The sequence below is a fragment of the Natator depressus genome, chromosome 9, assembly GCF_965152275.1.
Source record: "Natator depressus isolate rNatDep1 chromosome 9, rNatDep2.hap1, whole genome shotgun sequence".
Classification (NCBI taxonomy): Eukaryota; Metazoa; Chordata; order Testudines; family Cheloniidae; genus Natator; species Natator depressus.
Window position 1 is genome coordinate 79,354,021 of NC_134242.1, and position 118,776 is coordinate 79,472,796.

Sequence of the window (118,776 nt, forward strand, 5' to 3'; positions counted from 1 at the left end):
ATATCCAAACAACCACACATAGCTTTAGCTTTTCTCGGAGAGGCAGGGTTAATAGTTTGGTGCCAGAGAAGCCGCAGCATGAAATTCCTATTGGGAAAGAAAGGAATGAGAGGGGCAATGCAGAGAGCACAAAACCCTACTGACTGGTCAAGAGGATGAGCTTGAGGGGTACACCATTAAGGAGGGAAGTGACAGTTTGGAGGACAGAGTGTCTCCCTTCCCCAACCTTCTTTTGTTTTTCTAACCTATTGCAATGTAGCGTGTCTGTGTCATAGCCTCTGTGCTGCAGAATTAACAGAGATTCTCCTTTAGATCAAGAGGTAGGTGTCTGAGCTTATCTGACTCCTGTCCTCATCAATGCCACAAAGTTACAAGTGGATACAGTGCTTGAAAAATGGTGAGGCCTGTAGAGTCCAGTATATCCATCGATCTACTCCAGTGCAATTTTTCTGAAAAAAAAAAAAATGTTTTCTGGATGACACGGCTCCAGTGACTCACCTCCAGTCCGTTCTTTGGCTCTTAAGTGCTGGAGATTCACCATCTGCAGATCTTCAAATGCCTGTGGACGCATCCTCTCTCATGATGCTAGAAGAATCCATGTCCCTTTAAACTGATCCAGACAACAGTTTGGGAACAACTTGTCTTTTTACAACTTGTAACAATTTGTAAAGACATTCCTACAAACAATGGGGATTTTAAAGAGAAGCTATTCATTCCCAAATCCATTACCAAGGAAAAGAAACAAAATCTAATTTCACCAAAAACTCCTGACTAGAGCGCTCATGGATTTTTTGACAAAACATTTTTTTGTCAGAAAATGCTGATTTTCCAAAACTTAAACTTTTTATGGGAAAGTGTCAGTTTCAATTAATTTTGTCCTGAAAAAAAGTTGTTCAAATGAAATGTTTTCACATTATGAAAATGAAAAATTCTCATTTTTCATTTCAAAATGTTTTGTTTTGAAATTTAAGCTAACTACAGTAAATTTTAAACAAATTAAAAATGGTCAATATTTAAATGAAACATTTAAAAATTATCAAAATGAAATGTTTTAATTAAACCCAACTATTTTTCTTTCTTTTTTGATTTTCAGTTCATGAAATTTTTTCAGATTTGAAGTTTACATTCCAATTCAGAACAGGAAATTGTTTTGATATCTCAAAGATTTTCACAGGACGGAAGAAAAGTTGCCTGCCCAACTCTTCTCCTGACAGACAGATAAGGCAGGAAAGAAAAGTTCTGCTGTCAGGACTCCAGGAGAACTTGCAGCAGCCAATCAATATTTTTTTCTCCTTTACTAGAGAAAGTTGGAACAGATCCACTGGGAACAATAACTAAAAACAATGTGCGATTCTCAGAAAAAGAGCGCGCGCGAGCGAGCGAGCGAACGAGCGAGCGAGCGAGCGCGCGCTCTCTCTCTCTCTCGCTCTCTCTCAAGACATGCCTTTGATCTAATGGAGTGTAAGGCCTAGGTAACTATTGACTATATCTGCTCTCCAATCCTGTATAGAACATTCTCAGCTGAGGGTCATATTAGGGATGAGTCCAATGTGGTCTTCCACCTGTAATCATTATGGTGGTGGGAAGCAGATGAAATTTCAGAAAACAAAGATTTATATATATATAGTAAAACTATCATGCTGGTTTGTTACTTTCCTTGATAGCTTTAACTTTTTGCCCTTCCTTTCTGGTCCCCTAAGAGTTTCATGGAATGTTGCAGAGAATGGAACTGTCATTTGAATAGCAAAGTGTGACATCCTTCCAAAGGAAAGTGATGAAAGGAATAAGATGGAAGGAAGGGAGGGAGTGGGGAAGGAAGTAAAACTAATTATGCTAAATGGCAATGTTTGCATTCAGACTTAGTTGAACAGCAACATCAAAGAATTTCAATCTCAACTGTTTACCCTCTATAATATAGATTTAGCTATATAATGGGCTCATACCCATTGATGCGGCTACAAACAGAAGTAATCATTACTAAAAGTGGGACTGTACAATGCTCATTTCTGCAATGCACTTTGGCAGAGAGGATAAAGGCACACCAAGCAATCTGGAAAGTATAAGACAACAAAAGTGCCATGTAAATGCTTATAAAAGATGAAATAATGTAAATGCTTAAAAAGAGCTCTTCCAACTGCTCAGGCTGCTATAGGTTGGTGGTTGGTTTCTTTGCCTTTATCTTTCAGCATAGTGAAATGCTCTTGCATCCCCCTGATGTCAGGTCCAATAAATTAGTAAGCGGCTTATCAGGCATTTGCTTTGTTATGTTTCAGCTGATTGCCAAGGAGTGTGCTTCAAGTGGCAGGCCAACCAGCCCTGGAGAGAGAGCTGCATTCAAATTTATAACACACTTTTGGTGATGAGAGACCCACATCTCCAGAGTGCTATATGCCTGTTCTCTTTTAGTGATGAATAATTTGTACCAAAGAAAGAGTAGAAAGTCAGGAATCACTATTTTTTAGAAGCTGTTTGTGGCACTTGTGAAACTGTGAAATGCTTTGCTTATGAATACAGCACATATAGCAGTCCAAAGTTAAGAACATGATCCTGCCAGGTGCTGAGTCTCGCTTTTGCAAAGTACTGGGATTCTTCCACTCCCAATAAGCCCTTCGTGAAGAGGTGGAGTAAAATGTAGAGTTAAGTACAGTGCCACTCAGACAAGGTGTTTTACATAATAATGAGTTAAATATCAGCAGCTCAATGACTGTGCAGGCAGTTCGAGAAACTCTGACGTGCTTAGCCTTCACTCACTCACAGATATCTTGAACATTGGAACCCATTTTGCTATAACTGGGGATGATGGCCACATTGGCCAGGACGCTGAGGTTATCCTCTTCTCTCTTTAAATGAGTCATGGGGTTTCTGACTCCCACCTGGAAGGGCCAGGAGAGACAGACAGATGTGAAATTGAGATTCCTTCGGTCTGATGGGAGGACAGTACCCAGTGATTTAATCATTGGTGTCATGTGTATATTTTTTTAAAACTAGCAGTGAACTGGAGAATTTCACACAATATACTTTCTGTGTGATTATCTGTACAGCACTATAGGTGTGCATGGCAGGAACACAGGAGTTCCTCAAGGAGTTACAGATAGACAGAACATAGCAAGGAAAGGCAATAGGGTAAGGGTGGATGGGAAGACAGGGATACTGCAGTGAAAGATCACAAGAAGCTTTGCTTATTTTCTAGGCATGTTGGTAGTTCTTTAAGTATAATATATTAAAACATAGGACCTAAAGCTGCTTGAAACTCAAAAATTCCATTGCATGGGAAATTTTGACATTTCAAAATTTTCTTTCATCCTGGATCTGAATGAAAAATTGAAATTTCAAAATTTACTGCAAAATGAAAATTCAGAAAAATTTCATTTAGGAAATAGTGAAAGGACCTTATCAAAATGCTTTGTTTCAACTTTATCATTTCTTATAATAATATAATATAATTAATACATAGTGAAATCAATAAAATTGAAATGAAGTCGTTTGACTTTATAGAAACAAAATGTTTTGATAATTTTTCATTTAAAATTGAAACTAAATTGATACAATCTCGTAAAATGGTTTGATTTAACTGAATCAGCATTTTCTGACAGAAAAGTGTTGGAAAATTTTCAACCAGCTTGTAGTGGGGTAATTACCCTGCTCCTAGGGGAAAAGGGAGGCTGACTGGGGAGGCGGCCACAGCTGTGGCCACACCCACTCAGGCCACAGCTGGCCCTGATATAAGGGCTAAGGGAGGAGTTAGGTCAGGCTTACCCCAGCCTTGGAGTGGGAAGGATTTGGCTGCCTGGGAGCACAGGGTACCAGAAGCAGAGCAGTGCTCGAGAAGGGCAAGAGGAGTGGGGCAACTCACCAGGCTGAGGCCTGGCTAAAGGCCAGGGGAGGTACTGCGGCTGCAGGGAAAGGCAGCAGGTCCAGCGCCCTTGCCAATGATGAGTGGCCATTACAGACTGCAGTTTGCCCCAGTGAGAGGGGGCTAGATGATGACTGGCAGTAGCCACTCAGGCAAGGTGGGCATAGGAGGAGGGGGTTCCCCTTGGAGGGGAGACCCAGAGTGTGGGGGGTATTACTGCAGGAACCCCAAGGTAAGGGGCACCAGGGTCTGGGAGGGACACCAGCCAGCAGGAGGCTCTCTGAGTGCTGGAATTGAACTAATTTCCAGATGACCAGCAGGAGGTGCCACACCGGTGAGTCAGCTACACAGCTGTATTAGGGCGATCTCCAGAATGCAGATTATCAAAGAGTAGGGAGACAGGGAGGAAATTCCAGGAATAGGATACTATTTTTCATTATGACAGGTTTCAGAGTAGCAGCCGTGTCAGTCTGTATTTGCAAAAAGAAAAGGAGAACTTGTGGCACCTTAGAGACTAACAAATTTATTTGAGCATAAGCGTTCGTGAGCTACAGCTCACTTCATGCTCAAATAAATGTGTTAGTCTCTAAGGTGCCACAAGTACTCCTTTTCTTTTTGCGAATACAGACTGACATGGCTGCTACTCTGAAACCTGTCATTATGCAAGGCACTGAATTTAGCCGTATGGAGTAGCAATCTATTAATTTCATGAAAAAAACTCGTACAGATACAGACTTTTTTCCACTGAATGCATCCGATGAAGTGAGCCGTCACTCACGAAAGCTTATGCTCAGATAAATTTGTTAGTCTCTAAGGTGCCACAATTACTCCTTTTCTTTTTCATTAGAAGAACATATGAAGGAGAGAGGATGGTGTTGTGATCAAGGCACAGGACAGTCAGGAGATTTGGGTTCTATTACCAGGTCTGCAACAGACTCACTGTGTGACCTTGGGTAAATCCTTTTACCCACACATAGAGGTTTGTGTGCTAAGTGGTAAGGTTTGCTTTTGATGGCCAAACAGCAGAGAAACAGGAATGAATTGTTACTGCCCTGCAGAGATGGGTCCAAACCAGAACCCCAGGCACAGAGCTGTGTTTGGAGGCAAGTTGGCCACTCCAGTGAACAGGTGCCAGCTTCCTCTGGGTCCCAAAGGTGCTCAATTTCTGCCCCAACCCCACCCTTTGCCCCAAGCTTCTGCCCAACCTCTTCCCATTCCTGCTCTACCCCTACCCTGCCTCCTCCTGCCCAGTTCCACCCCCTCCCTGAAGCATGCCCTGTCCCTGCTCTTGCCCTCCTCCCCCCAGCACCTCCTGCACCCCACGGAATAGCTGATTGTGGTGGATGGGAGGTGCTGGGGGGAGGAGGAGAGCTGGCTGCCAGTAGGTGCTCAGCATCACTATTTTTTCCATGGGTGCACCAGCCTGTAAGTTTCTGGCTCTTGACTCTGGCTTGACCCCTGGCTACTGACTCCAACTTGACCCTAGACTCCAACTATTGACCTTGGTGTGGCCTTGGCTACCTCAACACCTCAAGTCCCACTGCCTGTGGTTCTAACCACTGAACCTGACCATCCATGCTTCAGTTCCTGACAGAAGGCCTCGCATGTGCTGGAGATGTCATTGGCTGAGGCCTTGTCTACACTGCCACTTACAGCACCGAAGCTTTCTTCGCTCAGGGGTGTGAAAAAACACCCCCCCTGAGCAATGCAAGTTTCAGCGCTGTAACGTGGCAGTGTAGATAGTGCTCCCAGCACTGGGAGCTATTCCCCTCACGGAGGTGGTTTTATCACAGGGCTGGGAGAGCTCTCTCCCAGCGCTGGAGCCGTAGCTACACAGCCATGTTAAAGCGCTGCCGCGGCTGTGTAAATAATACTCTAAGAGTAGCTCCATCTCCGGGGCCCATTCTGTTCAATTTTCTCTTGAAACTGCCAAATAAAGGGTCATTTGTAATGAAGACACCTCAGGAACTGAAGAGAGATCAGCCACTCATTGCACATAAGATATCCACCAGCCACAAAATGGTAATAAGTTTTACCTACTGAGGATTTGTTCCATAATCGATTAACAAAGCCCTGAATCAACCAATCTTCCCCAGACATCATAACTGAGCTTTGGAAGCTTCTTCCTTTGCCTAGTGTTTTACAGGGAACCAAGCAGACATCAATCAGTCACATTGTCCTTCCTGCAGAAGGAACAATCTGATTACTCAAGGAAGAGAAATGCACAGACAACTTCAGATGCTGCTCTGAGGCACTTAGCAGAAAACAAGCTGGTTGGAGCATTTATTTATGAAAATTCCACCCCATTGGGATAAGCCTCTTGAGATGTCCCATACTGCAACTGAGAGGGGTCCCAAGCAATTAAGTCAATCACAGTCACAGACATGTCAGGCAGACCTAGCAAATGCATTCTGCAGGAGAAAAACTAAACACTTCCACAGTGAGACACTTATCAAATCCCAGTGGACAATAACTGCAAAATGGCTGTGACCTGCTAATGGGATCTGTGACTGGAAAGCTGGTACAAGAAATCATGACTCAGAAAGGATGTAGCTAAAAGGCTAATGCAGGGGTGTGGAGAAGGAGGAAAGACAGGTTGGATGGTTCCAGCGAATCCTGTCCCCTTTGAATGTTATAGGAATGAGAATCCATTTACTCCCATTCCCAGGGTGCAGCAGGGCTGCTGAATCTCCCTGATTTGGTGCCTTCTCATTTCTGCTGCCTATGGAGAGCACTCCTGCTATGTCTGCCTGTTAGGGGGCTTATTCCTTCACCCACTCACTTCCCTGGTCTTTCTCGCATGAACAGAGAGCAACAATACCCAAAGACCAAAGGTGCAAACAATTCAATGTTTATTGGGGTGAACTTCCAGCAAGCATGATTCCAGTTTCCTTCCTTAGTGTCCCCCTTCCCAGCTCTGACACCACAGAGCCTTACCTGTGTCCCTGTTCCCATTCCCCCCCTTAGCAAAACATGATTCCAATTTCCCCACCCCCATTCCCTGTTCCCATTTCCCCCCCTTCCTGATTGACTGCAGACTATATAGTAAAACTTGAGTTCTGCTTAGCTATACCTTAACCAATCATTTTACTGAAATTTAACTAACCAATCCTAACATATTGTAACATGATTATTTAACCAATTATATCCCACCACCTTAATTAGTTTACACCCAGCAAAATTAATTATACAGCAGACAGAAACAATCACAGAACCAGACAGAGACCATACAAACAATCAATAACAAAGTGGGAACTATAATGACAAAACAATACAGAAGTGGGGATTTCACAACTACATCTATAAAGACATAAGGGTTTCCCAGCTGTGTCTATTGATAAGTGAGTTGTTGCCAGACAGGATGCTATCAAACTAAGTTTCCTTTTACATCTTCTAGGCACTTCCCTTTCTCTGGAGGCGATAGGCATTATCAGGACAGGTTTGTATTCCTAACAGCCCAATAGCACCTTATTTCAATGTGACTAGTTTGGAATGTGAGGATGTGACCCTTCGCTTCCCAGCTTATGGCTGCCTCTGCTGCTTAGCCAAAGGCCTTAGCCTAAGAACAGGGCCTCAGACTATCACAGTAAGAGAAGGCCCTTACACTGGCAGACAGTGATTTTGATTCTTTCTTTTATACCTCTATAACTAGCTAAGTGATAAGAATACACCTAAATTCTTAGAGTATAGGCCTTTGCAGACAGGCTTGAATATCTATATCCTAACACTGCCCATGGAGGAAAGTCCTGATTGTGCGAGTGTGCAAGAGTGTAGTGGATGGGGTGGGGAGAATGCTTAGCTCCCTGCCTATGGAAAAAGTTAGACATACTTTTGTAAATCACAGAGGGAAAGAATCATGAATAAAATATGCCTACTACCTTCCATCCCAGGATTTCAAAGTACTTTACACACTTCAATAAACTGAACCTTGCAACACCTCTGTGACACAAACAAATATTCTTGACCCATGGGGACACTCAAGCACATGGAGGTTAATTTACTTGCTCAAGATAAGGCCAGTAGTATGTGACAGAGCCAGAGTCATCACTCTCAGCCTCTGATTCCAGGCCTGGTGCTTTAACCACAACACCACCCCTTCCCCTACTTAGATGTATGCTCCTGATGTGTCTTGGCGGATGTGGACGAGGGTATGCATGAAAGCTTGGGAAGTGGCAATTAATTCCTCTCAGCAGGGTGAGCTACATGTCTGCGGAGAGAGAGTGGAGCTGCATTGCATTCACTGTGCACATAATCTTGAGTCAAAAGTTGGCAGGTGGCCATTTCCTTTGGGGATGTAATTAATGTTATCTGAACTGTGTAAAGAGCGCCACAAAGTGCCAGGTGTCCCCTCTCTGCAGCCATCTGTGAGAAAGCAGAATACATTTGATGCCTTTCCCAGGAGCCAGGAAAGAGCAGAATTAAGAGGAGGTAAGAGAACCCATAGGTCTGTCTGTAAGGGCTACGGAGATGACAGGCACAATGACCAAGAGACAACTGTGACCTTTCAAAATCTGCTGTGATTTAAGATGTTTTACATAGATGAAAGAAAACTGATGTCCCTATGAGGTGGAGGATTCTGATGCCCAAAGGAGGGGAAGCAGCAACAGAGCTGGCAATGGGAGGAGACAGTAACAGTGGGAATTCTCAGCAAATGGAGGGCTCTTTCTCTGCTGCCTGTGCAGCTGCACAGGAAGCCACCTGCCTCTTCTCCTCCATCATTCTCTTCATCTCATGGATTGCTTCCCTAAGTTCCCCTCCCACTACCAATGTAGGTGGACCTCGATAGCACAATCTGCCCCTACAAAAGATTATTTGCCCTGGAAAAAGCCTGGGCCTGCTAGAGGCCCTGCACCCTCCAGGGATTTAGGATTTCCCTCCCCCCAAGTCTGTCCATAAGACACCAGGAAATGCCTTTGCTACTCACACACCAGCAGGCAGAGCTTGTTCACTCCTGACTAATCCAGCAAAGGGGCTCAGCCACCGGCTCCCTCACCCTTGCGTGAAAGGAAATCATTCACTGCTCCCTTTATTGGTGTGACCACAAAGTGCTCCACCGAGATGGGAAGAGCCAGAGGACAGCTCACATCCATTTCAGATCAAAGCAAATGGATCAACAACACACTTGATATCTGAACCTAACAGGCTGAGCTCCCAGTTATGCTGCATGGGTAAACAGGCTAAAATATAAAGTGTACAAAGAAACTGATACTCTTGGATAGCAGGCTAGTTCCTCACACACAAAAGTGCTTGAAAGTAAACTTGAAAGGATTTGAACCAAACACCTGGGGTGTTTGTGTGTTGTGTCCTGCAATCACTAACACCTAAAGCAACTCAGGGAACTGCACTCCTTCCTCTGAAACCTTTTGTTCCCCACTGTATAACAGAACGATGAAGTTAGGTCTAAAGTGGTGACATTTCTGTTCCATCCCCTCAGGGAAACCTGTACTGCATGGATGCATTGTACACTACTGTGTACACTAGCAGCATGGCTTACAGAAAACAGGAGCCCCTGAATTGCCACTAGGACTTGTCCAATCTATCTAGACCCATTTATCTGTGATTCTTAACTATGCCCATCATCATGGTATCTGAGAGTCTGTTCTTGCTCATCTCATTGCAGGGAGTGCAACAAAGACTGTAGCCAAGGGGTAGAAGTAAGTAGCATTCCTGCCCCCAAAACAATAGGATATTTATACTGATGTAAACCTGAAGACTCTGTTGAGCTATGGGCCTGATCCTGAGAGTTGCTGGGCACCTAAAACTCCTGTTAGCTAAAGTGGGGATTATGGATGCTTAGCAACTCTCAGGATCAGGCCCTAACTAAGCTTTAGCTCTGCAGTATGTAGGACAGAGAGATCTAATAGCAACAACACAACCATAAAACTCTGCAGAGTCAGTGGTGAGGACCCTGGCTGTAAGGTAACACAGCATTCTCTTTTCTAACTTTCCCTTTCTCTGTGTCTTTTGGACTGTGATTCACTGAACTTTGGTCCATATTCCAAATCAGTAAACTTTTTCCTTCTGTTTCTCTCTCTACCTGATGAAGTTCAGATTTAGGAAAACAAACTCATCTCTCCCCATTTCCCACCTCTCCCAGGAAAATCAGACATGAAAGGGCTGTTTTTTTCCTGTGTTTAAAGAAGTGTGTATGGGGAATCTTAAAGGTGTCTGGTTTTCTCTGCTTGGATCAGGTCTCTGGCAGGTCATGGAATAAAAGGAATTACTGGGTAAATAAAAGGTCAGCCCTCATCTCCATTCTTCTGTGCTTTTCTCAGGGGGTGAGGGTGGGTAAAAACTTAAGTGTTGTTTTGGGCTTTGATTTCTAGCCACTCCTGCAGCCACCCCGATGATTTCTGGAGAGGAAGCTATAACAAAGAAATAGGCCCAAGACTCTTATTCTGGATCTGGATCCAAACTTGCCCAAAGCTCTGGGATATTTGGCTTGGGGGCCCAGTCCAGCTATGTTATTCTGACAATGTTATTTTAGGAATCAGTCTGTGTTCTATCCATCTCAGACTTTGCAGGGGAGAGAGAACTTGTAGGAATGTCTCTGTACTCCTGAGGCTTCACATTTTTGGAAAACCCTGCCTTAGAAAGAAGCTCACAAACACCTGGTTGATACGATTCTTACAGTTCTTGGATTTTACCAAACTGACCAGCAAGGCCAACAATTCAGGAGTGAGACCCTTGCTAAAAAAAAACTGGACATAGTGCTCATGTCAGACAATCTCACAGCCTAAAGACTCATTTTGTATTCCTGTGCCTGTGAAATGAGGATAAGACTCTAATATGTACAACATAAACATGGTGTAATGATGCTGGGTCTGGCGGGACTGTCAAGGTTCCTTCCCCACTCTGAACTCTAGGGTACAGATGTGGGAACCTGCATGAAAACCTCCTAAGTTTACTTTTACCAGCTTAGGTTAAAACTTCCCCAAGGTACAAACTATTTTACCCTTTGCCCTTGGACTTCCACTGCCACCACTAAACGTTTTATCCAGGTTTATTTTATTAGGAAAGAGCCCGTTTGGAAACGTCTTTCCCCCCAAAATCCTCCCAACCCTTGCACCCCACTTCCTGGGGAAGGTTTGGTAAAAATCCTCACCAATTTGCATAGGTGACCACAGACCCAAACCCTTGGCTCTTAAGAACAATGAAAAAAGCATTCAGTTCTTGAAAAGAAGAATTTTAATAGAAGTAACAATAAAAAGAATCACCTCTGTAAAATCAGGATGGTAAATACCTTACAGGGTAATTAGATTCAAAACATAGAGAATCCCTCTAGGCAAAATCTTAAGTTAAAAAAAGACACACAGACAGGAATATCCATTCTATTCAGCACAGCTTATTTTCTCAGCCATTTAAACAAATCATAATCTAACGCATATCTAGCTAGATTACTTACTAAATTCTAAGACTCCATTCCTGTTCTGTCCCCGGCAAAAGCATCAGACAGACAGACTTTTGAAAGTATCTTGTCTCCTCATTGGTCATTTTGGTCAGGTGCCAGCGAGGTTATCCTAGCTTCTTAACCCTTTACAGGTGAAAGGATTTTTCCTATGGCCAGGAGGGATTTTAAAGGTGTTTACCCTTCCCTTTATATTTATGACAGGGACTCAACTGAGAGTGCTAATTCAGGACAAATTGCTTAAAGCAGGGAAGTTACAGCCCAAGGCTGGGGTTTCTGTGCACACCAAGGCAAACCAAACCAGCCAGACAGAGAAGACTTTGGTTTTACCCCACTGGCTAACCACAAGTCACACAAGCAATTGCCTTAGACACTCCAGTTTCCCAGTATCACCACCAGTGCCACTCATAATGGGGAAGATGGTTATGAAAACCAATACCCCAGTAAAAGAAAAAAGGTTCTCTCGATCCCAAAAGGACCAAGCCCCAGACCCAGGTCAATATACAAATCAGATCTTACCCACAAATCACACTGTTGCCAATTCTTTAGAATCTAAAGTCTAAAGGTTTATTCATAAAAGGGAAAAGATATAGATGACAATTAGAATTGGTTAAATGGAGTCAATTACATACAGTAATGGCAAAGTTCTTAGTTCAGGCTTGTAGCAGTGATGGAATAAACTGCAGGTTCAAATCAAGTCTCTGGAGTACATCCACAGCTGGGATGGGTCATCAGCCCTTTGTTCAGAACTTCCGTTTGTAGCAAAGTTCCTCCAGAGGTAAGAAGCAGGATTGAAGACAAGATGGAGGAGCTGCAGCAGCTTTTTATAGTCTCTTGCCACGTGGTCTCTGCTTTCTTTGTCCCAAAGACAAGCTGGCCATCACATGGCATGGAAAAACCTCAAAGTTCTGTCCATAGGCATGTCCCTGCATACCTTGCTGAGACACAAGGTGTAACTGCCTTTTCAGTGGGTCAGTTGTATAACTGATGGTCCTTAATGGGTGATCAAGCAGGCTAGGCAGAGCTGACACCAATTTTTCTGGGGTGTTGCCCAGGTTTGAAATACAGACAGCATAGAGCCAATATTCATAACTTTAACTACAAAAATGATACACATATACAGATAGCATAATCATAACCACCAAACAATAACCTTGCCTTAGACACCTTATTTGACCCCCTTTATACAAGATTTGGTGCCACTACAGGACTTTAGTTGCAACAATGATCTATACGGTCCCAGTTCATGTCAATAACGTCACACAGGGGAGGTAGGGATGAGTGGTAATCCTTGGGTTTCTTAAATTCCATGCAAATCTCCCATTTCTTGGATGAGGGCTGCCCCTTGCTGTTCAAAAAAGCACTCTCAAACTCAGCCCATGCTTCCTGCATTAGTAGAAGTTCTGAAGCATGGATCGGAGAAAAGAATTCCATGACTAGAACATGAGTCAACAGCACCATTTTCAATGCATGCTTTACCAGGCTGCTTTGTTAAGGGTTGAATATTGCAGCTGGGAGAAAGTGAGATCCCCATCTGGATGACTTGTCAGAGTGGCAAGAAGCCATTTCCCCTTTTCTCTTGGGCAACGAGGGGAAACAGCTTCTTTTCAGGAGTGCAGAGCATCCAGTAGGATATGGAATTCAGGTAGAAGTTGGAAGCTGGCTTAACTTTAAGTGTTAAAATCACAGTGCTTGAACTGGGCCTGATCTCTGTAGTATACAAGATCCTATTTGTTGGCAAGTCCAGCATTATCTGAATAGTTTATCACGAAGCCCATGTTAAACTGTACAAGATAAATAACAGATGTGTCTTGTTAGAAGACACTGTAGTGAAAGCTCTGTAGTGCACATACGTAATATGGCTGCCTCAGTACTTGTTAAAATAACTTGTTATAATTTAATGCAACAACAAATTATATAGGAAACAGAGGTGTTGGCAGCACAGTGATTTGAGTCATCCCCCTATGGTCACACTGAAAAAACAGTAGTTTAGGAACACACATGGCACAAACGAAACCTTGATTTCCTAATAACACTGTGTTTCAGTGAAGGTATCATTAACTTATGCAGTGATTGGCATCATGTGGAGAGAACAAAAGAGGGGTTCTGTGCCCATGAATTGCATTTCTGCTGCTTGTTAATTTGTTGCCACAATCCTGCAGTAATGTCAATAATGTAAATTTACTATTACTTTCAGTCTGTAAAAGACGGGGTCCCCTCATCTCTATAGCAGCTTGTTTAGCCAAACTCTTTGAGGGCAGCCAGAGCATTTCAGGGCATAGCTATCAAAGGAGGATGCTCATTACGACTGACCGGCTAATGAAACATTACCAAGCTATGATTTTTCTACTGGAGTGTCATTACATTCTGCGGGCTGCAAGGGTGCTGCCTCAACATGTGCTTTTGTCGGTCGAGCTGTTGCATAGCAAAGAGGTCATTGATTACAAATACCGGGCACGAGCTGCCGCTTGTATCTCTTTGGGCCCAAACCTGCACCAGTCTTACTGCAGATTTCAGTGACAGCAGAATCAGGCTTTGCACATAGTGTGTAGAGTTAAATCTGGGTTATCTGCTTTGTCATAATTGGCCCCCAAGTATCCAAACTATCATACATCTGCTCTATTGGCAAAATAATTTCATTGACGAGGAGACAGTATCCCTAGCCAGCTGCCCAGAATTCCACTAGCAAGACTAGCCTGACTAGGGCTGGTGGATTGGATAGGTAGTGCAAATGCCTCATGAATTAGGGCTTGTGTACACTTAAAAGGCTGCAATGACACAGCTGCACTGGTGCTGCTGTAGCACTTCAGTGAAGATGCTGACAGGAAGGTTTCTCCTCTTGGCGTAGGTAAGCCACTTCCCCGAGAGGCAGTAGCTATGTCAACGGAAGAAGCCCACCTGTCAACATAGAGCTGTCTACACCAGAAGTTAGGCCATTGTAAGAGCATCACTTAGGGGTGTGGATTTTCCCCACCCCTGAGTAATGTAGTTATACCTTGTGACGGGTTGGATCCTCATCTGGGATGCCACCTGATGTACTGGGGTTTCACTGAGCCTCTCCTGCTCCACCAGTCTGGATTCCCTCTCTCTGTTTTGCTGAATTAGGCTCTCCGGCCACTTGCAGCACATGCATGCACACACGTAGGGCCACACCCCACTGCAACACAGACTGAAGTCAGTTCTGTGTGAGAGGACTCACCCAGCACTCACATGCACATCCCTTTTGGGAGATAAATCCGTATACTGTCTTGCGCTGTATACCAAAATCTACACGGTGTAAACACATAAAAATTCGCCCTCTTCCTCAATGTGAAGAGAGAGATGCATAACTTCTTCCCCCTCCCATTTAGAAATTGCACAAACTGAGTTAAGTAATAATAAAATTTGTTTTGTTTAATTATAAAAGGCAGATTAAGTGAATATAAGGGATAGCAAACAGAACAAAGCAGATTATTAAGCAAATAAAACAAAACACGCAAACTAAGCTTGATTCACTAAAGAAATTGGCTACAAATAGTAATTTCTCACCCTAAATATTGTCACAGGCAGATTACAGAGAGTCTTAAAGGCGGCCTTCAGCTTGAAACTTCTGGTATTATTACTAACAAGCTAGATGCTCTTCCAGCCTGGGTTCAACTCTTCTCCCTTCAGTTCAGTTCTTCTTTCCAGGTGTTTTTCAGTGTCTCTTTGGGTGGGGAGGCAGAGGAGAGACAAGATGATGTCACTACCCTGCCTCATATAGCTTTTGTGTATAGCGGGAACCCTTTGTCTTCCAGTGGAAAAAACACTGGCATTCCAATGGGGGAAGGGGGCGGGTCCAGTACCAGGTGGCTCAGTCACATGTCTCGGCAGGGTCTTAGCAGCTATTACTCGCAGGCTGTCTGGAGTGTCCACGGGAAGACTAAGCTCTTTCACAGTCCATTGTCTTTGCTGATGGACCATCAGCCCTGTCTAGCTTTTTCATTGTTGTACCTGAAGGGCTAGTTGTGGGTGTCACCCAAAGTAACACATTTGAAATACAGATACATGGTCAATATTTCTAACTTCAGATACAGAAATGATACAGGCAAACAAATTAGATAGTCGCATTCAGTAAATCACAACCTTTCCAATGATATCTTACACAAGCCATCTTGCATAAAGTATATCTGTTATGCCATATCCATACCATAAGCATATTTCCATAAGGAATATGGAGTGTAATGTCACAATACCAACATAAGTTGCTAGTGTAGCCCAAGCCTTAGGCTTTCCATCCCTGAAAACGTGGATTCAGATCCATCTTAGGTTCCAGCTAAATTCATAGATTTTTGTAGCCAGAAGGGACCATTATAATAATCTAATCTGACTTTCTGCATAACAGGCCACAATTTTGCCTTCTATATATGAATATAGGGCCTGATTCGTCTCTCACAGTGGTGTAAATCATCTCTGTTAGAGCTGTAAAACCACTGTGAGAGGACAATCAGACCCTTGCTGATTTCATACTGGTCTGTCTACATCACACAAACCACCAACCCACCCGGTCTTTGCTTAGGAAAGGCATAAAGCTCCAGTAAAAAAGGATCAGAAAGTCAGAATTAAGATGCATTTCCACCTGTGCAGGGAAAACTTGCACAGCATATCTGACCACATCAACTGTGGAAACATGGTCCAGCTATAGCTGCACAAGATTAGAGCCAGGACTCCTGGGTTCCATGGTTGGCTCTGCTTCAGTGTGTGGCCTTGAGCAAGTCGCTTGGATACTTTTGAAAATATTGGTCTAGTAATCATGGGTTCTTCTGTTTCTGATGAGCAACTTTTAGATACCGAGGATCTGATTTTCAGAGACACTGCAAACCTGCAGTTCCCCCTCAAGTGAATTGGAATTGTGGGTGCTCAGCATCTTTGAAAATCCAGCTCTAGTTTATTAGATTGAGCACCCAAAAAGTGAGAAACCCCACAATGAATGTGGCACTTTGATAATGTAGGCCATAGCCTCCCTGTACTCTAGTTCATTTACCTGTAAAGTGAAGATAAAAATGCTTGCTTCATGGGGCAGCTGAGGGGCTTAATTAATGTTTGTAAATCACCTTGAGATCCTTGCATGAAAGGCACTATAATATTAATGGATTTTTTAAAAGAAGAAAACTTCTTTCTTGTTATGACATTCTTGTTTCATATAAAGTAAAATTGCAGTGTATGGGTTTGAATGTGTGAAAGAGTGTCTGCCCCCTCAGAAAGTGACAGTGAAGCTAGGAGCAATGTGCCCAAGCATTCAGAAGAGAATGGACTTTTGGTCAGCAAGGGGCATCTTGTTCTCTATTCTATTCCTCCTTGATGCAGTAGACTTTCACATCAGGCACTTAGCACCCAACTCCATAGTAGGCAGATGACACAATGTGAAAGGTTTGCTGGAAGAATTCTGACAGGTTAAATTCCATTATAACCATGTCATGTTACATTATGTTGGATCCCATTCCAGACAGCGCAATCAAATGTAACCCAAAGTGACAACCTGCACTGAACCGTGACCTAACAGAGAGACAGAAATGCAAAACTCAAAGGGACAGAATCCAAGAGATAGTATTGTGGAGAGGTGGGAGGAGCAAGGTGGAATTAGAAAATATGCTACTCAACATAGGCATGGAATGCTCAGCTGTCATTCACTCCCTCCTGAAGTGCTGCGGGCTGCAGTTTGTGTGAAATGTGCTTTTGTGAAGGCTCCCCTTTCCTTCCCATCAGGGACTAGAACACCAGAGAACTGCTCATCCCCAACCAACCAGCTCTAAACCTACCCAGATTCCCAGTCGAACATCAGCTCACAATCAGCATGCTGGTGCAAAGTGATCCACTGAGACCTAATGAGCTCCTTCCACTAATTTTCTTTCTGGGCCTATTTTCAATCTTTTTATAACTAAAATGTCTTTTAATTTCTTTAGTGAATACGGTACTGGTAATGGTTACCAAACTGAGAAACCTCCAATTATCTGATCGAATCTATCAATCCGATTTCTAATGCACCCTTCACATGGTATCTAGGCAACATTTAGCCACAGAACAGTTGCAGTATAGGCTTCAGCAATGCAAGCTCTCCTGTTTGGCTTGCCCTTGTGACATAGTCCCTCCAGATCAGAAGGGCCCTCTATGAGACAAGCAGAAGAGCATACAAGCTCAGTTGCTGTATGGAGCTTGATGTGGGAGGACTGGGTGCCTAGCTGGCCAGATGAGCAACAGGACATAGACATCTCACTACACAGAGCTCACCAGGCAGAACTGAGCCCAGGGAAGGCTGCTAAAGACCAGATGCCTGGCTGGCTGGATAGATAGAATAGTAGCAGGACCATGAAGAGGTCAGTGTGGGAAGGGTGAGCTCAGGGGACTGAGCCTAGGACCTGGCCAGACCAGGCAAGGGTACTGAGATGGGCCCTGCTGGTATGGTTGCAGACTGAGCCAAGGGAGGGCTGCTGAAAAGGACACCAGTGGAGGGTACTGAGATGGGCCCCAGCTGGGTGGTTGAAGAAGGCAGTGACTTGGGGAAAAAGCCTAAGAGCTATGGCCCCATACCAGGGCTGAGAAAGAACGTGGGCTGTATACCCTGGAAGGGGGGACAGCGTGTATGGCTTGGCTGAAGGGCTGAGGGGCCAAAGACCAGCTAAGAGAACCAGCGGCTTATGAGAGGCAAGTGCCACCCTGATGTAAGACCAAAAAAATAAAAGCAGGTTCACACCTAATCAAGAGAAAGGGGGCCTTCAATGAGAGATAGGTGCACCCCCTGCTGCGTGAAAAGAACTGTTTGCAGGCACGGTTGGCCAGGGGAAAGGGCACACATGAGAGGCAGGTGCCACCCCATTACAGGGACAAAAAGCTAACAACTTTTTCAAGCTTAAAAACCGTTCAAGTTTGAATTAAATTTGGGACAAAGTCTTTTGAGCTTATGCAGACTGGTGTTCTCATCCTGAATTACACAGTGCATCTACTGAACTGATCCAATGATTCACAGACACACATAAACCTCCAGGTCCATTTTATGTCTTCTAATTTTGCAGCACTAATAAGCAGGGCAGTCCATGTCTGCAGAAGGAAGCTGTTGTAGCTTCAGGCAATTGAAAGAAGCAGGAGTTAGTACATGCAATACCTGTGTTGAGCAGATGCTGTTGCTGTACTGCCAACTCCCACAATTTTATCACAAGCTGTGATCTCTGATTTTGGGATATCGGATATTTTTCTTAAGGCCCCAGATGCTTGAGTTGTGAGAATCTCATTTTCATTTTAAAAAAGTGTTTCTAGCCCTCATGGCTGTGGAGAAAAATCTGGGAAACATGCATATAGGGGTTTATAAACAAGACGACAAATAAAAAGAGCATCAAACTTATTTTAAAAATCTCATGATTTTTGAATGCTTGGGATTGGCAAGACTTATCGTTATGTACATATGTGAGGTGTTGTTGCAGAGACCAAAGGCCATGCTTCCATTTTGGAAGACAGAGCTTAGGACAGAAGAGAGCCCAGAGGATACAACCAACACCAGTCTCTGGTTGCTACTGTTTTACAGTTATGTAATGTTTACAATAAAATAATCAAGTGTTAAATATAATCTCTCCCTGCATTAATAAGGAGGACACAAAGTGTTTAATAACACAAGCTGCTTGAGAATACTAGTAGGAGCCAAGACAAGAGAAAAGATGGAGGCCCAAAGTCAGGATGGAAAGTCATTACAAGTTTTGAGTTAGCCTTAAGTCTGGTTATGACACTGCACCCCATATTCCTCAGTGATATTATGATAGGATTAAGCATAATTATGATGTATTTTATGTAAGATAAGTCATGTGAGGTGTCATTGGAAAAGTTATGATTTGCTGAATATAAATATTGTATTTGTATACATGTATCCTTCTTGTGCCTGAAGTTATAGATACTGTGTATCTGTACTTCAGATGTAGTTACATCGCTGTAACCCCCACTAGACAAGATGCTTTCAGTCTAGACAGCTCATTGGGAAGGGCCAATTCGCCATTTGGAAAAACAATAGGCCTTAGGAGAAGCTTATCTCCCACCTGGGGAGCCTTCCTGAGAACACTCCAGACAGCCTGTGAGTAATGGCTGCTATGATTCTACAAGGACATGTGACCAGGCCACATGATTCTGACTCCATCTTGGGATGTCAGTATTTTTACACAAACTGGTCTAGGAACCAAGTTTTGAAACAAAGGGTTCCTGCCATATGCTAATGCTATATAAGGTATGGAATGACATCTGTGGTTCTTCACATCCCACACAAGACAACTCCTAGAACGATCTGAAGAACAAAGACTGACCTGGGTGAAGCGTTGGACACAGGCTAAAGGGATTTCTAGCCTGTGTATGAAACATCTGGGGATTCGAAGCTGCAAAACAAGTGTAGCTTGTGCCTTAAAAATCTACAAGTCTGCCTGTACCATCAGTTTGGATATGAATAGCAGATTCGCACCCTAGCTATCTCGTATATTACGCTTAGGTTACATTTTTCTTTATTTGCTAAGTAATCTGCTTTGATCTGTTTGCTATCACTTGAAATCTACCTTTTCTAGTTAATAAACTTTTTGCTTTATCTAAACTAGTAAGCTTTGACTGGAGTGCTTGGGGAAAATCTCAGTTTCGTTACCACAAGTGTGCATTGTTTTCTTTAGATTGAGGGAGCGGCGGACCGTGTATTAAACCCATATACTGGCCAGATTTGCCCAGGACAGGATGGTTCTGCTGTAGGGTCCAACCTGAGAAGCTGGTGGTTCGAGATCCTGTGTGTAATTGCAGATGGGTGTGTCCCTACCTGTATGAATGCTCATGAAAGTGCAGGCTAGAGGCCTTTGCAGCTTGTCACAGCAGCACAGTGTGAAAGGGAACCCAGGCTGGTGGGTCAGAGAGCTCAGTGGTATCCCAGTTCAAGGTGAGGGAACCTATCACAGTGGTTCTTGACTGAAAAGTGGCTAAAAATGTCATAACAGGCTTTTTTTGCACGTTGATTGTATCTTGTGTTACCAAACATGCTCAGAAAAAAATAAAAATGCTGTTTTCTAACTCTGTAAGGTATCAGAAAGAACCCAACTCAACTCTCTCACATATTAGCAGCAGCAGCAAAGGTCCTGCAGGCTAAATTAAGCCCTCATTCACAGCTGGGTAAACACATTGCAGTCCATGGGTTTGCACAGGTGAATCAGATTTGAACTTAGTATAATGCTGTTGCTCAAGAAAGAAGACTCCAGCTCAGTCTCCCAAGGTGGCGCTGGCTCATTAGGGCATATGAGACTATAAAGCAGTAAAAAAGTTATTTCTGTCAATGAATGAAGCAGATATGACTTAGTATGCACCGGGAACAGATCTGCCAGGCTTGGCCATTTGTACACTGTCACTTTTGGAATAAACTGCATTAGAAATAGAATGCAGTACTATCCTTCTCATTACCAGCTTTCTTCTGTCAAAACACAACCACAACATATCCACGGTATGTGTGTTTTTTTTTTAAATAAGCAGAATTCAACACAACATCCCCCACCCACCCTCCTGTTTAATTCATTCTTTCTCATTTAAGCCTTTAAAAGTTATTACATTATTAGCACTTCAGGATTCATTTTACAGCCACTTGCTTTGATCCTCAGCTTATTCAAGTCAGTTCACACTGAGCTGGTTCATAACTTGTTTAATAGTTAATTTGTTTGGACTTCATTAAAAGCACCACAGCTCCAGGCAATGAGGAGGTGCCGATTAACTTGTCAAGTGATTTAAAGTTAAGAGGGGAAGTGGGAAGAGGAAGTTCAGAGCCTTGTAGCTCTTGCAAGGGAGAAACATGAAGAAAACAGGCTACTGTCTTCCTTTAAGCAACAGATGGTCTAGAATCCCACAGATACAGCCTCAAAGACGTGTATTTGTGGATCATTTATTCTGGGTGTTCAGCAGTTGCTGAGTGTCTGGGACCTGAAATGTGCATGTGAAATATCAACTTTAAGTAGTTCTGTCATTATGAAGACAGATTTAGCTGCTAATAAAACTTAAGCCACTAAAACAGAAGGTTGGAGAAACAGCCTTCTGAGAAGTGGCATATTTGACAGGTTTTTTTTTTTTTAAATTATTAACGGTCTTTTGAGGGAGCTTTCCCACATTCCATGTACAATACAGAATCTACAGCACAACATAGCAGAATTTCACAGCACCTTTAATCATACCAAAAATATTCTGAAAAATTGGGTTTTAGGCCTTGTCTATAATAGGAAGGTTTTATGGATATATTTATATATAGTTAAAGCAGCAAAACTCTCTAGCATGAATGCTGTTACAGCAATATAAAAATGCTTATGCTGGAAACCAGCATAAGCTACGTTGGTGTAAGCACAGTTATACCACAACTGCATCTATAGTAGGGTTTTTACCAGCATGGCTATATGAGTTTAAAAAAAAAAAAAATCACACCTCTCACTGACATAGGTATGCCAGCAAAACTTTTAAGTGTAGGCCAAGCCTTTGCTGATGGCTATAGTACAGAAAATGACAGCTACTGAATGGAGGGTTAAGAGCCATGAGATCCAGTAGCAACTGGCTGGTAGAAAGAAGGGAACAAAGCCCTCCTGAACCAGTTGGAAGAGCAAGAAATACTAGGGTCTTTGCAATGGGAAAAGTGACAGTGCTGTGATCACATATGAGTAAACAACTTTTCACAAGTCAACACTAAATCACAAGCTGTTTTGGGAGCTAACCACGTGATCTCTATTTTTTCTGGGAGCAAATTCATTTTATTCACAGGAAGGAGTTATGATTCTGACTACATAGACCAGGGCACATATGTGAGCTAGGTTCAGTGTACTGTCAGAAAAGTTTAGTTTCTCCTTACTTAAAGAGCATCCTCAGTTCTGGGAGCGGTTGAAACTCCACTAATAATGGAGAAACTAACTGCTAAGACTTAACCAACTATGTACAACCACTATATTGGGAATTATATACAAATAACAGAGAAACAAAGTCCATGGAGAAAGCTTGCAAGAGCAAGGAGAACAGTTTCAGTGACTATCATGGTTGGTAAGTAGGAACTGAGGGGCCATGGGGTTAGCCAGGCTCTTTATACTGGTGCTATGCACATGCAGGACCAGAGGGTGCCAGAGCCAACATGATGGATACCATCAGAGAAAATTTTCTTGGGACGTGCACATACCTACATTGGAAAGGATATGTGCAATCACTTGAAGAAACTCTGTGACCTGTATATAATGTCAGGAAAAATAGGCCCAAACTAAAACTCAGGGTCCGACACCATTGCCAATATTCAAATCGAGATCCAAATTATCCCTACCTTTATAATGCGCTGAGCCAAAATCCCAAGACAAGATACTAAAGAACTTCAGATTCAGGGGAGGAGTGTTTGAAATCCAGATCCAGATTTTACAGCTTGAGTCCAGCTAGGAAAATGCTGAAATGCCATGGAATCAAAGCAGCAATAGAGGATTCCTATAACTGATACAGCTATTAGGTTAGATGTATTAGGCTATGGAATAATCTCCCAAGGGAATCACTGAACGAATCAATGCCTGAGGCTTTTAAACTAGAATGGACAGAACACTGGCACCTGGGAGTGGACTGGATAATCTAATAGATCTCTTCCATCTCTAAATTCTGCCATTCAGTAGGCCATATAATCGGTCCTCAGGTGTTTAAATACAGGATTGTTCTCTGCAGTATATTCTCTAGTGCTCTGTCCAGTCTAATGTGTGATAGGGAACTTTATTTCCATTGTTTATTACGTGGGGAATGTCTGGTTCATTAGTTGAGTACTCTTCAGATGGATGGAGGTTAGACCAGGCAAAGTGACTGATTTCTGAGAGAAATAGGAGAGAAATAGAGAAATCACAAGTCATTCTGCAGTCCTGCCATGTTTTCTTTATTTGGAGGGAGCTTTGTTTATTCTGCCTTTATCAGAAGGCATGTGTTATATTTGCTGCAGGGTCTCAAAGTGTGATACATGAGCTATTTGCTGTTTAAGTCTGCATAATCAGGAAGTAGTCCCTAACATCACTAAAGAGGTACCTTAAAATGTGGTTCTGCTCTGAAGTGTAAGTAAAAACCACACTTTCCTATTCAAAAGGCCTGTTCCCTGTGTGTATTCAAACATAGATTTGCTCATTTAAATAACTAGTATACATTTGCTGTTTTGTTTTAAACTCCAGTTAGCAATGCAGAGACCATCCAGAAATGGAAGAGGAAGCTAGATTGTATTCTGGCTCTAGCATTAACAGAATAGTTTTAAAAGATTCTGCAGTCAGAACTTAGTTATTGGTGATATGTGACAAAGCAGAGCTCAGCTTGACTCTCAGATCCCATGCTGTGTTTGCAGCTGGCAGTCATGAAGGGGCGGCGGGGGGGAGAAAGCATCTTTTTACTTGTGAACTGGGCACATTTGATAGAGACATCAGAGACATTAACCACAAAACCCCACTATGGCATTTTTAGAGTCACTTGTCAGAATAGCAGCATACCTCAGAGTGGTTTTTTTTTGTATTTTGCTCTATAAAATAGAGTGGAGAAATGGTGGGAGGAATCCAACAGGCCAACAAAGATTCCATTCTGTGTAAATATCTCACTCTACCCACTCAGTCCCTAACCTTGAAGGATTCCAAAGTCCATAGCTCATTTTAGCATACCAGCTGCTTCCACTTTGAATATGGTGACAGCAGGCAGTGTGAAACTGACATGATTTAGAGACAAGCCAGTTTTATTATAAAACTATATATACACACACACACGCACACACACACACAGAGAGAGAGATTAACAGAACATTATTCAGGTTACAAAGTCAAGCACTCAAAAAATTAGGAAATGCCATAAGTTGCCTGTGCAAACTTAATTTGACCCCCTTGTGCATATGCTCTGTGCTACAGTCTTTAATTATATGATTATACACTTTTCCCCCCACCGAACCACTGTATCATGCAGTGCACAGAAAGGGAGAATGGGGGACACATGATGCCCCTGACAACTGGTAAACAGGCCCAACAAGTTCAACCACCTGAGTAATTGTCTATAGATCAAAGACCCAAGGATCTCATTAACACCTCCCAGCATAACAGTACCCCACATCTCACCTCTGCCCATTTTCCCAGTATAGTTTAAAAGTTGACACCCTGAATGACTTATCTCCCAGACTAAAAGAAAATAAGAAAGGTGGTAGGAAGAGGGAAATGAAGGCACATGGAACCTCTGCCCTGAGGGGGAAGAATAGGGGGATGTGGGGAGTGAAGAGGGTCACAGCCACTGGCATGTGGTGGAGGCAGGGCTGGGAGGGCACACAGAGCTCCTGCTAGGGTAGAAAAGGGGGAATGAGAAGGCACAAGGAGCCTCTGACATGGGGGTGGGAAGGAGAATGAGAGATCCTGGAAGGGGTGAATGGGGGGTGGGGGACACAGGGAGAAGGGGGCAATGGCAGCACACACAGAACCCCTGGCATCAGGGGAAGAGGGCAGAGAAGGGTACAGGGGAAGGGGGAATGTGGGACACAGAGCCCCAGGAATGAGGAAGGGGATGAGGTGTGGGTTGCAGGGAGTCCCTGAAAGAGGGGAAGGGAGGGTACATACAGGAAGGGAGCATACAGGAAGCTTGTGGGTGGGGGAGATGGAGGAAAGTAAGGAACCCCTGGTGTGTGTAATGGGGTTGGCCTACAGAAGCAACTAAGTGTTTGACCCTCCTATACATGCACAGGGCAGGAGTAGTCCAGAGCGGGGAGGATAAACTGATTTTAATCCACTTTTGCATCCTCCCAAATCTAGACTGTTCTGGGAGCTGGTGTGGCCCTCACTGCAACATATGTAACCCTTGCCCAGCTGCACATAGGTCACAGTACTACCCACAATCTCCACTGCACTATGCACTGTAGCCCTCTCCCTCCCATCCCCAACAAGCATCTCCTGTCCTTATGCCTGTCCCTCCTCCCACAGCACACTACACCGCCCTAAGTCAGAATCAGCAGAAAATAGGTGAAAATAAGAGTTTGTTTTAAAAATCAGGATTTCATAGACACTCGGGCTTTCTTCCTGAACCACATTAAATTCAAACTGGCTGCTATCAGAACCAAAGGGGTTTGGATTTTACTGGGTGAGATGGTCAAATCCAACCTTGAGTTTGGGATTCTATATTAAATAAAATGAAATCAAAATGGTTTCTAGTAGCTATCAATGTGTAAATCAGAAAATAGTGTGAGGGTGGAGCATACATCTCTATCATCACATATATAGAGGCACAAATACACACATAACAGACATTTTATTAGCACACTACTACTACATTTTGCTTTGAGTAGGTGTATATGTATATGCACTCTGAGAGCAAAAATATTTGCATGTATATGTTGCAAGTTTATCTAAGGTCATCAAAACAGGTTACAAACTTTAATGAACAGTCTCAACACCTTGTGGAGTGGATAGAAAATGTTAATTTCCCTGCAATTCTATCAGACTCTTGCATCTACAGTTTCTATTTTATTTCACAATGCAGTTGTAGACAAGGTATGAAGTACTCCAATTTCTAACTGACCACAAAAATGTGTTAGAGAACATATAAATTGCTGGTGGAAACAGAAGGCTGAATACACTTCAAAGAGCCTAATTCTCAGAAGGGCTTTACTCTTCAGGTAGCTTTCTGGAATTCAGTGAAACTACTTGAGAAGTATGGTGCTACTGAAGGTAAGTCTTCACGAATTAATTTGCAATTGGCTAAAGATATAGTTACACATTTGTACCAGCTAGTATGGACATACTCCACACATTTCATCCAGGCTACAAACGTTTGGTTTTTTTTATGCTAGGGATCATCATAGGGTAAAGAACAAAAGTTTTTAGTGTTGTAGACCAAACACGTGGGGAGTGTCCACACTAGCTTTTACAAACATGTTAACTACCTTGAGTTAACTGGCAGTCAACTGCAAGTACAAAAATCTAGTGATGACGTACTCTATGTGAAAGTGTGGCAGAAGCGGGCCCAGAGCGTTCTAGTTCTTTTGCTAAATGCATGCATCACAGGCACTCAAAACATGGCTGAAAGGTCTAAAGTACACTCTGTAAATTGAATGTTCTTGCTGAGAATTCACTAACAGGCTGATTTATGTAATGACATCACAAGCTGTTCATGAAAAATGTGGCTCTCTAAAGAGAAGTGCAATCCAACTATTTGCTATTGCCTTCCAAAAATTCTGGGTTGTCAACACAAGCTGATTTGTGTCAGCATGACACGGCTGACGCCACCAGATGTTACGGAACATAATGACGATGTGTTAGCCAAGACAAAAAACAACGATACGCTCAATAGGGAGTTTTACAAAAGTATTTATTTTTGATCCAGGGGAAATGAATGTGTTGTGTCCCATGCTGAGGAGAGCATATAACAGGTCAGGAGAGCCAAGGTCAGGTAAAGAGCAAAGAGCCTAGGAATCTGGGGATTCAAATAAAGGAAGTCAAAATATTGACCCCTTGCACTCAAATACTATGATGGGTGTGAGACAGGTAGAAAGACAGATAAATGCAGACCATAGCAGCAAACTTACCAGAGCTTCCTTCTCCTACAGGAGGATCAGACTAGGTAATTCCCTGCAGAAAAGCTCAGGCACATTCCTCCATGGATAAGCTTCCAAGCAATCCCTGCAGTAAAGACAGGCAGTTGTTGTAGCTTCCCTATTGAAAGAAAATGAGTCTGTTAACCTTAGAGCTGCCAACTGATGGATGGGCCCTTCCTCCCCTCTGAAAGCTTCTGATTTTCATTTAAAAAAGAAAATAGAGAGGAAAAAGTCAACTGCAGATACAAAACAAATGGATATGTACAGTGCCTGAAACTTCATTTACAGGAAAATGCTTTTACTTCTCTGTGTAAAGTGAGAGTTGCCATCCAGAGATGTGATCAGTGTTTAAATTTAACTGGCTCTCTGAGAGTCAAGACAGACAACAAAAGAACCGCCAAGAAATGACAAGGTTGGTGCTGGCAGATATCTATTCTGAGATCACTGGGGGTTATTTTGAAAGCATGTTGGATTCTTTAACAATTCTGACCTTTGCAATACAGCAGTGTAAAACAAGACATACCTATCTTACATGCATTAGAATACTCTTATTAGATTTCTGTTTTCCAGAATCTTTATTTGATTTGATATTTCCTTTAGTTTTTTTAGTCTTCCCAAAGCAGCATTGATTTTGTAGCCAATAATATCGGGCTAGAAAATTATGCATGTGTACATTCATACAGTTGCATCCTAGTATTTGACCGCAATGGAGTTACTCAAGATTTATATGGATGTAACTGAGATCAGAGTCTGTACTTTTGTCTGGGAGAGGTGACAGGTGATGCGATAAGGAGAAGCCAGAAGAACCATTTTTATGGTAGGCACATAGGAATTGACTCAATGGATCTGACCAGTGGTCCGTCCAGTCCACTATTCCTGATGGCCCATCTAGTCCATTGGCCATGAAACTGGCCAGTTTGACACTTCAGAGGAAGGTGAATTAAACCATCTAATGGAAAATTAAAGACTAACCGGCTCAAAGAGGAGGTTTCCTTCTAACCCTGTCAGGTAGTGGCTGTAATACGGCCTGAAGCATGAGGGTTTATGTCCCCTATACTTTTTTTTAAATTACCCTATCACATTATTATATTTAACTATGGATGCTCTCATTCTCCTATGAACGTTGAATCCTACTAAGCTCCAGACCTTGGTGCTATCTTTGTAGCAATGAGTGCCACAGGTTAACAATGTACTATGTTAAAAAGTATTCTCTTTTAATAATTTTAAATATATTGCCTTTCAGTTTCATTGAGTGCCTCCTTGTTCTTGTATTCTGAGACGGGAAAAATAGGAGCTCTTGATTTACCTTCTCTATATAATTCATTATTTAATTTACCTCTATCATGTCCCTTTCTCATTTGTTTCCTTTCTGAAGGAAACAGTTCCCAACTTTTCAATCTGCCGTCATACAGAATTCTATGAATACCCATGTACAACATTACACCTGTTGGTAGAACAATTTGCTGATAGCGCTAAACAATTTATTTGAAATCTACTTTCAAACCTCTGTGTTTTATGAGCAAGTTAAAGTTAGTGATAACAGTATGTATGGTGAAAGCACTGATGTGAGCCAGTTTTGTATTATGTTCTCTTCCAGGAGTAAAGTATAAACTGATTTTTCAATAAAATAAATTTTATGTCCAATAAAAATCACACTTTTTTGTATGGACAGAAATACTGGACAGAAAGAACAAATATAAGTCCTTAAAGCCTTTTACATAACAATGAAATAAAATCAAGTTTGGCAAAAAATTGCCTCTTTTCATGCAGTCAATATTTATAACTTCACCACACGAAGAGGAGATCTGATGGCCTGTTTTTGATGAGAAATTTAGCTTTTAATCACTATATTTAAGTCTGTTAAGTTTTAGATTCCAATAGTTTCCATATTAAACAGAAATCATAAGTAATGCTACATTCCTCTGTCTGTAGGAAGGTGAAACAGTAATCATTACACCTAAAGGGTTTTCTGCTGAAATTTTTACATAATGAGATCACCTTGACAACAAAATAAGTGCTGAAGATAAGATAGGTATTGCTTTCGAGGTAATGTTTTACCCTATATAACTTACCTATGCCACACAGGCAGCGTCAGGCTTAATGTTTATAAAGCACTTTAAATCCTTACATAAAAGGCAATCTAGAGGTGTGAAGTATTACTAATTATAATTTAAGACATGTAGCCAATTATCCATTTATTGTTTGACGTTATGATCAATCAATATGCTATATCATATATTTTCATTGTATGTTAATTAGAATGAATTTGTAGAATTTCAAGAGTATAAATACTGATCAAAGTATTAGACATGGGTAAGACAAGCTGAAACGCAAGAATCTATAGGTTGAGGCCTGCAAGACTTTAGCTTAGCTATTTTAGGCCTTGGAGACAAGAAATGATGACATAAGTGACCAGAAAATAACCAGATGCCCTAAGATTATGGGAAAAGAGGTACCAACTGGTAAGATTGCAAAAAATTACCTAGAAGATAATTACATCATAAAGATACTGTAAAGTCGCATCTGTCTCCGACGTGTGTCTTAACCACAGGATACACAGTCAATGCCAATGAGAATAAAGGGAACTTACACAGCCTATAGAAAATTGGGGTCCCTTGAGTTTCCAGGGGACACAGACCAGTAAGAGAAGAGAGGGTTGACACTTTTATGGACATGCGCGGAATGTAAGTATAGACAGAAACACATTATAAAAAGGGGATGCCCAGAACGGGAAAATGAGCTCCCTATGGGAGACTCCAGCAGGAACCATCCCTCTACTGATGATCAAGCCATGAGAGACCCATCAGACCCTAATGCTATTGTTAAGGATGTGAGTATAACTATATTTGTAACTTGTGCATAGGTCTATATAGAATTTCTATATGCTTGGGTAATCATAACTTCAATTGTAACTTTAATAAAACTTGTAAAACAGTCTAGACCTTGTACTTGTGAATGTATGTGTGGTCACTATCTTTGTTCTTGATGTTCCTAGAGACTAACTCTAAAGCAAGTAGCAGAGGTGATTTTCACTCTGTTAAGCTTGAAACTGTAGCCGCCAGAGCCAAACCCACAGTGGTGTAATACACCATTACAAAATTCACTTTGAACAAAATAAAATGCTACAGACACAATGAGCAGTTGAAATGTCAATAATTTGATTGGGATGCCAAAGATTTGCATGTTAAACAGTATTTCACGGCAGATTAGGAGAGAAGCTCTCAATCCATTGTTCAGTGCCTGAAGATCTTGTTGAGCTGTTTGTTTTCAAGCCTTCATCTGTGAGAAGAGAATATGGTCTTTCCTTTGACTTCAATGGGCTTTATATCAGGCCCATGTCCACTGTGTCTTATCACAGGCACAACTATGATATAGAAGATTTATTGCACCTTTGGATTTCCTAAGATCATTTTTCTGAAGGAGACAGGGTGATGCCACACAAATACCTTTTCCATATTGTTCTTTTAGTGGGTCGATAGTCTTTTTACACAGTGATATTCTTGAGGTTGACCAAGTCTGGTCACATGACCAGATACATGACTTGAAATAAAGAAAGTTCAGCAAATAGCAATTCTGATGGTCTGCAGACCATTTTAGCTTGTTAGGCATGTTGCTAGACTAAAAACAAATGTTGTAGAAAATAAGAGTCTATGTAGCATAAAAATAATGAGAATACTTTCAAACACTCCCACAGATACAAGGATGTCCTCCCTTTGCCCAATAGTATTCAGAGGCAAAAAAAACCCACCTCTTTCAAAAAGTGCATGAGGAAGGGTGCAGGAGGGGGAGGGAAGCCTATAAAATGGAGAAAAAACAGTCCTACATATCCATTCCCTTACTGATTTCCTGTTGTCTGTATTTTGTTTTTAGAACCTGTTTGGGACAGGGAATTTATTTCAGCACACAAAAATGTAGCCTGATTTTCAGAGGTGCTTAGCACTCTCCTTTTCCATTGAGTTTACAATCTAAAATAAAATGGAGGCAAAGGGAAGGTGGCATGGGGAAGGGTGCAAAATAAAAGCATATTGAAAAAAGGAGCAACAGTTAGCATCTATAAATATCAGGCCACTTACAGAAAGCAGGTACCTAAATATGTTAGGTTCTTAGGTTCCCAGCTTTAGGCATCCAAGTTTGAACATTTTGGCCACTAAGTTTAATTTATCTAAATGCAATTTATCTAAGTTCATACTAGATTGTGTGCGGTTTTGAATGTGTATTTGGTGGTGGAACAGACAAGGCAATGACATGTCTGATCATGCTGTTACAAATCCTTTAGAACTGATGGATAGCTCTTTTCCGAACTATGCTCCCATTGAAGTGTCTGCAGTGTCCGGTATAGAACAATGGCCCATGGCCACCATCTTCCTCCTCCTGTTGACTTCAGTGGGAGCTTCAGCCAATGGGACAGTGTGATCTTGGCTATCAGGCCTCTCTCTTTTGTTTGATCAACAGATGTAAATTGGGAATTGGAATCACGGACACCATTGTAAAAATGATATTATTCCCTGTGGGATTTTGATATGTTTTGGGGGTGTATCTGTGACTAGATCATACAGGAAACCCTCCAAATATGCAGGATACAGACAAAGGGATAGAGGAGGTAAATAATTTTGAGTCCTTGCTTAAAAAAAACCCCTGCCCAAAACAGAACAAACCAAACAAATAAAACCTGTAAAAATCTTTAACTAACAGCCAGTAAAACAAACAAAAACCAAGTGCCAACAGCACTTGGAAGGCGAAAACAGTTCTTTCCCATTCTAATTTTATTTTTAACTAAATGAGTAAAAGTCACCTGTTAAAAAGAGCAATAGATTAGCCTGATAAATGACATAGACAAGAGAGGAAAACAGCGATGCTTTTAATTCCTGTGAGTATCTCCTGGCTTTGTCTCAGCCTGCTTTATATGCCTGGATTATGCTAACACGATTCATCTTTGTGTCTATGACTAAGTCCTGGCTTTTTATGTTAGTGACCTGATTTTGCACTACCACGCTCCTCCCAGCTTGGGGAAGCGCCTCACGTGATCCATTCTCCCTCCTCAATAAAGTTGAACATTTTGGCTGGGCTCAGTGAGTGCTGCTGGGGTGGCTGGTGTCGTGGCAGCGATTCCAGCCTCGCAGGCTCTGCAGCGCGACCCACCCGCGCACTCTCTGCCTCTCCCTCGGAAAGACCGCGGCGGATGAGAATGGTTAGTGACCACCGGGGCAGGCGTCACGCGTGGGGCTCCGTTCTGCCAGCCCCACAGCCCCTGACAACCCTCCCTCTCCAAAGCCGCCCCGGGTGCTGAGAAAGATGGGGCCGGGCAAGGTAAGTGCTGCACGGTTCCGAGGAATCCAGTTGTTTCCTCCGGGCGGCGCGGCGGGCTCAGCGGGGAGTGTTTGGGGCTGTTTTTAAACACGTTCTAACCCCTTTATTGTCCTGTTGTGCAAACCGGGCAGGGGGCAGGGGTGGCCTTTGCCCGGGAAACCTGTCTCAGGAGCTGGTTTTGTGACCACCTGGGGATTGAAGAAGGGGGAAGCGAGAGGCGATGGGAGCGCTGAAGGATGCACGCCCCAGCCGTGCCTTTAGTCCGGAGGGGCAGGCGGCTGCATCGCAAAGCGAGCGGCGGGCAGGGAGTTGCAGTGTTGCATTTTGCTTTAGTCAGCTACCGCAAGCCGTCGCCTCTTCGCATAAAACCGGCTGGAGCGAAATTCAGCAGCTGGACAGCTCCAGACCGGCACGGCACAGTCCTGCCCTGGCTTGGAGAGACAAAACGCTTCCGATGATGGCAAAGCTACGAGGCAACCGTGGCGGTTTGCTGCACTTTGAGCGGTTTAGCGGACTCCTTTTATGTGACCAACTCTGTATAAACATACATGATGCATTCACACACATGTAACGTGCAGTCCCTTCCCCCCCCACACACACTATGCACCCCACCCACATACATACACACACAGAGTCCCTTGCCCATTCACAGATAACATGCACCCCTTTCACACATACATGCCATGCACACGCCCCTTCTTTACATACATATAACAGGCACCCTACCCCTCCCACACAGGTAATTGTCCCCCCACCCCTTCCACACACATGCACTCATCAGGAACCCCCTTCCACACATGGAACATGCACCCTTCTTCCACACACAGACACATGTAGCATGTACATGTAACATGTAGCCCACCCTTACACACACACACACACCATACCTTCTCTTCCGCACATACCTATAACATGTAACACGCCTACACCCATACATGTAACATGTAACACACACTAATATATGTCATGCCCACTGATTTGTAATGCAGTTCATATAACTTCTCAGTTCTCTGACTGTGCTCTTTCAAGTTAAAGGCAAAGTCAGCCCCCACTAGAATATCCAGAATGTCAAAGGAAAGTCTGTCTCCCTCTCCTTCACTGCATTGCTCTTCAGCCTCAGCTCAGACCCAGCCCAACTCCACTGCACCTCAGTCCTTCTATCCCCAAAAGGAGATTACTTCTGTTTTAAAGTGCGGGTGGGGGAAACAGGAGGCTTGATGCTTTTCCTCCTCTATCACCCTTTATTGTTAGGGATCCAGACAACACTCAGCCCATGGATGGGAGTGGGGCGGGGGTGAGGGGGGAAGAGAAATGTGAGCTCCTTCCAGAAATCCACAGATACTCTGCATATACATCCAAAATACCATCCATCACTGCCCCCACTCCACTTCTTCCCCCCAACTTGTTATTTTTCCTGTACATCTTGGAAGGTGCAATTCCCACAGTGCTGAATACATTACAGTGTTATGCCGGATCTATTCATCCAGAACAGGCACACTGGCTGGTATGTGAAAGAGTCTTTCTTTTCTAAATGAGTTATATGAGCAATTGAATGTTCACAACATTATCTTCTGCTCTTTGGCAACTTCAAAAAATATTATCCCTGTAGGAGTTTCAGTCTTGCCGTTTCTCCTTTTCATCTAAAATCCATGGAAACATCCCATCTATAATTATATTTATCATGAGCATGGTAAAGGAAAAAAGGGAAGGGTGGGGGAAAAGAGAGACTTATTCATTCATTTCCCTTTTACAACCAATCCATTAACTCTGAACCAGAACCTTCCCGAATCTGCAAAGAAAATCAGAAGTTAATGGAAAGGGCAATGAAGGTTTTGAGATTTTAATTTATTTTGTGAGGATTCTGCTTCCGGTTTAAAAAAAAATTCAGTTCCAAGCAGCTCTCAGGTTTTTAATCCATTCCGCAATTTACGGGTTGACTAAAACAATCCACTTGGATCTGGGCTGGTGAGCATTTGCTCTGACTCTGAGAGATGTAAGATGAAGCATTTGGACAAACTGATCTTTAAAATATTTAGCATACATTCACTGAGAGATTTTAAGCATTGCATGTGCCAGTTCGGAGAGACATTAGGGTCAGTTTTGAATTCAGAATTGTGTTTTCATAGAATAATGTATCATACAAATCTAGACCATTTATAGATCTCCTAGGCTGCTTGATAATTCCCCCTGATTTTGAAAGATGAGAGAGGTGGGAATCAGTGTCGGGATCAGGTATGGAAAGACAAGAATGTGGAACTAAAAGAAGAAAAAAGTTGTCCAAAAAGGAAGAAAGGACGCGCCTGGTTGTGTGAGGGACATTTTGGATCTGATTATGTAAGACTATTTTTCTGACAGGGAAAACAAATTGTGGCTTATCTGAAAGATCCATCCTTTGAGGGGAAATATATTGTATGTAGTTTTGAGACCAGAAATATCAAAACAATTTTAACAATGCACTGAAGCCTACTTCCAACTGCATAGGTTAAAGGAACAGACCTGTTCAAATGCTCAGAGAATAACAGTACAATACAACATAGTTCTCCATATACTGGTTTCCCACCTTGTATTTTAAATACACTGAATGTGGACACCTAAAAGGAACAATACCCTATGATAGTGGCTAAAACTCTGCATTACAGCCCAGATGGGCTGCTATAGGTAAGGGTTATTCAACACAACCATTATCATCATCTAATCCTATAGGTTCACAACTGCACTGTAAAATATTGGCAAATAGGTTTCTCAGAGGTTAAGACTATCAGCCACCCTTTCACCCCAACATACACACTGAAGTTAAAATAAGTGTTGCACATGTATAACTGGAACAGCACTGATTTGGACATTAATCCAGACAAATATGCAGTGCATGAAAGATAGTAATCATGCCTAAGAAGACACTGATGTGTATTAAGTCATAGCTGCACACTGTACATATTAGACCACCACAGCTGAGAAGAAACCATTAAGGTCAATGAGATAAATATGAATGTCAAGAATAGGTGAAACACAAAACAATAAAATAGGTCTGTTGCTTCAACTTTCCTGTACTTTGGGATTGGCTAGTTTAAAATTAAAAAAATTTAAAAATCAGAAATGAATCCTTAAGAGTTTTATATAAACCAGAAAAACTGGTTTACTGGAAATTCAGCAATCCTTAACGTGTTATATTTTGCCTAAGATGAGCAGCAAATATGGTGCATAAAAACACATATTAGCAACTTCTGCCATATATAGGCAAAAGAGGCCACATGCTGAATAGTGCTGCACTAAATCTAAATCATTGGGTATTGTGTGCGCTTAGCATCTCAGAATTCAGCTCACTGAGCTATCAAGAACATTAGAATTGGAATTCCAAAAGGAGATTAGACTTGGAAAAGGTACAGAGAAGGGCAACAAAAATGATTACAGGTATGGAACAGCTTCAGTACCAGGAGAGATCAAAAAGACTGGGTCTGTTCAGCTTAGAAAAGAGACAAGGAAGGAGAGATAAGACAGAGGTCTATAAAATCATGAACAGTGTGGAGAAAATGAACAGGGAAGTATTATGTACCCCATCACATAACATAAGAACTAGGGGTCATCCAATGAAATCAATAGATAGCAGATTTGAAACAAACAAAAAGAAGTACTACTTCATACAATGCATAATCAACCTGTGAAACTTGCTGTCATGGAATGGTATGAAGGCCAAAAGTATAACTGGCTTCAAAATATAATTAGATATGTTCAGGGAGGATAGGTCCATCTATGGCCATTAGCCAAGATGGTCAGGGATGCAACCCCATGCTTCGGGTGTTCTTAAACCTCCCATTGCCAGAAGCTCAGATTGGATGACAGGGGATGCTTCAGTCTAAATTGTCCTGTTCTGTTCATTCCCTCTGAAACATCTGGAACTGGCCATTGTCAAATACAGGCTACTAGGCTGGATGGACCACTGGCCATTTTTATGTTCCTAAGGACAGTGTCAGTTTCAGCTCTGAAGTAACCTGCTTTTGTCAATTTAAATCTGTCCCTAAAAGCTACCTGAACATACTATAGTGTTTTCTTGGAGAAATTAGTCTCACTAGAGTTGGTGTCTATAGGAACAGACTGGGTCTTCAGTTGAGTTCATGAATCTCACACCAATGCTCAAAAGAGTATTATGAGCAACACTAAAGCCTGCAGCCTTGTTTTGCAGTGGAGAAGACAACAACACAGAGAAAGAGAAAGGAAATAAACACTATCCTTCCACAAAACATAACTATTAAAACAGCTAGAAAAGCAAAGTCATATTTCAGAATACAGTTTAATGAAGCTAAACACGAGTCACCAGACTGAAAACTGTTAAAAGCTGAGTTCTCTCTCTCATTAAGATAAAAATAGGGTAAAGTATGCTAAGAGATCAAGGCTGGAATTTTATAGATTTAATTAAAGAACTAATTGACTTGCTTAAATCTTCATCTAAGTGTCCTGTTATGTCCCAGGACATAATAGCAAAGGGCTTTTTTATGCAAAATGTTCTTTTTGGGAGGGGTGTGTGCATAAATGTAAGTCTGGTGTAGCACAGGTTGTAGCTTTGCTTTGAGACACAAGATCAGGAAGGTTAAAATAAAAGTGCGTGGTATTTCTGGACTTCTCAACTAAACTGATCAGATGTTCATTCCTACACTTAGTGACATCACAAGCATGCCTTGATGAGGCTTCTGCTCTGTAATATCCCCAAGTTTACTTTTAAGTCCTGATCTTAACAGGCGTCCAGCACCTCCTGTGATGTATGAACCACTGTCAGCTCCCTGTGACATTAGTGGGAGTTCAGGTTCCTCAGCTCTTCGCATGTTCAGGAATGAAGGGCCAGTTTTACAAAGGTATTTAGGTGCCTAAAGATGCAGGCAGGCACTTAGTGGGATTTTCAGAAGTGCCTAGGCACTGTAGGTACTTTTAAAAATACCACTAAAGTGCCTATCTGCATCGTAGGGTGCCTAAATACCTTTAAAAATATGGCCATTGGTCCTATGCCGGAGACTATGAAAAACCCCTTGTACAAACAAAATTCAGTCGCCACCCAGAAACCTCATATTACTTGCTTCTTGAAGTCTTTCCCTGCTCCTTATTTGTTCTCTCTCTGGTTTTCAGCTGCTGTTTTGCATAGGAGTGTATTATTCATTGTCTTGCCATACAGGCTTTGAAGGAATAAAAGGTAACATTTACATATCTGGCTTACATCATGATGGATATATTTACTACAAATATCCCTACATCAAACAGATGTGAGTACAGAAAAACCAGGAACACTATTTCATAATACAATAAAACACAATATACCATTCAAAAGGCAGCAGGAAAATTTACAAGGTATCTGAAGGAAGAATGACACCCTGTAACTAGATATACAAAAATCCCCAAATACATATTTATATGCTACAACTGCTAGAGGTAATACTATTTTATTTAAAAATGGAGGATGTGTATGTTACAACTCAGCGGCCAGACATCTTGCTTGTACTGAAACCAAAATGAATTTTGCCTCTGATTTCACTGGAGTAGAATTATAGCCAACCCCAATAGCCTTAGAGAAGATCTTTTGGCCACTAGCGGATGACACCACTTCTCACATTTGTTGGTGATTTATAAGACCCTCTAATTCATTCCTATTCAACTGATACAATTTGAAATTCAGACAAGGAAGATCTGGATCAATTACAAAAATGCACAGTATATATTAATAGACTCATTAACATTTCTCATACCTAACCTGAAAATTCTGGGCCCAATCCTTCCAATGGAGATAAGGGTCATCAGAACCTCACAGTATTCAGCCCTTCCTAATTTAACTGCAATAAAGATGGGTGAAACCTAGTTATACAAAAAGGAAATAGGAAAAAAACATGAGGGAAGCTCTGTCTCCCATTCAGTGTTTAATTTTAAAGGATTCTGCAAGTGAGTCAAATGCAAATTGTTAGTTTATTATTAAAAAGCACAGTGATAAATAGAGTAGGCCATATTCTGCTCTCACATACAGGGCAGACAACTTCCTACATGAAGTCACAAAGCTGCTGATTAACTTTAAACAAAGTTATCTTGTTTCCAGTTATAAATCATGTTATCAGATTTAGCTAATCTGAATTTATCTTTTTCTGAGGCTCTCTTTTATTTGGGGAGAGGGCAAGGTAGGGGAGGACCAAGAATGCTTTTCATGCAAACTATAATCAAACATTCCATTCTTCCTCTCTCCCCCAAAACTGGAAGAAAATTCAAAATCCACCTGCAGGCTCCCTATTGGAGAATTCCATTTAGAAGTACAGAGAACACACTTCAGGAATGTATATTTGTTCAATCAAATAAAATTATTAGAGGCCAACACACAAGAAAAGACAATCCCTGCACTAAGGATCTTAAAATGCAGTTCTGCTTCCCTAACTCAAATTGAGTAGTATCATAGCTCAGAATAAGAAGATGCTACTCAACATGAGCAAGGGTGGCAGAATCTGACTCTAAGCTGTGATACATATTGTATCAATAGCATACTCTTTTGTTTGTGATCAACAATCTGAGCCAGCTTATACATCCTTAGTGCAAGACATTCTGTCACCTTAAAATTAACAGGTTTTATTCACTCCATTGTAATGTGCTCAATATACTTGTTAAACGTTAATGGAATTTAGGTGTACACATTATTGGGGTATTAGATCTCTACAAAAGTGAACTCCAGCAATGCTTAAGCAAGAGACACCAAAGACATTTCACTGATACATGAAAATAACCAAACAACATAAGAAATAATTTGTTGCCCAATATTCAGAATGAACCAAATACATTTACATTTTTATTCCTGAGGGTCAACTTCAAGGAGGGACATTCTTGTTTTGTTTGAGCTTTTACTATGAAATACTTTAGCTTTTAATATATGTTCCACATTAAAGATTCTTTTGTCATTCAAAAGATGCATTGATAATTAGTAAAAAAAACCCTCTGAAAACCATTTAATTTAGAAACAAATCTGCCTTTGTCTTTTTTTTCCCATTTACACTGTAATTAACTACCGCTCCTTGCTTGAAAACTCTCACTGATTTCAATGGAGCCAGAATTTCACCCTGAGTCTTTAAATTCTAAAAAGTTCAGGTGGTGAGAAACCAGCAGGGGCAGGCAAACTCTCCATTTGGAAGTGTTCTTTTCCTCTCCTCTGGTACAAGTTTAGCAGTAAAAAGAAAAGGAGGACTTGTGGCACCTTAGAGACTAACAAATTTATTTGAGCATAAGCTTTCATGAGCTACAGCTCACTTCATCGGATGCATTCAGTGGAAAATACAGTGGGGAGATTTATATACATAGAGAACATGAAACAATGGGTGTTATCATACACACTGTAACTGTGCCCACATATCTATTCAGGGGACACCATCACAGGGCCTAATAACATCAGCCACACTATCAGAGGCTCATTCACCTGCACATCCACCAATGCGATATATGCCATCATGTGCCAGCAATGCCCCTCTGCTATGTACATTGGTCAAACTGGACAGTCTCTACGTAAAAGATTAAATGGACACAAATCAGATGTCAAGAATTATAACATTCATAAACCCAGTCGGAGAACACTTCAATCTCTCTGGTCACGCGATTACAGACATGAAAGTTGCTATATTACAACAAAAAAACTTCAAATCCAGACTCCAGCGAGAAACTGTTGAATTGGAATTAATTTGCAAATTGGATACAATTAACTTAGGCTTGAATAGAGACTGGGAATGGCTAAGTCATTATGCAAGGTAACCTATTTCCCCTTGTTTTTTCCTCCCCCCCCCCACCCTCAGACATTCTTGTTAAACCCTGGATTTGTGCTGGAAATGGCCCAACTTGATTATCATACTCATTGTAAGGAGAGTGATCACTTTAGATAAGCTATTACCAGCAGGAGAGTGGAGTGGGAGGAGGTATTTTTTCATGCTTTGTGTGTATATAAAAAGATCTTCTACACTTTCCACAGTATGCATCCGATGAAGTGAGCTGTAGCTCACGAAAGCTTATGCTCAAATAAATTGGTTAGTCTCTAAGGTGCCACAAGTACTCCTTTTCTTTTTGCGAATACAAACTAACACGGCTGTTATTCTGAAACCTGTCATATTGCATCTATTTCCCCATGTTAAGTATCCTCAGACCTTCTTGTCAACTGTCTAAATGGGCCATCTTGATTATCATTACAAAAGTTTTTTTTCTCCTGCTGATAATCGCTCAACTTAATTAATTAGCCTCTTGCAGTTGGTATGGCTACTTCCACCTTTTCATGTTCTCTGTATGTGTATATATATCTCTTCTTACTATATGTTCCATTCTATGCATCCGATGAAGTGGGCTGTAGCCAACGAAAGCTTATGCTCAAATAAATTGGTTAGTCTCTAAGGTGCCACAAGTACTCCTTTTCTTTTTGTGAATACAGACTAACACGGCTGTTACTCTGAAACAGTATAGTTTGCACTTTTAAAATACAGACTGAATAAGAAAAAGGATGAAATTGCCTCAGTTGGAGGAGGTTTTCAGGTTCTTTTATATTTAAAAAAGGATTAAACACTTTGATGAATAATAAAATAATAATAATAATAATAAAAGTATGTGCCATACCATGAGCTAAAATAAAAGTCCAGAGCTACCAATACTCATGTTTTGAACATAAACTGATTGTAAAATACATCTTGGGACAATTCTGATTTTTCACATGTTGTCCCAGTGTCTGCAGGGATCCCTGAAATATCTTGTGCTTTAATTTCATCAGTTAAAATTAATAGGGACATAGGAACTACCAGACTGGATCAGACCCATGGACCATCTAGTCCAGTCTCTGACAATGTCCAGCACCACGTTTCAGAAGAAGGTACGAGAAACCTTGCAGTCTGAAGGGGGCTAATCTGGTATTCTACGAAGGTCTCCTCCTGCTCTCTTAAAGTTTGAGATTGGCTTAAACCTTGAAACATGACATTTTATGTCCCTTCCAACATTCTTTTTCAGCATTAACTTTTTATAACTCTGGATATTCTTGTTATCCATGAAAGTGTCCAATCTTTTTTTGAATCTTGCTACATCCTTGGTCTCAGCATGCTGTGGCTCTGAGTTCCGCAATCTAATTAAACATTGTGTGAAAGGGTATTTCCTGCAGGTTTTTATAATTACTAGGTGTTTGTTCCAGAGCTAGTTTTACTGCTATACATTTTTTAACATGTCTAACTCTTCATATAAGGAGTATTGGCTTTGCTTCAACCAGTGTTCAGGGTCAATTCTTGTCATGACATGTCAGATGACAACACTGCAGTTTGTGTCTGATGAGTTGACGTTCCAGTCTAGGCAGTGCAAAAGCTCTGCTCCGGCTGGGAAGGAGGGGTTACCCTGTGGTCCCTTTGTCTCTCACTTCCCTCCTCTCTATGGTTGTCAGGAGGATGAATGGGAGGGCAGCAATGGATAGAGATGTGCAGGGGGAAGAGGCAAAGAAAAGCTTTTCTTTGAGCTACTCCACTGCTGCAGGTGAAGCAGATTATTATTTATCACTGTAGTGCCTAGAGGCCTTGACTGATATTGGGGCTCCACTCTGCAAAGCATGCATAATCATATAGTAAGAGATATTCCTCGCCCCAACAAGCTTACAAATTGAATAGACAAGACAGACAAAAGAAGCATTAACATCCCCATTCTACAGATGGGGAACTAAGGCACCTGTTGTTTTCTTATACGTAATTTGCCCAAAATCACACAGGGAAACTGTGTCAGAGCTAGGAACTGAACACTGAGACCTCCTGATTCTGATTGTCAATCCAGTTGCCTTACAGATAAACAGATTCTAAGTCCGGAAGGGACCATTGTCATCATCTAGTCTGACCACATCCATAACATAGGCCATAGAACTTCCCCTTAACCACAAGACCATTGTTACTTTTCAACCAAAGAAAGGAGCAAGAATTCAGAGCTCTATTTCACAGTCCTAAAATATCTTGACATAAAACCACCCCAATTTTGATTCTGAAAACATGGCCACCTTCACTGATTGTCAAATGGAGCCGGGAAGAATCCCCACTCATCTTCACATTATAGTATTGTATACCTGGCTGGGTGTCTTACGAAGATTTTACATCTTTTTCTGACGTATCTGGTAAAAGCCGGTTAGAGAGGGGATACTATGTTAAATGGATGATTGGCTGGGCAAGGTATGACAAGACCTAATTTTTCAGAGGCACTGAGCATACTCCATGCCCATGGACTTCTGTGTGGGTGGTGGGCTTACAGCAACACTGAAAATCAGACAGGCAGTTCCTAATGGTCTTAAATCCCTTCATCCCAGTTTCCTGCCTTCGGCTGCTTGACAATGGTGCTGTTTGTGGAGCTGGATAGCATTATAATAACATTGTTGCTCAAAACCTCCTGAGATAGCCTTTCTGAACAGTGCAACCAGTAGACTTACTCATTAAAGAAGCTAGGTGTTCCCCACCTATAGTTTTCTTACATGCAATAAACTTGCAATCAGCTTTACCAACAAGTTTTTTATTGTCCTAAGCTAAACTAAATGCTGGCTTTTAAACTTTCTTTAAAATAGACATTTATTTTTCACTCTGTGAACATATTGTTTCTAACTGGCAAGAACTGCTCATTTACATCTTATAACATCAATAGAATGCTAATCTATAGTAAACAGTCTTTATTACAGTCAAGAATGGCTTAGAAGTGCTGTTAATTAGTAAAGCAGACCCTCAGTTCTCTGCTAGCCTGAGTGGGATGATTTCCAGAAGCAGGATCCGTTACAACTGCATCTTGTTATATGGAGAATCTTAGAACAAATGCTTGTGATGCAACATCTCCAAGACCTAATTTTGGCCTTGAAGCACTTGGAAGTCAGGTGGAGGGGGCTTGGAGCAATCTGTTATTTCAAATAAATAGCTCTAAAAATGTTCATCACTCTCCTTCCCAAAAGAAAATCTTAAGGGACCAAATCCTGCTATCCTGACTGGAGGGAGAAAGAAATGACCTCAATGGCAGTTCTGCCAGTCAGGACAGCAGAGTGTGGTCCCTCCTGACTTTAAACTGAACTTCAGAATGACATCTGAAGCACAATGAGGTTCTGATCCTGCAAACCCTTCCTCACACCAGTTGTCCTTCACTAGACTTGCCCCTTTTGACTTCAATGGAACTGCTCGCATGATTAAATTTTTGCAGGACTGGGCTCTATGCCAATATTCATGGCAAACAGAAATAAAACAATTCTTGTGGTTTTAAGTTATATCACAGTATACAAAATCAAGTCTTTAAGATTCCAGCGTTTAGCTCAGGTGACAGCTGACGAGAGCAAAACTCTTACCTAACCCTATGTCATTCTTACCCTAGGTAATTTTTCCAGACCCCAGCTTTGCAATCAGTGATGACATCTCTGAATTTCCAGTTTAAAAAGAACACAAAATAAAATCTCTTCCAGACAAGGTGAATGTGAGAACAAATATTAAAGAAGAGGAAAGAAAGGCCTTCATTAGAATGAAAGATTTTTTTCTGTAACTGATTTTGTTAGAAACTACAATGTTAGTAAAACCAAGTCCGCCTCTCAGCAAAAAATCTGCCTTGGATTTTATTCTCTTTGGGGAATACTTCGGGGGAAAGAAAACACTCACTGTGAAGCAAATTCATAAGATGTAAACTGTGCTCATTGTAGCGCTTATTTTTCCGTTAAGCCTGAGGAGGAGCCCTGACACCACAATGTTACAGGAAAATTGATTTGATTTTCTCCAATTATCCATTCAAGAAAACAAAGATTCAAAAACTGGCAGTGAGATCAGCAGCTTTTTCTTCTGACAGAGATGACAGTGAGCACCAGTTTCTGACTTATACACTGTTTGGATATAGATGACATGCATTGTTAACTTTCTGACACATCCTCTTCCTTATAAGCTGCATGGCTTCATAAACAAACAATACTTCTGAGCCCCATCTATGCCTTGAGAAGCTGAGAAAAAAAATTTCTTGTGGACAACGTGGGCTATGTGGGAATCCTAGTTCATGTTTTTTCAGAAATTTGAGTGAGTGAGGGCAACTACTGAATCCCAATGAGGCCCAAGTTCAATGAAACTCCTGTACCTGCACTTTTGGCTTTGACGGAATATGAAAACTTTGCTAAGCTGAATGCAACAGGAGACACTGAAACTAAACAGCTAGAAGGGTCCCTCTCATCCACGGTTGCACTGATAATAGTGCTGATCATTATTTTCTCTTTGATAATGACATCCCTAGTGACCTACTGTTTCCACAAGTGGCAACTGAGGGGTAAAAGACTGCAGAAAGCGCAAGAGGAATATCAGCGAGACCATGAAAAGAGCATGTTCCAAAGCATGTCAGGACTTGTTTCATAAAAGAAATCAATCCAACATGAAATATTCCTGCATTACCTGAAAGTGAAAAATAACTAACTATTGGAAGTTACATATTGAAATATCCACCTAAATATATCCTGGTTTTACCTAATTTGTAAGAATTATTAATGGTTTGGAAATTTCCAACAGCTTCATTATAAGTCAAAAATATTCAGTTGTCTCATTTGTGCAAAGTAAAACCAATGCAACCATGTATTTTAATCTGCATTTTATTTATTAAAAAAACAGTATGTCAAACCCTGCTGTCCTTACTCTATCAAAATTCCCATGGCAGTCAAAGGGCCAGAGTCTCAGCTCGTTCCAATCAACATAGCTGACGGGAGTTGATAGAGCGATGATGATTTGCATTAGCAGATGATCCGGCTCAAAATTTGAGAAGTTAATGGGAGCTTTATTTGAGTAAGGTCCACAGGATTTTACCCAATTACCACCCAGTCCTGAAAGCCTTCTGGGGCAGAACTCACAAAGACTTCAAGAAGAGTTCCATGCACAGAGGGCTTGCAGGATTGAGCCCTATGTTTGCAAGCAGACTGTATGTTGATAATCACTCAATTTATTTTGTTTTAGGGTCCAATGCTGCAAAGTTCTGATGGCACTTTACTTCTATGGGAATTGAGGGCACTCATCACCTCACATGATGGGCCCAGACTTATTAAGGAGCATGCAACCTGAACACACTTTTTTAAAGCTTGCAATTATTTTTAACCAGGCTTACAATGGTGTGTTTCTATTTTTGACGCCTGTAATCTTATGTCATGCAAAAGATGCCGACTCTATTGTGGGTAACATATGTAAGTAATATTTTCTAACAAAGTGTTGGATATAACATCAGTATAAGTAGCTGTTTTAAAATGTAGAAAATATGTAAAAAATGCAAACAAAACCCTGCTCAAGTATATAGCTTGCTTGCAATTACCATTAGCTGGTGCTGTATGTATTTTTAAACAAGCTGTAATACTGTGATAATGCTGTACACTTGCTTCTGTAGGCAAAAAAGTTCAATTTAAAAACTGGCAAGAAGATTAAAGATGTAAATGTTCTTAACAGTGCTAACAACAAAAATATGGATTTTCATGGGATATTCTAAAGGCAGACTCTGTTACATGCTACAGATCTATTTTACAATGTATTTATGGATCATACACACATAATTCAATGTGAGAACAAACAGTACTATTTTGTTACAAAATAAATAAATAAAGAAGCAGTGAATGCCCATGTCCAGAAGGTGGATAATGCTTTCATAGGGCCCCCTGATCTATTTTATTAGCAACTTGAAAGGCATGTTCTGAAAAGAACAAGGTACCCACTACCTTATTTGGGGAACGGGCAAAGTGGCATTCCCCCCGCCCCCCCCCACAACTCATCAATCCCATTTTCGAGTCTGTGTAGGTAAAGACCTACAGTATATCAACTACGTGAGAGAAAGGGACAGTAGACTGGGGAGGACAAAAATGAAAACCTAATCCATACATTATTGATATATACATTCGTGAAAATAAAAAAGACTCTGAAACATTTTACATTTTTAACAAAGTGCCACTTACTATAACACCTATACTGTATGCAGCAGCAATTTGCGCATGTTTGTGTGTCCAGCTAAGTTTTTATTTAGCGGAGACAATAAAAGGTAATTTCTTTGTTATACCAGATAATATTTAAGTTGTGACCTGAAGACACAGGGCACATTATTATTTTTAAAAAAATATGCATATTAGAACAACTTTCAAATTCGATACCAGGGTATATATCCTGGGTTAACTGCACTGAAATCAGTAGAGTTAGTCCAGATTTACAGTGGCGTAGAATCTGGGCAGTGTGTCAATATGGTGATTCATCCCCACAGGAGGGCACTATTCTTTAAAGCAGTAAACCTTGCACTTCATTACCACCAGTTCAACGCTCCTGACAAACTTTCAATTTGAATGAATGGGATTGGACTGGCTTCATCGGCACTGATGACATTGGCTACAGAGAAAGGTGTCTCAAGGAGGGAAAGGTGAATTTGTATAATCTTGGCACCAATGAAGCTATGTAGGTTGTTGATCAGGGATGAGTTTCTGACAAGGCAGGGGGCACTAGAGAGCTTGTGGCACTTCTAAACTTCTCTCCCAGTGAGTGTGCCTGCACACAATGAAGAAATTTAAGACTGCTATAAGGCTTACTGGTAAAGAAACTAGCCAAGCCGCAGATAATACAAGGGATCGGAAACTGGATATACAGTTTTTCACCTCTGCCCTTGTTTAAACCCAGTCCAGGTCAGTAGCAATCAAACATCATTACCATCTAAAGGCATTGCAGTGGCCTATGGGGAATGAAATGGACATTTTGGCCTATTTCCTAGTGGCAAGCATCCATATCATAGAGTCCACTCCTATAACTGGTGCTCAGAAAACAGGCTAAGGAATGAACGGGCTTGGAGTTAACTTCATCCCCTCAGAGGTGATCTCTTCAGGGAGAGGTGTGACAGTTCAGGGGGAGATTGCACTGCCATAGTAGCCAATGCTGTATCAGTCTGGTGCTACTTTCAGGTTAATAATCTTTCAGGTTGCCAGTTCAGCAACATTCATGGTGAGGTTAGCAACAAATAAAGTGCAGCATCACAAAAACCATTACCAATGAATATGTAAAATAAATCAGTGTATGCAATAAAAACAAATCACTTCTGCATTTGCAAGATGTTCATAGCAATAAACTCTAGTACTTCACAAATCATTCAGAGGATTAAAAAAGGATAACAGTGTGCAGTATGAAAACCAAAAAAGAAAAACTCTAAATGACACTTCACAATGGATGGACTAATTTGTTTCAGTGCCACATCTACTTACTGTATGACTCGCCCCTCATCAGTCTTGCTCCTTTTATACCCCAATGAGCACAGACAAGCAAACCAGATGAATACATTTTTATTGATCAGTTTTAAAGATGTTTTTCCAGATCAAACCAAAAATCTCTCTCAGAAAAATAAATGGCTTGTGGGGAGTGTAAAAGGAAGAGCACTGATCTAGGCGCCTTTCTGTGGTCTCCATGTCAAAATTCTTTGGTTACTAGTCTCAGTCCCTGCAGGAGTATGAAATAAGTAATTTACAGGGCAAGCTCTCTCATTTGCTTCATACTGTACATCAGCAATAACTGCAACCAGGTAACAGAAAATAAGTGTTCAGATCCCAGAGTTACTGTTGATAAAATATGAAAGAGAAGAACTCCAAAACTGTTCTAAGCCTGCAGTACTGAGTAGCAGAAAAAGACACACACCACAGACCATACGGCTGGTGAATTTTTAAATGAATTTTCTGAACTGCCTCTCTAAATTGGGTGTGCATGGTGCACTGCGGGAAAATAAAATTGGTAAGTGCCTGATCCAAAGATCTTACAATTCAGTGTATTTATACAAAGAGTTGACAACTAAGAGTTAAAAAGAAATACTTCAAGATTTCCAGTGACAATCTAGACACCAAAAGCAGAGCTCAAATGCACTGTTGTGTCCTGTCAACATGTATTTAGAACCCAGTATCTAATATTCCCTGTTTTTAGTAGTGAAACAAAGCTACACAGATGTATTATTTTGCACTGTGTTATGCAAGGGTAAATTTTCAGAGGGTCTTAGGCATGGCCTCCCTTTTTCTGTGTGTACTTTGCTACCACTGCTCCATAACAGAGCCCTTATGAGACCTTATGTTGAGTAACGGGTGAACTTTTGCTAATGGAGTTCAAAAAAGGTCACCAAAGAATTAGGCAGAGTTTGGGAAGGGAGGAGGAGTGGAGTCACAAGACAAATGGGGCAGAGATGGAATGTCTAATGTGAACCGGGTTATAAAAGTGGGAGATAGGAGGGGGATTTTAAGATACCTAAGGATGGTGCATTAACAAAAAAATCCAGTGGCATCTTGTTCACCATATAAGATAGCTATATAAGTTGCAGTTGTGATCTAAAACTGAAAGTGATGCTAATGGGAGTTCTTAGGATGGGCTACTATGCCCAGAGGGTTGCTAAAAGGTAGAATAAGCTGCCAGTGAAGGACGGCTAGTATTAAAGAATTTAAGACTGCTCTAGAGATTCAGTGAAGGCCTCACCTACTCAGGCAAAAGTAATGAAATTGTTCATGGAGGTTATTCATACCACAAGATCAAGGATAATCTAAGTGAACCTCTAATTCCCTCCATCCTAATTTATTTTCATGCTTTACATTGATGTGTGCATCGTGAAACCATGTGGCTAAACACACAACCCTGGGTACACTGATCTGATAACTACAGTACATAGTATATGTAACACCTACGTACCTGTAGTTTGTTTAAACAGAACATCAAATCAACCCGATTAATAGATTTTCTTTTACCAAAAGGGAAAAAAAGGCAACACCAAAGTACCATTCTAATGTCTTAACAAGCCACTGAACTATTAGGCAGTGATCTCCTTCATATACACATTTGATAGACAAATGTCTACCCAGATCCTCAATTGCTGTGGAAGGCCCAAACGCGCTGAAAACATGGAGGTTACAGAGGCCAGCGAGTCTGCAACTCATGTGGATCCACTGGCTACACATTGCCAATGAGGGATGATGGAATGTGCTACGGCTGTCAGTGGAAGTCATATGATGACCATAGTAGTGGTCATGGTTCTGCTGTCTACATGCCCTGCTTGGAGTGAGCAGAAGGATTTCACTGCTTCCGGCCCCCAGAGATCTCCTGTGCAAAGCCTCTTTACTTGGACTTCCTATGTAGTACCAGACTTTCACCCAGAGATAATCTCAATGAGATAGTGACATTCCTTTTCAGGAATCGATAGACAGTGACAATAAATGCATCAGCAAGTTCAGAAAACAGTCAAAATATTATCTTAATTGATATTTTATTCCAGTTTTATTCTGTATTTTGTTTTCTTTCTCTTTCTAAACATCCACCCCAGACAGGTTCTATGATTAATTTAATGCCATTTCTTGTCCTATTGGCATCCTCAGGGTTTCTGATTTATTTCAGTTCACATTCTCATTATTCCGGTTCTATAAATGCCCAGTTTCATTTTATTCCTTTTACAGTTACTCTGCAACTGTCTCTTTCTCTCCTCCACCTGGGGCTCTAGCTTTCAATTTAACAGGAGGCAGAAGGCAAAGATTGAGCTGAAGCCCAATAATTACACCTCCCCACCCAGAAAAACAGAACCATCTATTTTTTGTACAGATGGAAGAAGCAGTGAGCTGCTCTGAAATCCCATAAGCAAACCCACAAAAACAATAGTTATTCCTTGTCAGAATAATAATAAAAAAATGTCAGCTTCCATAATTTGAAAAATGTATTTGGTTGGATGACACTGTATTGCAGCTTTTGCATTCAGGAAGGACACATAGCAGGACTGTCGGTTGGAATCTTGTGCTCTGTGAATATCTGGTTCTACCTGCAAGGATATTTACCCACTGATCAGTTTGTCCTAACAAAACAGTTCTCATTAGGAGGCATTAGGCACATGAGTGTCACCAGAAGATTTTTGCCAGCTCTTACATTCTTTGATTAATGCTCATCACAACCAGGCCCTACACTTTCTGACCTCTCTCATTCAGTCTTTGCCATATGCTCCTTGGATCCTCTGAAAGCTTGGGGAGGTTTTTGTGTATTTCTCCTATAAGTGTGAGCGAGTCCTGAAATAAAAGAAAACTGCAGTGAGTATGCATCTGTCACATACTATAATGATACGGGCCATCTTAAGGGCCAAATTATCCCTTGTGCAGAGCTACCCATAGAAGGGCCAGCAAATTTAATAAGTTATAGCTCACAATATCCTGAAGAACACTGCATCAGAGAACGAGGATTCTTCCCACATCAGAATGAACAGGATGTGAGAGCCAGCAAACCAGAGAAATCCCAGCGATCTCAGGACATCTGAGATGGACAGGGACAGGGGCAGAGAGGCTCACTGCCTTTATTCAGCTCCCTAGGTACATGTCATGGCCCATGCTGTCAGGGCCTACTGCAACCCACTCCAGATTACAGGGGCTGCAGGTTTGTATAATTTTTGGTGGTGCCCAGAACCCGCCCCTGCCCAAAGTCCATCCCCCACCTGCCCAAGGGTCTGGGAGGGAGTTTGGGTGGGGGAGGAGGTCTGGGGTGCAGGCCCTAGGCTGGGGCAGGGGATTGGGATTCAGGGTGCAGGCTCTGGGAGGGAGTTTGGGGATGGGAGGGCGTGCGGAGGGAGGGGGTGCAGGTTCTGGGAGGGAGTTTGGGGATGGGAGGGGGTGCAGAGGGAGGGAGTGCAGGGGTGAGGGCTGGGGGGTGTGGCTGCAGGTGAAGGGTTTGGGGTGTGGGAGGGGCTCAGGGCGAGAGTAGCGGTGTAGGGGGTGAGGGCTCTGTCTGGGGCTGGGGGGGTTGGGGTTTTAGAGAGGCTCAGGGCTGGGGCAGAGGGTTAGGGTGCGGGGGGATGAGGTCTCTGACTGGGACTGGAGATGAGGGGTTTGTGGTGTTGGAGGGGCTCAGGGATAGGGTAGAGGGTTGAGGGTGGGGGGGGGTGAAAGCTGTGGCTGGGGGTGTGGGCTCAGGGGTGGGGCAGGGCTGGGGATGAGTTTGGGATGCAGGCAGGCTGCTCCGGGGACAGGGGCCAGAAAGGAGGACTTCGCCCAGCCCTTTACTGCCCCCCCCAGCAGCACATTCACCCCCACCACTGTCACTGCACGTGCCCCTAGGCCTCTCTCAGGTCCAGGAATCTCCCTTGCCTCCCCCGTGGTGGGTGCCGGGGGGTGCTGCGTGCGCCTCCTCCCCTGCTGTTGCCCCTGACTGTAGCCTCACTGGGGGTGAGGGATGGGGCTGCCTCCTTGCCCAGCATGGGGCAGGAGTGGTGACTGCGGGCGTGGGGGGGCCCCCTGTGCTGGTGGAGCGTCCCGCAGGAAAAGGGAAGGGTCTGAGGTGGAAGGGCAGGCTCAGAGTCAGTCTGCTCTGGCAGTGGAGATGGGGGGCACTAGGACCCTGTGGCAGCAGTTGCTGCAGGGAGGCAGCATGGAGCTGCACGGCAGAGGCAGGACACACTGATCTGCAAGGGGAGGCAGGGGACACTCATAGGAGGGAGCCCCACCCCTCACCCCCAGTGAGGCTACAGTCAGGGGCAACAGCAGGGGAGGAGGCGCACGCAGCAGGTGGGGCTGGGGGGGACACCCAGCCCCAAATATTGGTGGAGCTGGGCCCCTGGTCTCTGAATATTGCTGGTGCCAAGGCACCACGTGGAGATATAACTTGCTGCCTATGCTCCAGAAGGCTTTCCTAGCATGAAAGTAGGAATCCATGGGACAGAATGCTAATCAGGTCAACATTATCCTCCAAGAGGAAATCCCTTTGGATTTGTCAAGGATGCTGTAGACTAGCCATCTCCCCAGGCATAATACAGAAAAACAAAGTCTGAATAGCAGAATATGGGGTTGGAAGGGCTTCTGTAACACTGACAGATGGAAAGAGCATATTGTAGAGCCACTCTTCCTCCTCTTTCCCTGAGTCTATGGCCAGTTTTCACTAGGTCTAACTCCCCTCCCTTACATCAGGTACGCAGGAACCTTGATGATGAGCATGGTGTAAATACTTAGATAGTTTAGAATGAAGAGTAGTGGGAAAACTAGTAACTACAAAACTGGCTTCAGGTACAAGACAGGGTGATTTGAGAATCCATAAGATAAGGGATGAAGTGTGCATGCCAAGCAGGAGAATATTGTAAACGAAAAACCTCTGCATTCCAAATCTACAATCCACAAGGTGGCTGTCATCTTGAGCTCATTGAAGCTGTAAGGAAAAATAGACAAGGTCTCTAGCTGAAACCCCATGAGAACACCTTTTATGGCAGCACCATAATACAGTAATGGTTAAGAAAGAGCAGAAGGAACAGCCTCCGCGACAGTAAAACTGCCTCTGCATCCATGCAATGTGGCAGTCACCTTGCACCCCATTCCTTGAAAAGCACGAAAATGGGATGGAAGTCTGTGTCGATGTAACTAGCAAGCATCCTAGAACAATGATATAATTTACTACTTTGTTCCTGGCTAGCCAATCAGAAAACAGATCATGGAAAATCAATCCAGACATGCTCAAAATAAAAAACCTCTGGAAAATGGTGAGTCAGGTTATCAGCTGATGTAAATCAGAGTAGCTCCATAGACATGATCAGCACAAGGTGAGAATCTAGCCCCATGCAGGTTAGTAACGACATGCGGCCAGATTCCACCCTGACTCACATTGCATGCTTGTCTATGTGACTGCATGGTCATAAATCAGGATGCAATTTGGCTCATGGATTCCTCAACTGCAAGTGTGTACAAAATGCACTGGAGTGTTTGTTTTAATAACATTTGCTTACTTTGACATAAATCTGTTCTTCTAATTTATCTTGGAGTAAAGCTTTCTCCACTAAAGTCTTCTTTTGTCTGAGAAAGGTATTCTTGGCCAGTTTTGTCCATTTTTTCTTACAATCATGGCATTGTGAAGGCTGGTGTAGTTTAGTTTCTGTCAGCTGTAAGATGAGAAGTTGAAAAAATGAACGAGTAAGATGATTGCTTCTATTAAAAAATAACAAATAAAAAATACAGATATTTTGAAGAGAAAGATTTGCTCTTCTAGGGAGCCATAAATTACTTCATAATCTTTTTCACAATATCATCTTGATGAGCCGGTCTGAATGACTTTTACACTAAATTACATTTGCTTTCCCCCATGTGCTACACTTTCTAGCAGCAGTAACTTTGTTTCATTTAAGGTTAATCTTATTTTTTTCAGCCATCATATCGCGGACTGGTAATACACCAGATTTTTCTTGTAGTAGGCAAACTGAAACCTACATGCCCTCTTTTAAAAGATAATAAATATCGCCACAACTTTTAAGAAGAAAAAGAACCCTAAAGTGATATTGGTTCAAATATGTATATACAGTTCTGAATTAAAACCAAAGTAAAATTGTACAAGCAGTTTCCTTTAAGTGTTGAATAACAATATTTATTAAAGTCTGTGTTAGTTTATTTAGCACAAACTCTTGAGTGTGCTTAAAGGCTTTATACAAATCTCAGGATATATATCTATATAGGATTTGAGTCTGATCTCATTTACACAGATGTAAATCAGGACTAACTCCACGGAATCACACCAGAGTAAAACCAATGTAAGCAAAAGAAGAGGCAGGCTCAGAGACTGTAAGAAATTTATTAGTAGCTGTTTTTTATTACATTTTAGTGTAGTGAAAGGAGGTAAGTAGCTGTAATTTCAAAACAGTTAAAAAAATGAAGCTCTCGATATCCCGGAACTGACTTTCAAAAACACCAAAAAGAAAGAAACAAAAAAACCCCAGTATTCTCTGCTCACTTGGCACAGGGTTAGCCAATTAATGGTTTAACAATTACTTTTACATGCTGTATGGCAGTAAATTAAAGCAAATGTATGTGATAGTAACTGAAGCAAAATACATGACTGCAATTATTATTCACCACTCATTTTTTTGGTTCTATCAAAATTATTCTCCGATGCAGACATGCTGTACCCATTTCAAACGAGGCACAGATATTTTCCAACACCAAGATTTATGGGTAAAGGCATCTGTAGGTGATGACTGTCACAGTAACATATTCAAACCCCCCTACAAATACAAAGTTAGAATTCAAGGATCATTGGAGAATAAACAACAGTTTTGTGATTCCTGACACACACAGAGTGGAAAGAGGCGTTGTTTGTCTCAGTGTGCGTGTCCTATGGGAAAGGAGCACTGGGCTGGCAGAAAAGAAAAGCCCTTCAAACTGTTAAAATGACACATGCACATCTTACCAAACTCACTGATGCCACCCAGATTCTATCAGGCACATTTCATTCTTTAGGCAAGTGTTAAAAATTAAAGGTTGGCAAAAAAAAAAAAAAAAAAATGATCAGGCATTTAGGAATGTTTCTATTAAAATATGTCTAAACACTTCCTGTTTTTCGTGCAAAAGAGTGACAAATAAAAGCCAACTATTTGCCACGTAATCTTAGCTTAAAAGGTATTTTGCTAATGTGTCATTCACAGTGACAGGGGCTAAAGTCATATCTATGTGCTAAAATATTTTACCTTTGTCTCCGTGGATATTATCTTTTTTATCTAGGAACACGGATATCAGTGTTCCAATCAAAAGCTAAACCATGCCACAGGCCAGATACATCCATAGCCAAGTGACCAAAAGGTGAAGATCTATGCAGCAATATTTACTCTTCTGAAAAAACACTCCCCTATTGCCCACATTCATATATTCCCTAGAGAAGCATGACCTCAGGAAAGACCAGGGACTGCAACTGTGGCTGGCCCCTGTACCCGGGGCAGAGAAGAGGCATAAGGGGTGAGCTTTTTTGTGCCCTCCCTTCTTGCAACCAGGCAAAATCTGGCTCAGAATGTATTATATATTTACACATATTTCTGTTTTTGTGCAGGTGTCCTGATAGCCAGTCCTAATTCCAGACTACAACAAAGAGTTTATACAAAAGGGGAGAGGCAGGGCTCTCATATTTTACTCTCCCAGGCTGCCCGGGAGGTTTCAGGCATCTACCACTTCTTTTGACTGAAATCCTATCAACTCTCTGTGGCTGAAGTAGCAAGGCAGCTTCTGACCTCTTTTGAGCAGAGCCAATGCCACTTTGTACATTAACCAACTGTTATAATGGGGATGCCAAACCTTCTCCTGGACAGTGAGCACGTTTCTCTGATGCTGCCCCCGGACTCCACAAGTCACTTCCAGAACAGTTCTGTACACAACGGGCAAGGGCAGCCTGACAAGCATCACTTACAACTCTACTCCCCAGTTAACCTAACGCTCATAGAGGTTGACAATAACTATCCATCCCTGCCTCTGTGAATTACTCATATTGTATGAAATGTCTCAATGAAAAATCAGCATTTTGTCAGTAGGCATCATTTTATATAATTTTATTATTTACAAAAAGCATTTCTGCAGCGTGGTCTTAATGAGAAAATCAGAAACACAAATCCTGCAGTCTTCACTAAGGCAAAACTCACAATGAAGTCAATGGGAGTTTTGAATGAGTAAGGACAGCAGGATTTGGCCCGTATAGTTTCAATTTTTCTTTAGCAGCCCTCCAAAACCAACCAACCAACAAACTGGCATGATTTATGTTTTGGTTACAGTACCTGTTTCATTGTCTCACTGATATTTTTCAGATGGATTCTGTTCATTAGCTGATCAGGAATAGTAAACTTCAAGTCACCTGTCACAGGCTTCTCTGAAGTGAATCCATGCTGCAGATCTTTATGTTTCCTGCTGTTTGACTGCTTAGAGTTCAACTGATGATGGATCTGGCTTATTTTAATGGTGCAAAAAGACTGCAGGGCATCCAATTCTTCATCTGATACTTCAGTAATTTCTGTCAACATCAAAACAAAAATCGCAATTACTATATCAGAGAAGAGAAGAATCCCAAGTCTTCTAACTATTGTGACCTCTTATCATGTAGTTAAAAAAAAACCCCTGCAACATCAGGTATGAAGGTATTTGCGTTCATAATAGCAATGCAATGTTTACATGTAAATCTGGTATAATCCATTTAGAAAAATGAAAAGTATAAACACCTCTACGATGCACCAAAAAAGAAACACAGTCCAAAAGGAAGGGGAGAAGACAAAGACCACGTGCAAAGAAAGTACTTCATGTAGAGCACACAAGACAAATGCAGATTTACTGAAGAGAAAAAGTAAATGTGGTAAATAAAACAATACAGAAGTTACCCTTAGTTTAGACACTAAATACATTAATGGAGACCATATGATTGCTTAATTTGGATTTAACCTCTTCTTAGCAGGAACTGCAATCTGCTAGTGCAAAATGCATTACCATTTGAAGTAAGAACTCCAGATCCGATAGCAAACCACACACACATTTATTAGTTACAGTTCTATTAAAAGCAACTGCTGGAAAACACTTAAAATATATTCTATAATCTACAGTTCATCTTCACACATTTTTTAAGGAAAATGTTATTTCATTAGCAAACACGTTCCTCCCAAGTTTCAATGCTCATTTAATAAATTCTTTATTTGATTCTGTTTAAACATCATCTTTCATTCTCTCATTTTCTTCTTCCTTTCAGGTGGCATTTAATAATAAATAAAAAAGTGAGAAATTACAATTAAGATAGAAGCATAATAATGAATTTAAGACCATACCCAACACCCACTGAAGTCACTGTGAGTCATTCCATTGACTTCAATGTGCACTGGATCCAGCCCATAAAGAACAGATAAAATGAGTAACAAATTTCTTGTCGTTACTATTTGCGTATTTCGTTAGCAGCATTGCTTTGTTGAGTGATGGCTCCATGCAGCTTTCATCTGTTGCACTGTTTTTAAGTGTTTTATGGAGGATAAAGAGTATTTCTCTATATCCACATTCCACTTGCTTTTCCATGATTGCCAAAACCCAACTGTATGGGCTTAAATTCATATTATTCAGAAACGTCAAGCTGTGCCCTGCCAAGTCTATATGACAGTGTAATTGTACCACTGTAACAATTCCCTCCTATAGGCTGTTCCACTCCTTGGTAGTATCTTGTCTAAAATTTGATTGTAAACTCTTCAGGGCAGACACCAAGTCTTCCTCAGTGACAAACACCAAGATTGCAGAGCTACATCCTAGCACCTAGCACAGTAGTGCTCCAATTCTGTCTGGTGCCTTAGGGCATCCCCACAATACAAATATTAAAAAATAATACGCTATCGTATAAAATTCCTCTTAAATATGTTGTGATGAATTTAATGTGAAGTCTACAAGATGTAGCTCTGGAATCATGGAAGGAAACAGAACATCCTTTCAGAAATGCAGCCTATCTTTATAAAGAACAAGCGATCTATATTTAAGATTAAGTGAAGTTTAAATCAGTAAGCCCTGCTTTATGGACAACAAGGAAAGTGAGTGAACTGTAACAGCCACAGTTCAGAATCAATTATAGCAAGGTAATTTATTCCTCCTTATGACTCAGTGTATCAATTCCACTAATGACAAAGCAAGACATGGTATTACCTCGTATTCCACTTACATGAATAAGAATGATCCTCACTTTAAAAGCAATACAACAAAATTGCCTTTTTCTTAGGTAAGATCATAGATGTTTGACTGGAAAAGATAATTGCAGCCATCAAGTCCTTTCCCCTACAAGTGCAGCACATAGGCCATGCTACAAAGTTGGACTGATACACTGGAGAGGCATCGAGTTTTAATTACACTAATCAACTGTGCACATGTTCACATGTACTGCACTCAGAATGGATAAAGCAAAAAAGAAAACTACCAGTGCAAAAATTCAGTACTTGAGTGTATTTATTTCGCTGAGATACATATCTACAACATACCGTGAGGGATCACAGGCCTCAAACCCGAGCCCACAGGCAGCCCTCAGGCCACGACGGCCACCCAGCAGCTCACCTGAGTAATTAGGGAAGGGTTCAGGGAAGGACTAGCTCACAGAGGGCCCTGTCTCCAAATCTCCCGCTTGGGGGAAACATCCAGCCCCCCCGACTGGCTAAGGCGTACTATATAAACCGGGAACTAACAACAGGAAATTGTCTGCACAAGAGGAACCTTTGGCTGGCTGTGATGTTGGATGCTTCCTGCTTACCTGTCTCCTGAGCCCTCCATTCCTATCTGCTCCTGTTTCCTGCTTCCCTGCATGCTCCTGGTTCCTGTCCTCCCATTCCAGACCCCCATCTACTCCCAGTTCCTGCTGTCCTGTACTACTCCAGGCCGGGGCACCAAACATAACTGTGGGCCCCCATTGGGGAAATAAGACGTGATGGGGGGCGGGCTGCAGAGCGAGGGGTCGGCTGGGGGCAATGAAGCGCTGCGCAGCGGAAGTGGCCCCACTTAGCCCAGCACAAGGGCACTGTTTACAAACCCACAATTGCTAGACGCACACTGGCCCGCCCAGCCCTGTGCTGCCAGCGTGCCCCTTCCACACTGCCCCCCTGCCCAGTGCCCTGCCCTTATGCCCAGCACCCCCTCACCCAGAGACTTCCCCCACAGATCCCTATGCCCAGCGCCCCTTCTCCCAGAGACCTCTCCCACAGATCCCTATGCTCAATGCCCCCGGACCCGCTATGCCCAGCACCCCCTGCCCAGAGACCCCTCCCGCTGACCTTCCACTACAGCTGCACAGCACCCTTCACACCATACCCCTGCCCAGCTCCCCCACCCATAGATACTGTCCAGCACCCCCTTCACAGTCCCACCATCAGAGCTGTACAGAGCCCCATATTCCTGAGGGAATTCTGCATCAAATTCTGTGCATAATATTTTAAAATTCTGCAATTTTTTTACTTTTTTTTTTTACAATAAATAAATGTGGAAGCTCCACCATGGCAGTGGGGAGCACAGACCACTGGCTGCATGGAGGTGGGAGAATACCCTGCAGTCTCCCCCGCCCCCCTGGGACAGGGACTTGGCAGTGAGGCTGAATCTTACCCTGACACAGCACTAAGGCCATGCCTGCCACAGAAACACCCTGGGGCCCTGCCCCTTTTGCGCCAGGCACATCAGATGTGGGGAGGGAGGCTCAGCCTGGCAGCAGGATCCAAGTGCAAAGGGACTTAGTGTGGGGGGATCCAGATGGGGGTAAGAGGGTTCTGTGTGGGGCAGTCTGGGTGCAGGCATCTCTGTGGGGGATCTGGATGCAGAGGGAGATTCCTGGTGCAGGGGCAATGGGAGTCTGCAGGGGGGACCAAGCGAGAGTGGTTGGAGCTCAGCGGTGGGGGGGGGGCTATTTGGGCGGGAATCCAGGTGTAGGTGGTTGGGGCTCAGTGGGGAGGGTGTTGGGGGGGCTCATCAGGGTGGTACAGATGCAGGGGAGGTAGGGCTTGTCAGGGTGAGGGTTTGATGGGCCTGCTTAACGGGGAGTGCCAGCTGCTGCCAAGGGGATCTGCATGCTCTGCCCCCATTTCCCCATCCCCTTCCCTTCCCCATCCCATGCCCCTTCTCAAACACTCCATCTCCTCCCCATCCCACCCGCTTCCTTCCCTACTGCCTCTTTCCCCCTGCCCCTGCTTCCCCTATCCCCTTCTCTTCCCCATCCCATGCCCCTTCCCCATCACTCCATCTCCTCCCCGTCTCATCCCATCCCCTTCCTTCTCCCCTGCCTCCACTTCCCCCATCCCCTTCTTTTCTCCATCCCATGCCCCTTCCCCATCACTCCATCTCCTCCCCATCCCACCCCCTTCCTTCCCCACTGCCTCTTTCCCCCTGCCCCCGCTTCCCCCATCCCCTTCTCTTCCCCATCCCATGGCCCTTCACCATCACTCCATCTCCTCCCCACCCCATCCCATCCCCTTCCTTCTCCCCTGCCTCTTCCCCCATCCCCTTCTCTATCCCATGCCCCTTCCCCACCGCTCCATCTCCTCCCCAGGCTTGGGGGGCAGGGGGGAAGCTGTCCCCCAGCACGAGCTGGCGGAGCAGGCTGGGGCCGGGTTGCTCCACTTCCTGCCGCCCGGTGATTGCCTGGCGGGCCCGACCCCGCACTCACAGGGCGGCGGGAAGTGGAGTGACCCGGCCCCAACCCGCTCCACTCTGTTCCTCTGGCTCCCAGCCTTGGGACTGGAGGGCAAGGGGGAACCGCCCCCCAGCACTCACTGGTGGTGTGGCTGGGAGCCAGGGGAGCAGAGCGGGCTTGGGCCGGGTCGCTCCACTTCCCGCCGCCCAGTGAGTGCAGGGCACGCCTGACCCCGCTGCAGTCCCCCGGGCCGTTGCTCAGGGGAAGGGCTGGAATGGGGGCGGGGCTGGGGCAGAGCAGGGGTGGAATGGGGGCAGGGCTGGGGGCTTTGGGAAAGAGGTGGGGCAGTGGCGGAGCAGGGGCGGGGGCAGCTTTCCTGGTTGGCTCAACCGGCCAGGGGATCGGGCTGGCCGGGGCCCCTTCTGACTCTGGGCCTGGCGCCATGGTAAACCCGGTACTGCTCCAGGCCCCTGCTCCTCTGCCTTATCCCGACGCTGTCTCTGGCTCTGACCCCTGGCTTGGCACCTGACTCCGACTCTGACCTTTGGCTTGGTACCTGACTCTGTCTTTGGTTTTGACCCTCTGCTCTGACCATTAGGGCTGACCCACACATTCCCCGGTCATTGCACATACTTTCTTTAACACGTTAGTAAGGAACTGAAATTTTTTTACAGAATCCCAAATCAATAACAGATAGTATGTTCAGACTTAAAAATTACAAATTAACACAGCCGAAAGCAAAACAGTTGAAAACTCAGCTTTTCCTTTGATTATCTGCCAAAACTCTGACAGCATCATAAGCACCAAAAACACCATAAGGAATTACAGCTCTTTCAGCCACTTTTGGAATTAATTCTACCATCACCTGATGGCAAGAGAAAAACAGAATCCTGAATGAAGTTTCTGAAAAGTAAAAAGCTCTTCGGGTCACTTTTAAGCAACTTCTCCCGAAGTCTATGTATATAGTCTTTAATTCTCAGTCAAGCACAGAAATTATGGGAAGATAGGAAATACCCTGCCCGATCAGGTCCCCCTAATCTGGTGTTCTGTCTGCCAATAACAAGTGATTAACAGGAAGCTGCAAGTTTAAGGTTGATTTTGAGCCCACATGCTTATGGCTTAAGTCACTCGACCAAATTCTGGTCATGATCCTCAGAATTGCTGTAGGTGGTCAGCACCTCTCAGGCTCAAGCTCCCTAGAAGGGGTTTCTGTTCCAAACCTAGTTCCTTTTAAAATCAAGTGAGAGGTAACTTCACAGAACCTCTGAGGATCAGAGCAATATAGGACTTTCTCAGGCAGGGCTTAAATAATTCTCAGGCAGGGTTTAGGGACAGAAACACAGCCCATACACTTTTGAACATTTATTCCCTGTTCTAGGAATAGCTGCTACATCTTCTTTGCCAATATCTATTTACCTACTAAACTGCGTGGGTAAGGGGGAGTCTTCTTTTTTCTTTGTCTTTTTTTATGGGCATGTAAAATATATATTTTCATCATCATATTAAGGCTGGGCAAAAAGATTCTGTGCATAGGCTGGTAAATATGCACCACTTTGCGAGGCTGCCCTAAAAACTTTCACATTCCTCTTAGAAGGAATATTCTAGGTGGGAGGTGGTGCATAGAATCATTGTCAAGCAATGACTAAAATCATGGCCTACATGAATGTATATGGCTCATTTGAATTAAAATGGAATTAAATGTATTCTTTTTTTCAATTAAATGGCCTTCCATATGCCAGCTCTGTTGTAGCACTTTACCAAGTTTTTCTTAAATTTTAATAAAGTAAAATATAGGTGTTCAATCCACATCTCACCCCATTTTAAAACCAGCCTAACTTCATTAACTTAAATGGCATTACATCTGATTTGCATCAGCACATGTTAGTTCAGACTATGCAAACACATCAGCTGCCATGAACCCAGCAAAAGCTCATGCTCACCTGTGGATTTTTAGAACCCTGTAGCAGCAAGATCCAATGGTTGGAAGTTGAAGCTAGACAAATATGGATGGAAATAAGGCATAATCTTTTAACAGTCAGGGTAATTAACCACTGGAACATTTACCAAGGATTGTGGTGGGTTCTCTATCACTGGGTATTTTTAAATCAAGACAATGTTTTTCTAGATGATAGGATCTAGTTCAAAAAGGAATTATTTTGAGGATATTCTGTGGCCTGCACCATGCAGGAGGTCAGACTAGAGGTGATCACAATGGTCCCTTCTGGCTGCGGAAACTATGAATCTAGAAATAAGAATCGAATGTATTGTGAGAAAGAAGGTTGGCAAGAGCAGTGAGACTGTCCCTTATTCCTTTAAATAAGCAATGGGATCTTTGACTCTTAGATGCACAACGTATCGTAAGTCACTGATTTAATGTCTCAGCAGACACAATCAATGTCAGACTATTTTTTAAAAATTAACAGTTGGAGAACCTTGGACTCAAATTTTACTGAAACAAGAAGCAGCTAATAAAAAGGAATGAGTGAAGTTATACACATTGTAAATTTGTAAAAACTGGTCTTCCATACCATTGTATATTGTTATTAATCTCTAATCCTTTCAGACCCCTACATATATACACAGTATTTGCCTGTCTTTCACATGCTAAGAAAGGGCATACACAGAGTGTTTGGTTTTAATACAATTTTTTTCTCTGTCTTTTCTCTCTTCTTTCCATCTTTGGGCTAGACATGCTTGAATGCTCACTCTCCATTTGTGGTGGCAGACGTAAATGTCACTGTGTATCTCTCTACAGACAATCCCTGACAGTGCTGATTACTGTTCCAGAAACATGCTTCAGTGATGCTTGGTTTCCCAGGACCCTGCATGTTGGGTCATCCCCAAGTCCTTATTTTCAGGGGCTTGGAGAAGGGCATCAAAATAGAACTGTATTTTACATACTTCATAAGATCATAAAACATTGAACATTAGGGAATTCAAGCCCAACAAACTGAATCACCCAGCCGCTCTCATTATAATGGCATTGAACACACACCAAGTAGATAAGCAAGTCGCTGTGTTTATATTTTAAACCCTGCTTTGTGGTTTATAACTCACTGACCTACATGGTTTTTGCTTTCCACATGGAAGTGCACTTAGAAAAAACAGCTTGAATGTTATATAAGTGAAAATAAAATAAAAGGAAATGTATAGTTTTCCAGTGTTTGATTTATTTTGTACTTTTTGTCATTCAAATCAGACTTTGATTTAATACTAGAAACTTGGCAAGCATTTTGTTGTTATTTTGTTCTACCAATTTCTGGTATTTTAAAAAGAGAAACTGTAAAATGGGTAAAGGAAAATTAATTGTGAAAAGCAGCACCCATGCTTGAATGGTAAGTGCTGTTCAGAAGGATTTTAACTCTGCATGTCAAGATAGATTTTCAAAATTTTCTAAATATGTAGACAGTTCAGATATGGATTAACAGGCTGCATGCCTAATAGACAAAAAAGGAGTTCACAATATTTGTGTATAGTATATAATACAGAGCAGCTACAGGCTAGCTGGTAAATCAGGTTACTATTATTAAATATACGTATTTGATCATTTGGAGCCACATCTGGTAAGGAGTGAATACCTCCTGCCTGGTTAAGTTAAGGCTGATGTCAACAGGAATTGAGGGCGCTCAGCACCTTGCAGGATCAAGGTCTTCCAGATGAGACATTACAAAGGTATTTGTCTTTGCTTTATTGGCTCTCTGTGGACATTAACGCTTTAGTAGCACTTTTCTTAAGGGTGAGGGTTTATAGATTCATAGATTCTAAGACCAAAAGGGACAACTGTGATCATCTAGTCTGACCTCCATTATAGCAAAGGCCATAGAACTTCCTCATTTTCCTTTACAGCCCATGGTTGTGCACTAGAAGTTTACCTCAGAGGCGGACAGATTTCAGTGGCATTGTACATATTTGTGAAGTGTCTTGGGATCTGTTTGGAGCAAAGGTGCCATATATTATTATTTTACCTGACAACAGTAAAATTGTTGAGCAAACTAATAAGAGGCAGATTAAAAGAGAAGACTGGCTCTGTGTTCTTAACTAGGTCAACTGTGTGCAGCTATTGCAGGGAACTCAAATGTATATATCCCTCGTGTTTCAGGGAACAAACTGGCCATGTTGGAAGGGGTAGGGTGAGTCTGGTCAAGAAGCAGATCCTTGAAATCATATTGCACAATCAAGAACATTATGAGAGGGACGCTTCTCCCTTCCTCTGAGTGTCAACTGTAAGCCAATGCCGTACAAAAATCTTGCAATTCAAATGGGAATAGACAGAATTCTTGCCCTGACCTTTCCAACACAGGGGAGCAGGTTGCTGGGGGCTCATGCAGTAATTATACACACACACACCCCCCACATGTTGCAGAACTGTAATCCATGGTGCTGGAGGTTTCGGAGAGGACAGTGGGTCCAGGTATGCAGCCACTGGATTTTGCCTATGTGTGATCTACTCTGTCCAAAATCTCCCTTCTCCAGTGCAGTCTGCTGCCATGCTGCAGCTTCTGCGGGGGGAGGGTTCCATCACCAAAACCTGCCTCTTGAATCCCCTCCTATGACAAGCCTGTTTACTTAGGCTTGACATCAGAACCAGAATATCAGCCAGAGGCAATGTACCTGACTAGTTCACTCTGGTGTGACACTTCATATGTTTCTATGTATTCCATAACCCTTCATGTATTTGTCAGATCTAAGTACAACAGAATGGGTCAGCCTTAACTACTTTGCATTGTCTTGCTTTTCTTGAGAGCACAGAGAGGACAGGAAGCAGGGATGAGTTGTTACAGCAAAGGCAAAGTCCAAAGGTCTGGGATCTCTTTCTGGCACTACTTTAGGTTTGTTGTGTGACCTTGGAAAGTCATTCAGTCTCTTTGTGCCTTAGTTCCTCTCTCTGTAGAATGGGAGCTAATACCCACCCACCACTCAGGGATGCTGTGATGTTTAATTCATTAATGCATGTTACATGCTGAGAGGTCCTCAGATGAAAGAGGCTATCGACCAGCACAAGATGATCACTGTTTGCCTCTCAACCTTACAGCTCCTTAAAGCCTAGTTGGGTAGTGTGTTAAATATGTCAATAGTTACTGTCTTTGGGCATGTGGAAACCTGTGCACACAAAAATGAAAAACTAGATCTATTCAGTGGACAGGACTATATGAGGCCAGGTTAAAAAAAAATCCTCAGATGCACAGAAATAGGTCTCTCCGTTCTCCTTTATGCACATACAAAAACACATATACCTCACTGACAACAGAAGTTTACATGTACTCACTGCTTGTCTCTATACTAGCCTTTTTTACTCTAAAATTTCCCTGTGTTGCTACCACTGGTGCAGCTCCATCCACACCAGTGATGGTGGAAGTGCTAGTGTTGATGTGTATTTTAACCACCATGTCATCAAACTCTGTTCAGAACAGTTCTAGACAACCCAGCGGCTAAAATGGATATATTAGACCTCTCGCTGTTGCTTCAACTGATGCAATGGTACCATATGGGAGAAATTTTAAGAGAAAAAGCTTAGCGTAGATGAGCCCACAGAGGTGACATTAGACTTCTAAATTAAGCACTTGTCTAAACCTTTTTATTAAATTCTCCCAGTTGAAGTTCAGAAATACAGACGTCTGCAATTTAGGAATTGTTGCTTTTCGTGGTAAATTTTATAGTTAACGTTAGTCATTTTTTATAGGTCTATGACATCTTCTTATGTATAATTAGCATACAGTCACTTCTGAAGTGCATCTACTCAATAAAACAGGCTAAGGAGATAGGAAGGAAAGAATAATAAAGAGAGAAGCTTTCTTGTTTTCTTAAAGCAAATATCCCAGTTTTATCTGGAACCTGAAAGAAGGAAAACTACAACTTAAAACATAAAAGATTATTCCAGGGTATTCCCATAGGTAGGCATGTGATTTATTCATATCTAACAATGTCACTGGTAAGATCTGGAAAATTTTTGCTGCACTACCAGAAGAGTAATATTTCAATGTGTATACTGAGAAAATTTCACTAAGTTTACTGATGGGACATTAATTATACAGCAGTGTAGTACTAGATGAGCTCATCTTCAATTATGTAAAAAAACAATTAAGAAGTAATCAAGATAGTCTCCAAGTAGATAAAACAACAAGAGGCTCTCACGGCTACAGACTATAGCATTTATTAACTCCAAGAGGAATAGACATTTTTAGACCACAGCATATGAAACTCTTTCTCCCCCCTCACTCCCGCCTCCTTTCATTTTTTCCCTTCACTGCACTGGCAATAATATAGTTATGGATGCAAAGGATTAAACCCTGAGGGGAAAAAAATCAAAGGCGAAAGATTTCCTTAATGCTATATCATTGTTTATCACTCCTTAAATGAGCGCAAATTAGTGGGCTCAGCAGTATAAAGATCTTTTTAAATGAGAAAATTGTATGATTCTGATGTATTTTAAAAACAGTGGTCTTAGAGGGATTCCCCAGATAAATCCTTAGTGTCTCTCCCCTACTGATGATATATGATCCACAAACCTGTGTATTTGTGAGTGTCTTTCGCAGGGTAGATACACCACGTCACACACCCTTCCCCTCAGGATAGGACCTGGCAAGAGCCCTCCCTCTTCATCCTCTCCTCCCACCTGGGAGAAAAAGTGTTCATTAGCATAGGCCCTGCCTGGATGATGTAGTACACTGAACTCTTAGGGTTGGAGGGAGAGGTGCCACCGCATAAACTGGGCATTCGTGTCCTACATGGTGTTGATCCACCGAAGGGGTGCATGGTCCGTAACGAGGCGAAAGGGGCTCCCTATCAGATAATACCTCAGGGCCTTGAATGCCCACTTCACCGCCCAGGCCTCGCTCTCGATTATTGAATATTTAGTCTCCCAGGAGAACAGTCTCTGGCTTAGGCAGAGCATGGGATGTTCTTTCCCATCCAGCTCCTGTGACTGTACTGCCCCAACTCTGACTTCTGAGGTGTCCGTCTGGAGGATGAAAGGTTTGAAAGTCCAGATGAAATAGGAATGGTTCCCGCATACCAGTTGTGGGGCTGCAGTAGTCAATCCATCAGCCATTGGAATATGGCTGCGGCCCCATGCAGTCCGAACAGCATGGCAACGAATTGGTATAAGCTGAACGATGTAGGGAAGGCCATCTTCTTTCAGGATGTCGGGGTCAGAGGGCGAGAATCCCTTGGTCAAGCCTAGTGCCGATAAAAATTTTGCGCTTCCCAGCCATTCCAGCAGTTCATCTATCTATGGCATCAGGTAGACATTGAAACATGAGATGGCATTGACCCTTCTGAAGTCTATGCAGAACCTCACTGTCCCGCAGGGCTTTCACTCTGGGACTCTTCCATGACTCCCAGGGCAAGCATCACCTCAGGCTCCTTCCAGACCACTTCCCACATCTTTTGGGAAGCAGACGGTGGTGGTCTCAGACCTTTTGCCCTGTGCTGGTGGCTATATGATGGCTGGTTACACCCGTCTGCCTGGGGGAGATGACAACATGGTGGTGAAGGCCTGGGCCAGCTGTTGTAATTGTAGCTGTTGCTCCGGTCAAGGTCTTCCCAATCAAGCGGCCCCAGCTTGGGTTTGGGAGGGTAAGGGGTGATCAGCGGCCTTCATACACTTTCAGGAGCTTAACATGATATGTCCGGAGATCCCTCCGTCATCTCAGTAGCCAGATCTCTTAATCCACCGGTCCCACCCTCTGAACTACTTCAAACAATCTCTGCTACTTGGCAAGTAACTTGGACACTGACAATGGCAATAAGAGTAGGACCCTGTTCCTGGACTCAGAGGTCCACAGCTTGGGCCCCGATTGTACTTGACTTCTTAGGTTCATTGTGCCTGAAGTAAATTCTCCTGTGCGAACCTTGAGCCTCTGGAGACATTCCTAAACCTATAAGGTATAGGGGATCGACCCCATGACCCTGAACTTCTCCCATGCTCTCAGAACAGGTCCAGGATTCCCCTGGGCTGTCTCCCATAAAGGAGAACAAATGAGGAGAATCCCGTAGAAGCTTGGGGGACCTCACGCACCGCAAATAACAGCGCGGGCAGCAGCTTGTCCCATTTCCAAAGGTCGTCGTCCACAAACTTCTTGAGCATGGCCTTCAGGGTTCCGTTGATCCTCTCTACCAGGCCACTGGTTTGTGGGTGGTACACCATTTTGAAGGCTCAGATGTTTGATAGGCGGCACAATTCTGCCATCATTTTAGACAACACATTTGTTTCCCGGTCTGTTAGTATCTCCCGGGGTATCCAAACCCTGGCAAAGATCTTGAGGACCTCAGCGACTATGCGGGGGGCTGTGGTCGCATATAGTGGGACAGCCTCGGGTACCAGGTTGCATAATCCACAACTATAAGTATGTAACAGAACTCTGAACTACTCTTCTCCAAGGATCCCACCAAGTCCAGGCCGATTCTCTCAAAGGCATTGCGACCACTGGTAGTGGGATCAGGGGTGCCCTCAGTATTCCCCTCAGGCCGGCTTGCTGACACTATGGGCATGAGGCACAAAAGTCTCACACCTCCTTGTGTATGCTGGGTCAGAATGGAAGTGCCATTGTGACAGGGGCCAGAAAGGGTTAAGCAACTTGCACGCTAATTGATCCAGATTCAACCTTTAGAGACATATTGACAGATGTTTGTGGTTTTGTGTGTTTACATGTATATTGTTAGAATGTAATCAAATAGTTCCTGTCTATTGCTGTATTCTCTTAATTCAGAGATAAAAAGAAGATATTAACATTTAAATGACATTAACATTTGAAGTATATAGCAAACCACCTGCAAATGGCAGAGATAGGCAATTGCCTTATGTTAATCCATGTAGCTAATTACTGGTGATGCTTAGGAAATAGAAGGTTAATTTCAAAAGCCTATTGTTCACCCAAGCACTGCATGGGTCAAGAGGATGCCCGGAAAATGTATAAAGGGCTCTGGGACCTGATCCTTTCATCTCACATCTGCTTAAGCTTCATTAACGGGAAGTTTGAGTCGTAAGACTGAGGTCTCCAGTCCCATCTGGACAACCCTGAAATTGAATATTTGGACATTGAACTATAATCTGATGAACTAATTCTAAAAAGGACTCTTAGCCATTCTAAATCTCACCATATCTGCTCAGAAACTAACCTAATGATTGTATTAATGTCTGCATGTATAATGATCTTTTAACCAATACTCACTCTCTCTTCTTTTTTTAATCAATTTTTGTTTAGTTAATAAGAATTGGCTGTAAGCGTGTATTTGGGTAAGATCTGAAATATTCATTAACCTTGGAGGTAATATGTCCGATCCTTTGGGATTGGTAGAACTTTTTATATGATGAACAAGATTTTCAATAATCCTCATCATATTAGACTTGGCTGTCTGGATGGAAGCCCAAGGCTGGGTTGCTTTAAGGGAACTGTGTTTTGGCTTCTGTGCAACCAGTAAGGTACTGTAAACGCTGTTTTGTTGCTGGCTTGGTAAATCCAAGTATTAGAATAACCACCAGTTTTGGGGATTGTCTGTCCCATTCTTTACAGTTTGCCCTAATTGAGCAATCTCAGTGTGGCTTCCCTGGAACCTAGTCACAGCCCCGCATTGCAAGGTCTTTTCTCACCCCACGTGCCCAGCCCAGGGCACCGAATGGGCCAGCCGTAACAGAACTTGTCGGAATCTCCAGAGGACCAGCAATTATCAGAGGTCCTCTTGTGTTTGAGGGTCCTTGGTCAGCCAGTAAATGTGGTCGTTATGGACCTCAAAATGTGTCCCCTGGGGTAGCCGTTGGTGTATGCCCCCCTCCTCTTCAGGGTCTGTGACTTGTTTCGAGGCCTGACTTAGGGTAAGGTCTTCCCTCTTCTCCCTTAGGAAGTCCCTATCAGCTGCCAAGCATTCCTGTTCAGCTTCATCCAATGTCTTGGTTTTGGCGGGGCATCATACTGGTGTTTCTGGCCAGTTCAGGGGACCTTCATTCAGGTCCCCCAGGGCCCAGAAGTCCCCTCTTTGCTGGACTAGGGCTCCTTTCCCCTAGATTTGGTTTTCCCACTCACGCAGGACTTCTCTGAACCATGCCAGCCATGTCCCAGGATCACTGGGTACACCAGTGCTGGAGCTAAGCCAACCCAGCATACTTCACTGTGGCACCCTGCATCAAGGCACACCCTGGCGGTCGGGCATGGTGGTACATCCCCGTGGATGCACTGCAGGTGGACAGGAGCCCCCAGCGGGTCCGGAGACTTCACCAGGTTAGTCCAGACCAGTATCTGACTGCACCCTGAATCGATGAGGGCCGTCACCGGGGTGCTGTTCACCCATACGGGGACCAGGAGTTTGGATGAGCCCCTTTTCTGGACCTGGTGGCCTGCCACCCACACCTGGCCATGGCTGCAGTCCATAAAACAGCAATCACACCGGAAGTGCCCCTCTTGACCACACTCATAGCATCGGCTTTTGGGTATTCCCATGCCCGGGTCAGGTCTCAGTACCCCAAGTCCACCTGATGGGACTCTTTCTCAAAGAAGGGTGGATGTATGGTTCGGCTCCCGCTGTGAGCTGGTTGGCAGCAGCCCAGGTTGTTCTGGGGCCTCTCCATTTGGGGCCTATGCATCCCTCTCTTGGCGGTCTGGCCCCTGCCCCTCCGAGTTCCCTTGTTTAGGGTTCTGCTGTTTGCCTTCAGCGGTCAGATAGTCTTCCATCAAGGATACCATCTCTGCAAGGTTTGCCAGGTGGTGACATTGCACCCACTCTTTTCCCCCGGTGGGGAGGATCTGGGTGAATTGTTCCCAAGGCTACCGCCTCCGCCACCTGGGCCCTAGTCAACTTCCCTGGGTTTAGCCATCTCCAGCAACAGTCCCGAAGGCACTGAGCACCGCCTGAGGTCAGGCTCCAAGGGGAGAGGAGGGGTAGCATTCCCGGCAGAACAGCTGTCGTTAGGTGCCAAGGCTAATGGTGGTGTGGCCCAGGATGATTGCCTTCACCTTGGGGTTATCCAGTGCCTCATGAGAATCCAAGTTACGGTGGGCAGACTGCGCTAGGCTGGTCAAATATGGAGACACCAGGGCTTCCCAGTGCTCCACAGCCATCGGGTGGCAGTGCTGACCCGCTCAAAGGCGACGAGGAATGCCTCTGAATCATCGCTGGGCTCATCTGGCCGAGTTGCACCGGTAACCCGCCAAGAAGTCCCCTGCTTCTGGTCCCGCCAGGGCAAGTCTAGGCAGCCTGGTCAGTTGCAACAGCGTCACCATCTGTTGAACCAGGCGCTCCTTCCACGCCTGGTGTTGGGCGGCCAGCTCCCAGACCAGCTGCTGTTGCTGCTCCTGATGCTGGGCCATCTGGAACTGTTGCTGGGTGGCTATCTGCTGGGCCTGCTGCTGTTGTTCTTGGGCCACTTGCTGCTGCTGCTGGCTCTCCAGCATCCACTTCAGGAGCTTCTCTGTCTCCATATCAGCCCATGAGGGTTTTGCCATCTGTTCCTCCTTATCTGGACCTTTTAGTAGGTCCCTATCGTTGCCAGCATTCTACACCAAGTGTCATAGGGTAGATACACCCCATCACACTGTCTTATATGGCATTCCTGAGCTTTGTACTAGAACAGTCAGAGCTGCAGACTGGAAGTCAGGAATTCACAACTCTGTGGCTACTGGCCGCATGCTTAAGAGTGATTTTAAAAGGATTTTGGGCTTGTGGCCCCTTAATGCCTCCCCCCCCGTTTTTGTAGTTTTGTTTTGGGGTGATTTTTTTGGTTCTTTATGGTGAATAAAGAGGGTTTAAAAAGGATTGGGGACCCAGATACCATAGGACTTCACTTTGCAGAGATCTGATTGCTGGATCAGGGACTTAGGGATGACCCACAAAACTTCTGAGTTCGTTCACTCAAGAAAATCCATTTTTACTTCAGTTGTTGTTGGCAAAGTCCTTGTTTCATCATTTTTTTTTAAAATTCAAAAACAGTGGCTCTGACCAGTATTCCCTCTAATTTTTGCCACCCATGTGCGGAATGAATTCTGTTATGTACAGCAATACGGAGGTGATGTGTAACATATCACCGTCATATCAGTGCACATAACAAAATTTATGTGATGGGGGTGGAGCTGAGGGGTTTAGAGTGTGGGAGGGGGCTCGGAGTGTGGGAGGGGGCTCAGGGCTGGGGCAGAGGTTTGGGGTGCAGAGGTGTGAGGGCTCCGGCTGGGGGTGCAGGCTCTGGGGTGGGGATGGGGAGGAGGGGCTCAGGGCTGGGGCAGAGGGTTGGGTGCAGGAGGTGAGGGCTCTGGCTGAGGCTGTGGGCTCTGGGGTGGGGCTGGGGATGAGGGGCTTGGGGTGCAGGAGGGTGCTCTGGGACTACAGCAGGGTGAGAGCACTCCCCCCAACCCTTTCTCCCAGCAGCAGCACCTGGTCTGGAGAGGAGAGGCGCCTCTCCCCAGCACGGCAGCTCCAGGTCTGGGGCTGCAGGATAGGTGCCCCTCCCCCAGGCTGCGGCATAGCTGGAGCCGGGGGGCCGCTCCAGCTGTGGCAGGTTGGGGGCTGGGCGAGGGGCACCCCTCCCCTGGCAGGTCCCCGGGCGGGTTCCCTGAGCGCCTGCACAGTGCTTAATATGCTGCTGTGCAGCCGTGCAGCCATGCAGCTTACAGGGAACTTAGGCTCTGACCTCCATAGAAAAATTTGAGAGGGACTTAAACACCTTTCCCTGAAGAGAGCACACTTGTAGACATGCCAAACACATACAAATAGCATTCCTCTCTCTCTATTTATATACTACTACATTGTCTTGGTTAAAGCTGTTATGTTGTTCATTTTAAAGCAAGAACACTGCTGCCTCCTGTAGTGCAGGAGAGGAATAAAAACATCACAGATTAGGAGCAGCTAATAACCATTGCAGGGGTGGGGGGAAATGTACATCTCATTAAACAAAATGTAACGGAAACAAATATTTTGAAAAAAATAAAAACAAAAAAATTCTAACCCACTCTATAGCTGCTGGTTAAAAAAATGCAACAGAATTTTGAAGGTTTTTTTTTTTTTTTTTAACTAAAATTGAAATTTTGTCAAATCTAAATTTAAAAAAGTCATGCAGCTCTAGTGACTAATGTGCCTGTGGGGTCTCTGATATCACTATTTCACAGATAAATTTATACAAGATGCAGAAGACAAAGAGGTGTCTCTAAAACATAAACTTACAGGAGGAATGAAAGAAAAAATGTGTTTTTTTTTTTCATTTATTGGTCAGACTTGAAAATACACATGCTAAAATATTAAAAATTCAGGTTTAAAAAGCAATGATTTTAATACAGATTTTGAACTCACCTGTATGTGTTTTGATGATAGATTTGCCTTGCTTAGTGTTATCTTCTTTATTTTTGAGACGGCTGATCCATTTTCCAGTCAACTCTTTTTCTATATTTGCAGACTCTGACAACTCAGACTGATCACCTATAAAAATAAGTTAGCTTAGAATAATGCATTGCTGAAAGAACAGAAGTGAGACAAAGTAAAACCAAATGGAGAAGTCAAAGAAATCTCTGCCTGGATGTTACTGAATTTCACTCTGTGAAATGGAACACTACCTAAATGTAAGAAAAGAAACTCAAAGCCACAGGAACATATGAAGGAAATCTGTGGATTTTCACCTTCAAAAATTACCTAATTTCTATTACAGACTATTAAGAACATCTTAAATTTTTCTTCTCTAAATACATCAGAAAAATCTGGTATAGGATACACAAAGAGAAACTTTCAGAGACTGAAACTTAGGGCCAAATCTGCAGAATGCTGAGCAGCTTCTGCAGCGTACTGAGTTCCCTTAAATACTACTGTTTTCAATGGGACTTGATGGTGACTTCAGTAGAGTTACACCACTTGAGAATCTGACTCAGCAGGCCCTCCCTCCGCTACATGGAAAACATTGCAAACTAACCCTGCTTTAAAGTCTTGTCTACACTACAGACTTACACTGGAAAATCCACACCCCTATTCAATGCAATTATACTGACCTAATCCCTCGTGTAGACAGCCCTATGTCGGAGGGAGAGCTTCTCCCATCAACACAGCTATCAGTTCTTGGGGAGGTGGATTAACTGCGTCAATGGGAGAGCTCTCTCTCGTCAGTGCAGAGAGTCTTCATTAAAGCACTACAATGGCGCAGCTGTGCCAATGCAGCATTTTAAGCGTAGACCTGCCCTAAAACATGTATACAGCACAGCTGAAAACTGTCAAATCTTGCATATTTTCCCCCCTCTTTAACAAGTATTCTTTACAAGAAAAGGCTGTCTCACTTTTCATATGTATTCCTTTAACCAGTCAATTTCTTCCATATTTTACTTTTGTGTGCTGGATGATGATTCCTCTAGATATGCTGTTCTGGCTGTATAAAGAGTACTTTAAAAAAAACCTTCTGCAGAAAAAGGAATAGTTTATTAAAATGTATACACTATGAAAACAGAGATCCAGAACCAAGTCACTAAATTTAACATATCAGACAATTCACTTAAATTCCACTGTATCTGGTCCCAAGGCTGGTTGAAAAAGGAGGAGGAATAGTGTCAGGCTGGCAGCTGGCTGTAAAACTGCCAAAGAAATCAATTAATTGAGTCCTTAATATGCCCCATATGAACTAGGGCGTTTCCCAGATGGAAGGACTAGAAGAGCTGACCCTAAACATATGGAACTAAGGCTAGAAGAAGACGACACTTATATAATGTGGCATAAACAAGTCACCAAAGCAAACATTATCTCATTGCGCAGATCTTTGACACATTGATCTATAAGGCTAAATTCTGCCCTTGGGTGCACATGATATCCATTTAAGAGATGTGAATCCAAGGGCAATAATTGGCCTATAGTAAGGAGCTTTCATGCCTAAATAATTTTTATGCTGGATCCTTAACTGTAGCAGTGCAAATTACTTTTGTAGAGAGAAAGGTCAAATGTATTGTTGGGTCAGGGAGGGAAGGAAAGACACTAAGGGTACGTCTATACTGCAATAACAAACCCGTAGTCAAAAAAACCCCCAAGTCTCAGAGCCCGGCTCAACTGACTCAAGTTTACAGGGCTAAAAATTGTAGTGTAGATGGTTGGGCTTGGGTTGGAGCCTGGGCTCTGAGACTCACCCTCTCTAGGGGTTTCAAAGCCCAGGCTGTAACCTCAGCCCCAGCTTGAACGTCTACACTGCAATTTTTAGCCTTGCAGCCTGCATCCCTCAAGCCCAAGCCAGCTGACCCAAGCCAGCCATGGCTGTGCCCTGGATCTTTTATTGCAGTGTAGACGTACCTTAAGGAGCACTAGGATAAAAGGCATATGTTAGCTAATGTTTTAAACTCACACACTTTAAAATTCTAGTTCAGACAGGGTTAACTATATTTTAACATTTGTTAGCCGGACAAGGTGAACCCAAAGTGGGAGGCTGGGTTATGACATAAATAACTACAAGTTAAAAAGCAACTTACTCTGTCTATATTAGTTTTTAAAACATGTTAGTTAAACCACTTTAGCTAACACATTTTTAAAAAAAATTATTTATCTTAGAGTGGACAAGCCCTTACACCAAGAGAATGTGACAGGTTTAAAAATAGCAGCTGATCAATGGCTTGAAGTCATCATTGTATCTCCAAGACTAAACAAAAGGGTAGAAAAGGAGACTGCAGGAGGATGGGGAACACTACCAAAATGTCAAAGAGGGAAGACACCCCTATTAGGTCAGTTGTTTTATCCCCCTCCCTCTGCTTCTTTTACCCTTACCTGCTGTAGGTTTGTTAATGTTACATATAATTTTAGAGTGACAAGGTGGATGAGGTAATATATTTTATTGGACTAACTTCTCATGGTGGAAGAGAGAAGCTTTCGAGCTACACAGAGCTCTTCTCCAGATCAGACCTGAAGAAGAGTTCTGTAAAGCTCGAAAGCTTCTCTGCTCCACCACCAGAAATTGGTCCAATAAAATATATTATCTCAACCACCCTGTCTCTCTCATATCCTAGGACCAACATGTTTACAACAACAGTACATTTTCAGGTCTTTCTCCAGTCTACTTTTAAGTGTCCCTAGTGATAGAGCTTCCATAATTCTCTTGGGAAACTATTTTACAGCCTAGCTATTTTTCTGATACGGAAATTCAGTCAAGGTATCTTTAAGACTGATTTATCCTACCAATAACACTCCAGCACACAGGAAGATTGAATTAGGGCTTCCATACCTAAACAACCAATTTGGTACATTATACCTCCTCATATACACCTCCATTAAGTCTTGTTTCAGCAAAATTACAGATCTGGCTGAGGAAGCCAATGTTTTGAAGCTTCTGTTGCTGTGCACAGCAAGAAAATTGGATGTAATTTTAATTTTTTAATTTTATTTTTCCTGATCTGAGCCCTTCTGAGTAATTTCAAAATTGGATGGAGGACTGACTCAAATGCACAGAAACCTTGCGTACCTTCATCATCCTGGCTTGCGGACTGCCATACGCTTTCAGATATATCTGACACAGCAGCAGGCCACTCCGACTCCACTGTGGAATAATAAGATTCACACGGTTCACTCTCATATTGCCTGCAGGCTTTCTCCTCCTCCTCCTCCTCCTCACTGAAGGATTCAAATGTATCCTCAGAATAATCTGAAAGAGTAGTGCTGCAACTCTGGCCTGAGTCCATCTACTCCTCTTCAAAGCACTGAGTATTCAATCCGCATGGTCACCAAAGTGGAATACTAAAAATAATAATAATAAGAAAAACCCATAACAGATTTGGTAACACATGGCTCTTAGAAAGATTCAACTGGACTACTGGTCTGTAAATCACCAGTGCAATTTACTCAGTCAAGTTACAAATAGTTGTTACAGCCTTCTGTGTGTGTGTGTGGGCACGCGTGCACAAGGTATAGTTCAGTCTCAAAATATTAGTCTGAAATAGTTATTTCAGGAATTTGCAATATATCAAAATTTAAGTGATTTTATTTTAACATCATTGCAGATGTACATTACCCTTTAACCTACTACTGCAGATAAGTACAGCTCATTACTTCAGCCATAACTGTACTAAATGTGGCTTATCACTGTAGTTGCTCACAAAAGATTAAACTATATACTTGAAGTCTATTGGTATCAAAACTACCATAAGAAAATGTCATTTAATTTCTAAAAATGTGCAGAACCAGACAATTTGTCAAATTAGCTAGATTTCTATTTTTAATACTTTTCACAGGCATATGAATAGACTTAGGCCAAATTATGCATTCCTTACTTAGGCAAAATTCCCACTGAAATCAATAGACATTTTGCCTGAGTAAAAACAGACAACCACATTTTACCAATCTTACTCATAGAAGCGCTATTCCTGGAGTAATGTATTACTCAATGTAAACAAGGTTGTAGCCCTAAGTAAGGAATTCAGGATATCACCCTTTATGATGACTGCCTTCTCTAGCATAATTTTTGATAGTTTAGCTTTCATAACAGGACTTTAAAAAGAAACCATGCAACCGTGGTACTAAGAATTAATGTTAAGAATTTACACTAAATTGTGGGTAATATTTTTTCATATGAATATGAAAAAATGACCAAGAAATTGAAATTATGTTGCTGTGTGGATTTTTCTCCCTCTCACTGGCCACTCAGAAATACAAGCTTCCTTGGACTACTCAGCTTTATGTTTTGAAAATTAGAAAGAAAACATTAAAGACATCAACTGCTTGACACACTCAAACTAACACTTGATACACTCAAATTAATGGGGATTTATTCCAGATCTGAAAAAAGAAAATGAACAAACAGAAAAACCATCCCAAAAACCCAAACTGCAGGAAGAAAACAATACTCACATACATAATTGGTTACTGATACATTTTAAAGTATCAAATGTGCTTACTTTATCCTCTTTCATTAGGATTATGTATTTACCATCATTTCCTCTATTCTAATCATGGAAACGCTCTGCTCAATTTAGGTACTGTTATAGCATAGCAAACAGGGAATTAGAAGCTGCCTGATCAGAGTATTTTTTATGCCTACAAATGTCTCCACATGATAAAGTACTTACAGGTACTCTTCCTTCCCTAGTCTTTAATTTAGGTTGTTTAATAAAATATTAATCCCACATTTCTTGAGCAATAAAAATTGCCATCCATTCTAGATCCAATTTACATTTCTTGTTCATTCATGTAAAACAGATCAGTTCCAAACTTCAAATGCCCAAGTCAAATAAAAAAAAAAAAAGGCAAATCTCTATTTAAATACAGCTCAAACTCTTATTGAAAAAAAGATTATAATTTAACAAAACAATTGTTCCTTGGAGAGAAAGTCATTATTTTTCTTTATCTGAGGCTAAAGGTTCTGAGGACAGGTACTCCCATGTTAAAAGTGATTTATTCTGTGAACAAAGTCTTTATAATGATGGCAACATTTGAAAACAGATTCACAAAAAATAACTCCTGTAAAGGAAGAATGCTGGAATGAATGACTAGGGCCCTAATCCTGCAAATTTGCAGGTGCTTAAATGTTAAGCATGAGTAGTCTCACGGAGTACCCAAAATACATACTGGAGCAAAGATTTTCATGAATAAGGAAATAGTGGGTAGGTCACTATCCTAGTGGAAGAGGATAAAATAAGCAAGATCAAGTTTTTAAAATGTATCCTTGACCAATTATGTATATAAGTGCTGTTTTCTTCTGACACTTTTTTTTTTTTTAAGTCACCAGGACTATTCAGGTGCTTAAATTTATGCACTAGCATTGGTATTTACAGGATCAGGGCCTACACTTAAACTCTACACTGCATACAAACATTAAGTTGGTACAATAAGAGAGCAAAACACAGATACACAACTAACACAGTGACACACAACTAATTAGAATGCTTCAGTTTGCAGTACGTACATAAGGTGAAAGTGAGCTGTAGCTCACGAAAGCTCATGCTCAAATAAATTGGTTAGTCTCTAAGGTGCCACAAGTACTCCTTTTCTTTTTAAGGTGAAATCCTGGATCCATTAAAGCCAATAGGAGTTTTGCCACTGACTTCAGCTGAGACAGGATTTCACCCATATTATTTAACTTTGCATTCAGACACACATGTAACTGCCATCTTTGACCTCAATGGAAATTTTCCCTGCATAAGGACTGCAGGATCAGACCCCACGTAATCAATAGCTCACTCTTTTTTCCCATTGACAATTATAAAACTAAAGTGATCTTAGTAAACCTTGCTGAATACACACCCTCCCAATGCCATAAAGCAAAAGTCTGCAACATAGAGATTTAATTTCCAAATTATGTGTTGCATTCAATATTCTAAGTATACTCCTAAACTTCAGCTAACATTGAACAGAAGACCAGAACACAAAGGGCTTGATCTTGTTCTCACTGAAGCTAATGGCAAAACTCCCACTGAGTTCCATAGCGGAGGATCAGGGAGGGGGGAAAAAAAAAAAAAAAAAAAAAAGGATATATTATAGTTGGCTGAATGGTGTGACACATTAATCTGAACCTCGTCCAGATACAGGCATTTGTAATTTCTAAACAGAAATATATTTGTAAATCCATCTTATATGGGTCATGTTGCAAGCCTATGGGCACAAGATCAGAGACTTAATACCTCTCTAAAAGTGTTACCTCTGTCAATGTTATCATGTACCTTGAACAGTTTATGAAAAAAAAAAAAAAAAACTTATGGGAATGGTGTATTGATAACATCACCTATGGCATTTTGTTTGAGACAAGCTGGATAATAATTTTTGTGATGTAAATCCTCTAGGATTCTTTCATCTGTCCTCAATCCTAAGTATACAGTTACAACATACATAAGAAAGTATCTGACCTGACACCAAGTCACATCCATGTATTAGCTAATATCATCAGCTTGCCAAAGTAAACATATACGAGTCTACCTCGACTCATAGACTTTAAGGTCAGAAGGGACCATTATGATCATCTAGTCTGACCTCCTGCACAACGCAGGCCACAGAATCTCACCCACCCACTCCTGTAATAAACCCCAACCTATGTCTGACTATGAAGTCCTCAGATCATGGTTTAAAGACTTCAAGGTGCAGAGAATCCTCTAGCAAGTGACTCGTGCCCCACACTCCAGAGGAAGGCGAAAAACCCCCAGGGCCTCTGCCAATCTGCCCTGGAGGAAAATTCCTTCCAGACCCCAAATATGGTGATCAGCTAAACCAGGAATCGGCAACCTTCGGCATGCGGCCCGCCTGGGTAAGCCCCCTGGAGGGCTGGGATGGTTTGTTTACCTGCCACATCCACAGGTTCAGCTGATCGCGGCTCCCACTGGCCGTGGTTCGCCGCTCCAGGCCAATGGGGGCTGCGGGAAGCCATGGCCAGCACATCCCTCAGCCTGAACCACTTCCCGCAGCCCCCATTGGCCTGGAACAACGAACCACGGCCAGTGGGAGGCGCGATCGGCTGAACCTGTGGACACGGCAGGTAAACAAATTGGCCCAGCCCACCAGGGGACTTACCCTGGTGGGTCGTGTGCCAAAGGTTGCCGATCCCTGAGCTAAACCCTGAGCATGTGGGCAAGACTCACCAGCCAGACACCCAGGAAAGAATTTTCTGTAGTACCTAATTAAACAAACCCTACATATCACTAAGGGCCAAATTCTGCCACTTGGGAACACACTGACTTCAATGGCATTGCACTGGTTTATGGTATGTGTCCCTGAATGACGATCTGATCAATAATAGCTGCTGCTCCTGTTCCCCCATACTTCAGAACACAAATGTCCACCTCCTGCAGCCATGTCTGTCATTATTTCTACTGTCAAATCTGAATGAGCTAATAATGCAAAAATAGTTCTAAACCCATAGATAATAAATTCCTGAGATACTATCCCCAAACATTATTTTAGCAGTCAAAACAGTTCTTATATTAGCTCAATATGGGACTCTTGAAAGTTCATATGGCAAGAAATATCTTTCCCTAAACTCTAAATGTTGTTTTAATTTTGCTGAAATATTTTGTTTGCTTCCTTTTAAAATTAAAAATCAGCAGAGAAGTAGCATGATCTAGGTGTGGGGATTTGTTGGACTTAACCATGGGTCTACAGGGCTTCAGGGGGCAGTGCTTCCACGCTGCTAACAGGCAGACTCAGCAATGCTACTGTCAATGCACCATACATCCAGGGAAGTACCACCAATGGTAGAGATAACTGGTAGCTCCTCCTGTCACCTCTGATTGGCCCAGACCTACTATTTAGGCCTGGAGAGAATATCAAGAAACAGTCTGTGCATCAAGGCAAATCTCTGATCTGCTACTGAGATAGACCCCCTTGTTCCTGCCTCCTCAGTCAGCTCTCTGATTCCTGGCTATTTGACTCTGGCTGGACACTGGGCTATGATTCCTGGCTATTGACTCCAACTGGACCCTTGGCTCTGGATCCTGGTTACTGATTCTGGCTTGACCCCTCAGGCTTGACAGCCTATGGCTCTAACCATTGGACATGATTTCCCACACCCTGGCTCCTGACAGTAGGTCCCAATCCACAAACCCTGGATTTACGTGCCTAAATTTGAGGTTTATGCACCTTAGTCCCACTTTTAAGCTCTACTGCAATCCACAAAACTCTTGCCAAACTTTGAAGGTGCCTAAATTCACTCAACACCTAAGTTTCTCTCTCTGGACATGCACGCTGCTGCATTGCTCTTGGTGTCTGGATGCCTATCTCCTGCTTAAGCCCAGAGAAATCCACTAACTGGGGAAGTAAGGATTTGAAGAGGGGTTTCCTCTTATGTGAATACTCTAACCACTGACTATATGGTATTCTGATGTGGGGACTCCCTCAATCTCTCCTATTGACACTGTTCCAATGTCTCTAAAGAAATAGAGACTGGAGAAGGGGGATTAGGGACTAGACTTTGGTCTCCCATTTGGCTGCCCTCACTTCTAGGCTACAGAGTCAATCTCTCTCTGCTCCAGTGACTGTTCCACTGTAGATAAATACTTAAATAGTCATTAGACCAGAGAGAAAGAGAGTGAGAATGCCTCTGGGTATGGCTACACTGCAATAAAAAACTCAAGGCATCGCAGCCCAGAACTAGGGTCAATTGACTGGAGTTGCAGGGCTAAAAATACCAGTATAGACATTTGGGCTCAGATTGGAACTCAGGCTCTGAAACGCTACCCTCTCATGGGGTTTCAGAGCCAAGGCTCCAACCAGAGTCCTTTGTGCCCAGGTCAACTGACCCAGGCTCTGAGAAATGGTGCCGCAGATATTTTTATTGCAGTGTAGATGTATCCTCTGTAGCCTGGTGAGTAGGAAGCCAAGGCACCTAACTCAAGCTTTGTAGATCACAGTGCTGTCCCTGGATTTGTGCTGGAAATAGCCCACCTTGATTATCATACACATTGTAAGGAGAGTGGTCACTTTAGATAAGCTATTACCAGCAGGAGAGTGGGTTTGTGTGTGTGGGGGGGGGGGGGTGAGAAAACCTGGATTTGTACTGGAAATGGCCCAATTTGATCATCATACACATTGTAAGGAGAGTGATCACTTTAGATAAGCTATTACCAGCAGGAGAGTGGGGTGGGGGGGAGGTATTTTTTCATGCTTTGTGTGTATAAAAAGATCTTCTACACTTTCCACAGTATGCATCCGATGAAGTGAGCTGTAGCTCACAAAAGCTTATGCTCAAATAAATTGGTTAGTCTCTAAGGTGCCACTAGTACTCCTTTTCTTAGTGCTGTTCCTGTGAGTTTCTAGCTTTTAGGCACCAAGATGCTGAGTGCTACATTGCCTAAGTCCCATTGTGGGCCCTAGTGTCTAAAGCAGGACTCCTGGGTTCTATTTGCAGTTCTGTATGCTTGACTCACTGTGAGCTTGGTAAAAGCCGGATTTTCAAAGGCATCTAAGCACATAAAGATGCAGTGGGATTTTTAGAAGTGCCAAAGCAACTTAGGCACCAAACTAGTATTAATTTCCACTGATGTTAGATACTTAATCTTCTTAGGTGCTTTTGAAAATCCCACTTAGGCACCTAATTGGGTATTAAAGCACCTAAATACTTTTGAATATATGGCCCTTATGGGCAGATTTTCAAAGATGCTCTATTTCAACTCCAACTAATTTTGACAGAAACTGCCAGTATTCAGCACCTCTGAAATTAAGCCCTAGGCTTTGGCCTGCCCATCTGTAAAATATCACATATGGAGGTTGTGAGGCTCAATTTAGGATGGTTTGTAATGAATAAAGCTTTAAGAGCTACTTATGGAAGTGCAAATTAGTGTTTCACAGCCTATTATCTACTGGATCTGTTAGTGGCTGCCATAATGATGAATAAGTTATGAAGGCAATAGGATAGGGTCTCAATGTCAGATTGTAAAAGGGTTTCTATTTTGCTTTTAGGCTGGTCCAACAATCAAAAGAACTTTCTGATCTAAACGTCTAATATTAATACACATTAATGTAATTCTTCTGCTTGTTACCGCAGCATTAATGCAGGATTGAAACTGGTTATTGAGTTCAAGACCACGGGAGGATAACAATAAGAAATGCAAGCTGGGAGTCAATTAGTACTCTAACACACACACTTACCTAATATCTTGGTGTTAAGTGAAGCTTCAGCCACAGCGCGCATAGAAGGTAGAAGGGGAAGGAACTGGAGGAATACAGCAAAATGATGGACTGGCTGAGCTGGAATCACTCCATAACATCAGATGTAACCAACATCACCTTGTCTTTACAATACAAAGTGGTAAGTTACTAAACAAGTTGAATTAAGTATTAGCAGCAACCTTTCACACAAGGCTGGAATATACTGGAAAGCCAAAATTACAGCTAAACAGACTTCAGACCAAATTAAATGTGCTCCTACTACAGCAGGTCTTGTGTGGTATAATGAGAATGTAGCAGATATATACTCGCTTTTGCAAACAGCAGACTCAATTCTCTATTAAGGGCTTTGGGAGGAAGGAATCATAGAGGTGATATGGTTTGAAATGCTCTGTAGTAACTCCCTTGGCCAGCTACAGAAGTGACAATAAAAGGTGTTGTAACATGAGGCCAAGGAATATGGGAAGGATTCTAGAGGAAAACCCGAGGAAAAGAGGTGCTTCCGGGAGGAAGCACAGGCAGGAATGTCTGTGAGGGGAGGGCTCCTGCCTCATACTGGGAATGAGGGGCGATCAACAGGTTATCTCAAGTGCTTATATACAAATGCACAAAGCCTTGGAAACAAGCAGGGAGAACTGGAGGTCCTGGTGATGTCAAGGAACTATGACGTGATTGGAATAACAGAGACTTGGTGGGATAACTCACATGACTGGAGTACAGTCATGGATGGTTATAAACTGTTCAGGAAGGACAGGCAGGGCAGAAAAGGTGGGGGAGTAGCACTGTATGTAAGAGAGCAGTAAGACTGCTCAGAGCTCCGGTACGAAACTGTGGAAAAACCTGAGTGTCTCTGGATTAAGTTTAGAAGTGTGTGCAACAAGAGTGATGTAGTGGTGGGAGTCTGCTATAGACCACCGGACCAGGGGGATGAGGTGGATGAGGCTTTCTTCCGGCAACTCACGGAAGCTACTAGATCGCATGCCCTGATTCTCATGGGTGACTTTAATTTTCCTGATATCTGCTGGGAGAGCAATACAGCGGTGCATAGACAATCCAGGAAGTTTTTGGAAAGCGTAGGGGACAATTTCCTGGCGCAAGTGCTAGGGGAGCCAACTAGGGGGGGCGCTTTTCTTGACCTGCTGCTCACAAACCGGGTAGAATTAGTGGGGGAAGCAAAAGTGGATGGGAATCTGGGAGGCAGTGACCATGAGTTGGTTGAGTTCAGGATCCTGACGCAGGGAAGAAAGGTAAGCAGCAGGATACGGACCCTGGACTTCAGGAAAGCAGACTTCGACTCCCTCAGGGAACAGATGGCCAGGATCCCCTGGGGGACTAACATGAAGGGGAAGGGAGTCCAGGAGAGCTGGCTGTATTTCAAGGAATCCCTATTGAGGTTACAGGGACAAACCATCCCGATGAGTCGAAAGAATAGTAAATATGGCAGGCGACCAGCTTGGCTTAATGGTGAAATCCTAGCGGATCTTAAACATAAAAAAGAAGCTTACAAGAAGTGGAAGGTTGGACATATGACCAGGGATGAGTATAAAAATATTGCTCGGGCATGTAGGAAAGATATCAGGAGGGCCAAATCGCACCTGGAGCTGCAGCTAGCAAGAGATGTCAAGAGTAACAAGAAGGGTTTCTTCAGGTATGTTGGCAACAAGAAGAAAGCCAAGGAAAGTGTGGGCCCCTTACTGAATGAGGGAGGCAACCTAGTGACAGAGGATGTGGAAAAAGCTAATGTACTCAATGCTTTTTTTGCCTCTGTCTTCACAAACAAGGTCAGCTCCCAGACTGCTGCGCTGGGCATCACAAAATGGGGAAGAGATGGCCAGCCCTCTGTGGAGATAGAGGTGGTTAGGGACTATTTAGAAAAGCTGGACGTGCACAAGTCCATGGGGCCGGACGAGTTGCATCCGAGAGTGCTGAAGGAATTGGCGGCTGTGATTGCAGAGCCCTTGGCCATTATCTTTGAAAACTCGTGGCGAACGGGGGAAGTCCCGGATGACTGGAAAAAGGCTAATGTAGTGCCAATCTTTAAAAAAGGGAAGAAGGAGGATCCTGGGAACTACAGGCCAGTCAGCCTCACCTCAGTCCCTGGAAAAATCATGGAGCAGGTCCTCAAAGAATCAATCCTGAAGCACTTACATGAGAGGAAAGTGATCAGGAACAGTCAGCATGGATTCACCAAGGGAAGATCATGCCTGACTAATCTAATCGCCTTTTATGATGAGATTACTGGTTCTGTGGATGAAGGGAAAGCAATGGATGTATTGTTTCTTGACTTTAGCAAAGCTTTTGACACGGTCTCCCACAGTATTCTTGTCAGCAAGTTAAGGAAGTATGGGCTGGATGAATGCACTATAATGTGGGTAGAAAGCTGGCTAGATTGTCGGGCTCAACGGGTAGTGATCAATGGCTCCATGTCTAGTTGGCAGCCGGTGTCAAGTGGAGTGCCCCAGGGGTCAGTCCTGGGGCCGGTTTTGTTCAATATCTTCATAAATGATCTGGAGGATGGTGTGGATTGCACTCTCAGCAAATTTGCGGATGATACTAAACTGGGAGGAGTGGTAGATACGCTGGAGGGGAGGGATAGGATACAGAAGGACCTAGACAAATTGGAGGATTGGGCCAAAAGAAATCTGATGAGGTTCAATAAGGATAAGTGCAGGGTCCTACACTTAGGATGGAAGAATCCAATGCACCGCTACAGACTAGGGACCGAATGGCTAGGCAGCAGTTCTGCGGAAAAGGACCTAGGGGTGACAGTGGACGAGAAGCTGGATAAGAGTCAGCAGTGTGCCCTTGTTGCCAAGAAGGCCAATGGCATTTTGGGATGTATAAGTAGGGGCATAGCGAGCAGATCGAGGGACGTGATCGTTCCCCTCTATTCGACATTGGTGAGGCCTCATCTGGAGTACTGTGTCCAGTTTTGGGCCCCACACTACAAGAAGGATGTGGATAAATTGGAGAGAGTCCAGCGAAGGGCAACAAAAATGATTAGGGGTCTAGAGCACATGACTTATGAGGAGAGGCTGAGGGAGCTGGGATTGTTTAGTCTGCAGAAGAGAAGAATGAGGGGGGATTTGATAGCTGCTTTCAACTACCTGAAAGGGGGTTCCAAAGAGGATGGCTCTAGACTGTTCTCAATGGTAGCAGATGACAGAACGAGGAGTAATGGTCTCAAGTTGCAATGGGGGAGGTTTAGATTGGATATTAGGAAAAACTTTTTCACTAAGAGGGTGGTGAAATACTGGAATGCGTTACCTAGGGAGGTGGTAGAATCTCCTTCCTTAGAGGTTTTTAAGGTCAGGCTTGACAAAGCCCTGGCTGGGATGATTTAACTGGGAATTGGTCCTGCTTCGAGCAGGGGGTTGGACTAGATGACCTTCTGGGGTCCCTTCCAACCCTGATATTCTATGATTCTATGCTCTCTTCTCAGGCAGTAATACACACTACAAATGGGCCACCACATTCGCAAACTATTTAAAGCACTAGCAAGTAAAATCAGGGAAGAAACTGTTCGCTATGTACATTAGTGTTTGAAATAAAGAAAAAGAAACATTCAAAGACTTGTCGTTCCTGAATTCCTGTGCAGGAAGAATTATTTTTTTTAAAGCTCTATCACAAACTATGATACTAATATTAGTATATTTCTCATTTGGAAATGGATTTCACAAACCACATGTTCTGAACTAGAGCTATTCAGGAAATTTTTGATTTAGTGTTTTTAACTGAAAAATATTGATTTGTTGAAATCAAATTTTTCTTGCAGGAATGTACCAGCTTCAATGAAACACTCATCAGGAAAGGTTTTTCAGATCCAGGATGGAATTTAACCCCAGAATAGCCAATTGTCTCGTGATTGGGGTACTCACCCGGGATGAGGAAGACCCTGATTCAGATCTCTGCTCTGTGTAATTTAGAGCAGGACTTGACCCAGGCAGAGCAGGGATTTGAACCAGGGTCTCCCACATACCAAATAAGTAGTTCCTTAACCAGTGAGCTATTAGCTAATGAGTGAAGGAGGGTTTCTTGTTCTTGTTTTTCACAAAAAGCTTCTAAAGATTTCAAGTTCATTCCTATGTAGAACAGGAAAACTGTTTACCACCCAGCACTACTCTGGACATCTCTTAGCAACACTGTTCTGTTGGCACCAGCACCGGGACCACTTGCAGTCTTAGCGGCAGTATGTTTCCAATGGTGAACTACTGTCAGCAAATTAACGTGTACAGTCATAGACTAAGGCTATGTCTGCACTAGCACTTTTGGCGGTATCACTTATGTCGCCGAGGGGTGTGAAAAAACACCCCTCTGAGCGACATAAGTTGCACCATCAGTGTTGCCCACACTGGTTTTTCTATCTCGGCGGGAGAAGCTCTCCTGCCAACATAGCCACTGCCACTCACTGGTGGTGTCTTAATTATGTCAACAGGAGAGCTCTCTCCCATCTGTACAGAGCAGCTACATGAGCAATTGCACAGCTGTGCCGATGCAAGCTCACTAGTGTAGACATAGCCTAAGTGTGTTCTGCTTGCAGGGTATGTAACTTGTTGGATGGAAGGGAACAAAATTTACATCACTCATTTCAGTCTACTTCCTAAGAATATAAGAATGGCCATACTAGGTCAGAACAATGGTCCATTTAGCGCAGTATCCTGTCTTCCAACAGTGATCAGAGCCAGCTGCTTCAGAGGCTAGGAACGGAACAGGGCTATTTATTGAGAGATCCACTCCCCGTCAGCTAGTCCCAGTTTCTGGAAGTCCAAGGCTTAGGGACACCCAGAACTTGGGGTTACATCCCTGACCATCTTGGCTAATAGCCACTGATGGACCTAATCTCCATGAATTTATCTAATTCTTTCTTGAACGTACTTTTGACCTTCATAACATTTCATGGCAACAAGTTGCACAAGTTGACTGTACATTGTGTGAAGCATTTCTGTATGTTTGTTTTAAACCTGCTGCCTATTAATTTCATTGGGTGACTTCTAGTTGCTGTGTTATGTGAAGGGGTAAATAACACTTCCTTATTCACATTCTTGACATGAATCATGATTTTATAGACCTATATCATATCCCCCCTTACTTATCTCTTCTCTAAGCTGAAAGGTCCGTCTTTTTAATCTCTCCTCCTATGGAAGCTGTTTCATACCTCTATCATTTTTGTTGGCCTTCTCTGTACTTTTTCTAATTCCAATATATCTTCTTTGAGATGGAGTGACCAGAATTGCACACAGTATTTAAGGTGTGGGTGTACCATGGATTTATATAGTGGCATTATGATATTTTCTGTCTTATTATCTATCCCTTTCCTAGTGGTTCCTAGTATTGTTAGCTTTTTTTGACTGCGCTCTCTTTTCCCTTGGAATTCTAGTAGTGACATCTTCTTTCAAAACACTCCCTAATTTTATAGCAAAGGAAGGTTTTACAAAGATCACATTTTTGTTAATTAGGCTTATCTCACACATAGAAATAAGAGCTCATCACATAAGTTCACAAAGACATGGAAAACTGGCAACTCACTGTGCATTAAGATGTTCTTTAAAAAAACCAAAACACAATGCAGAGGTACCATGTGGTGAGTTATGGAGGCCATAGTTTTTCCTTGTGTGATATTGGTGACATTGCACCTTGGATATTGTGTACAATTCTAAACACCCCAATAGAAAAAAGACAGTGACAAAGAGCAGAGGAGGCTGCTTGTGATCAGGAGGACTTGGACATGTCAGGATTTGGTAGTATAGCCATCAGGAATGGGGATGCTTTCTACTGGTTAAGTTGGTGTTGTAAGTTACCATCAAGAATATACTGGATTTAGGGGGTGTTTGTCATTAAGTGTTGCAGAAATGTTTAGTACCCCTGGGCTGAATTAGGGCTGCAGAACTGTTTGGCAGTGCGGAGGTGGTTGAGAGGTAATTACATTAGGCATTGTAAGAAGGTTTGGCAGCTGAGAGAGGGGAAGAACAGAGTTGGGGGCATGTCATGTGGGGGTGTTTCCTAGACACCCCTGTAATCTGTCAGATAATGATGTTTCAAATATTTTTTTATCCTATGTGTGCAGGGGAAAACAACCCATATATTTGCATGTAATAACAGCTACTAAATTGTCACTGAAAAATACATATTAGGGATCTATAATTCTGATTACTCAAATTCTAGCTGTAGTTCTTATTAGAAATAAAAAGGCAGCTATTAAAAAGGGAAGGAAAAGATTGAAAATTTCAGTGCATAATATATACTTTCTCCAGGATCCCAGAGCAAACTATAAGGGGATCGTTTGCCCCATGACTGAAAAAGCAGCCAACTCTGGGGTGGGATAGGGCAAGTCACAGCTAAATTATCCAACATTTTAGGACATGAAGTGATAAGCACTGTACTCTATTGAAAGTGAAGAGAAAATACAGGGAGGCAGAATGCAGTGACCCAAATTGGAAATTGATCAGGAATACATTGGTGTTACCATCCCAATTCTTCCCTAATGAGCTGAAGGATCTTTATATAGCATAAATATTCCTGAAAACTGGAGAAAAGCACAAAGAAAGCACTTTGCTTGTGGAAAATACAGTGAAGTACAGCAAGGCCGAGGACAGGAATTCTCAAGCTCAGGATAAACTTCAGAGCCTCCTCTGTCCATGTAACCAAGCAGCCTACATCCAGTTCCTTCAGAGTGCAGGAGTGAGAAAGAAATAATGAATGTGGCCTGCTGCTCCCATCCGCTGCTGGACTTAGACCAGCAGTGTACACTCATGCTTTGCATTAATCCTCTTGTGCACATCCCGCTCACACCCCCTTCCATAGCAGCACTTCTAGAAGGACACAGTGAAGGACAATACCGCAGTGAACTGCCAAGTGCTAACCCAACTTCCTGCAAACTGGAGTGTTGCCTTGCCCACTTTCCATTTAAGTTCTAAGCCAGGCTTGATCCCACTGGGCATGAGAGATGTAAAAGGCCAGCACGTACTGTGGCAAAGATGCATCCAATGTTATTGCAAAGGCTCCTGCACTAAAATCCCCCCTCCACTAGCAGAGGAAGCCCCCAGAACCGGGAGAAGGGCTCTGTGTGCCCCCCCCTCGCCCGGGGGGACCCCAGACCTGGGACAAGCGCTGCGTACGCCCCCCACCCCTGAGCGCGGGGAGACCCCAGAACCCGGGGAGGGGCTTTGGGTCGCCCCCCCCGCACGGGGAGAGCCGGTCTGGGGGACGAGACTCCGAACTGGGAAGCCCCGGCCTCACCTCCTCCTGCAGGCCGCTCCCGTTGCCCCGGCAGCGAGGCCCGGCCGCTCTCCCCGCCCCGCGTGCGGCGGCGGCGGCGCCTCCTCACAGCCCGCGCTTGGGTTCCGAGCGCGGCCGCTGCCCGCGGTTCTCCAGCCGCCCGACTGGCTCCGCTCCCGCTGCTGCTGCTGCTGCTGCGGGGCAAGGGGGCCCCCCGGACGCCGAGCCGGCCGGCGACGAACGGAGAAAACGCCTGGGGCGGCCTGGCGGGGCGCGGGCCCGGCTGCCTCAGCGGATGGAGCTCGGCCTCCGTCTCCCCCGCTGGCTCCGGGGCTGTGTCCGCCCAGGCCTGACAGCGCTGGGGCTCCCTGGAGTTGGCTGACCGTGAAAACCCGCCCTTGGATTGCACGTAGCTTTAGTCAAGACAAAGCCGAGGGGTGCGGGCCAGGAGGTTGGGGTGGGACAAAATACACCCCCAGATGCTGGATTTCTGGGGGGGGCCTGGCCTTCTGCCCCCCCCCCGCATGTCGTTGGCGTGTTTCGTCCCGATGGACGCTTCACGCTGCGTTTGGCTTGCGCGGTTGGGGTCACGTTTAGACTGAGATCCTCAAAGTAGGGACCTCGTCTTCGCCCATGTTTGTCCCGCCTTGGGCACCTTTTAGCGCCCTGGGGCCCTGATCCTGAAGGAAGCTTCTGGGCATGGCTGTAATACAAAAGAGTAATGTACAAAAGACAGGTTAGCCACAGTAGATCAGGATACACAGTGTGGCTAATGACTGCATAATTGGAGAGAGACAGTAAAGAGCAAGATGGAGATGGATGGGCAATGCTTTGGAGCAGTGGTTCTCAGGCTGTGGGACTGCAGAGCATTTGCTGGCGTGTACAGAGAAGCTGGCTGCTCACACTGTGCTGGCCCTTCTCCTTTCCACTCAGCCTGCCAAATCAAAAAAGCGACACCTACATTACATACTTTCGTCATATTATTTTTCCATTTGTGAAATTGCTAAAGATGCTACAGAGATTTTGTGTGATTGTGAATGGGAGGGGAAATAATCCATGTGACAGAAAATGAAAGTTGGTGGTGTGACAGTGAAAGGAGAACACACACATAATTGTGGTCCACTATGAGAAAATGAATATATATATATATATATATATATATATATATATATATATATATATATATTCAGAAAGGTCTGCCATCTATATGAAGAAAATTTGTACCATGTGGTAATACATCTCTAATCCAAAGATTCAACTATTATTTATTGTTGTTTTTCCATCTCAGGAGTTTAGTGAAGCTAACAGCATAGCAAGATTCCAAAATGAATAAGAACACAATCTGGAATAATTTAAGATAGGCTTCCTGTTTTCTTGCTCTGGGACATAAATCATCACCAGCTTAGGCCAACCTCTTCACAGTTTCTTCCAGATCACTAATTAAGATGTCAAATAAAACAAAAACTGATAGATCCTTACAGTTCACCACTAAACACTGTCCCCCACAATTCAACACTTTCTCACTGATCATTACCTATTTTTATGAAAATAGGTAATGACTTTAGGTTACTAACTTGGTCAGAATTTGAATTGATTTCCTAGAGATGAAAGATTCTGAAGTTTCATTTCAATCTCCTGATCTACCCAATCCCTTTTAAATTCATAATTTTGGTGCATGAAAAATATATTACTCTCACAGGTTTATTCCTTTGACATTTATTCAGGGAAAGTATGGTCTTCACATGGTTTGAAGTCCAGGATACAAATAATTTTTATTTATTTCTTTTTTTTTGGTCTTTCTTAAACAGGTCAGTTTATCATTGAAATGTACCATTTGATGCCTAGGAAGTTCATATTTTGAACAGCATATTATTTGAACTGGTATTTGTTTCTAAAGGATTTGAAGATGCTAATGGATGGCCCAACCCAGTTGTGTCAGAGGATATTAAGATTTGCTACCACTAATGTACTGGAGTTGTTTCTATACAGAACCATAAATAGTGTTGTGTGAGAAACGTTGACAGGCTTTTACTACAGCTCATCTCTTCATCATACGTTATGTTTAAATTTAACACAATTGTTGAATGTCTTAGTACAGGCAAATGGTTTCTGATGTCTCTATCCATTAAAACTGCAATATCCCTTTTAACCATAGGGCTGCTTATGAATCCATACTTGATAGGTGTGTGCATTTCCTAGGTAACTGTAATCCAGTTAACTTTGTGGATAGAACTAATTGGGCTCTCATAATGAAATTCATTACCCAGTGGTGGACTGGCCTTATACCATACTCTGATGATGGGTAAAATTTATGTAACTCATTAATGAAATATATGCAGGTGTTTTCACCCAGAAACTTTAGAACTCAAATATTTGAAATCTGAGAAATAAGTGTTTAGAGTTAAAAATATCAATACTTTTTTTCTTTATCAGCACAGACATTGAAAGTGCTGCCAAGCAGCACCCAGACTCTGTAAATCATTGAACAGAATGCTTAACTTAAAAATATTGCCCAGAAAATGATATGGAATATGTCCCTCTCTGAGGGGTTACTGCAGAGGGCTTGCTGCATTTGAAAATGGTGGTTTCAATTCCCATTAATCCATATCTTCAATTAGGAAATGGACTGGTCTGCGGCTTTGTGCTGTTTGAGACTGGCAGTTGTCCATGGTGGATCAGAAGTTGTGCACACAAATGAAATATTAATAGCCATCATTACTATACAGGTTTAAGTAGACAGGAATTAAATGGTGCCGCAAGATGAAATGGAACAAAAATTTTACAGATTGGTGTTTGTGAGAAACTGAAGAATTTTTCTAATGGGTAAACATTGAATTTTATAGAATTATTTAAATCTTGAAAATAAGGAATTATTCATATTCTGGAGGCTATAGAAACATGCAGTTTATGTCATCTTGGCTGGACTATTTGGCTGAAGGACATGCTCCTTGTTAAAATTAAGTGACTTAATTGCATAAGTATTTGGTGCCAGGCAGAAGGGAATAGGGACTCCATGGTAAAAAATATTTAGAACTCCAGTCATGAGCCACTGCACATAAAAAAGAATCATTTTATTACAGTAAAAGTAATGGAGTGACTAGCAGGTGTCTGTTTTTAATTATGCTGTGCCTGGCAGAAAGAAGACACAATAGGGTGCTACTTCCATTGAGCGAGAGCAGTGGTTCCCAAACTTGTTCTGCTGCTTGTGCAGGGAAAGCCCCTGGTGGGCTGGGCTGGTTTGTTTACCTGCCGCGTCTGCAGGTTCGGCCGATCGCGGCTCCCGGCCAACGGGAGCTGCTGGAAGTGGTGCGGGCCGAGGGACGTAGTGGCCGCCGCTTCCACCCAGTCCCATTGGCCTGGAGCAGCGAACTGCGGCCACTGCGAGCCGCGATCGGCCGAACCTGCGGATGCGGCCCAGCCCGCCAGAGGCTTTCCCTGCACAAGCGGCGGAACAAGTTTGGGAACCACTGAGCTAGAGAATGGGATGGGGGAGGGGCTACAATATTTTGTGAAAAAGGTAAACTTCCTTTTTAGAAGCAGCCATACTGTCTTGTATTGTGATCGTGCCAGCTTTTATAGATGTCATAAATATAAAGGGAAGGGTAAACACCTTTAAATCCCTCCTGGCCAGAGGAAAAACCCTTTCACCTGTAAAAGGTTAAGAAGCTAGGATAACCTCGCTGGCACCTGACCAAAATGACCAATGAGGAGACAAGATACTTTCAAAGCTGGAGGGGGGGAGAAACAAAGGTTCTCGCTGTCTGTGTGAGGCTTTTGCCAGGAACAGAAAAGGAATGGAGTCTTAGAACTTAGTAAGTAATCTAGCTAGATATGCGTTAGATTCTGTTTTGTTTAAATGGCTGATAAAATAAGTTGTGCTGAATGAATGGCTATTCCTATGTTTTGTGTCTTTTTGTAACTTAAGGTTTTGCCTAGAGGGATTCTCTATGTTTTGAATCTGATTACCCTGTAAGGTATTTACCATCCTGATTTTACAGAGGTGATTCTTTTTACTTCAATTAAAATTCTTCTTTTAAGAACCTGATTGCTTTTTCATTGTTCTTAAGATCCAAGGGTTTGGGTCTGTGTTCACCTATGCAAATTGGTGAGGATTTTTATCAAGTCTTCCCCAGGAAAGGGGGTGTAGGGTTTGGGAGGATTTTGGGGGGAAAGACGTTTCCAAGCGGGCTCTTTCCCTGTTATATATTTGTTAGATGCTTGGTGGTGGCAGCAATAAAGTCCAAGGGCAAAAGGTAAAATAGTTTGTATCTTGGGGAATTTTTAACCTAAGCTGGTAAAAATAGGCTTAGGGGGTTTTTCATGCAGGTTCCCACATCTGTACCCTAGAGTTCAGAGTGGGGAAGGAACCTTGACAATAGGCAAAGTTAGATCAGTCTTGGTAAGTATGTGGATGAGAGACTTCCAAGGAAAGCACTGGTCCTGAAGGAAGTGCTATGATAGATCAAGTAATTAGCATTTTTTGCTCCATGTCAGTACAAATCTGTTGCCTCCATGTGGTGCTAGAGGACATTATGCTGCTGAAAGCGTTGACTATAGATGAGACTTAAAACAATAAGATACTTTACCACTTTGATCACTAAGGATCCCAAGTCTGTTTTTACAAGGATTTGGGTATTAGGCTTGGTGAGTAGCCCCAGATTCCAAGCTGAGTAATTATATCGTGCTTTCCTAATTTTAATTTGCACTTTCAAGTGGATATATTATTTACTTTTTGTCCTAATGTCCTATATGCTGTTAAACAGCTGACACACATGTTCATCCTCACAGTTGGCTACATTTCAGTGGGAAGGGCATATATAGACTGTAAGATGCTTTTGGATCCTTCTCATCTACGATTACAGTGTAATTAAACAAAATATGACACACAAAGCAGATCATAATTCAAATAAGACAGTCCTAAAATTGGTTTGAGGAGCTCATTAAAATCCATAGGAAAGTGCAGCCACTTCCTCCCACCAGCACTCCAAAATGATGATAGACTCGCCTTTCTGGATGAGGAAACATAAACACACCATCAAACAATTTTTTTTTTTTAACCTTGATGGGAAAATAATGGGCGGGGGGAACAATATCTGAAAAAGGATGTTTTTCAGAGAGTGATTTTAATGGTAACGCTTGTGAGCTCAAGAATATGTAATGCAATGTCAGTGATTTTTCAGGTTTCAGAGTAACAGTCGTGTTAGTCTGTATTCGCAAAAAGAAAAGGAGTACTTATGGCACCTTAGAGACTAACCAATTTATTTGAGCATAAGCTTTCGTGAGCTACAGCATCGCATCCGATGAAGCGAGCTGTAGCTCACGAAAGCTTATGCTCAAATAAATTGGTTAGTCTCTAAGGTGCCACAAGTACTCCTTTTCTTTTAGTGATTTTTCAGCATCCCAAACATTTCCCGAGAGTATGATGCCTTCTTCTTTTGGAAATTGCATAGCTAAATTCATGATGTTCATGCTATACATTGTATCAATTTCTCTGGCAAGTTCAATTGAAATCTATATGTCATCTGTTTATCAAGCAGCAACTGGCAACCAAACTGGGTCAATAACAAAGCACAGTGAGTTCCCTGTTCCAGTATTAAGCTGTCTTCAAAATAACTGTCTCTGCCTGCACCTCCATGTCCTTGGGTTCCTTAGGTTTGAGTCTCCCCTACCTTACACTGGTATAATTCCACTAAATTCAAAAGAGTTACTGCTTGTGACAGACTGAACAATATTCTGCAACATCCTGGACAAATCTTATGGAATTAAGATAAACTTTACTGAATTAAGTTAAACCTTATTGAATTAGGTTTAATACCTTTGGCGTTCATTGTATTAAAAATGCAATTGTGTATGTGTTGTGGATTGTATGTAACTCCTCTAGAAGGAGGGGGATGCTAATACAAATTGCTCTGGTTATCAGTGCCTTTGAAGCCAGCCCCTGGAGAGGTTCACACATACTAGTTGAAACTCAATTCTCCAGGGACCAACAGACAAAGAAAGGATTTTTGGATAAATAGCCTGGTTTTATACAGGCTCAGGTCCTTCTTCTTGATCCAGCACAGAGGGCCCCAATCTTTAGGGAAGTGTTGGAAGGAGTGGCCCTACTGAGGCCATATAAGACTGTATGCTTGTTCTGAGCTGAAGTTGTGAGATACTTGGAACCACAAGGAAACCCTTTTCGGTGGGGTTTGGAAGGACTGCTCCTGCCAGAGTACATGTTAGGGTTGGAGTGATCTCTGGTAGGCTTATTTGCATGCATGTAGGTTATTTTATTGTTTTTAACATGTTTTCTCTTAATGCTTTTACCTTAAGATAAAATAGCCGTGCTTAGAAAGAAGTGTGTGGTTAACCACGTCAGAATAGAAAACAAGCAGGCCTGCTCAGGCAAACTGTCGTTTGCTGGGGATAACACAGTGAAGGCAGGGAACTGTACAACCTGGAAATACCCTGGTCAGAAGGGAGAGAGATCTTGGTCTCAACCCAAGAGAGGAAATGGCCATGGAATCCGGAAGCCTGAGAGTGGATGCCCTTGCAGGACCACTGAGGGGAAATACAGGTGCAATTGCTCTGAAATGTGACACTCCACATCAGAGCTGTCCCTAGCTATTCTGGGGCCCTACACAGCCCCCCTGCGGGGGGGGGGGAGGCTTCTGAGTGGGAGGGCAGGGTGGAACCACCCTGCAGCACTCACTGGCAGCGTGGCTGGGGCCGGGTCGCTGCACTTTCCGCCACCAGTGAGTGCAGGCCCGGCCCTGCTGCAGAGCTCGGGAGTGGGGGCGGGGAAGAGGTGGGATGAAGCAGGGGCAGGGGCCCTGGGGAAGAGCCGGAGCAGGGGCTGGAGCAGCATGCAGCTGCGCAAGGCACCCGGAAATTTGGTGCCCCACACAGCTGCTTACTTTGCGTATGGGTAAGGACGGCTCTGCTCCTCATTTACACCAGTGGGAGAACAAAATCAGCCCTCTATCTTTATCTTATTGTCTGTCTTCCCATTTTCATCATTTTTAGATTTCTTCCCAAATACAGAGTGCTTTAATTAGCATGTGGATTTTTAACCAGTTGCCTTCATGTGTACCTGTTTGCAAGGTAATGTGCATTTTTTCCCAGTGCAAAATAGTTAGTTTGCAAATATTGCAAATGCTTTTTTGGAGATTCTTTGCATATCAAGGTGCTTTAATATAGTGCATCTGTAGTTATGTTTCTTTAGGCGGGTTGTGTGTATCCTTGAAATTAGTCAGAGTTTGAAAGAGAAGTGAATCCAGAACATATATAGTAAATGCTTGAGTTTTCTTCCTTTTTTATTATTTTCACTCGGGATTTTTCCATGGACTTTTCTGAAGCACTCCCAGCCTGCTGCTCCAGGGAGAGCTTTTCAAGGGAAAGTAGAGCTCAACATAGGCTTCGCACAGATCAGAGCTGGAAGCAGCTAATCAGCTTTCCTCAATAATAGGTTGGCTCCCTTTTGGACTTTGTCAGACTCTGTTTCAAAATCATGAGCCATTTTGACACTTCAGTAAATACCTCCTATTAGAAATTGAAACCTTTCCACAGAAACACTGTGTTTTTAACTTATCGCTCTACCATTTAAACACAATATTTAACTAGGTTTTTATATCATGCTTATCACCGTGTTATCTAAGAATTTTACAGATTCTAAAAGCATTAGCAAGGATCTCTGTTTCTCCCCTCCCATCCCTCTGTTGATTGGATACTATCATTATTAGAGAAATCCAAGCTGAAGAAGTGACTTTGTATGTTATTTCAAAGACATTGAGAGTCATGGTCTTTCTAATCTCTTGTTTAAATGAAGAACACAATCACAGACCAGTTTCTGAGAAGTCTTCTGTGAGCATGAGTCTCACCCTTGTGCTTCAGCATTCCATTGTTCCAGAGGAGCTGCGGGAAGTGGTGGCCCGGCCCGCACCTCTTCCACTGGGAGGTGCAAGCGGCCGTACCTGCGGACGCTCGGGTAAACAAAGCATTTCGCGGCCCGCCAAGGGCTTACCCTGAACAAGCCACAAACCAAGTTTGGGCACCCCTGTTCCAGAGGAACAGACTAGCTATTACAGATGGTCATAGTTGTGGAGGAAGAGGCAATTTTTTAGGTAGCTCAGGCTTATCCCATCAGGGCTTTGAAAAGTGGCACCAGAACCTTGAATTTGGCATCTGGTCACAAACAGATGGACGTTTTCTTTAGTTAGAGCAGGAGTGGGCAAACTACGGCCCAGGGGCCACATCTGGCCCTTCAGATGTTTTAATCCGGCCCTCAAGCTCCCGCCGGGGGACAGGGAGAAGTCCAGAGTTTGCCCCGCTCCGACACGCCAACCGGGGAGCGGGGTCGGGGGCTTGCCCCGCTTCGCGCATACTGTGGCTCCACATGGCTCCCGGAAGCAGCGGCATGGCCCACCTCCAGCTCCTACGTGTAGGGGCAGCCAAGGGGCTCCGCTCCGCATGCTGCCCCCACCCCAGGCACTGCCTCTGCAGCTCCCAATGGCTGGGAACCCTGGCCAATGGGAGCTGCAGGGGTGGCGCCTGCAGACAGGGCAGCATGCAGAGCTGCCTGGCCGTGCCTCGGCGTAGGAGCCGGAATGGGGACATGCTGCTGCTTCTGGGAGCTGCTTGAGGTAAGCGCTGCCAAGAGCCTGCACCCCGACCCCCTCCTGTGCCCCAACCCCCTGCCCCAGCCCTGATCCCCCTCCTGCCCTCCGAACCTTTCAGTCCCAGCACGGAGCACCCTCCTGCACCCCCAACTCCTCATCCCCAGCCGGAGCCCTCACCCCCTCCTACACCCCAACCCCCAATTTTGTGAGCATTCATGGCCCGCCATACAATTTCCATACCTAGATGTGGGCCTTGGGCCAAAAAGTTTGCCCACCCCTGAGTTAGAGTGTGTGTGTATGTCAGTACATATACATACCCTATAGGGGGCATGTCAGGGAACAGGCAATAAACTCCTGATTTATTTTTGGGTGATAGACTAAGGCAAACATTCCAGACATCTGATATTCTGTCTGTATGTCTGTCTAGCTCTGTATTCATTACTATATTATCTGTTCACTTATCCTTCTCTCTCGTGATATGAATGGCAGTTCACTAGAAACTGAGCTGATGCTACCAGCTCCTTTTTGATAGCTAGCTGTGGCCATCAGATATCAATAAGATACCTCCAGCTCCTCTTTTGCGCACACATTAATGGCTGTTAATTGAATGGTATTGCAACCACCAAGCAGAGTTGTCATTCCCTCAGATGCATTTTAATTGCTTGTAGGAAAAATTGAGATAGTTGGGGGAAAAAATAACTTTAAGTGAGTTCCCATTAGCACCAGGAATTTCAAATTCATGTAGCTTGATTATGGAATATATATTAATTTATTAAAATATCTAATTTCTTACGGTTTAGGCAGAGTTCATGTGATGCATACTGTCATGTATTGTTCTGAGCAGATTGTACATAAAAAAGCAACAAATGTATAGATATTGGGCCAAATTCTGCATTTAGTCATCACAGAATCTCAAAGCATATTTGAAACATTAATTAAATTCTTAGAAAACATGTAAGTTAGACACTGTACAGAGAGGGAAACTGAAGCACAGAGGTTAAATTATTTGCCCAAGTTCACTCAGAAATAGAATCCAGGAGTCCTGACTCCTCATCCCTTGCTATGACAAGACACAGATCCTTCATACTTTCATAACATTCCTAATGTCTTCATAAAAATACATTCCCATTTCTGGTTTTCTTATTCCTTTCACATTGGATACATTATGATGCAGGGTGAATCACCATACCATAGAGTTCTCGAGTACATAGCAGGATAAGCCCTCTAATATATATATCTTATACTATTTCTCACAATGTAATATGATGGATATTTCTGAAGAATAATTGTATGTCTTTCACTTTACTGGGTCTCAGAACCATCTACAGGAAGATGGAGATGGCAGAAAGCTAATACTCAGTTGGCAGACAGGTTAAATGATGAAGTGCACCGGGGGTTGCCAATGTCTGTGCATGAAAGCAAATTTTCAGCATACCTAAAGAGCAGCTCACAAATCCTGTTAAATGCAGTTAATGTCTTGTTATGTCAACTGGAGAGATTCATCATCTTTCTCCGTTTTTAGATGCTTCTTAAGCATTATAGTCTTCGTGACATGGCACCATACTGATCTCTGTGCAACAGGTTTCAGTGCTACCACTATACTACATCAAAAGGGGTGTGTGGGAGAGATAGTATCCTAGACTTAAAATTCAGTTGTCTGAACTTGGGGCACCATGTACATTTGGAATGGATTGGAAAACAGGGACCAACTGGCTGAATTACCAGAGCTGTCTTATTGCCCTGGACTCCCTGTGGGCTTGAACCAAACCCCTCCAGTTCTGTACAATTCCTAACTTTGGGAAAGTTTGGTTCCAGCTCCTCTGTTATTGCAGTGTGTGCATGGGCTTATGAGATGCAGTAATGGAGTATGGAACTTTTCCCCTTTGGGTTGCGAATCCATGTCAAAGCTGTAGTAACCTAAAGCCACTACCATGTAATACTGTTACTGGTTCACTTGTAGAAGTGGAATGAATTGGTCGTCTGCGGCCAGTCCCTTCCATAAGTGATTGGTCTAAGCTATGAATTTAGAAGACATTTTGTGGTGACATTAGGCAACCACAGTGCCTGGGTCCAGCAACTTCAGTGAAGAATCTCCTTCATATTCATTACAACCAAGTCCAGTTCTTTCCTTACTATGAGGCATACTACCAGGTTTGCATCACAGAAACCACCGCTAACTGGCCCTCCTGTGGGCAGTTTCTGCAGAGAGGCCAAGGACTGAATGAGCCATGGAGACTGAAATTCCCTTTCATCCCTAGAGGATCATGAATCATGTTAGGGTTGAAGCCCATTAGATGGCAGGAAGCAAAGCTTGCACAGCCATTGCCTAATCTGGTGATAGATGCAGGGTTTCCCGGCTCTGTCCTAGGCTGTCAGCTTTTTTCAGCACTAAACTTCCTGTATAATTTTTTAAAAAGAAAATAAATAATTTTTAATGGTAAATATGAACTTTTTTCTAATTTGGATGCAACTTGAAATAACTGAGAACTCCATTTATTTCCAGTGTCTGGAGACTGGCCCCCTATAATTTATGTAGTGCCATTTCCGTTTAAGTTGTCCTGTGTTTGTCAGGGATTTCCATGTGACTGGCTGACTGTGGCAGCTGTTTACAGGAGCACAGTTGCCATCTGTGGCAATTCTGATCTTCACAGCCATCAGTAAGGCACATACCCTGACATTTAGTGCTAGTCTATGCAAGCATATCATATCTGTTACCACTTCCTTTTCCAGGCATTTTTACACTGTTACAACAATGCAGCCTAAGTGTCACTCCTTCACACTAAGATGTGTATTTTTAGTTACAAAGTAGAAAAAAAGATAGTGTCAAAAGATCAAAAATCCAGAAAAATCTCTGCATGAAGTGCTGCTTCTGGACAGCAGCCTCAATGGCCTCAGATGCCTATTTATTATTTATTTTGCATAGTCCTAATACGCTTAATGCAGATTTTTAAAATTTCTTTACATATTGAGGCATCACTACTGCACCATCTTACAGTCCCTGTCAGAAAAAAAGGCCATTTTGTGGACTGAGTGAACTGCAAGTTTATTTAGTCCATACACCAGCTCATGACAGACAGATCCAACCGTTCCCCATTTATATTCAGTTATACCATGTATAATGTGGGGTTCTTGAGATGTGTTGATGGTGACATATGAGATCCTAAACTGTCAGAAGTGAGAGGTCTTGCTGTATGTCCTTAGAATAGTAATTTCCCCTTCATCTGCAATTAGGCCTCCAATTTCACCTATGGTTTCAGGGGTCTGGTTGAATTATTAGCAAATAGTTTGTTCAATGATTGACAGGGAAGAGATAGTGAATAATTTGGTTGCTTGACAGTTTAAAAATTAATCCTCACAGACAATGAATTTGACTATTCGAGCAGCTCTAGTCATCATTTGGGCATTCTTATTATAACCGTTCCTCTGATAGGTACCTTGACTAGCATCTGCTTTTAGGTGGGCTTCCAAGAGTCCCTGGTTTCTTCATCTAATTCTTCCTCCGTGTCCTCAAAGGCTCCACAATGAGATGGTCAGATGAGGAGGGCTGATCACTGGGTTATCTGGGAGAAGTGAAAAGCAGTGAGCACGCTGAATGCTGATGTTACAGGGAGTTTGGCACTAAATGTGGGAAACACAATTCACATCCCTGCGCACAATGGCCAACAGACTTGCTGTGTTAGAACTTATTTAAGTCAACGCATGATGAAGTATTAGCATTACCAGTGGCCATCAATTGTTTAGGCTTTCAAGTATTCAAGTGTAATTCGAGATGTGGTGCCAACTCTGATACTCATTAAATTATAAATCATGCAGTATAGCAAGGGTGGCCAAACTGTGGCTTGTGAGCTACATTTGGCTCTTTTAGTGTTAAAATGTGACTCTTGGAGCTCTGCACGTCCTCACCTACCAGACTCTGGTGGGGAAGGGAGGAGCTTGTGACCTCTGCCTTGCAGCAGAGTGGTGGGGTAGGGGTTTCTGCCCAGCAGAGAGGTGGGTCTTGGGGTTTTAGCCTCACAGGGCATGCCTGGCGGGACTCGGGGCTTTAGCAGGAGTGGGGTTAAAGCCCCACAATCTGGCAGGTGCCTCCCGCAGGGCTGAAGCCCTGAGCCCTGACAGCTGTGCCTCGGCTCTTGAAATTCTGAAGATTGTGGTGTGTGGCTTGGAGGGTCAGTAAGTTTGGCCACCCCTCCAATATAGTGTCATGTGCATCTGTTATACTATGAGAAAGAAGGCAAAATGCAGAGCAAACTAGCAAGAGTATTGCTCTTGGGTATAATACAGTGCTAAGTATCAAACCACAGGAAGATGCACGTGTCCCATCGCCCTCGCAAACTTTGCAAGGGTAGAAGACTGAATATCTGTGGATAGCATATCCACAATTTAAAAAGCACCTGACTTTTCTGAGCACTTTACTGTGCAGGATCAACTCCTATCAGAGCAGCAAACTCCTTGTATATTAACCCAGGTTTTGGATGAATAGTTATGCTGGTGGATTTGAGAACTTCTTTTGATGCTGTGCTGACCAGGCAATCCTATTAGAACATCTATATCTTTATGCTGAAGCTTTCAGCTTCTTCACATCTTACCTGGATAGTAGACAGCAGCAAGTTTCTTTTAATAAAGGGACTTTATTCAAACCCCTGCTCCTAGTTGCAGATAGAGTTCTCCATGGCTAAGGAAGTGGTATGATATTCTCGCACAGGGTAACACTGAATAGCAGAGAATGACATGACAGAAATGTCTGTGAAGGTCAGAATTGTAATAGATAGCAGTTGAGCTCCTGTCAACTGCTGTCACCATCAGCCAATCAGCATGGAAATCCGTGACAAACACAGCACAACTTAAATGGAGATGGCACTGCATAAATAGAAGTAATAATAGCTACACAAGACAAACAATTCTTTTTGTAGGTCTTTCCCAAATAGGTCAGTTTATCATGTCCCACTTGGTGCCTAGGAAGTTCATATTTTTAACAGCTTAATTCTTTGAACTGATATTTGTTTTTAAAGGATTTGACGGTGCTAATGGATGGCCCACCCAGTTGTGTCAGAGACTATTAAGATTTCCTAACACTAATGTCTTGGTGTTCTTTGCTGCACAGAACCATAAATAGTGCTGTGTGAGAAGCACTGATAGGCTTTTATTGTAGCCCATCTCTTCCTTTGTTATGGTAAATTTTAAACACAATTGTTGAATGTCTTAGTAGGTGTGAACACTTTCTGATTTCTCTTTCCATTAAGACTGCAATATTCTTTAACCATAGGGCTGCATAAGCATCTGTACTTGATCAATGAGTCCATTTCTCAGTTAACATTGTAGACAGAATTAATTGGGCTCTCTTAATGAGATTTATAACCCAGTGGTGGAATTGCACTTAATTCTTCAAGTACTGTAGACAGTGGACTTCAGTTTCCAGGGCTGTCAGTTTGGCTCCTTTTACCATAACTAAATTTACTCTGCATATGTATATTTGCAAACCAAAATAATTATGGTTCTAAAACTGTTACATGTTTTTTAAATCTCACCATAAGACATCATTGATTTGTTTAGCTTTTGAAATGAACACTCCTCCCTTCCTGTAAAGGGCCTTGGGATGACTTTTTGCTTGTAAACAGCTCACGAAAAATGTAAAGTTGTTTGTGACCCAGCTGCACTCTCATAGTCAGAGATGAAAAGCTGGTGGTGGCCACAATCTCTATCTCCTACTGTTATGGCTTTGCCATGACTCTGATGAATTTCCAGAACATAGGCTTTGGCTATGATCAGTATCACTGGTCAGTGTCACTTGCATGTTTCACAAAGGTTCAGTAATCTCTGATCAGTAATGTAGACCGAAGAATCCATACTGCAGACATTTAATTCTGCTAACGTTGTCCCTGCAATTGGATCTTGCAGAGCAAATGACACTGAGTCAAAATTCCACAGATTTTTTTTTAGAAGACACTAAATAGCTTGTAACCACATTAGTATAGACCTATAACTTCATAGTGATTACAGGTTGTATTGACTGTACCTCATAATTATGCAGGAATTTAACAGATAACCTCAAGAACAGTTACAGTGTTCACTGCAATGTTATAGAATTACAACAATCTAGTGTAGAAGTAAATATCCAGTCCCCACACATTGCATTTCATTTTGTTACGATGCAGTTACAAAGAGAGTTTGTGCTATTTTTATGATTGATAGAAAATCAAGCAACATCAGGCTTTTATTCAGTATTGAGCAGAAATTTAGTATTTCTCAGGAAATATCTGCTGATGGTACTATGCAGTTGCTATATGAGCAAGTATACCTGGCTCTTGCTTTTTAACTGAGATAACACTTAGCATCCTACCAGAGGCCTGGTGTCCTGCAGATACACAGTGCAAGGGAGCATGCCAGGCTTGAGGGAAAGGTTGAAGGTATTATTCAGTCAATGGAATGACAAAAAGGTTTAAGGAGCTATTGACTGTACTGCAGCATCAAACTCAGCCTGTGGTGCCAAGGGATGACGAGACTTTTAAAAATGTTTGAATCAGGGAATGATATATCTAGCTCCTAATCTTGCATGGCCAGTACATCCAAAATTCCTGCTGCATGGGAGTTTGGGGTGTATAAGGAATGCAGGATGATGCCTTTAATGAGCAGCATTATGGGGTTTAATAAAAGAGAATTTTAGCTTTCTTAAATATCTTTCATAGGGTATCCAGAAATGGGTTGCACAAAAGACTATAAGCAGCACAGAGTCTAGGGACTCAGTTTTGCCTGGAGATATGCTGATGTAAATGGAAGGGGGCACCTGTGTATCTGTGGGCAGAATGGTGGCCTGTGTATACAAATAGAGCAGCCGTCCCATCACAAGCTCAGCAATATCCAGAGATGGAATTCAGCTGCTGGAATGAAAGGATGCCCCCTTTCATTGAATCTCACCTCCTGTCATGACAGGCATCATGGCTCTCTCTTAAACTACCTGCCATAATCCCAACACTTGATCTCACCCTGTAGCTTTCACTAAGAGAACATAAATATGTTGGACAGGAAACTGGGGTTATCCTCTTTTTCTTTTGGAAAAGTAACTTGGTATCTTTCTCTTCCACCCGGATCACAGGAGTGCAGAACAGTGCCCGAGCACCAACAGCAGCTTGCGGTGGCCTAAAAGTGTTGCCTGCAGCTGCCCTCTCCTTCTATTGACAAGGCAAAGAGTAAAACAAAGCAGATCAACTGAAAGTGCTTATTGCCAGTGACTCCTGTTAACTGAGGATACAAGTTCAAATGAATAGGCATGTTGCATATTTTTACTTTTGATGTTAAAAAATGCTAATTCCTGTACAAATAAGGTGTCGCATTCAGGGTCTTAGCAAGCTGCTAATGTGGTTTTGGCATGGCAAAGTTTGGGTATCTATCAACTCACTAGAGAATCACCAAAGGTGCACAAGACAGACCTTCCTTTAACACTTCATCAGAAGGGTGCTACTTCTCCCCGGGCTTTTCCCCCGCACTCTTTTACTGCCATTCAGTGTCCATATTTTATTGCTCTTTTGCACAGTAGCAAGTGGTCTGTATGTTCACTCTTTGCAATTGAGTCCCAAGTTACCAGTAAATTGTGAGGAGATGGAGCTTACACGTGTAACAGCTGTCCTGCAGGCTGTGTGTAGGTTTTGCAGGGGACTGAGATCAAGCCCGTCTGTGACTTCATACTTAGTCCCACCAGGAGGCAGCAGCTATTTAAAAAGAATCCCATTGAAAAAGAATACTGTCTTTTGACTGTTTTAATTTCTATTCTAACACCAAAACACATTAGTGACCTAGGAGACCTGTAGCATGTGATGTTTTCATTCGAAGTCATAGCAGTGTCCAGCTGCCAGTATTTTAACAAGGGACTTCTACAACCATTTCCCCCTTTGGCCTAAGACAAACTGTGTCTAGTAGGAGAGTGTGTGCTGCACAGGGGAGGCTGAAGGGACTAGGAAATCTATTAGTTTTCAGTGTTCCCTTTTAATAAAATATGCTTTCTCACTACCACAGCCAAGCACTGAGGCAATACCACTGGGCAAATAGTTACATTAGCCTGCATTTTATTCCTGAACAATGTGCCAAGAATCTTGTTAGTATAGCAGAATGCTCAATCTCAGAGGTGCTGGAACAATTTTTATAGGCGGGGTGCTGAAAGCCATTGAACCAAACTGTAAACCCTGTATGTAGCGGAAACCACTTCAAGCCAGGGGGTGCTGCAGCACCCCCTGTACCCCTAGTTCCAGCACCTGTGCTCAGTGTGTAAGATTTGAAATGGGACAAGGGATGGGGACTTTTTTAGGGCAGTCTGGGGATGTCCTTCTCCAGGAAGGTTTTGGTGCAGTCCAAACCACTCCCAATGCAACATGTTTGCTCTTCTGAAGATCTTTGAATCCCAGGATAGGGTTTTTAATGAGTTCTCTGGCAGAGTTGCTTTGGTCGGTATGCAAAGAAGGGGTAGGGTGACCTGACAGCAAGTGTGAAAAATCGGGACAGGGGGTGGGGGCTATTAGGAGCCTATAGAAGAAAAAGACCCCAAAATCGGGACTGTCCCTATAAAATCAAGACATCTGGTCACCCTAAGAGGGGTGACTCCATCACGGAGTAGGTAAATCATCCCTGCCTTCCCATCAGTTTGGTGATAGAAATTCCAAGAGAGACCCCTATTTTCTGAGTCAGAGAAAAGAAGCACAAACTCCTATTCAGAAAAGCACCAGTGAAGGGGTCATTCTGCTCTCATTGTACTCAGTGGCAAAATGCCAATTAACAGAGACAAGATTGGAAGCAGCAAACCAAATACTCTGCAAGCAACCCCCCTTATCCTCCCATCACTCAGTTCACAGCACAGACTCACTGCTCTGAGGAGGATCATTATTGTCTTTTGTCTTCATTAAAACAGCATTAATTTTTGCTTTTTGGAGGGTGATTACTTGCAGCTTATTTGGATGTTTCCAAACAAAGGTACTTTTAAGTTGTAGGAGCATAAAAGAGATAAAAGTGCAGTACTGTAGTTGTTAGCTCATTGAGGCAATTTAAGGGTTAAGTCAGTAAGTTTTATTATCCCTGTTACCCCTTTTGACCTCAGTGATTAGCTCATATTCAGGGTCTGGTGGGCTTCTATTAGGAGGAGAAATTGATGATGGAGTCAGATATTTCCTTGGTACAATTCTGTTTATTTACAAAAAATGAACACAAAGTCCTGTTTCCACAAATACAGTAAAAAAATCAAACCACCCAAGGTAGTTCCTTTGCTCACAGTTCCAAGCCTCTTTCCATCCAACACTGCCCCAAAAGCTCTCCCTCTTGGCTTTCTCTCATGGCCACATCACCAGTGTTTCTCTTGCTGACTGCTTCTGCTCCCAGACACACACAGCTCCACAAGCACTTGCATTCAGCCCTGAGGGAAACCCCCTGCAAATACATAACTCAGCTTCTGACCAGCCTTGCCTGTTGTCTGTGCTTTGGGCAGAGGTTGAGATTGTTTCAGCTATCTTATTCTAAAAAGAGCTTAACTGCTGCTAACATTTCTCCTGAATGAAAGGTGACTGTTATGCCCACCAGCTTTCAGTGAAGTTCCATTCAACTTCCAGCATAGCAGCCCCACTTTACAGGGACATAAACTGAGGCAGTGAGTTTAAGGATGCGATCCATGAAGGCACTTACGTGCTAAGGCATGACTGCGATCCTCAAAACTCCAACTTAGCTGCTACCTAACCATGTAGGTATCTAAATTCACCTGGCCCCTAAGTTTTTGCCTCTGGGCATGCAGACCACTGTCTCACTCTAGGTGTCCAGGTGCCTCTCTCCTGCCTCAGCCCCAGAGTGATTCACAAATGTGGGAAGACAGGTGGCCAAATGCCTAAGGTGTTTGTGGGGCCCGATCCAGAAGGCATGCTCAGAAGTTACCTGCTGGATCAGACCCCTCAGAAGAGTTCACACAAAATAGCCAGGTGAGTGCCTTAGCCACTAGGGTATGATATATTCTGATGTCCTTCAGGCTTGCCTATTGAAGTTGTTCCACTTTTAATGAAATAGTTGAATAATTAAATATTGGGCCAGATAAAGAGTTAGAATGACAATATAGCCTAGTGGTTAGGGCACTCACCTGAGAGGTAGCAGATCCCTGTTCAGATCCTTTCTCCTTGTCAGGTAGAGGTGCGGGAATTCAACCACAGGTCTTCTACAGCCTGAGCGAGTACCCTATCCACTATGCTGAAGGAGAGCAGTTTCCTCCACCTCCTTTTTCCATCCTCCTGGCTGTTTTGTGTGAGCTCTCCTGAGGGCCCCCATCTGGTAGGTGGCCTCTGAAAATGCCTACTAGATTGGGCCCTGCACATGACTTAGGCAGCTGAACACTTATCTCCCCTGGTCTGTGACTTTTGGGCAGAGACAGGTGCCTCCCTAAAGCCCAGACTTAGGCGCCTATCTCTGTGAGAGGACAGGGTTTAGCATACATCCCTCTTGTCAGCACCTTCCATTCACTAGCGTGATGGTTTGTGGATCTCATTCCTAGGTGTCTGTCTCCCCATTCATTGTATAGGAGCTTAGGTGCTTAACTTGGGTTTGTGAATCACAGTGTTGTTCCTGTGATTTTCTGTGTGCCCAGAAGTTAGGTGCTGTGATGCTCAGTGTCACAATACTTAAGTGACTTACCAAAAAGGCCTAGAGGGAGTCATTAGCTGAGCTGGTTTTAGAACTCTGGACTTCCTGGCTCCTCATCCTGTGTGCTGACCACAGGACATACCTCTCCAGCAAACCATTTCTTACTTCTGTATCTGAGGAACCACAGCTTCAAGGGTGTTTGAAATCCAAAACTGGATTCAGATCTAATTTTGCAAACAGTTCCTATCTTCATAAAGGGCTGAAGTAAAATCCCAGATCTGGACACCTCCAAACTTTGTGCTATCCAAAATCCAGATTTTAATTTTATTGCATGAATCCACTTTTACTTAATATATACAATATATTATACTTCTGCTCAGCTGCATATGTTCCATCCAGTGTCGGAGAAATTGGGTACTCTCAGTTTGGGTGAGACAAGAGGCTTTGGACTATGCTTCATAATCTTTTAAACTTATATAAGGACACCTATAACAGAGGCGAGATTGAGAGGTGTGTGTGTGTGTTTGTATATACTACTGAAAAATAAAGATGTTAAATTCAGTCCTTCAGAAAGTAGGCTGCAGCCCTTCTTTAATTATCTCACAGTTGAAGCCTTCCTTATCCTTAGGACATTGTAGAATAAGGAACGGCAGACTTAATGAGAGTAATTTATCAGAAACCGTATAACAAAACACGACGCTGACCTATTGACCTAGTCCCTGTGCTTACTGTAACTTCAAGTAATCAAAAGGAAGAAAAGCAATCATGATGGAGGTTAAATGCCTAGCCACCAACCTCAATATGAAAAGAAATATAGGCCATTTTGGGTGATTTGGTTCTTCAAAGATAAACTGCAAAACACACACAAAATGTGTTTGTGCTTCTTGATCATGTATAAAAGTGAAATTGTAAAGCCCAGGAGGATTTTAAAAAATTGCTTTAAAAAAGAAAAAAAGGGGGAATGACCCCTGTCTTTTAGGAGGACTTAGGTAAGATCTATGGAAGACTTGGATGATGCCATCACAGGAGATTGAAACTTGATCCACAACTCTCTCAGGCTCCATTATGGGAATGGAGTTGATGTAGGAGCTGTCTACACTTAAAATGCTACTGTGGCACAGCTGCGCCGCTGCAGCGCTTCAGTGTAGACACTGCTTATGCTGACGGGAGGGATTCTCCTGTCGGCGGAGATAATCCATCTCCCCAAGAGGCGTTCTACATGGGGTCTTAGGTCAGCTTAATTACACCACTGATGGGTATGGATTTTTCACATCCTTGACTAATGTAGTTAAACTGACATAATTTTCTAGTGTAGACCAGGCCTTTAGGGTATGTCTTCACTGCAGTTATCCCAGGCTCTTACTTGGCTATTGCCCCTAATTCCCTTTCTACCCACACCAAAACCTGTCACCTGAGTTAAATGGTGCTTCCAGCTCAGGCTAGCTGGCGTGCTGCGGGGGTTGGGTTAGAGCCCGGACTCAACTTTCATTTGGGTTGGTAACCCACTCATTTTGCAGTGAGAACACAGGCTAAGCACTCTTCCAATGCCTTTCCACAATTCCCTCCAGCCCAGGGTGCCCAGTCGAGCAAACAAGTTCTCCCATAATTCAAAAGATTCCTATAACTCAGCTTAGTGTAACACAGAGACTCCAGAAGTTCTAGCGACACACGCAGGGGAGTTTAGCATCAGTGAGGACACAGTTACTTAGGCAGGGCATTGGAATGTGGCTACTGACATCTAGGCTAGGCTAATGCAGGTGCTCAGAATCTGGTGCCAGTCACCAGATGCCAATTCTGCAGGATGACAGTCCCACACAGTTTTACACTGTAGGAGCAAGGGGAGAGTTTTGTTGAACATTAATGGAACAAAGAGGTTCTGTTATCTATACATATTTTAAAATTGCCATGCTGAAACAGATCAGTAATCTGGTATTCTTGGACAGTGACATGTGCTAGCTGCTTCAAAGAAGCAGTATCTGCTTCACCTCCAGAATAAGCCCCACTGGGCAGTAACTATTCACTGAAGAGAAGAGGAAGCTGGAACTGACACAAGCTGGAGATCAATCTGTGACCTCAAGCCTGGGCATCAGTACCCCACATAAATTGATCCTAGTTAACAAATGTCATTATAGCGCTCTTCCAAAGGGGCTTTTGCTTTGCTAAAGGAATGGAAACCTCTAAATATATTACAACATTGTCAAGAGCATGAACTGAATCCTCTTTCTATTTATCCACGTGTGGTTTATAACATAAGGGACTCTCTGCTTAGCCATCTGAAAATGCTCAGCAAGTTTGTCTTCAAAACTTGACTTCTCCCTCTGATTCATTAAAAACAAAAACCGTGACTTTCTCAAATGCCTGATCCTGATTTTGTGGTGTCCTCGCATAGGAGCAATGTGCTGCAGAGGACAGTTACTCATTCGTCACTCCTTAGGAATATTTTTTTTACTGCTTCATAACATGGGGGCCCATATTGTATTAGTTGAATCTTGCCACAGAAGAGGAGTTTAGTCTCACCAAGATAAACCTGAAGCAATGCTTTCTCTTTTGAATAATGCATTAGATCTAAACTAGTATTGCAGCATATAGTAGAGGAAAAAATCTCCGTACAATTTCTCTTTGATTGCTGAGTAATTTGAATGTAACCTGGTCATGCATTAAAGAGACACAAAACGCAGAGTTTCTGTTTATTACTGCATCTGGGATTTACAATACGGATGTTGTCTTGTTGCTGGGTTTTTAATTCTGATGACATGAACTTTGTTATTTTAAGTAAAATCCCTGTCCAAGACCAGCAAATCCTCTCTGGCCTTTCCTGGTTTAATAACGTGATTGCAGATGCTTCTTAAAAGAGTTTAGTAGGTTGGCTGGATGCCATGTTGCGACACAGAAGTTATTATTAATGACTCATGTTCCAATGGATCAGGGATGGGAATTTCAGTTTAATCACTGCAGGTTGGAGTTATGAGGTTTTGTAAGAACAAAAGGTATTTTCAATTATGTGAGTGAAGCCTTTTGGGAAGAGTACCCTATTCAGATCTAAAATTTACCTTAAAATATTATTGGCTGTTCATGCTCTGACAACAGTGGAGAAGGAGAAGGGCAGTTCTTAACTTGCACTGCAGGATCCCTCACATCAGGAAGCCAGGCACCGTAGTGGTAATTTGATGGTTTGGTTCAGATGTGACCCAAAAATTCAGATATTCTACCTGACCTTCTCTATTTCTCTTGGGTCTGCAGAATTGAAGCCAGATTGTACCATCATGACATAGGCCCATGTTCCAAGTGATGGAAGTGCAATTCCTGCTATATCCCTTTTGGAGGATGAAGCAATGGCTCATCCCTGCCGCTGGCTGGTACAGAGAGAGGGGACAGACCCCTGGTCCATCTCCTTCCTGACCCTATTAATTGTAAATGTTTCTATTTCATGGAGCCACTGGTGCTTTCCACCTGCTTCCACCTCCATTCACTCTGATGTGCTTGGCAGGTTTGGTTGTTTTCCTTTCTTTCTGACAGTTGTATCTGGAAGAATGATCAGGCCATTAAATCAGACTTGGAATTAGGAGACCTGGGCAGCACTCTGAGCTCTGCCATTGCCTTACTGAGTGACCTTGGGTAAATCACTTTACCCCCATCTCTCCATCTGTACCTTCACCTTGCTTCCTTCAGGAGGGCCATGATTCTTAATCATAATGGTTCTAAACTGCTTTGAGAATGCTTGGCCCCCGGGTCTGGAATTCACTCCCACAGACATCAGGATCACCATGAACTTAAGCAGCATCTTCAGAGCAAAATGCAAATCCTACTTCTTTGAGGAGCCTGTCCACGCTAACGCCTCTGAAAAGAAAAGTAAGACCAGTCCCTGCTGTCTGAAAGGAAGGAAGAGAAATATTCTGTTACAGGAGCATTTCATAAGTTTGGGAGGCACTGAGACACTACAATAATGGGCACCATGTGCTCTTCAGATGGAAGGTTCTATTCTTTTAGCACTATTTTAGATGAACCGCCACACTTTTGCAGATTTGCAGTCCTACATACATACACAGCACTGCAGAGCTAAGCTCTGGTAAGCAAAGCACTAGGGAAAAGAGGCATCACTTAGAAAAGATTAAATTCCAGTGGAGAAAAACATCATTTGTATTTTTCTTGCAGGACACTGTGCTCTGTTCCCACACACCTCAGAATATGAATAAAAATAATACTGTTGAGGCAAATAGTTTAGGAACTTTCAAATAAGGATTAAACAATTATATGAATAAGGAGAGCATCTACAGTGACAACAGGTAGGATAAAAATACACATGCCATCAAACCTGCTGCTTCAGGGCATGAATAGATCACGAGCTAGGGTAAAGAAGCAATCCCACAACCACCGCTAGCCTGGGGCAGGTGTATACATGGCCCAAGATTTTCAGGTATAATAAGTCACTTGGGGTGCCTCAATTTCTAGGGACACAAACAGAGACACCATAAAGGGTCCTGCTTTCAGAGGGCTGGGTTCTCAGCACTTTCTGAAACTCAACTCCCTTTAAATGTGTTTAAAAGTTGGACACCCAAAATTGATAATCCTTTTCAAAACTCTTGGCTAAAAGGTGTTAAATATCTTATGAGACCAGATATGGGGCAAGTTGTGCCGAGAATAGATTTATTCTTATTTTTGGAGCTCTGGTAATGTACAGAACCTGGAGTAAACAAAGCACCCATTCCAAGGAGTTTATAATCTAATAAAACAACAATAGACAATAAGGATTAGAGGTGTTTAGTGTTACATAACGTTTTCCCCCTTAAAACATTGATTTACATTGGAACAAACCTGCAGTCACCTGGGCACTTTACGGTTGTCACTATGCTGTATACTGAGGTTACTTGAAAAGAAAAGGAGTACTTGTGGCACCTTAAAGACTAACAAATTTATTTGAGCATAAGCTTTCGTGAGCTACAGCTCACTTCATTGGATGCATGCAGTGGAAAATACCTTTTCTTTTTGCGGATTCAGACTAACATGGCTGCTACTCTGAAACCTGAGACTACTCAGAACTTTATGGTGCTGGAATTTGTATCCTCTGCATCTAAAACACAGATCCTTAACATCTGCGCTACAGGAGAATCTCCATTAGTTCTTATCAATATAGGACCTCTGACACACATCTGAACAGTTCTGATTCAATCCAGCAGAGGAAAGTGGTGCATATATACACATACCATTGCAACTACAATGTTGTTACCATTATGTTTGTGAAATGATTGTTACAATGAGGAGAAATTGGGAACATGCCTTAATGGGAGTATGGGGAGAAAATATATCTTCTTTATCTAAATTATCAGCAGAGAATTTCTCTCTCTCTCTCATTTCATAGCCCATTGACTAGAATTCCCATGCCACAATCTTTTAATAGAAATGAAAAATGTCCTCCTGGGCAAGGAAAAATAAATGAAAAGATGATTTGCTTGGACAGATCATCTGGAGAAGGGAAATCACTTGTGCTTGTTTTCAGCAAAAGAAGCCGGGGAAAAAGTGAGGAAAAATGACTAATGTTGTCCCAGGAGATGCATCACACTTTATTTGACAAAATGCATTTCATACGTATTATGCCTCTATTTATGTTTTTTGTAGTCAAGGCACTTAAATAAATGTTTTTCTCTTGTAATAATCAGCTCTGTTATTACTGCCCGATGGGACTTGTGTGTGTATATGAGGATTGTGGTTTGGGTATCACTGCTATAGAACTCATCTGGGGTTAGAACTGAGTAATCACATATGCTTTGCCTCTGTAAAACAGAGGCAAACTATCTCACCGATTAGTGAACCCTACTGCCTCCAACTACAGGACTGTCTCTCATCACTTATAGGGATACCTCTGACAGATGTTGCTGAAAATCTCCGCTTCCTTCAAGATGCTTTTGACTCCCCTTCCTACAGTGATAAATCTTGTGGCTTGGATTGGCCTGCTAAACCCGGGGTTGTGAGTTCAATCCTTGAGGGGGCCATTCAGGAATCTGGGGCAAAAACTGGGGATTGGTCCTGCTTTGAGCAGGGAGTTGGACTAGATGATCTCCTGAGGTCCCTTCCAACCCTGATATTCTATGATTCATAGCAATGTACTGTCAATTCCATTGTAGCTCCCAAGGAAAAAATTATAAAGAGGATGCAGTACATTGTCAGTGAGACCATTTACAGGAATGGTCACTAAACCTAATCCCAAAGCAGATCTTGGATTCTGTAGCTAATCTCCATTAAAATGCTGTGATCATCCCAGGGGACCTGCACAAATGAGGCCTACATTTGTCAGTGGTTGCCACTGTAAATTAATCCACAAAAAGAGCAATACAATAGCCCCTTTTATTCTGAATGACCTCAGCCATTCTGCAAATTAGAGGGAAGAGCAATCTAATTTATCCATCAGACTTAAGTTTTACTGTGGCACCACTCACCATAGTATCTAAGCAAGGATTCATAGCTTTGCCCATCACCATAGTTCAACCATCTTTTGGGTGGATAGTGACAACTTTTTAACACCCCATAGCAATACCACACAACAGTTTAGGGCAGACAATGAAGCAAAGAACACTGTGTACCAAAAAGCTGTTTAGGGAGACAGATTGTAAATGACCCTAGTTGCTGTTTGGCTAGATTACTGGGGCTAAGATCCCCAACTCTTATGAAAAGTTCTGTGGGATCTTTAATGGGAATGATTCAGGACCTTGGTTTTACATTGCATCTAAAATATAATCTGTATTCATGATAGAAACAGACAGGTCTTGGGCTCATTCATCCTTTGAAAAGTTGGCAGAATCCTATGCAGTCCTCCTGGAGCTTCAGCCCTGAACTCAGCACTGGGCAGGCAAACACAGGAAGAAGCCATTTTCAAGCATTTTGTTATAAAATGTATTTGTAAATGATCAGTCTATGCACAGATTCTATAGCTTATCTGCAAAAAACAGAAGTACTTCTGGCACTTTAGAGATTAACAAATTTATTAGAGCGTAAGCTTTCCTGGGCTACACAAAGCTTATGCTCTAATAAATTTGTTAGTCTCTAAGGTGCCACAAGTACTCCTGTTCTTTTTGCTGATACAGACTAACACGGCTGCTACTCTGAAACCTATAGCTTATCTGGGGCTCTGTAGCAACCAGACTCAATGCTATGGGAGGAAGAGAGAGGCTGGTGGGAGGAGGTGGCTATTTTCTGTAGCACCATTCCCTGTCCCTGAGACAGCAGGTAAGTGGATGCTAACCCTGTCAGGATCAATTTACCTCTTGTTTTGTGAAACCCAAGGATCAGGAGCCCTGTCCAGCATAGCTGCATCCCCCTGCTGCTTCTTCAGGGCTCAGACTCCCAAGGAAGAAAGTTAAGGAAATGCATCGGGCCTGATTCTTCACTGCCTCACTCCTGGTTTTATTATTTCACCTGTGCAGAATGGGTGTGCAATGCTCTAACCCAGAATCTACCACTCACTTTGCATAGGTGTACATGAGGACACAAGGCTCCCGTGAATGAAAACACAATGCTCCTCAAATAGCTTTTTGTATTTATTTTTGTTTTAATATTTCAATTGCCTATCTCTCACCATCAGCAGTAACAACAGACTTTTTCCTTTATGATCCATTGTTTCACATTATATTGTGTCTTTTTTAATAAAAGAGGCTCCAGAATAGGGTGAGGGCACTAAAATAAGAACCTAGATAGCTAGCTGAGTGATCTATAGAACCACATTAGCAGGAGGTATTCAAATCATCAGCGAGTTTCACGGTTTGAGAACTGGTGAAAAGACAGGGAACGAAGGGTAGGAATAAATGGTACATTTTCAGAATGGAGAGGGGTAACTAGTGGTGTTCCCCAAGGGTCAGTCCTAGGACCAATCCTATTCAATTTATTCATAAATAATCTGGAGAAAGGGGTTGGCAAAGTGAGTTGGCAAAGTTTGCAGATGATACTAAACTGCTCAAGATAGTTAAGACCAAAGCAGACTGTGAAGAACTTCAAAAAGATCTCACAAATCTAAGCAATTGGGCAACAAAATAGCAAATGAAATTTAATGTGGATAAATGTAAAGTAATGCACATTGGAAAAAATAACCCCAACTATACATACAATATGATGGGGGCTAATTTAGCTACAACTAATCAGGAAAGAGATCTTGGAGTCATTGTGGATAGTTCTCTGAAGATGTCCACGCAGTGTGCAGTGGCAGTCAAAAAGGCGACCAGGTTGTTAGGAATCATTAGAAAAGGGATAGAGAATAAGATGGAGAATATGCATGGTACGTCCACATCTTGAATACTGTGTACAGATGTGGTCTCCTCAGCTCAAAAAAGATATACTAGCATTAGAAAAGGTTCAGAGAAGGGCAACTAAAATGATTAGGGGTTTGGAACGGGTCCCATATGAGGAGAGATTAAAGAGACTAGGACTTTTCAGCTTGGAAAAGAGGAGACTAAGGGGGGATATGATAGAGGTATATAAAATCATGAGTGGTGTGGAGAAAGTGAATAAGGAAAAGTTTTTCACTGTTCCCATAATATAAGAACTAGGGGCCACCAAATGAAATTAATGGACAGCAGGTTTAAAACAAATAAAAGGAAGTTCTTCTTCACACAGCACACAGTCAACCTGTGGATTGGCCATAGGAGGTTGTGAAGGCTAGGACTATAACAGGGTTTAAAAGAGATCTAGATAAATTCATGGAGGTTAAGTCCATTAATGGCTATTAGCCAGGATGGGTAAGGAATGGTGTTCCTAGCCTCTGTTTGTCAGAGGGTGGAGATGGATGGCAGGAGAGAGATCACTTGATCATTACCTGTTAGGTTCACTCCCTCTGGGGCACCTGGCATTGGCCACTGTTGGCAGACAGGATACTGGGCTGGATGGACCTTTGGTCTGACCCAGTATGGCTGTTCTTA

At 42.8% G+C, this 118,776-nt stretch overlaps 1 protein-coding gene across 2 annotated transcripts; it reads right to left on the reverse strand.

Moving 5' to 3' along the window:
• Window positions 1-47,013: 47,013 nt before the first annotated feature.
• On the reverse strand, window positions 47,014-90,814 carry C9H8orf48 (chromosome 9 C8orf48 homolog). 2 transcript variants are annotated; one of them, XM_074962399.1, is made up of 6 exons: window positions 90,705-90,814; window positions 76,348-76,619; window positions 73,227-73,352; window positions 55,615-55,847; window positions 52,816-52,968; window positions 47,014-50,125 (listed from the first exon to the last, which is right to left on the reverse strand). In XM_074962399.1, exons 2-6 carry the CDS (start codon window positions 76,562-76,564, stop codon window positions 50,021-50,023), a joined length of 834 nt encoding a protein of 277 aa, XP_074818500.1. In that variant the 5' UTR covers window positions 76,565-76,619; window positions 90,705-90,814; the 3' UTR covers window positions 47,014-50,020. The 2 variants fall into 2 exon arrangements, with proteins under 2 accessions (XP_074818500.1, XP_074818499.1); XM_074962398.1 differs by lacking the exon at window positions 90,705-90,814 and adding an exon at window positions 83,451-83,593.
• Window positions 90,815-118,776: the final 27,962 nt, after the last annotated feature.

What these genes read in the sequence shown, in the direction of transcription:
- C9H8orf48 (XM_074962399.1), bottom strand. Translation starts at nt 76,564, where the DNA reads ATGGACTCAGGCCAGAGTTGCAGCACTACTCTTTCAGATTATTCTGAG. An exon ending in CGCAAGCCAGGATGATGAAG is followed by an intron (nt 73,353 to 76,347) that starts GTACGCAAGGTT and finishes TTATTTTTATAG; the next exon opens with GTGATCAGTCTGAGTTGTCA. An exon ending in AAGAACAGATTTATGTCAAA is followed by an intron (nt 50,126 to 52,815) that starts GTAAGCAAATGT and finishes CTTTTATTTCAG; the next exon opens with GACTCGCTCACACTTATAGG.